The sequence below is a fragment of the Drosophila eugracilis genome, unplaced genomic scaffold (genome assembly GCF_018153835.1).
Source record: "Drosophila eugracilis isolate 14026-0451.02 unplaced genomic scaffold, ASM1815383v1 contig_2154, whole genome shotgun sequence".
Lineage (NCBI taxonomy): Eukaryota > Metazoa > Arthropoda > Insecta > Diptera > Drosophilidae > Drosophila > Drosophila eugracilis.
In genome coordinates this window covers 8,971,671-9,084,578 of record NW_024573038.1, presented here as the reverse complement: position 1 = coordinate 9,084,578, position 112,908 = coordinate 8,971,671, and the positions used below count along the sequence as shown (strand labels likewise).

Sequence of the window (112,908 nt, the reverse complement as noted above, 5' to 3'; positions counted from 1 at the left end):
ATTTATCGATAAATTCCAGTAAGCCGCAAATTCAGTGATTCTGCTCCGCGCGTTTGCGGCCACACTGTTTGTAACTTTTTTTTGCAACGCAACGGGCTGGCAAAACGCTGCTGAAATTAAGCAAAAATCGTGTAATAAAACCGCAAGCCGTGGCAAAAACAGCTAACCGATGCCGAGACGGAGCAAAATGTGATGTTTGCCGGGCACAGCAAACGCTCGGCGACCGCAAACAAAGTGCAAATCGAAAACCTCTGACCCCAAGCGCGTCACCCAAAAGAGGGAGTAAACGAGACAGCGAGAGGGAGGGATAAAAAGAGAGAAAAACTAGCGCTGCCCGAAGACGTTGGAATTTTGTGAATTATTGTTGTTGCAGCCCAGCAATAACGGTAGAGAGACACCAACAACAAGTACCAATGACAAAGTGAAACTGACTGCGCTGCTCTACAAACAACAATAATAACAAGAACAACAACAACAAAACAAAACGATTTAGGAAGAGCAAAACTGTGATCTCTGCTTTATATATTTTTTGGGGGCAATTGTTCAATTTGGCTGTGCTCGAAAGTAAATTTAGTCAACTCGTTACGCGTATTTGCGGCATTAGGTAGCGCTTTTTCCAACCGACGACTGGAAAATCAATTCTTCGGCTTGCCAAAGGGCAACAACAACTAGCAGTTGTTGAAGTTTTTCTTTGTTGTTTTTTCTGCTGCTGCGGCCCAGCCCAAAACAAAAAAGCAAAGAAGAAGAGGAGGAGAAAGAAGAAGAAGAAGAAGAAGCAGCGCAGCCGGATTTGCAAATAGGTATGAGTGTGTGTTTGTGTATGTGAGTGCGTATCTTGAAGATACAAAAACAAAATGTGTTAAAATAAGACACTTTTCCGCTCTTTCATTCTCGCTCTCTCTCATTTCGTGACATTTAGCCGCTGAATGACGTCGTCGCCGGCAACAATTTTTCAACAATTAATTAACCAAAAAAATAGATCGGTCGACCAGCTGCTGGCAAACATTTTCTTAGGTTAAATTTAACCTCGAATACCAGCACTTTGATTAACAAGTTCATATCTTATCGCCGCGAAAAACCCTGAAAAATAGTTACGAAAGCAAGTTTTGTTGATGTTTTTTTATAAATAGAAAATTGCGTACGCAAATGCTAATTTTTTTTAGTAGAGTGAGAAGCAAATTCTGGCTCTCTTTTGCTCTCTCAACAAGTCGCTGTTGTTGCTTAGTAATTTAGATATATTATCTCATTCTGCCCATTCCATTTTTGCACAGAAAGAAACACTTATATGATGATTTTTTTTATGAGTTAACATACCAGCATTTGCTTGATTAATGATAATAATTATGGACTGTGTTTAGTAATGGAGAGTAAAGAATCTTAACTATTTGTAGTCCCTCCAAAAGTATTTTTACAAGAGTTAATGCTAGATATTCGTAAGCAGTGGAACAATTAAAATTAATCTTGATATAAGATTTCTCATTTATAAAAATAAAATGAGCTTTTATTTAGCAGTGCAAAATAAATAATATTTCTTTCCGCATGCAAATTGTTGTTTGTGACGGCAGCACACAATGCCAAAAATGTTGCTATTCGAATCCGAATCTGAATCTCAATCCCCATATATAAATCCATAGACAGAGCACGTTGCTTCCTGTCCGCCACCCACTTTTCCCCTGACTTCGTCACGCTCTCGGCGCCCCTGAGATGATTCACGTTTCGTGCACGTAACAACGCCCCACCATCTGGGTGTCCGTAGCCCCCGTAAACCCCCTCCTGCATCGCTGGCAGTCAAGTATCCAAGTATCCATGCAGCCACATATCCATATAACCATGTATCCATGCCCATCCCATCGCCACCCGCACAGCCGTTCACCTACTTTTCCAGCTCTCTTTGGGTTTGGGCCCACCACTTCACTCCGCTACACTCTCGTTTTATCGCCATTCTGGCTCTGTGACTTCACCTCGCACGCAAATTGTTGTTGGCCAACTAACTAACTGCGGCTGTTGCTGCTGCTTCTTCTTGCCGCTTTTTGGAGCTCTACTGCGCACGAGCAGGCCACAATTAAATGGAGATAGATGAGAATGTACAGGATTTGGCGGGAACATTTCATCAGGGATAATAGAACATTTCATTAGTCACTGCTTATGATTTCTAGGCTTTGAATTTTCTCCGATAAATTTAACTTTAAAGAACAAATTCTAAACCAATCGTGTCGTATTATTTTCCAAGTATTCTTTCAAAGCATCCAATTCCCTAAAGCGTAGAGGGTACCAATAAATAAACAAACACTTTCTACTGAAGAATGTATTTTCATTGAAATCTGAAACAAGTTTTAAATTTACAAACAAAAAAGTGGTAAAGAAATAAGTTTGGAAATCGAAGCAATCTGTTTTATATAGTAGTTTCATTTGTAATTGTATACACTCACTTACACACTAGTTACACGTTCGTTTTCGCCGCTCCTATATCTTTGTCTCGTTTCATCAATTTTCAATTTAATAGCCCTTCAGTTTTATGGTAACTGCATCCTTGCGCCAAAATTTGCCCCAGTCTCATGCAACTTTAATTTAATTTGGAAAACACTGCAGATACACTAACACAGAATCCTTGCTTATTTCAGTTGCCGCAGCCCGGAAGACGTATAGACAGCCGGAACGATGGCATACCGCAAACCCAGCGATCTGGATGGATTTATCCAGCAGATGCCCAAAGCGGATATGCGCGTAAAGGTGCAGCTCGCCGAGGATCTGGTGACATTCCTGAGCGACGACACAAACTCAATTGTCTGCACAGATATGGGCTTCCTCATTGACGGATTGATGCCCTGGTTGACAGGCAGCCACTTCAAAATTGCACAAAAGTCCCTGGAGGCATTTTCGGAGCTAATCAAGCGATTGGGGAGCGATTTCAATGCATACACAGCCACCGTTCTGCCACATGTGATTGATCGGTTGGGGGACAGCAGGGACACAGTCCGCGAGAAGGCGCAACTCCTCCTGCGCGACCTTATGGAGCACAGAGTGCTTCCGCCCCAGGCGCTGATCGACAAATTGGCCACCAGCTGCTTCAAGCACAAGAACGCCAAGGTGCGCGAGGAGTTCCTGCAGACAATAGTGAATGCTCTCCATGAGTATGGCACCCAGCAGCTCAGCGTTCGCGTATATATTCCACCAGTTTGTGCCCTTCTCGGCGATCCCACTGTAAATGTTAGGGAGGCAGCCATCCAGACGCTGGTGGAGATTTACAAACATGTCGGTGATCGCCTGCGACCAGACCTACGACGCATGGATGACGTGCCGGCTTCCAAACTGGCGATGCTGGAGCAAAAGTTCGATCAGGTCAAACAGGAGGGTCTACTACTGCCTTCAGCCCTTAGAAACTCTAATGGCAATGGAGTGAGTGTGGACGAGGCTGACAACATTGGGATCAGGGAGCGACCCACGCGGATGATTAAGCGGCCACTGCACTCCGCCGCCTCCTCATCGCTGCGCTCCAAACCTAGTGTAAACGATGTGAGCGGTGATGCAGGCGCTGTGACCATGGAGACCTTTGAGTCTAGCTTCGAGGCCGTTCCGCAACTGAGCATCTTCCACGCCAAGGACATGGACGATATATACAAGCAAATACTGGTGATCATTAGCGACAAGAACGCGGACTGGGAGAAGCGCGTAGATGCTCTAAAGAAAATTCGAGCGTTACTCCTACTTAGTTATCATACCCAGCCGCAATTTGTGGCCGTGCAGCTAAAGGAACTATCAATAAGCTTTGTGGATATCCTCAAGGAGGAACTGCGGTCACAGGTGATCCGCGAGGCGTGTATCACCATCGCATATATGTCGAAGACGTTAAGAAATAAGCTAGATGCCTTCTGCTGGAGCATATTGGAGCATCTGATCAATTTGATACAGAACAGCGCGAAGGTCATAGCGTCCGCTTCCACATTGGCTCTGAAATACATCATTAAATACACGCACGCGCCCAAGCTGCTAAAGATCTACACGGACACCCTAAATCAGTCAAAGTCAAAAGATATACGGGCCACACTATGTGAACTGATGGTGCTGCTTTTCGAGGAGTGGCAGACCAAGGCGCTTGAGAGGAATGCCACCATTCTGAGGGATACCTTAAAGAAATCCATCGGCGATGCAGACAGCGATGCACGCCGCCATTCCAGATGCGCTTACTGGGCTTTCAGGCGGCATTTTCCGGACTTTGCGGATCAGATATATGGCACCCTGGACATAGCTGCACAGCGTGCCTTGGAAAGAGAGCGAGAGGGCGGTGGAGGGAGTGGTAACGTCGCTCAACCAGAAACAAGACGAACTGTATCACGCATTGGCCGAACTCCTGGAACCCTGCAAAAGCCCACGCCCAGTATGAGATCAATTTCAGCGGTGGACACTGCTGCTGCCCAGAGAGCCAAGGCCAGGGCACAGTATACACTGTATTCAAGACAAAGGAAACCTCTAGGGCCAAGCAATACCAACCAGGCACCGATGACTGGAGCAGCGGCAAGTGGATCGCTGCCCAGGCCACGACTCAATTCCAATAGCGGTGGCACGCCGGCCACCACGCCGGGATCGGTAACGCCACGACCTCGAGGACGAGCAGGTGTATCTCAGTCGCAGCCAGGATCCCGTTCTACCTCGCCAAGCACAAAGCTGCGGGATCAGTATGGCGGAATCAGTAATTACTATCGTGGAGCAACTGGCGCCATACCTAAAAAGGCCTCCGGAATACCACGAAGCACAGCCAGCTCCAGGGAAACCAGCCCAACCAGGTCAGGCGGTGGCCTGATGAAGCGCAGTATGTATTCCACTGGAACGGGATCACGACGAACGCCTGAGAGGAACAACCCTGTGAGACCTTCTGCGGCAGCTCGTCTGTTGGTGCAATCCCGTGAAGCAGAACAAACACTAGGCCCTGCAGATGATGGTCAACCTGACTATGTGTCCGGGGACTATATGCGCAGCGGAGGAATGCGAATGGGCAGAAAGCTTCTGGGACGCGATGAGTCTGATGATATCGACTCCGAGGCCAGCTCTGTGTGCTCAGAGCGATCCTTCGACTCCAGCTACACTAGAGGCAATAAATTGAATTACTCTCTTAGTGGAAGCCACACCCGTTTGGACTGGACCACGCAACGGGCGCCTTTTGACGATATCGAAACGATCATTCAGTTCTGCGCCTCTACGCATTGGTCAGAAAGAAAGGATGGTCTAATGAGCCTTACCCACTACCTGGCCGCCGGCAAGGAGCTCACCCAGCAGCAGCTACAATGCGTTCTGGACATGTTCCGCAAGATGTTCATGGACACACACACCAAGGTGTACTCGCTGTTCCTGGACACGGTCACTGAGCTGATTCTAGTTCATGCGCCCGAGCTGCACGATTGGCTCTTTATCTTGCTGACGCGACTGTTCAACAAACTGGGCACCGATCTCCTCAACTCGATGCACAGCAAGATCTGGAAGACGCTACAAGTGGTGCACGAGTACTTCCCCACGCAATTGCAGCTAAAGGAGCTATTTAGGATCTTATCGGACTCAACGCAAACGCCAACAACTAAGACGCGCATCGCCATTCTGCGCTTCCTCACGGATCTGGCCAACACATACTGCAAGAGCAGCGACTTCCCCAGCGACCAGAGTCAGGCTTGCGAACGAACGGTCCTAAAGCTGGCCCAGCTGGCGGCGGACCAGAAGTCGATGGAGCTGCGCTCCCAGGCCAGAAGCTGCCTGGTGGCCCTGTATAACCTGAACACCCCGCAGATGACCAGGCTATTGGCCAACCTGCCAAAAGGATACCAGGACTCAGCCCGCTCCTGCATCCAGTCGCACATGCGGCGGCAAAGCCAAAGTGGAAATTCGGGTGCCAATTCGCCTAGTAGCTCTCCATTGAGCAGTAGCAGTCCCAAACCCTTACAAAGCCCCTCTGTGGGTCCATTTGCATCGCTGCAGAGCCACCACCAACTCAGCCTGAGTTCCACTAGTCCCCGTTCGCGGCAGTCCTCTGTGGAGCAGGAGCTGCTCTTCTCCTCGGAACTGGATGCTATTCAGCACAACATTCAAAAGACGTCAGAGGAGATCCGGCACTGCTTTGGCGGTCAATATCAGACGGCGCTGGCGCCCAATGGCTTCAATGGACACCTGCAGTATCATGATCAAGGCCAGCAGGATTCTTGTGCCTCCCTGTCTTCCAACTCCAAGACACAGTCGTCAGCCAACACCACGCAGTCAAATACTCCGGAGTCTGCCACCATGCGTCTAGATAACCTTGATCGGGATAGGACAACTCAAAATGCCAAGTCGCCGCAGCCAACGGGCGATGCCAAAGTGCCCACGTTCTCGATAAATGTGGCGGAAAATGGTGAGCTGATTCTGGCCAATGACTTGATGGAAACCGAAGTGGTGCGTGTGGCCTTAACGCTTACAAAGGAACAGCCCGTGGAGCTGCTGCAGACGTCACTTACAAACCTGGGGATCTGCATCAAAAGCGGAAACTGCGAGTTGCCCAACAAGCACTTTAGATCGATTATGCGAATGCTGCTCAACATTCTGGAGGCAGAGCACACGGACGTGGTCATTGCCGGCCTGCACGTGCTCAGCAAGATTATGCGCAGCAACAAGATGCGCCACAACTGGATGCACTTCCTGGAATTGATCCTGTTGAAGATCATTCAGTGCTATCAACACAGCAAGGAGGCTTTTCGGGATATCGACTCGATGATTCCAAGGATAGCACCATGTCTGCCGCTGGACCTGTCCATCAACATTGTCAATCCGGTGATTGCGACGGGCGAGTTCCCCACGAATCTGTGCGCCATTAAAATTCTGCTGGAGGTGACCGAGCATCATGGTTCGGAAATCACGGACGCCCACCTGGACATTGTGTTCCCGAATTTGGCGCGATCGGCAGACGACACGCAGTCGATGGTGCGCAAGGCGGCGGTATTCTGCATCGTAAAGCTCTACTTTGTTCTGGGTGAGGAGAAGGTCAAGCCAAAGCTGTCCGTGCTAAATCCCAGCAAGGTGAGGCTACTCAACGTGTATATTGAGAAGCAGCGGAACTGCATTAGCGGCGGGGGAAGTTCCACGAAGAACTCGTCGGCAGCATCCTCATCATGATTGCGGGGGTCCTCGCCAGGATTCCTGCACCAGCACCACAAACAAGACACGGACGCGATTGCGTCCCACGGCCTGCGAAGAAAGTGAGGAGCGGCGGACATTTAATGATATATAATACATTAACTAATTATTTATAACTAATTATTACCAATGATCAGAAAATTGTGTAACTGTTTGATGCGTATATAAAGCAAATGCAAACGAACCTCCCAAAAAAATACGAAAACCGAGGGCCATCGCCCTCCCAATGTGAGCAGAAAAACTATTTATACATGTACGGAAACTAAAGCGATAAAACCAACAAAATGTACTAAAATTGTAGCCAACTCCGCACCCCTCACGCCCTACCCTCTTGTACCCGCGATCGCTAAGTTGTATGTGTTTTACCAGCTTCTAACTATTTACGCTGCTTCTATTTAGTTAGTAAGTCTTAATGTCGCTCTTTTTGGATAACCAGACGTATACTTTTTTACTTTAGTTCAAGGCGATTTCGTATCCTTATTTTGTTTCCGCTCAACTAAATTCTAATTACTATTATTACTACGATTCTGCTCTTCTTACAACTGAACTATTTTTGTAATTCATTTAAAAACACAAGCCCACACAAAATGATAAAAACAATAAACAACACTTCTAGGTTATGTAATAATATTTATAAATTAATTAAACGAATAAAACAGTTAAACAAAAGTCCCAAAATACATAATGTAAACAACAAGTCAGCGTTTTGTTTGCCAACATCCTTTGCTAATCGTTTTTGCGTGATTTATTTCATAAAATTCAAACTTTCAAATATTTATTTACACACGGACTTAATTATACTAAATACTTGGTTTATTTTAGTTCCGTCCTCGGTTGTTGTTCCTTCATTTCACTGAAGACTTCCATCTAGTTGGCATAAAATGTCAACGTTACTAAGTTTTCTTTTTTTTTTTTGTTTCTTGGTGAGTAGTTTCTTTACATATTAACTAGTTTTTTAATCGCTATTAAACATTTTTGAATGTCGCTCGATGTGTTTGGATATTTCCCGTTTTGGTATTTCGGTTGTTTGTATTTTTTTTTTTTTTTTATTTGTCTTCATTGATTTGTTCGATTTGCATTTGAAATTTTGTTGGGCCCCTTTGAAACCTGAACTTGGTTGTTTCTCTACAAGTAAATCATAGAAATTCGTTACGTTTATTTGTTCACGCACAGATATTGGAAATGAATTTGAATTCAAGTAAATTAAGGCACTCAATACAACAAAGAAATCGATTCGAAAATGAATATATGTTGTTAGTAAATCGATAGAAAATAAATCAATTTTGCCAAGTACAAATTAGTGCGGTGGTTCGAGTGTGTATCTGTATGGGTGTATGTGTGTGTGTGTATTTGTGTCCTAGACTAAAATGTACTGCATTGCTTTAACATTAACTATCTGGCTTTAGATAACCGTAGCTAATCTTTAATTTGTATTTGTATTGTACATAAACGTAATTCCTAAATTATGGTGTTTTTAATTAAAGATATTTTTCAATGGCACATCTTTTTGCTAAATGTAAGATTTTCGCTCTGTTTTCATTTAGTTTTCATTTTGGGGAAAATATTGGAATTTTGTGCCCCAAAAAACTGAAATGGTTTCCAATCTATCGGAAACGGTGCTGTAAACAATTTTGAGTGTTTATTAATTTTACTTAGAAGTTGAGTTAAAATGTCCCCTAACTTCTGGAGGCCTAGAAAACTTTTAGATCCCATTACCAACTGCCCAAGTAGTTTGACTAAATCTAGTTTTACATATATATGTATATGTATCGAAATGCATTATTATGTACAGTGGGACAAGATTTCAACTTACACTCTGAATCGATTTAAAACGCTTTCGATTTTAAAATACATTGAACTACTTAATTGATTATTCATTTACATCTAGATGTTTTGCTAACAATATTTTGGCTCCTTTGTTTTGTTTTGTTTGTTTTTTGGTTTTTCTTTTTTTTTTCTTGTGGTAAATTTTGAACGCACTCATTATAAACAATGCCCCCAACAACAACAACTCTTCGGGGGTAATCATTGTCCAATTTTGACCGAAAAAGGCACACACAGAGAATATCGAATGACAACGACTATATGCACGACTACAACAACACTAACCCTAAGCTATATATGATCCGTTTGACATTGGCAGACCGTATCTAGTAGCCATTGCAGCGGATTTCCCCATAGCGAGCTCTTGGTCTTCCGGCACCGTAGGCCGCATATCGCTCATACGCCATGTAGTCCGGCATCTCGTAGCCATAGCTTCGCATACGATTTCTTGGATAGCTACCTTGGTGCTCTTCCTCGTAGGGATAGTAGTTAGGTGTGGGCGTGGCCGGGGATTCTATATAGCCACCAATTGGATGGGATGGGAAATTACTAGGCGCACTGGATGCGTATTCCTCAGCTAATCGCTCTACCAGCGATTCGGGTGTCTGCAGGAAACGTTCGGAAAATCTTCCGATTTCGGTAGAGCCGAAAGCCTGCAAGAATCCCGGCAAAGGCTTGATGTCCTGTGGGTGCATTAATTTATTATTATTTCATTATAAGATTTTATCATTATTATTATTTTTTTAAATATTCCAAAAAGTGGCTTTTACTCACTCTAATTTGTTCTCTAACAATAGGCTCCACAGCCTCTGCGTTCTCGTTTTCGCCGGCTTCCTTTTTGGCCGCCTTCCGTTTTGATTTCTTGCTCGGAATGAGATCGCATTCGATGATGCGGTTGCTGCTGCTGCGATTCCTGCCAGATGTTGCACACCGCTTGAAGTTGTTAGCCTGCTGTTGCTGCTGCAACAGCAATTGCTGCTGTTGCTGTTGCTGCTGCAGAAGGGGAGCCAAGGCGGGCGGCACACTAGCATTTTGGCCAAAGCCAATGGGTGAGTTCTGGGGTGCCGGTGGAGTGCGCGGGCGTCGCGGCGTTGGACTCCAGTTGGTTGTCACAGGATGTTGCCGCTGCTGCTGTTGCTGTTGCAAGTGGTGAGCAGAAGAAAAAATCGATTTAGTTTTTTTTCCAAGCCGTTTTGCAGCGGAAAGTTGTTACGCTCAAGTGGCGGGCACTTGAACAACTTTGAGCTGCTGCTGCCAGTCTCCCCTTGGATTCTCTACATCTCCCATCCCCATTCCCCGCCAGCTGGCCGGCGCGTGCTCGCTGGTGGCAGCTCGTGTTACCAGGCAACCCCCAAAAGAGCCACCTTCTCTTCCGCCGAACCAGCTCCAATCTATCCAACCAGCCAGCCGGGTGAAGTTCAACGTAGCGCCCCAAAAATCAATAGGCGCCCCTTTTTATGTACGACTGGGACACCCTGTAAAAAGGCTTCCGGCTGAGATTCTCTCTTTTCAAGAGCTTTCCCGTGCTTTCGCTCAGTTCTCCTGAATTTCTCCCTCTGAGTTTTTGCAATGAGTAAAGCCGGTCGATGGAGCTAAACGCATTTTGCTTTTGGCCTTCTCTTTTTTTTTCAGCCAGGATGATGATGAGTGCTGCTCTTGTGGGCGGCTGTCATTATCAGGCTCTGGTTGCTCGTCTGCTTTGGCCTAATTTATCCCGGCAGAATGGTAGGATAGCAAAATAGCTACACCCCTCCTGATTGCCTCTTAATTGGACCCCTTATACATCGCTGAACTCTACGCTGCACCTGCAGCTTTAATTTACAATTTTTCCCGCCCGTCGCTAATTCGATTTCAGCCACCACTTACCGCATGTCCTGGCTTCTCGTCGGCTGCCTCGATTATTGGATCACCACTAGTATCCTGCGGCGTCGTCGGCGCATCCGAGGATACTCCCGTCTCCGTCTGCAAATTGATTTCCGTACGCTTGGCAACTTCCGGCGGAGTGGGCGGAGCGGGTTTCACCTTATCACTGGCCACTGGCGACGTGGTGCTTATGTCATCTGGAAAACAAGTTGGGAAATAAGTTGTCAGAGAAGACAAGGCGAAAAAAATCAATAGGTATGATGAAATGATTGAAGTCCCTTGGCCAGGCGTTTGCCGATTTCTGGAACTCTAATTATTTTGTCATGCGTGCAGGCGGCAATCAAGGGTTAAAAACCAGGCCCAGAACATTGACCATTCGGCGTGGAATCGTAGGGCTTTTTCGCACGCGCTTATCAAATCACTTTACCCGAGGCCAACAAAAGAGAGGGAGAGAGAGAGAGGAAATTCTGGAGAGCGCGATACACTTGTTGAACGTGGCTAGCACACACAAACACTTACTCTCACCCATACAATGTAAAAAAAAAGAAGAGAAAGAGCGCGGTGGAAAATCAACAAAAAGTGTAGCGCGCTTCTCGGCGCACGCGACTCGGCCTGCAATGTTTACGTATTTCCCATCAAGCTTGACTATATTTTCGGACTTGTTGTTGCCATTATGGCAGTTACTGCAATGCATTTAAGGCTGCAATCAGTTGCGTCAATAAATCAATTATTGCGAAAACGAACATAGGTAAACAAATCTACTATAAATATACGAAAAGTTTTTGCTTTTATTTTAATATTTCAACTTAGGGGCATTTTTTTGATTAGAGCTTTTTGATAAGAATTTATATTCTTACTTACTTATAAATGACTTAAATTTCGTAAAGCGTGACGAAAGTTACAAAAGTTCGACTCAATTAATATTCCTACCCCCTAATTGCATTCCTTTTTCAACTGCACTTCATTTCACATAACGGACATTGATTTTTGCCTCCATATGGAGGCAACAATCGGAGGTTGAGGTTGAAGTTGAATTTGAGCCCTGGCTATTGCACCAGGGACCTGTTCCTATTCCTGTTCCTCTTCTTGTTACAGAGTGTCGCTGGTTCCTCCCTTGATAAGTGCACAGGAAAAAAATATTGATCGTATATTTTCAAAGCAAAATGAAGCTAACAAATATTCAAAAAAGTTTTTCTCAAGATATTCCTTATTTTTCCTAGTCCTAATATCAGAGATGTAACTCTCTTATATTATGATCTTAACTTTTTCCTGTGCATGTGTTTGTGAGTGTTCGGGTGTGTTTGCTGTCTGTGTGGGCGGTTTGACTAACGGTAGTAAAGCGGCAAAAGCAGCGGCAACCACCGCATTACGCTGAAAAGTTCATTTACATGCTGGCTGTGATGACATTTCACGCACACACAGATGGCCAGAAAGACACCCTTAGTTATTGCTGTGTGGGTGTGTGTTTTTGTGTGTGAAAGTCAAACGCCCATTGATAACGACGTAGCTCTACACAAAAACACCCACAAACACAGCCAAGCACTCTACGACACTTTAAAAAATATCACACTAATGTTTCAAAAACCAAATGAAAGAAATACTACCTCCTGTCTAAGATGCTAGAAACAAGTTCTGGATTTTAAAGAAGTGTTCACGAAATTCCTATCATAACTTCCTAGTAAGCCTTCCATTTTTTTTTCAGTGTTAGAAGTTCGTTTGCACTGCAAAATATTTAGAAAAAAAAACTGTGGGTTCACTTCGCACCTGGTGGGTCATCCACATACACAGTTGACTTATTGATTTGCACACACGACAAAAAAATTAAAAACCCACACATCACAGGGCAAAGTCGCGAAGTCTCGGGTATTCGTACTCGCGTGCCTAAATAGACAGCTAATTTTGAAGTCCTCCGAAGCGCCATGACGTAGGCGCTTCAACGACACCCGCCTCCCTTATCAGCCCATCCATAAAGCAACCCCCTCCCTGTCAGGAAACGGAAGTATTTCAGCAGTTAACCAACGCTGATTGGTTGAGTGTTTGCAAAACGTCGGCTTGTCAGGCTTGTGAAATATGTGAGGGTGATCGGAGGGTGATGGCGGGAAATTTGGAATCGGAGGAGCTGGTAGAAAAACCTGACGGACTTCGTTGATGGTGAGCAGCTTTACGGACGACACTCCGGACATGCTGACAACGATGACGGCAACACGAACGGACAGTTCTTGCATTAATTTGCATGCGGAATCAAGCATAAGGCTTAAGGGGCACAGTGGGACTGCTATGAAGTACTAACTAAGGCATGGAAAACTTTTACTTTTTTAAATATAATAAGTCGGTGCTTAAAAATACTGTTTCTAGTTAATTACATAGTTAAATTTAGTCACTAAGTAGGTGTTTAGGAAGAACCTACATATATTAGAAACCCAAATAAACCGAACTATCGATCGATTTGACTACTCCCACTGTACCTTCAATCGTTGATTTCAGTTGAAGTAACTGCCTGCTGGCTGTCGCCCGTTGCTGACTTCAATACTTGTTACATAATCTTCCCTGACATATGTTTGCATAAATTTACGGATTCTCCCCCGCGGCCGTGCATAATTGCAAATTAAATAGAGTGTAATGAAGAAACGACAGGCGATGGGACGCGATAAAAAAAAAAGCCAACTGGCAACTGACAACTTACCGGGAATATCGAGCGGAGTGTCCGCCCTTCTGGTCTCCGCCGTGGTAACTGGTGGCTGGTGCTCCTCCTCCTCGTAGTCCCTGCCATCTGCCGGGCAGTGATAGGGCACACAGGAGGCGGACTCCACGGACATGTTGACCGGATATTCGCCACTGTAAACGGGCGTACTCTGACTACTGTCACTTCTCGCTCGCGTGCTGCAATTGCTGATGCCGCTATCGGTTCCGGTGGCACTGATCATGGGCGGCGATGTGGTTAACCGCTGGGCGGGTGATTCCGCTACTGCCTCCACTTCGATGTCCGGATCCTCTAGCTTTGGTGTTCCCGCCAAGGGAAGATGTTGCAGTTGCTGCTGACTGAGATGTTGCTGCTGGCTCAAATGTTGCTGCTCGGCGCTGTAGCTGCGAAGCGGTTCCAAGTAGTTGGGTGGCAGCACAGTGCGATTCGGAGCCGGAGTAGAGGATCTTCCAGCTGGCGCATAGTGAGGCGTTGGACCAGCAAAGCCACCAAAGCCCCGGGATTGGTAGGAAGCGGAAGAACTGTATGGCAAGGGAGCAGGAGGCTCATAACCAGGTTGAGATTGCTGTAGCTGCTGCTGTGGGTGTTGCTGCTGGTAGGGATGCGATCTGGGCGGGTAATGCAGCACACTGGAGGGGATTAGCTGCTGGCCAGCCGCCGTAAACATCCCCTGGTGGTGCTGGCTATAATGCGGCGAGGCGTACGGAGCATAGCGATAGTAGTTGGGCATGTAAGAAGCACTAGAAGATCCATAGCCATAGCCATAGGGATGGTAGCCGGTGTAACCCGATCTGTAGGGTTGCGGCGGATAGTGCGACATAGTGGCCGTATGATGGGGATGATGATGATGAGGAGGATGCTGATCGTAGAAGCTGGCTGGATATCGGTCAGACATGTTACACCCTTGAGTTCATTACTTATTCCACAGCAAGAACTGGAGGCTAGGAGTCGTCTGCCCCATGCCCATCCGAATGGCCACCATATCGCTTATGCCCGGTGTCCTCTTACATGTGGCTGTTATTGATTTTTGCCTTTTCGGCCAATCGCAAATCCTTTGGCTTCTTTTGCTTTTGTTGTCCTTGTCTGGCCACGCTTGGCTGCCCTTTATTTATGTTCGAATCAATTTTCGCCACACTTGCAGTTTTCTTATTGTCCTCCTGTGAATGGAGCTCTGAAAAAAAAAGCGAAAAGAGAGCGCAAAGTGGGTGGGTATATTATCAGACGAAAATAGTGTCCTGTGTGAGTGTTGCCTGCTCTTTAATGCCAGGACATTTGATGGCCCAACGGAAATGGGAATGCCAATGGTGAGATCGTTAAACAGTTGCCCATGGCTCGAAATAACGAGACAATTGCGTACGTTGGCCAGCAGACAATTCAATTAACATCGGGCCAATAACATTTTATGCGATGTACATGGTCTCGGGGTTTTGTAGGGCAAATTACGAGGGACATTATGTGGTCTCAAGACTACTCAGCTTAGTTAGTTGATATTCTTAACGACTAAGACAAGATCTTAAAGTTTGTTCAGCATTGTTAAGATTGTAAATACCTAATAAATAATTTAAACGGATAAACAAACATCAAAAATGAAATGAAAGTTCTTTGTTAAATTCTATGATCTGCAAAAAATAAAGTTGCATAATTCTACAGTCCTTTTCATCTTCAAATACCACCCCTTGCACCAGAATGCCAAATTCATAAATGCCTCAATTGTGGATCCTTGAGTTTAACTGAGTGCAATCCTGACATTCCACACATGCTAATGAGAGCCAGCAACTCGCCGAATATCCCAGCCATCCCATGTTATGATGCACGATATGCGGTTGCCGACTGAAGATGGCTGGGAAATGGAAAATGGATGGCTGGGTCTGGTAATTGGGGAGATGACGATGGCAAGCGGTGGAAGGACCCTGACGGGTGGGTGCATCTCTTGATGGGCCATGCGCAAAATTCCGTTTGTTTTGCACTCACGCACAGGCAGCTGAGGCAGCCACAACAACAGTAACAGCAACAGCAACAGCAACGACAACGACAACAAACAGCCACTCAACTTATCGAGCGCATCTCCCACACACCCACCCATTCATACACATTCTTACAAACACACACAAACACCACTCACACAATCTCGCATTCACATTCAATGAATAACCGCATGCATTTTGGCCGCATGCAAACCGTTAATGAGCCACAAAAGTGCACACATCTGGAGTGGGATTGATAAGGACCAGTGGGCGGGCGGTTCAAAGTCGTCGCCAGGCAACCCCAAACGTCTTCCAGCAGCTTCTCTTAACCACACAGCCACCCATCACCCGCACAGGACATTACATATCAGCACACCAAAATGTTTTACACGAAAAAAAATAACTGGCATTAGTTTAAAAACAACATTAATTAACACGAAAAATTGAGCGGGTGGGTTAGAAAGTTATTTGCTACTTTGATGAGTGTTAGAAACTGCTTCTTTGACTATACATTAACTAATTACTTCAAAGTAGCTTGTATCTGTAAACATATTTCATTTATATAGTAATAATTTTCCCTTGTGTATCGCAGTTAGTTGTGTGCGTTCATAAGCTTGTGCTTGACGTGTGCGTTTATTGATTAATAAACTTTTTTTGTGCAAAAACACCAGAAAAAGGCGAAAAATAATAATTGAAGGCAATCGCTAGTGGGTGGCGTTAGCGTTAGCGTTGGCAACCTTTATTGATTGGAGAGCCCGAGCAAGTGACGTTCCAGATGAGGTTGATGATGATGTCCTGGCAGCAAATTAGCAAGTCAGGGGTGAGAAGGCAAGTACGGGGAAGGGGCAGGACAACTCTATTAGCAAAGTCAAACACGGGGGGCGGAGTGGATAACATAATCAATGTAAACACAAGTTGGCCAAGAGAGTGAGAGAAAGCAAGCCATTAGCCGGTGAAGAGAACTCGAGAGAGCTTCCTTGTTAAAGTGGAAGAGAGGGAGAGAGCTTTTTAGGCTGGCCCAAAGGGTTAGCTGAAACAAAAACTGCCAGCCGTAAATGAAATGAGCCTCGAAATAAGTTACGTTAAGCAACTGCAATCGTTGGGGGTCCCGAAAAGGAGGTAAGTCTGGTTTCTCTCTCTCTTGTTTCCTCTCTCTTTTGGATCCTGCGACAGGAAACGGAAGTTGAGCACGACGACGGCAGCCGTGTAAATGGATGGATGGATGCTGCGTATGTGTATGTGTTGGTGGTGCCTCTTTTTGGGACAGTGCGACACAACAGCAGCAGCAGCAGCAGCAGCAACAGCAACAGAACAGCCTCCCACTCGCCGTCACCGTGTATATATAAATCAATAAAAACAGCAGCCCGAGACGGGTTTTCGCCTCAGCTCTTGCACTGTTTCTGTACTTTTTTTATTTGTTGTATTCTTCTTGTGCGTCCAGCAGCAGAAGTAACCAGCAAAGGAGCAGGATGAGGAGCGAAGTAAGAGCTGTTGGTGTACACAATCATTACACGGACTCGCGCGCGTCACACGCTGCGTATGTGCAATGTGGCCTGAGCGAAGCGCCTGAATGTATGCAGCGGAATATTGCGATTTTAATTGAGACTGCCGTAGGAGAATTTCCAATAAATGGGCAGGACTTCAAGTGCCTGGGCGTATTTGAAAAATTTGCTAAAGTGTAAGAAATTTTGCAGGGGTCACAAAATAAATAGAAATCTTAAAAAAATTAAGGTAAGGTAATAATTTAACTTAAATAAAAACCTGATTCCAAAATTTACTTAACGCAAATGATATTACAAAAGCAGTTTGTAATTGTTTATAATTTAAAATGTATAGTTATATTTATTTATATTTATAAATAAATAAGAGCTAATATTATGTTAATTTTAATATTAAATTACAATATTTTTTAAATTACCTTGTTTGCGAAGGCGTTTATAAAGATAGGTTAACTTTTACACTTTTTTTATTTAATTCACAATTTTTATAATTTTAGCTAATATTTTCTCTGTCTAAAAATGTTTATATTTTGATTTTCTTAAATTTTATCCCGTCGAGAATTGAATTTTCACCAATTTGATTCGATTAAAAACCTCGCCTTTGATTTTAAAAACTCCCACCATGCTTTTTCCCACCACGAAAAGCCGTTAAATTTGAAATTCTATTGCCCACGCAAGACAGTTCACAATGGTTCACGAACGGGAGGCACTTTTGCACTTTCGAATTTTCGGATTTTCTCTTCGAGGCTCGAGCGGAAAAATCGAAGAGCGGCCGGCCCAGAACGTCAAGTGATCGGAGCACGGCGGCGTCACGCGGACGGTGGCCTCAGTTCGATGCGGAGTCCGCCGTATCTTGGGATACGTTACGTATACGCAGCGTGTGTGGCGCGCGCTAAAGTCCAACGTAGACTGAAATGCGATACACGGGCGCGCTGCCATTTATACACCGAAGGCCCCCAAAACTGAAGAAGAAAAGCTGGCAAAAGACACAAGCACCACAGCAAGGAGCAGACGGAAAACGACGACCAAAAAAAAAAAACAAATAGGAAAAAAACACCCACAGAAGCTGCTGCACTGGGAACTTTGTGACCCGATTCGATGGGCAACCTGCCCACATGCGCGAGCGAGCTTTTCCTTTTGGCCATTCGAGGGCGGAAAATGCGCTGCATTTTGCTCTCTATCTAGCTCTTCGCTTCTCTGGGAAATGGCAGTCGAAACTATTCGCTTTGCTTACGAATTAGAGCACAAAACAGAAAGCCAACCAAAACAGAGAGGCAAGCCGAAAGGAATCTAGAACGTGTCGTTACTTCTAAATGGCCGAGAGAGACGGGAAATTCCCTGATAGAGAGAGAGTGCTAACCCAAGAAAGCAGGGTTCTCCCTGCCGTGAGTGCGCAGCGAATTTTCCGCCAGAGTCCCGCTTGGGGGTTTCCCACGTTCGCTGTGTTTGAATGAGGAATGTTATGTATAGGCTCGATTTATCGATGTCCGGGCCACGAATTTCCACCAATATGCGAAAAAGCCTAGCATGCTTTCTGGCATACTCATAGTCCCATCTGGCAAGGGATGTTTCCGCTTATTAGCTACCCGTGAACCTGTGGCATTTGACCAGCCCAACTAAAGATGACCGATAAGCCGCAAGACTGATAAACAGGCAGGTGAACTTTCAAAAGCACAAGCGCTCTTAGAGAGCTCAAAATTCTCCAATCCCGCTTTTCTATACAGCTAAGACAAGACTGGCAACCAATTCTGCGAACATTTTTTTAAATAAACTAATATTGTTAGTTAGAACAATTTTAAGACACCGTTCATAATAGGAAGTTGAATTTTAGGCTAAAATTTTCTCAATCTTCACATTCTAAGTAAAAACCAAGAAATCTGCATTTAAGAGAAAGTGCGAAAACTTTAGACCTACATTCTTAGAACAAAAGAGTTTCTTTCTTCAAAAGAAAAAGTATCACTAAAGTTAGGAATTTAAAAAACCCGCAAAGAAAATATTTTAAATGCCTTAGCCGTCCCCTAATCAATTATTGGGAGTCCCCTTGCGGCTACGCGCCTGGTTATATGAGCCCTGTGCCGCTGGCCACCCACTGCGCATTCGCCGCACTTTTTCTCTCTCTGGCTTTATCGCCAAGTGCACGTGTTTGTTGCGGTTTTCGCATACCAGTCCAAAGAGGAAAGCCCTCAAAATATTTGTGGGCGGCTTGGGAAAAACGTAAACAAAGTTTTGTGCGCACGCAACGAAAGAATAGAGTGGGGTAGGATGAGCTCTAGAGTCCTCCTCAGGGGTGTTTCTGCTATTGATTGCGTAGACGGCAAACAGGGTGTTGCTCGAGCAGTCTTTACTATGGTATACAATTTAAAAGTAGTCAACAAATAAAACGGACGATTCGGGTCGACGAGCGACTAGCCGAACCAATGGGCACCCATGCAGTCGCGTGTCCACTCAGTCTGGCAGACCCAGCACCACTCAAATCCGCAGCCAGCGCGTGTGCAGACCATGTGCATACAGCCGCCTAGAAGGAGAAGGAGTGTGTTAGGATATGTTACGAACTCCGTCTTGGGTATCTCTGGTAACCCCCTACTCACCGTCTCGCTCAGTAGGCGTTCGACATTTTGGACAGGGCTTGGTACTGACTTTGATGGTGACATTGCTGGCCTCGTCCCATCGCGCCTCAGCAGCTCGCTAGGAAAACCACATGATTACACAAGGGGGAATGATTGAGCCACATAGAAACAAACTTACATTCGGATCCACAGTGTACTCGCAGGAGTTCTGGGCACTTGCACCCGTCCCCTCGGGCAAACACTCCCCAATGTGGTAGCCTTGCAGGCAGTTCCGGCAGAATACATAGCCACAGCCATTCTGACAGGTCACCTTGCGGCAATCTGGCTCCACCAATAGGCCCATACCACAACCTGGTTGCGGGCAAAGTACTCCACCAGCCTGCAGGACATATTCCTCAGTAGCGAACCTTTGGTAACGATCGTACTCTTCACGCGTCAGCAGCTTAAAGTGGTGGATCTCCTCGATGAATGAGTGCTCACAGCCGGCCGGACAGGGTAGAGTGTAGCCAAAGTCTGGGTGCGGCATGAATTGACGTTCGCCCAAACGTGAGCGACAATAATGCCGAAAGCAGTCAATGCAAGTGACGTGCTGCGAGGCGCAGGGAAAGACCAAAACTGTATCACTGCAAGATAAAAAATTTATCATAAGTCATTACCATTCTAAAAGGCAAATTATTACTAAAACATTTATGGTTACATAATCACCTCACATCTGTGCAGGCAAGACATGGTACATCTTTAATATTGTTTTTGATAAGGTTTAAGGGAGCTGCAAAGTCCTTCTCCCCACCAGAAACATGCTCCGCACATTTAAAGAAGAACTCGGCGAAGGGCGGATCCCCAGCCTGGTTGTCTACGCAGGCCACCTCCAAACTTTCACAGTGACCTGGAATTCTACGCGACTTCAAGACATCATCCCAGCACTCCGGATCTCGATGGACAGTGAAGGCACCACCTTTGCATAGGGAGCATCGCACTCGAAGTTTGCCATTGCAAAGCTTATCACATTGACTGCAGTGGACGAAGAAGTGCGCCTTGGCACGCGCTCTTTCTAAGAAGGAGAAATTTGGAGTATTAACGAGCAAAAACAACCTGTTGCTTACCCTCATCAGTTATGTTTAACCTTTCCTCACTTTCCAGCTGCAAGTCCAGCAGGGTTTCGTTTAGGGGTTTGGAAGGTTCTTCGCTTAGAGAAGGTTCCTCCTCTTCCAAAGTGACTGACTGAATTTTCTGGCGCTGCACAGGCGGACGCAACCGAATGGCATGCAAAATGCTCTGCTGTCCTAGATCACATTGCTACTGAAAAATGGGTTATGTAAGCTTGATTTGAACATATATCCAAGATTTGTTTACCTCTATAGTTGTGGCATCGCTGAGTTCCTTGCCGGCAAAAATGATCTTTAGATCATCCGGCTGAAGTCCCAATTGTGGAGCCACCAATTCCTTTACGTTTTTGATATCCCATTGTGGCTCCAAATTCACTGTCAAAGTTTTGCCTGTATTGGTCTTCACATAAATACTCAGCGTGTGCGTCAGGGTCTTTCCTCCAAATTGCAACAGCTCGAGCATTTTGCGAACAAAAGTGGCAATAAATTTAAAAATAAAACTCATTTGTTTTCAGCTGATTGCGGTGGACACGAGGCAGTGCTGCAAAACGTGGATTACTTACGCGTTGCCAAACACCAGCTGACAGCCATTCACAGGGGAACGCAGACACAAAAAATGCGCACAATTGAAAATAAAAAGTTTATGAAAAATTCTGAAATTTACAAAGCTAAGAATCAGTGGAAATGTCAGGGTTTACTTACAGAGAAATCAGTGGCGACTTGTTCACTTGCAAGAGTGACTATTCCATGTGCCATTGTGTGGCTGCCGACTTGCGAATGGGCAAGGGAATAGCTGTAAAGTTTCGGTAGGCTAACCCATGGAGTAATTTAAAGTTCCAAGAACAAAAAATATTTATTTTATATTCCTCAGCAACAAATTTGGGCAGTTGCTTAACTTACAAAAGCAGAATGTTCAACCAGGAGGCGTGGCCATACTTCAGGATCAGGATCGTTTTATTTACTATCTGGTAACCAAGAAAACCAGCTGGGGAAAGCCCACCTACCAACTCCTCCATAGTTCCTTGATTGCCATGCGACAGCATATGGTAAATTTTGTTTGTTATAAGCTCTCCCTATAAAGTATACCCTACACTATATCATTCCCAGATTTCCCACCAGGTCCCAAAGTTGGCCATGCCGCGCATAGGATGCGGTTTGGATGGGCTAAAATGGCCCAAAGTTAAGGAAATAATCTGCCAGGTTTTTCAATCGGATGTTGTGGAACTTGTTGTTTATAATTATGTAGCTCAAAAGTAAATGGCACAAATTAAACTGAAAAATTCCATTATTTGCTTTGAGGCGGCACAAAGTTGTACACTACGATCTCCAGTGGTTCCTGGCCAAAAACGTACTCAAGAACTCCGCTGACCTTTTCCCACTCCAAGCCATCAATGCCGCATCCAATTTTCGGAATCGCCAGCTTATCCACATTGTTTTTGCGCTATGAAATGAGAAATTTGAGCGATAAGTGGATAATATACATATCCTGTAATATTTATGAATATATTGATCTATTTTAACTTGTTAAAGATTTATTTTATAATCCATATTTACCATATGCTCACGCATCTGTTCCAGCGAAGCCTGTAGTGATTCGTAAGTAGGCTTTCCCCAGCTTTGAGGTTTGGTCACCAGGTAGTAGATATACCGTTGGTCATCCTTAAGAACCGCCACATCTCCACTGCCCACATTTTGGGCTCGCAACTCGTCCACCTTGCCGTAGACTTTCTTGAACTGCACAGCAATTCCAGCACCCATTGCAAGATCGGCGCCCACACAATGAGCCAATGAGTATGCCTTGGGGGCGGAGAAGAGATCCCCATCCACCTCGCTGAGACTGTACTGAGGTTTTGATGACATTCCGACCACAAAAGCCCGTCGAAATGCGCCACGTAGTTCTAGAAGTTTGGGAGAATACATGATAAGTCAAATTATTTGTTTATAGAAACTGAGAATTAGGACACAAACTACTTGATTACGTTTACTAGGGGGTTTCACAAAAATCTCTGTATTTTTATATGAAACTACAACCTTTAGTTAAAACCCTCTCAATGGCGTGTTTCGTTTATTAATACAGTATAAATATCCAAAAAATATACATTTTGTGTGCCATGAAAGCTCTTAGGTGTATGTTCTTAACAGCTATATAAGTATTTGGTGCATTCGGTGCCACAAGTCCCAAGCAAAACCATTTCGAGTGTCATACAAAGATTGCTATATACAGTATTCTAACTGGAATTAGAAAGGAGTCTTTTCACGATGAAGAGATTGCCGTGATCCGCTAACGGATCTCGATGGTAAATGAATAGTCTTCATGTGCCGACAAGTGGGACAAACGACATTCAACGTGTCCTTGACCATTTGTGGTGGAGTGTAGAAGAATGCAATGATATCCACGTTATCCTCAGCAAATACCAGATCCAGCAAATTGCGCACGCGCAGCCAATCCAAACGATCAATGCCGCAGCCGAGTCGCGGAATGGCTAACTTTGTAACTCCATGCTCTCTCTGCAAAAGATAATTTCAGTGGGATTTAATCATGTATTATATACAGGTATTTTTGAGTTTGGTATTTTAGTTATATCATCATCATATCTTTAAGTCTATACAGACATTTTCCTCACCATATGTTCCCGCATGGCCAGCAGGGCGTAGTAAAGAGCTGTATAAGTGCACTTCTCATGGCTTCGCTCCTTGGTCACTAGGTTATAGATATATCGACCATCCTGCTCCAAAACTGCCACATTTCCAGTGTGTCTATGTTGACGCTTCAGCTCATCAACTTGGCCAAATTTGCAGCGGAACTGCAGATTAATTCCCGCACACATGGCGAAATCCGCGCTGACAGAGTGCACCAATGCGTAGTTCTCTGGGGCACTGAATAGATTCCCCCTGGCCTCTGTAATCTGACACTTGGGAGCAACCAGCTGTGGATTAGCTGGGTAATATTAATGGTTCTTTTCAACTATCTTGAATGGCTCACCTCCTTGGACATGTCTTCGTGTTCACAGATGAGAATCTCAATTGGATACTCGCTCTGGGAGAAGGTTTGCTGCACCAGACGCTTCACTTGCCTCCATTCGAGGCCATCTTTGCCGCAGCAGATTCGGGGCATGGCCACTTTTGTGATCTCGTGGTTGCGCTGGAGGAACGTAACAGTAAGTATTGCTTAATACAAATTCTAGAAACTTTGCCTTAAAAATTATCCACAAACAAAAAATAAGAAATGAGTTTCTCATGAAACTAACTTTCTCCTTTCATTTATGTTTAACCCAAAGAAATATTTGTATAAAAGAAAATTGCAGTTTAGATGGGAACACCAGTTAAGCGATAGCCACTGTACCCCAAAGTTCAAATAAATTAACTGTATGCAAATTTCTTTGATTCGCTTTATAAGTCTTTGAGATATAAGTAAAATGCTTTCAAATTTTTGATGAGAAAAAGGGTAAACTGTTTTGAGCTATTTACTGTATCTCAATGTACAAATAAATTAACTGTAAATTGATGAGGGCAGTGACAAAGAAACCAGTTTCCCAACCGGCGAAGTGCGGTTACTCTTTGGGGGAAATGTCACTTGTATTTCAGTTTTAGGGGAAACCCCCACCCGTCTTAAAGATCTCACTCGAAAATCGAAAAAAATAAAAACTCACCATATGTTCCCGCATACAGATCAAAGCTGCCTGGACATCATCATAAGTGCTGGTCTCGTAGAGATTCGACTTGGTGACCAGATAGTATATAAATCGGGCATTATGCTCCAGAACGGCACAGTTTCCTCTGGCCACCCTCCTCTGTCTAATCTCATCCACATCTCCATAGATCAGATTAAACTGCCAGGGCAAAGATCCTCGTTCAGCCACGAAGGATGACTCCACGGCATGGGCCAAAGCATGACTTTGAGGGGCCTGAAATATGTCCAGCTTGGACTCCACAATCTTCACATTCGCCATGGCACACTATACATATATGTATATATCAACTGCAATTAAGCGGAAATTATTCTGATTGCCAACCGAAACAGAGACGCTCAATGCCAAAAATGATTTTCGTACTTACGTGCACGCAGCAGCGGTGGAAACTTTCACGTCGAGGTCGAAACTCGCGATAAAAAACTTTTTCGGCTTCGGAATGGTTTTAACTTTGGTTTTTGGTTTTCAGTTTTCGGTTTGGACTGCACAGAAAAACCAGAATGAAAACAAAGCAATTAGCGGACGCGATTCGGTTATGGGATTCTGAACAGTTAGCGTCTAGTTGGTAGCTTGTTTATTTTGGCGATTCGCCGATTTCCCACTCCCAATATCTTTAGAGATTATTAATGAATTGAATCGACTGCCTCGGCCGGCGGTCTGCAGCGGAATGCGCCATTGGGGATTGAGGATTGAGTATTCGGTACTGGGTGAAGCGACGTGCCGGGCGAAAGCCCAGTGAGAATCTTCGAGCCCCAGTGACAACATTTCGCCCAGAGGCGCCGCCGCAGGGGGCAACCGAAAATTAACGATTGCACAGCAAAAAAAATAAGCCATAATTTTCCACTTAATATTAAATGACTTGAATTGTAGCCCAATTCACATATAATTCTGATATGAATATTAAACAATTGGGCTATTTGTGATGTTAAAGAAATTATCTTATCTTGCTTTTGAGGTTTTTATTGCCAATTTGGCCAACTCCAAGTCTAGACGTTTTGGATTTATATTGGCCTCAAGAGCTTAAAGAAGAAGCGGAAGTAAACAATATCTTTTTAAGCTGTTCAGCATCATTACTTATTTTTTAATAATATCATTTTTTTAATCTGGCTTTTGATGAGTATTAATTACTTTTGTTAAAATTGTTAAATTAGTTAGAGAATTAAAAACTCAGGTAGAATATCATATAAAAAAAACTGTAATATTTTTTTAAGAAAGAATTTCTTTTTCCAGTGTAAAGACCACTACCAAGCATGACGATCCACTAAGTCAGAGTCATAATGATGATGATGATGGCTGTGATGATGACATACGTGTGCTAGTAAGTGTTAGCTGATATCGGTTTGTTTGTTTGTTTTCAGCGACAAGTTGACTTGGCATCGCCCAAAATCGTCAAAACCGCTGTAACAGCCAATTAAGAACTTGTGCAGGCTTTTGATAGCGTTTTATAGATTAATGACGACGGATCGTTATTGATCGGAGCACCTGTATGTATGAATATGATTATTATGTACCTGTGCGTGGGCCGCTGTCAAAGGTAATCTGCGCCCATGTGCTAAATAGGGGCAGTTAACCGACTATCGGCATTATTCGTTTGCATGTATAAATATAAATATGACTTAAATTATTCGTTAATTGAAAGGCAGGTGAAATTAAATATACCATACACACACACTTATATATACGAACACCAAACAAATAACCATATTAAGTGACTAGTTGTATTCTAAAATAAACAAAACAGGCAGCAGCAGAGCAACAACAGCTTCGATTCAATATGAGATAAAAACTTAACATTTTTGTCGATTGTTTACTCATATTGAAACGTAAATATTTGCTTTTGAAATTATTAAAAAAACGCTTACTAACAAACAGATATGTGTCTTAAATTGCACATTTGACTCATTTCGTAACAAATATTTTTATTAAATTTCATTGTTTGTCAAGTGGTTTTTTTAAAATAATTTTTACTTTAAACTACGTAAATATTCTTTTATAAACTTTTTAGTTCTAAGTCATAAACTTTTTCTTTGAATTTTAAGTCAAATTAGAATTACTAGGCGCCAATATGCGTGGGAGTATGTCTCGGCTAAGGGCCACTACGTCATCCAAGACGAGCACCCATGATTTTGCAGCTTTTCGCAAACACAAGAAAAAGAAAAACTTAGTCAAAACAAACCAATAGTTTATGGCTTTAAGTGAGAATATATTCTAACTAAGAACACCGATTCAACAAAATTGAAATGTTTGCGTAAAAAATAACACTTTCACCGTTTTATGACTTTTTTTACTACGCATGTCACGCGGCAGCTTTGAATCAAATTGTTATATTTAAAATCCGATTTCGCTTTTCCTCCCGATGGGGGCACCTTGTGTGGAAAAGCGATAGCCGCGAACGATGCCAGTTCACGGCAGTTCAGATTGTCGCCTCGAACGATAAAGACGCCCGACCCGATCCGTTGAGCTATAATATAGCTTCATAACATAGCTCTGATTGAAATTTGGCGTGCCAATTGGTGCTAGTTGCTGCTATTGTTGTTGTTGCTGTTGTTTTGTTTGTTGTGCTAATTACGTAAATTGCGTGTTTTATTGTTAGTTAATTTAAATACTTTACGTAGTAGTGATTTGGTTAGTTGACTGCCCGCCAGTGTTTATGTGTTATTCCTTTTCTTTTATTCTGGGCAATTAATCCGTGCGCGCGAGTAAATCTCCCCGAAAAATAAGAGAAACGTTGTGAGTCACTTGAGAATTAGAGAATAACTAAAAAGTGCAGGCGAAAAAGCAAAGCTCACAGCCGTCACGTCAGCTGTTTGGGATTCTGATTCCGAGTCCACCCCTCTCTCTCTCTCTCTCGCTTACGATACGTAATAAATTACGTATCAAACTTGTCTTCTCGCTCTCTTCTCTTCTGTTTTGGTTACCTTTTTTTGTGTGTTACCTTATTTGACGACATGACTGCGTTGACATTGCTCCAACGATCAGTTACGGCGGTCAGCTGCGATGTTTACGCCCACGTTCGCGTTGCCAATTGGCGGTTTTTGCCACAGCTTCAAAGGCGCCAATTGCATTTGCACGTCTGTGGGCGACATGCTGCACTTTTGGCCAACAAAACAACAACAACAACATCAGCAGCTGCAGCTGCACAGGCGCCAAACGCTCATGCTAATACCGGCGGTAAGTTCAAAACTCTAATTATTTGCATAAAATGCGCGTGCACTCTTTGATTTATGTTGCGGCAGCAGATTCTTGATCGTGAATCACTCACTTAAAAACCTGACGGAAGAAAACGTAAGCGTATGTTTACCATATTATCCTCATAAGAGTTATTTAAAGCAATAGGGTGACAGGGCTTTGACAGAAAAAACTTTTAGTGGAAAAGGGGTACATTTTGATTTGTAAATACTTAATTACTCAGTTTATAAAGTGTTTACTAATACCAAATGATTAATTTGCATACAATTTATAAACTTTTACAAAAGATTACAATCCAGTTATGGTCAAAATGAACTGGATTCTTTCCAGTTTATTTAAACGCTACTAAAATCAACAAGGAGAAAGCAGAGGCTTTAATCGAACAGAAAAGTTAACCGTCATTTTGAGGTCTCATTTCTAAAGGAAATCAAAACGCCAAAATATGACTAACTTTTTGTTTACATTATTTTATGAAGTCCAACCATATTCATATGACTATTAAAACGCCCACTGCAATCAATGCAGCAAATGATAATAAGATACGTATTTATATTAAAAACAAACAAATTTTCGATATTTCGAGAATAACAAACAAGTGGTTTTTTTTTACATTATTTTTCATTAGTAAAGAATTCTTTTTATGAAATTTAAAATTTGTGATGAACTGCGAATAGTTTGGCAACTCTGTCCTTTTTAAATTCTGTTTGTTACTAATTCTATCCCTCTGTTTTTTATAATTTAGCCGGTTTTTGCTAAATTTTCCCATAATGACTCCCACACGACGGCTAACGAATTTCTGTAGACGTTTATAATTAAAACAAATGTTTCTCTTTTGACAACCAAACACAGCCCCTAAAAATACGGTCAAGCAAACAAGTGGCTTTTGAATAAAGAAAAGGGGGACTGGCTTTTAATTAATGATAAAAATAAAAAAGGAATCGAAATGGAACTGGGAATGGAGGCGTCACTTGGTCTGCCTTGCATTTCTTACTAATCACATTTTGATTGCCTCATTGAAAGCTCATTAAGTACTTGCTCTTCCTTTTGTTGCAAAAATAAAGAACACTTTAAGAACTGGTTTCATTTCAATTGCCTTTTTATCAATTTAACACCCGCTGCGAACTGTGTATCGATCATTTTTTATTCATTACTCAAAAAAGGTGTTAATTAGCGCAGCGAATTGGCCATAAAAGTTGTTTACCTAAACCCAACAGTTGTGGTTATTATTACCTAATGTACTCGTTTACTCCAGATTGATTAGCGGCCAAACCCCCGAAGCTCTGTAGAAGTATTTTGGATTTCAGGCTAAACCTGATAAGATAAGTCGCCAGACTAGGTAGAAGTCCCCTAAAAGCTGGGGAAATATTTCAGAATTAGCAAAATGGGCTTTGCCTATTTTTATTTTATTAGATGCAAACAAGTCGTGATTGATACATTTGAAATGAGAGCGAGTTTATTTCGGTGAAAAACAGACTTTAAAAGGTTCTAGAAGATATACTAAAGACATTCACAAGCAAAACAATCTAATAGTTCATACTCTAACAAATATAAACATTGTAAGCGCTCTTCTAGCCTTTCTAGTTGACAACTTATTAAATACAATAATTAATTTCCAATAAATTCAACAGTTTTCCCTACTCCATACTTCATTTTTGTTCCATTTCAATTCTGTCGAGTGGTCTGACTGTGTACCGATAAGATAATGCTGGTAAACCCATCAACTAAATTGGGTGTTAGCTGTGGACTAATGTGTGTGCCTTGTGCCCATCTGTCACACTCGCTTTCGTTGTGTAAGGTCAACAAAATTATATGGTTCAGATACGCCCATTCCGCCCCCAACAACCCAGAAGTAAATGAACTCAAATTGAAATGCCCTAGACCGTTAGTTTTCCTCAAGCTCGATCACTTGCCATTCATTTGAACGCATAAATTTCAAAGTACAGAAGTAATTTCCACAAGTTCAAGGTCATTACCAGGCACACACAGATACTCTACCCACACAGCCAACACAAATAACTTGAAATACTCGCACACAAATAATAAATAAGCAGCGAATGAATAAATAATGTGTGTATATAGACTTGCGAGCCCCCTATAATAGAAAATATAGAGAGGCGAAAACCGAAAAGAATAATATAAACATATATATACCAACAAAATATGAACATGTTACACGCGCTAGACAATTTTGAGAGATTGCGATTCCATGCCATTATATACTAACATCAGGTAGAGAACCTCTCCAAAAAAAAACCCAGTAGAAACCTGACCAAACATAATGCTGATAAGCATATTCGCCTCGAGAATTTCGGGTTTGCCAAAAAAAAAAACGAAATAAAGAAATAGCAGATAGAGCATATAGAGCCCCTCTTGAATTGTTTCCAACCGTCTTCAAGGGTTTTTGGTATGGGTGAGAGATTGCCAGAACAATTAGAAGTTCGTTTCGGTCGCCTCAGAGCGTTTTGAATGATGTCTCGCCTCCAGTCGCTCATACGCCGCGTATCCGAACGCACACGTTCCGCTCTTTGAAATTGGATTACTTCTAAGTTCTAAAGTAAACTCAACCCCCTTTTAGACTTTTCGATAACGAATCGCACCATGTCTTCTGCTGCTCCCAAACTTGTGGCCGTTGCCGAATCGCGTCGCTTCATGATCGACTGCTTCAAGGCCGTGAAGGTTCCCCAGGCTCATGCTGAAGCCCAGGCGGATCTTTTGGTGGCCGCCGATCATCGTGGACATTTTAGTCACGGCATGAACCGTTTGGAAATGTACATCAACGATCTTGCCATTAACTCCACGGATGGTGGAGCTGTTCCAAAGATCTTGAAGGAAACACCCGCCACTGCCTGGGTCGATGGTCTGAATGGATTGGGTGCCGTGGTGGGCAACTACTGTATGGATCTGGCTATCAAGAAGGCCAAGACTGTGGGCGTTGGCTGGGTTTGTGCCAAGGGTTCAAATCATTACGGCATGGCCGGGTGGTATGCTATCAGGGCCATGGAACAGGGCCTCGTTGGCATGTCCATGACGAACACCTCACCTCTGATGGCCCCCACACGCGCCAAGGAGGCTGCCCTGGGTACTAACCCACTCTCCTTGGGAGCCAATGCCACCAATGGCGACAAGTTCCTGCTCGACATGGCCACCACTGCCGTAGCTGTGGGAAAAATCGAGATCCAGCGCAGGAAGGGAGCTCCTTTGCCCGACGGTTGGGCCCAGGATCCCAGTGGAGCTGTGACCAACGATGCAGAACTGGGTTTCAGCACGGGATGCCTGATGCCGCTGGGAGGCTCTGAGCTAACCTCTGGCTACAAGGGCTTTGGACTTGGTGCCATGGTGGACATCCTGTCAGGTGTGATGTCTGGAGCCAACTACTCCACGCAAGTCAGGAAGTGGACGCACGCTGGCGCAGACTCTGCCGCTAATCTCGGCCAGGTCTTCATCGCCGTGGATCCCAACTGCTTTGCTCCCAACTTCGAGGAGCGAATGACTGATTTCAACTCTCGCCTGAGGGGCGCAACCCCGGTAAGGATATATACCATTAAATATTTTAATTAATTTTTTTAGGAAAGTAAATATTGGAAAACTTTTCTCTTCACTTGGAAGTTAGGCACTGGACTATCTTATCAATAAAGTATTTAGAATACTCCCATCAAAGTAACTTTAATCGTTATGAAGGCTGGCACCAGTATTATTTTTGAAAAAATTAATTTTAATTTTTATTATTTCTTTTCATAGACCGATCCCAGCAAGCCCGTTTTGTTGTCTGGAGACAAGGAGAAAAATGGAATGGCTGAAGTCGATGCTGCCGGCGGTATCCAGTATCTGGAGAACCAGCTCAAGACCTGTGCCAACCTGGCCGAGAAACTCAACATCAAGCCTTTGAGCTTTATCTAAACTCGAAAGAATTGAAGGATCTAAGATAGGGAGCCAAGCTCACTTATTGCCATATATACTGGAAAGGCTTCTGCATTTCGACGGACCAAAGCACTTTGTTACTTTACACTGCAAGAAAAAATTGATATTCGCAACAGTTTGATTTGCGCTGGTGCTGATTTATAGTTTGTTACATATCCCCGTGTTGCACTTAAATTTCTAGTTTTCTAAAAAGTGTTAAAAAAAGTTTTAACATTCTTTTAGTAAATTGGTAATATTTAGTAGAGTAAAGACTTGCAGTTTGCACATTTATGATAAGTAAAAGGACGTCTAAATTTCTTTTTAGATAAAAAACTGTTATACTACACATTGCTTTTGGCACTATCCATGCATGTGTTCAGCAAATACGTAAATATTAAAATGAAAACTATAATATATACTCCATGAAAAATATTATTTTTGGGTCTACTCTTGTCTTGATTTTAATTTAACCTTAAATTAATTTTTGTGGAGACATATTTTGGAATTACGCCAAAATTCAATATCACCTTTAAACATTTAACAGCAGACTTTAATAACTTTTGTGGATCTCCTGGAAATACTCAATTATCCACCATCACCTTGGACAAAACATATTGAGCTTCATATTTAGCCTCCTTGTGAGCCACCGGCGACTTAATAACCTTCCTGGACCTATTTTCCTGGCACTTGGTATCAAAGAGCTTGGGTGGCATTGGCTGGCTCGGAATGGAAACATGCATGGCAGTTCGCAGCTCCTCGGGATCCTCAGTGACGCTCATGGATTTTATGAAGTCGATAAGGCGCTGGTTATCCTCGTTGAGACGACGCTTCTCCTCCATCATCAGCATGTTTTGGGCCTCGGCCATTGCTTGGCGGCGCCAGAAATTCTTTAAACTTTTATTCAGCTCCACTAGCTCATCCTCGGTCATGTCCACGTGATCCTTTAAATTAAGAGTCTGCAGCTTAAAGTTCTCATTCACATCCACCTGGGTTTCGTCAAAGAGTTCGCCACCCAGGATTACTTTCTCGGCCTCCGTTTGGAGTTTCCTGCAGGTGATCGACAGGGCCAAAAGTAGTTCCCCGCTTTTCACGTGCTTCTCCATTTGCTGCGATTTGGTTGATCAAGTGATAATTGATAAGTTGTAATAACAAACAATAATGAGTAATTTGAGGTATATTCCTACCTTGGTCAACTCGTAACATTCGCCGGTGAGGATACGCAGCTTCTCGTGTGTGATTTTCCGGTCCATCTCCTGGTTAAGCTCGATCTTCTTGCGCACGTTAGTGAAGTACTGGAACTCCAGGCGGAGATCGTTGAGAGTGGAGTTGTTCTCAGCATCCATGCGAACCATTTCGCGTTGGAGCTCAGCCTGCATGTTGATGTACTTGGACTCTTCGGCATTCAACTTACGTGACTCCTCCATGAAGGCCTCCTGACGCTCCGTTAGCCAGTGGATCTTCTCGTACTTGTGGGCATCCAATTCAGTACTCCTCAGCGACTCCACAAAGTCATTGAGCTGCTGCTGCATGTTCGTCATCCGGCGGACAATCTGATCTCGGATCTTGAACCTGTTCTCAATCTCGGTGTTGACGCGATCATCACGCTGCTCTAGGTAAATTTGGTAGTCCTCCTTTAGCTGATCCCTAGTGCAAATGTTCGTGGCATGGATAATGTTCTCGGAGTTCATTTTCATGGCTTCCACTTCCTCGGTGCGCCGACGCACCTCCTCGTAATAGTCGCGAAGCATTTCGTCAGCCTGCTGGTCATACATGCTCCTTACCACGCCCAACATCGCATGAAAGCAGTCGCGGATGTGGTCGATCAGTTCCACTGTCTTGCTGTAGGAGCGCACATGCTGATCTTGCGTCTGCGACATGTCATCGAGAAGCATCTTGATGTGGTCGTTCTTGGCCTGGATGTTCCGCTCTGAGCGTTCACCCCATGCGATCATCTCTTCGTTTAGCTCCTTGATTTTGATTTCACGGCACATCTCATGCCATTCTTCATTGCCCTTGTGTTCCATGCGCTTGCCCATCTCCAGCTCCCTCATAAGAGCATCCTGGAAGGGTATATATATAAGAAAATTTACCAAAATGCAAAATGGTTTTACCCACCCGCATAATCAGGCGTTTCTCCTCAATCAACGCCTGCCTCTTGGCCTCCTTCTTGAGGGCCTTCTTCTGGGCTTTGGTCAGCTTGGGCGGTCCCTTCGGCTCCTCTTCCTCCTCTTTGAAGTACAGTTCCGTCATGCGTGCAAGACTGGCCTCAAACTCCGCCATTTTGCTAGTGTAATTAACTAACTTTTAAGTCAAATTCGGAAATATAGAGTATAATTTTCGGGGAGTCGGTTAGCAAGATGACTTTAAATTGTGTGACTTTACTATCGAATTTCCCTCAATGAAAGCTGAAACAAAGTTTTAGGTAGAGCTTTTGATGGGTAAATTCCAACACTGGATATAAGCTTTTTGAAGCGACTCTCTTTTAAGTTTCGGCGCAGCATCTGAAGCTTTAACGCCCGACAGTGATTTTCGTCAGTTAACGCTCAAAGCTTGGCTCGCGAGGTTGTTGATAGCTCGCTCCTAAACTCCGGGCCTGCGGAACTCATCCAGAAGCGCTTCCTTTCCGGGTAGTTAGGCCCACCCATTCTCGCAGTAAAGGCACGCCACATCGTGTGTGTTGTGGTCCTTTTTCCCGGCAGGCAGTGCCGCCTTGTAAACAAAAATAACTCTGCTGCCTGGCGAGGGTGGTTACAACCCCCAAATCTGAACCATCCGACAAAGGCAACTACAAAGCTCCGTTGGCTAAGTGGCAAGGGCACTCCTGGCTGCCAACTTTTTCGGGGTTGCAGACAGTCGGCAAACAAGCTGCGAATGCGACTTTAAATGTCCATAAACATTCAGCTACAAAAAATAAATAAAAAATAATAATAGTAAAACAACATTCGTTCGGAGCATTTCGTAGCTGCAAGTGCAAGTGTATCTGTTTCTGAGCTGTGAAAATGAGTGAATCCGGTGGCTATCAGAAAATGCCGCCCGGTTGGGACTGCAAATATGATCAGACAACTGGAAATTGGTAAGCTGCGAGTGCATTGTACATATATATATGTACATATAGCCCGATGTCATAAATATTTATGCATGCATTAACCGCAATGTCGTGAAATGCCGACTGTACTGAAAGATGTAATGGCCAGTAGGTGGGGGCACTTTGATAGGTTGCCCTGGGAGGCAACTGATAAATTTGCGTGCCACCGTTGCCTTGGGTGGCTCTTTCGGTGGGTGTTTTAACGACGGGTGAAGGATAGTGGGTGGTGGGTGGCGGGGGGCCTTGGTAGCTTGAGCCCGTCACTGATTACCACGGTGACTTTAAAATGCCAAATAGGTGGTGGGTGTCCGGTAAGGCGAAGGTTCACGTTGCTTGGTTTTACGGTAGGAAAATTAACTGAAGGTCTAGGGAAGTTAATTTTTAAACATCATCCTTGTACTTGAGTGCTATCCTATTAGAGGGAGAGGGTCTATTAAATGAGGTATTTTTGTAAGCTTTCATTAGATGGCTAGCATAAAAGATAATACAAGTTTTGGTTAATGAAATTTGTTATTAAAAAATTATAAAAAAAATGAGAGCAGGCATAATCTTTTTAGCACTTAAATATTATAATATTCTTACAAAATGTAATCCCATATATTTGTTTACACATGAAATATAAGTCATTCCCAAAAGTTAGGTTCTTAGATAAAAAGTTTCATGAATATTTTTCCGCTGGTGTTATCAAAAATTCGTTTTTTTCACAATATTTTCAACAGAAACCTTCAAAATACTAAATGATTTAGTCATTTTTCTATGTTGTTTTATCAAGCATAATAGAATATGTTAAAAACTCCAAAGTCCCCATGTCACAAGGACTACTTGGGGCTCCTTAACAACTCCAATTGGCCTCATTTCAGCGGCATAAATTGTGTCACTTCCGCGTCGGCGGATGCCAGCGGGGTCTTTAGCTTCTGCTTAGCCTCTCCTATAAAGCCAAACCCCCCATGTTTTTAAAGTGCTTGTGCAATTAAGCAACAAGCCCAACGACTGTCATACGTTAATTCAAGAGGCCACTCAGCCGGAGACGAGTTTTCCAACTCCGTACACCCCGTTCCTTACACGAAATCAGAGTCACGATGGCCTGCCAAACGGAGATGAAAATGACGACTATGCCTGTCCGCCTTTTGGCAGCTACTTGGCACGTGCCACGGTTTAGGTGGCTCCTTTACCCTTTACCTGTCCGACCTCCCAGGGGACCATCAACATGTGGCCAGAATCCCAATCCAATTCGTAACCAAACCACCACCAACCGGCCGGCTTAAATAATTCTACCCTTGGCCTGAATCTTGGAGCTTTCGATTGGCCCTGGGGTGGGAGGTCATTTGATGACCTTTGATTTGTGGCAAGCTCATCTTCCATTTTGGTTCCCCTCTTTACCTTTCCAGCTATTACATAAACTATCTGACGAAGGCCATGCAGCTGGAGGATCCGCGCGGCCGCAGTTACAGGCAGTTGCAGAACGAGCGCTGTTCGACGGAGTCGATAGCCTTGCAGGTAACCCCCGATTCCTATTCCGATTCCGATTTCGACCCTCCTTGGGCACTTTGCATTTTATTGATTTTACATTTGGCCTGCAACACGAAACCCTTATAATTTGCAGCAGTTGGTCGGTCAGCCGCAGACGTCGCACAACAGCTCGCCGTACCACGTCCATCCCAGCAACAACTTGACCGCGATTCGGGCCTTCCAAGAGCGCCATCAACCCACGCTGCAAAACGTCTCGACCAGTCCATTATTATCGGCCTCCTCCAGGGGACACTTGGTAAGTTGGCCAAAGATAGCTTTGAGAGGAGAAACTACATAATTGTCAATCAAAAGACAATGGAGATCCAATCTGGCGTAGGAGTGCCTCATAAATGTATAGATATTTATCTAAAGAACAGCTAGAGAAGTGTTTAAAAGTTGGCAGTGTTTTTCTACTTTATAAAAGAAATTCCGACAGATAAAATAATATATTTTCAAATCAATTAAACTTAACTTCTGTAACTTTTTAATTTTTGTCCCCTTAACAACCAGGAAATGTCTTCACCTCTACCCTTTCAACGAGCTCGCTTAGGACCAAATATGTCTCGGCGTTCCACCATCCAGGAGACCTCGTTCACCACCCAAGCGGAAACAGATGCCGTGGTAACCAAGATCCAGAACATGTTCCCCACCGCTGGCGAGAATCATATACGCCTCCTGCTCAAGCGGTAAGATCTTGGTCGTAGTTTCTAGTCACGCTTTCGTGCTAACTCTGCTAATCCTCACTAATCCGTGTACTTACATCTCTGTCTTCTCACACGCTGCCTAACGCTGCTTACTGCACCTGTCTAACCCCACGATTAAACGCTAATCCCACGCTTACTAACCCACGAACCCACAGCTACTATAATAGTGAGGCGGTAGTCATCAGTGCTTTACAGGTGGAGAAGCACCCGGTGACCATGCCCGGTCCCTTCGTGACGCCCCCTTCGCAGAGGCATCTGTTCCATAGCAGCTCCGCCTTCTACATGACGCCACCGGCACGTCGTCCGGACACGATGACTAGTCGGCGCACCTCGCGCACGGCCAGTCCCTTGCCCGGCGGACGTTTCGGTAGTCTCGTGAGCGTGCAGAGCGGTCCTGGTGGTCCTGGCCATTCTAGCCACCAGGTGGTACTACCTTCTGGTTCGGCTGTTCCGCCAGCTCTGCACGGATCGCCCATGTGGCGCAGCTCACCCAGACCGCACTCATCGCCCAAGATGAAACTGAGGTTCGATGGGAAAACTTTTAATGCTGTAGAAAATTTCCATTTTTTAAAATGTTTGTTTATAAAGGTTTTAGTTTAACAGATGTCCTATTTTTATATTTTTTTAAGAAAGTATAATTTTTAAAAGAATTTAAATTTATATTAACATTTTAGGTAGTTTTTAAGATTGAACTTAAAGAATTCTAACACAAAATGTAAAAAGGCACAATTTTAAAGATTCTAAATGTTGTAAGCTAAAAAACAAAATAATTTTAAATTTTCGTTGTATAAAATAATCTCTAAAAATGCCATTTAAGACGAGTAAATAACATCTAACTGTCCACCTCAGATACATGAAGAACATATTTCCCAAGGCGGATGAGGAGTTGCTTCTCGATGTCCTAGCTAATGCGGATAACAATGTGCAATTTGCCTCGGAGAAATTGATTTCCTTGGGATACACCAAAAGGGAGATGCAGCAGCCACACAGACCGAACAATCGTCCTCCGGAACTGAATCAAGATCAGCAGGCTGGAGGTGATCAGGGTACTGTACACATACCCCTGAGACCTAAGGAATACACAGAGGAGGAGAAAGCCAAAAGTGAGTTGCTGTATAATTCTTCATAACTCGTAATAATCTTCAACTTCTCTTTTAAAAGTGCAAACTTTGCTCAAGGAGAAGTACCCACAAATTGCCGAGCGCATTATATTGATGGCTTTGGAGTCCGTTAACTATGCCGAGGATCGAGCAACCCAGATCCTACAGATAGTTCAGGACGAGGATGAGCAGAGAGCCCAGAAGCAGGCCCCATCGAATCCCAAACACTTGGAACTGACAAAGACCACCGGAACCGAACAGGTGGATGGTGCCACCGGAGACAGGTAGCTTTTAACTTACCCTTAACCTCTTTGACAAACTCAACCGATCAAGGTCGTTGCCACCTGCTTTTCCCACCCACTCTCTCTTTGGCCCGCTGCTTTATCCGTTTGTTAATCGACTGCCTATTTTCTATGTGAACTTTTGTTGCTGCCTCCGCCTCTGACTAAATCCCCGAACCAAAAAAAAAAAACAAAAAACGAAAACCACACTGTCCGCTTGCTTTGCGCCACTTGATATCATCCAGCCTGCCCACTGTGGTGGAGCCCAACACCTCATCCAAACAGAAGCCACCGCACAAGCGCCACATATTGCCATCGATCAATGTCACCACACCATCGACGTTTACCACTCAGATAATTTTGGCCCAAGCCACGCCCACACCAACGCCAACAGTGGAGGAGAAGCTGGAGACTCATCTGTCATCCATATCGAGTGCATCATCATCGCATTCATATGTCTCACCCGCACAATCACCATGCATCCTCCAAAAAAGCTACGAACGGCTGACCACCAAGAGCATCCTGGCCAAGAGCGGCTATAACCATTATGGCCACAGCGATACCAATAACTACAGCATCGGAGGCTACCTGCATGGCTCCTCAAATGCTAGCTCCTACTCCTCCTACTCCGCATCAATGACGTCCTCATCGCTGGCCTCGTCGGCCCAGTCCAACTCCTCATCCATCGCGAGGAGGCCAGCATTCGAAAGTCGCGCTCGCACCAAAACCGATTCACTGAAGTATGCCCGTTAAACCCGATCCGTTTACCGTTTCTCTAAGTAGAATTTATATCAGTCGTTTCCGCATGCGTTCTTTAAGGATTCCGTATGATTCAGGGAACACAATTTTGAGCTATTCTTTTTAACCTTTTTACTCGTTTTCTTTCGGCATGCCAAAAGCTAATTTTATTTTTTAATTTTATTATGAATTATATATTAAAGAATAGATTTGCTATTCCCAACAGGCATCGTCAGCATTCCTTCGGGAACTCTCACAACACGGAATCTGCAGAATTTCAATCTATCATCGAACGTATGGCCACTATGGGACCCAATTCTCAGCTAAACAAGGGAGCAGATGAAAATCTTCTACTGTAAGTGAATCAGTATGATTTTAAAAAACTTTATCTAATATAATTCTTCTCAGAGCCGACTATGTCACCTGGAATGGACCCAATACAAAGCTTCTCCAAAAGCAGCCCACTTCAGGGCCAGATGCCAGTCTCTTGACAGATCGAACTTACAAACCAAGAGGTGGTAATTCGGATCTTTGCAAAGGAGCCCAATCAGGATTGGCCAAGGGCAGCATCTACGCTCAGGGTAGCAACAAAAGCCCCAACATCAAATGCAACTAGGCGGGGGCACCCCATCTCGAATCTCCGCTAGAGTGCCAAAGAAAAATAAAAGATGGAACTTAGTAACTAGCCACGCACCACCCTCCACAAGTTCAGACTTAACATTTATATGTGTCGTAAAGTGTTTTTTTGCTCTACTCCCAAATCCATTCCACACCCAAAAAGTCACATTCCATCCAAGCTCCAATTATTTTTTAGTAACTCGTAAATAAACGGACTTTAAAACTAACAAACTTACTTAGTAATAATGCGGGGATTATGGTACAGAAAAATGTAAATTAATGGATCTAGACCTCGTCCTCGTTGAGAAGCATGTTGGGTATGCCATCGGTGATTGGAAAGATCCGTCCTGTTTCCGGGCACTCTAATTGGCCTTCAAGCACATCGATCTCGAACAGTAGGTGATGAAGCCTCTGCAGGAGCAGCTCGTTCTCGCCAATATTTTCCGGCTGCACGGCGGGAATGTCATCTGTAAGTTCCGCCTGTATTAAAGTGAGATATTATTAGAGGTGGTCTTTTTTAGAAAATGTGCACTAAAAATCCCGAACCAAGTTTTGAACACTTACCACTTGTGCTGCTCCGTAAACCGCTGACCAGTCCAGTTTAGGTAACATTCGCTCCACAAATACAGGGTTGAACTCACTTTCTACTACTTCCTTTTTGCTTATCTAAATGTAAAAACAAATATTCCATGAAACAATCAATAGTAAGCAACCGAGATTCTGAAACTCACCGTCAGCTTTAGGGGAAATCCCACTTTAACGCCCTTGATGGCCATGGAGGTCAGGAAGTTGTAGGTGCTTAATTTCATTTTTGTGCTTATAATTATTTTAAAGATAAGAGGAATTTGAGTAAATACAATTAATTTTTAAATAAATATTTTGCGGTGCACGTTGTATTCGTTCTTCTTCTTTCGAAAATAACCATTCACTTTTCACTCATAATATCGAAAGCTACACGATATGCACTTTTATCGATGTTCTAAAACAGTTGGCAACGCGACCTGTTGGTTAATTATTTCAAGCGGCCACACTGTTGAAATTTTGTAATTAGAAATTCTCACAACTGTCGCTATTTAACAGTTTTTAGCCGTTTCTAGATGTAATTTAGGTTGGCAAACCTTTAAAAACAGTGACTGAGTGCGGAATAAAGGCGTAAGAGATAAAAATGGAAGACATATTCCACTGGTGCCGCGAGGGCAACTCGATTCAAGTGCGCCTCTGGTTGGATGAAACGGAGCACGACAACAATTTAGGGTAAATCTAAAACAAGTGACTAACTAAATAGTTCAGCACTTTCTCATTGAGCAAGGGAGTGGTTCTAAGAAAGTTAACTCCTTGAATACAACCTCCCTTCCGAGGAATCCCAATTTAGTCATCACCTAAATACGCCCAAGATTTCGAGGGTCTTTCAAGTCTCAGTGACGTCATGATTTATTCTTGTGTTGTGTAAACAGACGAATCAAAAATATTTATGTATGTATTTGCATGTGTGCATATCGCAAGCATAAAACCCGCTTCCCACTCAATGAATTTTTATTGAATGTATGAATGTATTTTGTGCTCCTTATAATCTGGTTTAAAATGGTATATCCCACGAAATAAACTTAAATTTTAGGATTTTGAGTGGATATGACTTGTCTTAGAAAGATTTTTAAATACAAATAATCAATAAATATTCCTGGAGAGTTTAGGAGTTCTGATATAGATATTTTCCTTCTGTTTCATATATATTTCCTTTCCTTTTAGCGACGACCATGGCTTCAGTCCTTTGCACTGGGTGGCCAAGGAGGGCCATGCCAAACTTGTGGAGACTTTGCTGCAGCGCGGAGCTCGTGTTAATGCCACCAATATGGGCGACGACATCCCACTCCATTTAGCGGCAGCTCACGGCCACCGCGATGTGGTCCAGATGGTAGATAACACATTAACCAACCCAGCTATCTTATTTAAACGCATACCTTTCATTTTAGTTGATAAAAGAGAGAAGCGATGTGAACGCGGTTAACGAACATGGCAATACACCTCTGCACTACGCCTGTTTCTGGGGCTATGACATGATCTGCGAGGATTTACTGAATGCAGGAGCCCAGGTGGGAATTGCCAACAAGGACGGGCATACGCCAATCGAAAAGGCCAAACCCAGTTTGGCCAAGAGGCTGCAGGATCTAGTCGAGAAGAGCGGCAGGGAAGTAAAGGTTATCAGCTTCAAGGAGCAAAGCTGGCAGGGAATGAAGACGAGGTCACGGGATGCCACATTGTCCCGCTTTAAGGGTATTAGTATGGGAGATTTGGATCTGCATACCAAGCTCTCAGTTACGCCGTCAGGAGAAACATGGCGGGGACGCTGGCAAAAGAACGATGTGGTGGCAAAGATCCTAGCTGTACGTCAGTGCACGCCTCGTATATCACGGGATTTTAACGAGGAGTTCCCCAAGCTGCGCATCTTTTCGCATCCCAACATTTTGCCCATTATAGGGGCTTGTAATTCGCCACCCAATCTGGTGACCATTAGTCAGGTGAGTTTGACTACGAGAAATTTCTGTTCTTATTCTGAATTAATTTGATTTATTCCTGAAGTTTATGCCACGTTCTTCATTGTTCAACTTGCTGCATGGAGCTACCGGTGTGGTGGTCGACACTAGCCAAGCGGTTAGCTTTGCCTTAGACGTTGCTCGGGGAATGGCTTTCCTGCACTCGCTGGAGCGCATCATACCCACATATCATCTAAACAGTCATCATGTGATGATCGACGAGGATTTGACGGCGAGGATCAACATGGGCGATGCCAAGTTCTCGTTCCAGGAGAAGGGACGCATCTACCAGCCGGCTTGGATGTCACCAGAGGCTTTGCAGCGCAAGCAGGCGGATCGAAACTGGGAAGCCTGCGACATGTGGAGCTTTGCCATACTTATTTGGGAGCTGACAACGCGCGAAGTACCTTTCGCCGAGTGGTCGCCCATGGAGTGCGGCATGAAGATTGCATTGGAGGGACTGCGAGTGAAAATTCCACCAGGCACTTCGTCCCACATGGCCAAGCTGATCGGTATCTGTATGAATGAGGATCCCGGCAAGCGACCCAAATTCGACATGGTGGTGCCCATTTTGGAGAAGATGCGGCGTTGAATAGAAGGAGCAAAATCAATAGATGCCAAGCCAAAATGTGCCTTGAGAAACCTTCGTTTTTGCCAACTAATTGTAATTACTACTTTGTGTTATCTTTGTCTAACTGAGCCTAACCGAAAACCGAACCGAAGTGGCAAGCAAGTGCAACTGCTGCCTAGAATTTATATTTCTGTGTCTCACTGTCTCTACTTATGATTTTCCCTCGATGTTTAGTGCGGGTGCTCGATTTTGTCGTACATTTTAAGTTCGATAACCTTTAGGATCGTATTTATACAGAAATATATTTGTTACTAATTAATTAAGTGGATTGTGTACCTTAGTAGCGGAGGTACAACTTATGGGTCTACAAATATGAGCTTTAATCTATTAAGCTTATTCGCTGAGAACCAAAACAAGAGGAGAGCTTTTCGCCGGAGTGGGTGGCAAGGCAGGAGCGCAGCGGGCCGGGCAACGTGAGCAAGGCGGCCCTGACCTGGTTTCCATTTTATGCACGCGATTTTGTGCAGCTCGTGTGGGCAGAGCAAACTCGGTGGTTCGCGAAGAGAGCGCCGGCGTAAACATTTCGCGGAGAGAGCGGAGAATAATGATTGTATTTATTTAAAATTTATTTTAATTTATTATGCGGCATGCTTATCTTTACAGATTCTAAAGAAAATGTATTGTTATTGAGTTAAAATTTGTCAATGGCCTGTAAGGAGGATTCCGGAGAATGGAATTCAGAGAAGTGTAATAATATATTCTTTAAATCAGATTTTAAATTTATTGACACCTAATTTGTGTTTAATTTATCTTCCTATCCGACTTTTATATAATTTTTAAAATGACTAAATTTTTTTTTTCATTAAACCCCTAAAATAATATTTTTTAGATATTTTTTAAAGCGTTTGCAAAGTGTTTAAGCCAAACTTTCTCTGCCTTCCTCTGCACTCTCTTTTGGCACGGCTCTCACCGGCTAGCGGCTCTCTGTTTATGTTTTTGCGGCAACGCTTTATTCGGGCCAGGACAGAGTGTTGTTGCTGCGGCAAGCTTGCACTGAGCCATGTGATTGTTTTGCTGGCTCGCTCTTTCCTCATATCCTGTGGCAAGTCCTTTTTGTTGTTTTTGCTTTCGCTGTTGCTGTTGCTGTTGCTGCAGCAGCTTTAAAAAGTTTTTTTTTGCTGCATTTTGTTGTCGCCGTCGTCCTGTCGCTGTCGTAGTCGTCGGTGCTTTTCGGGCCCAGAGGCTGGTCGCTCGGTCTCCGTACGGGCTAAAACGGAAAAACGGCAAAACTGCAGTGGCCAAAAGCCGATTTACAGTATTCCACGCCAGTTATGACGGCAGCCAGCCAAACGGCAAGAGCATTTCCGCACAGGACTCCCCCTACGAGTATAAAAAAAGAAAACATCCTATAAATTCGGTAGAGTGATGTGTGCATATGTGAAATAAATACATATTTAAGAAAAATTCGGAGCTTTCAATTTAAAACTCAGCCATACACACCACACACACACACACTTAAACGTTATGCAGTGAAAGTGAAAAATTCAGTGGCATCTTTTAGGCGCAGCGGATAAAGGCGATTCTTAGTACTTTCATTTTGAAGGCTTGCATTATCCATTCTTGTTTGGCCTGAAATCGGTGGTGCAGCTGCTTAAATGTATTTTAGTGACAGCTCGGAAAAACAGCCAGCCCCTTGGAGGGCCGGCAATCCATGGAGTATTCAAACACCACGGGTTTGAATCACATCATCAAGGAGGAGCCGCAGAATCCAGAGCCAGAGCACCAGCAGCATAACAAAACCAGGTTAGTACTTATAAATAGTGCGCACACATGCCCCATTTAATGACCACACCTGAGCCAAAGAGGTTGCCCCCTTATGGGCTTTCACTTTTCCTTTTTTTTTTTTATCTCTTATTTCAATTAACCATACAATTGCCCGGGATGAAATACAGAAAAAAAAAATGAAAAATATAAAAACAGCCGGGTAGAATGGGAACTTTTCAGCCACAGTTTGCCGCAGTTACTCCATCATTCATTTGGCTGACGAGTGAGCCACTAACCTACTTCCTTCACACACAAAAGCCGCAGTTGCAGGCACCAGCACCACCAGCAGCAGCATCTGCTGTGTTGCAGCCGTGGTTATTGTTGCTACTGGTGCTGCTATTGCCGGCATGCCACGCCCACACAATGCAAATGGGCGATTGCTATGGCAATGGTAGGAGGCCGCGGGGCAAGTCATCTCATGGAGATGACGTTGGCGTTGATGAGTAAAAATGTGAAAATTACATGGCAGGCGGATGGAAATAAACGACGACTGTGCATAGCAAATGATGAGATTTACTTCGTTCAGGCTTCGCTTTTGTTCAACGAAATAAAAAAAAAAGAGGAATCCTTAAAGCGATCGATGGGGTCTCTGAATAAATCAAAAGTTACATTTTGCAGATTTCGGCACAAAAGCGATAGAAGGCAAGGAGAGAAAATGAAAGAGGGCTCCTTGCCAAAACTAAAATGCCACATGGGCAAATATTTCACTTGTGCTTTCGAGCGGCGCATTGAAAAGCGAAAATATTGTGACAATATAAGCAGCAGGAACATCAGCAACAGCAACAACAACAGCAACAAAGCCAAGTGTCTTCCACTTGTGTGAAGTGCATAACAACGTGGAAATATTGTAAAGGCAAACTACACACATGCAGGGAAATAGCAACTAAATGCAATGACAGGCAACAGCATCACCAGCCACAAAGTGGAAGAGGCAAAAAAAAAAAAAAAAACGTATATACAAAAGGGACATGTGGAAATGCGAAAGGCAGCCGCAGGATGTGAGAAGATGGCAAGACGACGGTACATGCAAAGCATCTATTGATTTTTATCCCTTTGCCGCAAGCGCTGGCTTTGGTTTTGGCTTAAGCCACAGGGCGTATGAGTAATGCAGATTGCGTATACTTGATTTATACGGCCTGCTAGATGTGTTGCTTGCCTAAGCTAGTGCCATCAACTTCAGCCTGCAAGTGCAATAAATCTAAAGAAGCGGACCAACTTTAAGAACTGCTAAGACAAACACAAAGTCCTCTTACATTTCAAACACAACCAAACAATCGATCAACGTGGAGGAAGGGGGCGGAAAACTGGACGTTCTCAACCCTTTCCACCCACAAAACGTTGATGTTCAATAAATTCTGTGCCGGGCCTAAACTAGGGAAAATGGCCAATTACGAGGCAAAACGAGTTAAGAATTGTGCCAGGAGAGAGAGATGGCCGATACAGAAGCCCTCCGTCTTGCCCCATTCCCGCCTATATACATATATCTCTTGGAATAAATGGCCATAGCCGCCTGCACTTAACATGAATGGCCATTTTTCCAATCAATTACGTGCACTAGAGGCAGGGGGAGGGGGTTGAATGGCACCGGAAAATAGAGAAAAGAGTTGGAAACGTGCAAGAGAAATAAAGAAGGGATGGGTCTTCAGTGCGGCTTCTCCACTTGAGCTAACGATAATTATTTGAATTTTTAAGCAACATTGAAGCTTTCCTTACGCCGCAATTACCTTTGGCATTGACATTGTAGAAACCTGAGCAGGAAAAATTTCACCATTCATCGGCTATTTTGTTAGACTTTAAAATAGAAATTTTTAAGGTTAAAAAATGTTACACCTTGAGTTTCAAATTAATTTTTGTAATTTTTTGCAGACTGTCCCTTCTTGGTAACTGCTACATCAAGATTGAATTGCCGACCGGATCGCAGTCGATAGCTTTGGGCAGCCAGCGTTGTCTCAATACGCCCCCAACCACGCCCAGCAGTCCGCTGAGAGAAGCGCCCCAAAGTCCATCAGACGGACACATCTCCTCGCTGAGCTCGCACTCCGGATCGGGATGCAGTGACATCCTGTTGGGTGAGTAAACTAAAGTGAAGTTAAGTTGGGTCTCTATGCCGCCCTTTGAACCCCCGACTTTCTTTCCTACGTTTCGTTTGATTGCATTTCCCGGTGGCTGTTATTTATAGCTGCCCACGAAACAGATCATGACCTAGGGAGCCAAGAAATGCCGGCGAATGGCAACATTTTATTGAGGTTGCTGACATTCGTCGTCTCTAGTTCTCCTCCTCGATACCCCCTGTTCCTCCCACTCTGCGTCACTTTTGGCTTGGTTTACTCTACATGCCATCAGCACCCAGTGAAAAGTGTTGGCTAGAAATACTAGCCCGTCCTGCCACAATCTGTGCCACATTGCTGCTGTTCACTGGGGGAAAATACTCGTATTTGATTTTTAATCAATAATATAAAAATAATAATTATCTTTGTTGATGAAAGGGAAAAAGAGTTAATATAATAAATTGCTAATATTAATTTAAAAAATAACAAATATTTTATTTCCCTTTTGCGTATTCATTTTTCTCAGTTTAAGAGTTGCTTTTCCTGCCTGTGGCATCTCTGCATTTCACTGTCCGTATTTTCTGGCATTCTGACACTGGAACGCCGTCATGGGGATGGAAATATAATAGTTTCGAGCTTGAGTTGCGAATTTCAGCTGTTTGCCATTCCGCTTAAATTCGGCCATTGTTTGATCTTCGGCTGTTCGCAATGTTTCCTTTCCATTCGCTTGCCCATCGAGTGATAATTTCTAACGCTCACTGAGGCAAGTCTGTTTACCAGTCGAGTGCTATCAAAATCAGTCAGGCCTCAACAACAATAGCAACAAATGGTGGCGAAAGAATATGCGCAAAGTAAACAAAAGTCAGCATTCAAGCGGCTAAAATCTAGAATCTACACAGTGATTAAAAAGTGTTTATTAGTTTTTACGATTGAAAGCAAAGTTTTCGTTAATAGAAAACGAAAATATGCATGAAAATCTAATAGGAGGTAAAAAAAACGATTTATTCGAGATTTTGGGGTCTGGTAGCACAGTTAATTTCCAACCGATTGTGGTCGGAATGAATTTTTTATGCATTATTTTTCCACCTTATAAAATCTGTATTCAAGCTTTAATCATTTTCAGAAAAAAATATTTTTTCATTTTTTTGACATTTTTATGACCTACCCCCTTACAAAATTTTTGAAAATCGAAAAAAATTTTTTTTTCGAAATTAAAAAAACCTTAGATGAGGTTTCTTTAGGCTGGAAAATAGTTGTCTAAAAATGTATGCCATTTTTATTTACTAACTTTTTTGGCTAAGTTATGAGCTGTTTAGTACGAGAGTTCAGACATTTTTGGGATAAAAATGAATGGAAATAAATTTCTTTGAATATGACATCTAACTTTTACTACTTACTTTCTTACATTACTCACCTTGACTATCTTTTTGATCAGTTTTGTTCTGTGTAGAATCTAGAGGCTTTCGGCAGTGGCATAATAATAAGCAAATAAATAAAACTAAACGCATTTTGCACCACTTTGTTGCTGCCCGCGCCTAGTTCTGGCTACTGTTGTTGCTGTTGCTGCCTTAGATGTTGTTGCTGTTAGTGTTGCCTCGGATGTTGCCCATGACGTTGCCCACAAGTCATTGAACTTATAGCGGCAACAACGTAGAGCCAACAATAGCAAAATAAATAAAACGCGAAAAAAAAACGAAGAAGCCAAGGCAACCACCCGTCCCCCTTCCCCCTATCAGATGATAAGTGAAATGCAGTAATAATAAGAATAGTGCCTTCACCCCCTTTTTTCACCCGACCATCTTTAAACAACTCTCACTCACACACATACACGCGCACTCATGCACACTCAATTCGATTACACAATCTTTGCGAGCGGCATTTTCATTTTTCTCTTCCTGGTTCGTCGTCATCGCGTGCCTTTGTATGGGTGAGCGTCTCTGAAGGAGTGTGCGTTTCGTATCTGTGTGCCTTGTTGAGATCAGGTTTTATCGCCCGACGCAATCGGACATATAGTATAGTATGGTATGGAGTATGGGTGGTGAGATCGGTGGGGGCGGTGAAGTTATCGCTTCGATTGGTCGTCGTACTTCGGCTTTTCGCTTTCGCAGAGGATCGTGGATATATAGCTCCGGCGATCGCCCAGTTGCCGTTTTCTTGTTATTTACAGTTTCTGGTTGCTTTCGCTGCCCGTTGGAAAAATGGCAAGCCAGCATGCAGTTGACGTCGCCGTTGCCGCTGATCATTGACTTTCGTTGGTTCCCTTTTGCGCCAAGCATTCGTCAGGAAAATTGTTAGGGAAAATAGGGAAAAGTTCTTTAGAACTCATAGTTGCTTTATATTCTTAGGTATAGTTAACTTTATACTTTCAAAACTTAGGGTCATTATGATCTCTTATGTCTTTATAACTTTTCTCAAAAATATGTATATTTATTTATAAAATTTAACGTCTTTTCTTGTCTAAATTCAAAAAACATAAACTATACAAACAGTATTTTGAGAAATATTTTTTTGTATTTTTAGTTTATGGCTTTCTCTTAACTAAAAGACTATAAAAAAAACGTCAGCAACTTGCAAAATTTGTGACTCACAGTCTACTTCCTCAATATATTTCAAATGATCTTCAAAAATAATTCTTAAAAGAGTGTGTTCTTGTGCCAAAAAACTAAAGTTTACCACTTTCTTTTGAGAAGAAAAGAACGAAAAAGAAAAACAAACGCAGCAGCAACATGCAACATTTAAACTTCCGCATTGCAGAATTTTCTCTCCCACTCGGAGAGCCCTCTGCCGCTATGCCTTTCTCTTTCCCGCCTGATCAGCCAAAGGTTCTTTGACCCCCCTTTAAGGCGCCCCCACTTCAGCTCTCTCTTTCTTTCAAACACACACAATCTCCCATATTCTATTGCCCTCTCCCTCGAGGATAGTGCAAACTAAGTAACGGTTCGCTCTCTACCTCTTGCTCTATCTCTCTCTCTCCTTCACTGCACTAGTGTGCGTGAAATTGATCTTGAGTGGAGTGTTGTTGCACTTGGAAATGTTGGAAGTCGACGGCGGCAGCGACGTTGGCAGCGGCAATAGAAATTGAAAATAGCAACCAGGAAAAGAGTTTGCAAATGGAAAAGTGCAGCAACAACATGAAGGCAGCAACAGCGAGAGTGGCAATGCATGTTGCTGCGGTGCTGTTGCTGTTGCAAATCGAGTTGTAGCTGTTGTGGTTGTTGTAGTTTAGTTTGCTTTTGTTGTTGCTGCAGTTCTTGCAGCTGCTGTGGTTCTTGCTGTTGCAGCTGATTTGACTGTTGCTGTTGCAGCTAGTGTTGCTGCTGTTGTTGCTATTACATCTGATGTTGTAGCTGTTATTGGTGTAGCAGTTTCTAATGTTGCTGCTGTTATGCCTGTGGTTCTTATTGTTGCAGCTTGCGTTGCTGTTGCTGTGCCTTTTCCTGTTGCTGCTGTTACTTTCCTAGTTGTTGCTGGTGTTGCTGCTGTTATTGCTGCTGCTGCTGCTGTTGATGTTGCTGTTGCTGTTGGTGGAGATTAGAAAGATAGAACCTCCAGTGTCTCGCAGCACATTGACTCTCTCTCTGTCCGTCCCGCTTCATCCTCAACCCGATCTCCTCCAGAGATTCCGCCTCGTGCTGTGGCGGCGGCGGCGGCGCTTCGCAGTTTTCCCACTCCATTGGGCCACACAGCCGCATTGCATTCTATTTTCCTGCTCTTTCCACACTCACACCACCGCTCAAAATCACTCACACACGCTCACAGGGACACGTTCTTGTTCTTCTGCGTCGCTGCCGTCGTCGTCTTGGACTTTTGTCTGTTGTCGTAGGTTCTGCAGTTTGGCTTGGATTTTCCCTGGCGCATTTGGAGCGCTGCGAAGTTGGCGCTTGGATCTCGACGAGGCGAGAGTTTCGTACGCGCGATCACCATTTCTCTTTCCTCAAAAACAAAATCGAATCGCGAGTGTGCCGCCCCTATAACAAACTTATATCATATATCGGCATCGATTGGCCGATTTTGGAATACGCTTGAACTTGACAACGAAGGACATCGAATGCAACACGGAAGTGAATTGAAAATTTATGCAATATAAGCTATTATGAATGCTAAGTGCAAGTGAAAAATGAAAAAAGAAGAGGGGAGGGGACTGGGAAAGAGAAATGCGGGGTGTTAGTGATAATTAAATTAATCCAATTATGGAGAAATTGCGCAGACAAGTTAGGGAGGGTAATTTGTCATGATAGAATTGTGTGTGATAGATTGGGAAATGGCGAAGTGATAAGATCTTTTAAGCTTATATCACAATATGAAAATTGGAGTTATTAAACTAATTAACTTAGGATCTTTCTGATTAGTTCTTCTCTTTTTTTAATTTGCAAGCTAATGTAATTTTGTATTTTTGAGTTACAAGCAGTTAGTGAGGGTTCTTAACTTTTTAAAGTTAACTTTTCTACTTTGAAATCATTTTGTTTAGAGAATCCGATTAAGCCAAAAGTTAGATAAATACAAAAATGTAGGATCTCAGTTTAATATACATTAGAATATGCTAAATCCTCCGATCTTTCCTTAATTAAACCGCAGCTAACAAAAAAAGCTAATAAAAAAGGAAAACTTATCCCAAAGACTCTGATTGTTTTTGAAAAACCTCTCTCCGAATTCCCCATAAAGTGCCAAACAAGAAAAAATCGCTGAGATTTTCCACAAACATGCTGAGCAGGCGCCATCGCGGGTTGCCAACATCGATTTCCGCCAGCAGGACGATGATGAGGATGATGGATGGCCATCTAACCGATCCGATCCAAGCAACATGGATGTATACCAAATAGAGCTGGAGGCACAGGCACAAATCCGCTCCAATCTTCTGGTCGAAACCTGTGTGAAGCACTCGTCGGAGCAGCAGCAGCAGCTCCAGGTCAAGGAAGAGGACCTTATCAAGGATTTCGCTCGAGACGAGGAACAGCTAAGCGAAGAGGAGGAGGAGGACGAGGACGAGGAGGAGGAAGAAGGCGAAGAAGAGGACGAGGACGACGAGGCAGAATTGGAAGACGAGGACGAAGGCGAGGGAGCCCTGCTGCCGGCGGTCAATTTTAATGCAAATTCAGACTTTAATTTGCATTTCTTTGACACACCAGAGGACTCGTCCACCCAGGGGGCCTACAGTGAGGCCAATAGCTTGGAATCCGAGCAGGAAGAGGAGGAGGAGCAGCCAAAACCTTCGCAGCAGCAGCAACATCACCGGGAATTGCAGGATTGCCTAAGTGCCATTGAAGCCGATCCATTGCAGTTGTTGCAGTGCGATGATTTCTACAGAACAGCAGCTCCCATTGAGAGTGTTGCAGTTAGTTTAGGCCCACAGCAACAACAACAACTCACCCACCAGCAACAGCAGCAGCAGCAGCAACAACAACAACACCCTGGACAGCAGCAACATCAGCTCAACTGCACGCTGAGCAATGGTGGAGGTGCTCTGTACACCATCAGCAGTGTGCATCAGTTCGGTCCGGCCAGTAACCACAACAGCAGCAGTTCCCCCTCCTCCAGCGGTGCCCACTCATCGCCGGATAGCGGCTGTTCGTCGGCCTCCTCCTCCGGATCATCGGGATCCTGTGGATCCTCCTCCCACGCGGTCTCCTCCTCGTCGTCGTCCAGCTGCTCGGAGCATTTCGCGCGGAGTACAGTTGTCAATGTCAGCGGCCACGCTCATACATCCTCGTCAGCGGTCAGCAGTAGCAACAACAACAACAGCAGTACAAGCACCAGCAACAACAACGCCAACAGCAACAACACCAACAGCAACAACAGCAACGTCAACCCCGCAGCAACATCTTCATCTGTTGCGCATCTAAACAAAGGTACGTGCAACTTGCAACTGACACAGCGACTCTTCCGCGTTGTCGTCTCCTCAGCGGACCATTGTTGTCGCTGTTGGAAATTATGTTCAATAAATTTGCATTCATTGCATAACAGCAGCAGCAGCAGCAGCGGCAGCAGCAGCAGCAGCAACAACAGCAACAGCAATTGAAAGTCGTTGGGGCTTCGGTTTCTTCTCCTTTTGAGGAAACTATTAAAGCGCAGCATGAAAAATGTGAAAATGAATATAATTCCCTGTTATTGGCCAATGGCTGTTGCTGTTGCTATTGCTGTTGCCGTTGGTGTGTTCCTCCTTTCCTTGAGCTCGACGAGGAAATTGCTTTTCATGTTGCAGGTCTGTCAATGCGGTTGCATTTGCCGTTGCCGTTGCGATTGGGTGCAATTGAAAGCCATGGAAGAAATGTTTTCATTTTCATAAATCGCCTTGAATTGGTCTCGGCTCTTGGATTGCCTTGGATATGGCATTTGAATGGACTTAGCCATCGGTCGGCCGGTCGGGAGTTGTTGGTTACTCCAACGTAATGGGTACTAAGAACTGAGCCGGAAAATGCAACAAAAATTTAGTTTCATAACTACAACGGTCAGCTGGTGATTACACAGGGAAGAAAAAGGTTCAGAAACGGAAAAAGTTTTTACGTTTCAATCTACTCTAATCGCAATTTCAATCCTTAAAAGAACTTTTTCTAAGAACTATATAAAACCCTTCCCAATTTTTCACAATGTAAGTCCTACATTTTCACTGTACACTTCTTCAACCATAAAAACCATAAGCACTTGGGCAAATTTGTCTTGGCCGGACTTGCTAATTGCCTGGATTTGCTGGCAAGGATTTCATTTTGCGGCCCGCAACGGCAACATTTAATTGCAGCAATTAGTGCGGGCAGTTGCAGGCGAATGCAAATGGCAAGCAAATTAAATCACTGAAAAGGAGGGTTACTTCATGGCTAGAGGGGGTGGTGGTGGTAGAAAAATCAAATAGGAATTCATCAAGGAAAAGTCAAAAACTCGACTGATTTTCCTTGGCACTTCAATTGATATAATGTCTGTGCCATTCGCTAGTTGCCTTCTCCACTCAATCAGTTGTCTTCGACCAGATAAATGCAAGAAATAGAAATGGAAAGGAGGGGGGGCAAAAAATCGAGGAAAATATGAAGCCTTTGTCGTCTATCGACCATGCCTCTGACTTGTCTGACAACGCGGAAATGCCAAGCAGTTTTCCGCCAGCCCTCGGCCCGCACCCCTTTTTTCTCTCTTCGGCTGGGTAAACAATGGCGTTTCAAATTGTCAACTTACAAAAGCCACCAAATGATTTGCATTTGAACGCGGCGCGAAAATGAAAAGCAGGCACTTGAGTTTCCTTTGGGTTTTTCTTTTTCATTCCTGCCCGGGGGCCGACGACATTTTCCAGACAGCGTTGTTGTTGCTGTTGCTATTGCCGGCAGTCCAATGGTGAAAATTCAATTTGCAATTGCACAAGCGCGTAACGCGCCTTGCACTGGGAAATAATGTAGATTATTAAGAATTCATTTATATTAGTAAACAGAAGATGTTAATGCTTTCTTCATGATATTTACGAAACAAGTTGACGAAAAACTTAAATAGTTATTTTAGGAAAAGAATTTGAACCTGAACATAACTTAAAGTTTCTTTACCTTCCATTTTAATATTAAACATTTTTACCATCTGTAAATTTATAAAATCTGATTTAATCATTATCTTAATCTTTATCACAAAGTAAACTAACACCTTTCATTCATCATCACTTCTTTCTGTGTGCCCCAATCTTTTCCATTTCTTTCCTCCTGCCTGTTTGCCGGCGCGTGCAAGTTGCACATTAATTTCATTTTGTTTCGCATTTTTGAGGTGTGGCAACGCCAATTGGCACAGCGGCAACTAGCAACTAGCAACTGGCAACAAGCAACACCAACAACAACAACGGCAGTTCAAACTCCGCGCTTAGTTCATTTGCCTCTTCCTCTTGCATTAGAAAAGCGAAAAATAAAAGCAACAAAATGCAGTCAAATTGAATTCGAAATGAAATGCCAAGAAGCAAACATTGCCGTCTGGCTCCAGTTTTTCTTTGCTGCTTTTCTGTTTTTCCTTTTCTTTCTTTTTTTTTTTTTTTTGTAATTTGCAATGCAAATTTTTTTCGGCTCTCGCATAGTGAAAATTGTGCGGCTGCAGTTTTTCCTCGTGACTGCCGTTTTTACAGGCAATTTATTGTAGGCTGTGGCGTATACGTGATTTTTTGGCATTTTCTTCTTATCGCACATCGCCACCAAGTTGAATGCACTCTGTGGGCATTGCATTTGACTTTGATTGCTAGCCGGCTTAAGGATGATTAAGATTAGGACTTTGAGAGTCTTACAATTTGCCGGAAAAATTGATTTTTGTGGGTAAACTCAATGACTTGTGACAGTTTTGTCGATTGATTATGACTGCAAGTGTGACACTTTTCGGGGGCAGATAGCGAGTGGGTGATATGGCGACAGTGACAGCAAACTCATTTGCCAAATTGCACAGCGACTGTTGCACATGTGGCGTATGAGCAATGTGCCATTGCATAAGCGACCAGCTGGACAACTTTCCAGCTGAGGAAATGTGTTAACCAATGCATTTTTCCTTTGCAGAGCAACAGCAGCAGCAGCAGCAGCAACAGCAGCCACAGACGACGACACAGCTGCAACAGCAGCAGCAGCAGCAGCAACAACACCAACAGCAATTGCAACACCCGCAGCAGCAATCTTTTGGCCTAGCGGACAGCAGCAGCAACAACAACAACAACAACAGCAACGGCAGCAGCAGCAACAACAACAACAGCAACGGCGTCTCCTCGAAATCATTTGTGCCCTGCAAAGTCTGTGGCGACAAGGCATCGGGCTACCATTATGGTGTAACCTCCTGCGAGGGTTGCAAGGTGATATATTATATAGTTGATATATCTTTAAAATATATATTTTATTATAAACTATATATCCTGGCAGGGTTTCTTTCGTCGCAGCATCCAAAAACAAATCGAATACCGCTGCTTGCGGGACGGCAAGTGTTTGGTCATCCGGCTGAATCGAAATCGCTGCCAGTATTGCCGCTTCAAGAAATGCCTTTCCGCTGGCATGAGCCGCGATTGTAAGTACCAAACCTTTACTATACCTTCTGGGGGCCAAGAAATATGATTAAGCCAAAATGCCAGCCAACGTTTTTGGGGCCAAAGTGAAGGGGAGGCTGCACCTTCTAGCTTTTTGTGCCTCTTGATAACTTTATTAGCTGCGAAACCACTGGCAGATTTCTGCCAAAAGATTGCAGATTGTGTCAGTTGGCTGTCGGTGGAAATTGGCAACTGTAAGATAAAGTTTTAGAAGAGCAATTTAGGATGCACTGGAAGAAAATGAGCGGAGATTGAATATAGGAATCTAACTTAGCTCTCCTATCCAGTAAGTAATACATATCATAGCCTGGCAAACAACATGTTTTCTCTTAACTCCTTAAGCCTTTCCTTAGCATTTCCCCATTTCAGCTTTATTACTTTACTTACCAGTAATTGAATCAGCGAACATCGGTTAACTAGTTAACTAATGCCCCTCTAAAACGTTGTTAAACCTTTACTTAAGATAATTCGCCCATTTAAAAACTCAATTCGCGGGCAGAGGCCGTTCATCCAGGCTTAAAACGAGTTTCAAATCCGCCCAACCTTTTAGCTGAGCACCCATAAACAACTCCCCACTGGCCGCAGAAATGTGAAGCGGGCGGAAACCACAGCTTAAATGCAGTTGAAGCTGGGTTTGCCACAAAATTTTCCCCTTTTTGCCTTGGCTTGGGAAATACTTCCTGGCCAAGCCAAAAATCCACCCACGGACCAAGCTAAAATGAAATTAGTTTTTATGACTGTTGTCAGCGGCGGCAACACGAGCAACAGCAGTACACCAGCAGCAACATCAGTAAGAGCTGCAAGGGTTCCCTTGGCTTTCAAATGCAATTTATTTGATGTTGCGCAATTAATTGCCCAAAAAAAGATCGGAAACAAGAGAGAGGCAACATAAAATCAGGCAACTAGTCTGTTGTTGTTGCTGCTGTCACTGTTACTGTCGCCGTTGCTGTCGCTGTTGGTGTTGCTGTTGCTGCACGCGAGCAACATTTATTAGCCGAGTCTATTGGCTGCAACATTTGTTGCAATTTTTTATGGCATTTGTCTCGCGCAGAGTCGGGGCCTATACAGTGTTGAGCAAACATTTCCTTAATTTTCCTCGACGCCCACGCAAAATGGAGCCACAAGGAAATCCTCCTCGACCCACTCGGGCAAGTCGTGGAGTTGGCTTTTTACCACATTTAATAGGTTTGAGTTGAAGAGATTTTTCCTTAAAGCCGACTTTAAATGCCTTGAAATTTTCCTTTCAAAATCATTAAAGAGTTTACCTAATTACCAGATTTTATTATTCTTTTATTAATCTGTTAACTGCTTATTGGCCATTCTAGACACTTAGATTTTTAAAGACTGAATACCCAATAAGCTTTTAGAGCTCAACACCCAACAGATTGAAGATGTAATAAAACATTTTTATGGGTAAGAGGGTCTTAAAAGTTACTTCATCATTTATGGCCCATCGTTACTGCCATATTTTATTTGCCCAGGATTAATGATGTTCCTTTTGCAGGGCATTGAAGTTTCGTCTAGAGGTGTAGAAACTTTTCCATTTTCCATATTTTTCGCTGGCATCACTTTAGAGTTTCTTCTTCCCTGATGGGACGACTTTTCCTTTGCCCCAATGCATATGGAAAGTTCAATAATTTACTTAAATTGCTTTTAAGGCAAGTTTTGAATGGGATGTTGCTGCTGCTGCTGTTGGTGGGCGGTTGCAACTTTCGAGGCGCCTTTTGATTTTTGCTTGCTCGCTTTAATTAGACTTTGCCACAGACTTTGTCGAATCGTTTGGGGTTATTATGGCTTATGGTTGCAATGGCAATGTTGCAGCTAGCTGGCAATTGCTGATTGCCGATTGCTGTTGCCGTTGCTGTTTCAGTTGCCGTGAGAGATTTTCCAATTAAGTTGGCTCAGAGAGCTGCTAAGCCTAAAACCCTGTGCAAATGTTGGAGTTTTTGGATTTTAATGGGTCAAACCATTATTACCCCGCACTTCTTCTGCACTGCAAAAAAAGGGAAAAAAACAAATGCAATTATTTTGCCTGCGTGTTTGTGTATGAGTGGGCGTGGCATGACTTTTATTTAATTTGCAAAGCTTTTGTTGGCAGTGGCAGAAAGTACAATGCAAAAAAGAGGAAAATAACGCGATGCTTGCCAAGCTGAAATTGCATTTCGGATGTTGCAGCAGCAGCAGCAGCGGCAGCAACAACAGCAACACCGTCGACGTCAACAGCAACACTTTGCATGGCTCTACAGGAATTTGGGTCAAACATAAAGCACATAACACTCACACACACAGCCACCCAAAGTTTTCATGCCGGCATGCGGCATTTTGTGGCAATATCAACATCGCTGCCAGCAACAGAAACAGCAGCAACTATGCCATGCCGGCAGCAACATCTGCCTTCCTTTCCCTAAGCCAATTATTTCCCAAACAATTTGATAAACTTTTAGTTTATATTTATTCGCATTTAGGCTAAAATGAAGAACATGAACACAGAAATGCTGAAAGTATAAGGCAACATTGCTCAGCGAATAAGTTTATCGTAATTACTGTCTGCCATTCTCTCGACCTCTTAGCTTGGTCCATAAAAGGGAAATATAAGGGTGGCCAGCTTTTAATATGTTAAACTTTAAGTTCAATTACAACTTTCTTCTTAATATATTATTATAACCTAAATATTATTAACACTTTTGATCTTATAAAGGCAGCTCCAAATAATATTCCTAAGCTTTCTTAGGTCACCCTCTTCTTGCTCCACTGAACTCTGATCCAAACTTGCTGGCTGTAATCAAATTTATGTGAGAAGATTCTTCGAAGTTGGCTAATTGAAAAGTTTCCGGCGTGCTCTCTTTCTCGGCTTTTCTACTCGTATTTGTAATGCCGCCGTCAATCAAATTGGCCGCAAATCAAAATGCAATTAAAGAGCCAAGCGGGCCAAAGAACTTTTTGGACAAAGTTCTGGTTGTCTGTTCTTGCCTTGTCTGCTTGGGAATGGGCACATTGCTGTCGCTGCCAGCGGCGACATCAGCAGCAACATCAACCGCCAAGGCGACACAGTAACACAGAATCAAACTGCTCTCGACTCAATTGTAGTCAATTTGAAAGCCAACTATCAAATGTCAGCTACAAAGATCCAAGAATCGTTGCCACGACTCTTCTAGACGCCCAAAATCGGAGTGCAAAACGAAACTGTTGCTGCCAAAAACTTCATGTTGCCGCTGTTGCTGCTGCTGCTGCGCCTGCGCAGTGACAATAAAAGCAACAACAATAGTAAAAGCCAGAGAGCAAGACAGACTTATAATTGTGGCGTAAACTGGGTCAGTTGCCAGCTCAGAGTTGGCCAGGCCAATCCAAATCCAAAAGCCAGACCCCGTTGACTGTATGTACCGAAGTGCGAATGCTCATTGTTGCTGCTTGCTGTTTGCTGGTTGCTGGTTGTTTGTTGCCTGTTGCCTGTGTTGGTTGTTGGTTCTTTGACTGGCAGCCCATTGTGGCTGCTCGCTCTGTTTCTGCGCTTCTGACAATTGTCTTTTGTTTGGCCGTCGGTTACATTAAAGTTTAGCCACAGCCACAGCTTTATTGCCATTGTCTGGTTGGCGAAATTTTATTATTATTTGGCAATAGGCAAAATGCAGAGAAAACATTCTGGAATATTGCACGCTCTTTGATTGGCGGCTGTCTAAAAGTCATATATCTGTTTATTGTTAGAAGTTGAATGGTTAGTATCAGTATTATGATAATGTGAGTTGAGGTATTTCCTCTATTTTCTGGTTTTTACCAAAATAACAAGTTGTTTGTGTTTGTTAAAATATCTAAAAATAATAACGTCACCTTAAAGCTCACAGTTCACCATATATATATCTCTTTAGATTCCATTCAACCTTTTATCGATTTCCTCGTGAAGTTCACCAAACCTCCGAACTGAACTCCCTCAGCGCCAGCCTTCCGCTTCCTTTGAAATTCCCTCAGCGCCTTTCACTTTCAGTTGCCGTTCATTGCCGCTGCCGCTGAGCTGCTTCCGCTGCCATTGCCCAGTACCACCCCGCCCTCTCCTCCTTTTCACACACACAAAAAAAAAAACCAAAGTCCAATGCTCGCAATGTTTATGACTTTTCGCGAAACAAATCAGCCGCAACAGCAAACACAAAATGCAATAAAAACAAAAACACAAACAACGGGCGGGCTAAAAAATAAAGTAAGTAAAATATTGCCGAAAAAATTTGTAGCAACTGAAAGATCATTTAATTTTTTAATTACGTATTTAAAGTGTTGTTATTGCCGCGCGACTCGTTTGTAAACAATTCGCCAGCCTGGCTGCATAAGCTGAAAAGTTGAGTAAACAATTAAGCCAAGGAAAGACAGAAAAAATCGATCGTTAAACAATTTAATATAATAATAACAAAAGCGGATTGCACTCACACCTGTTGCAGGTGAATGAGTCAATCTTCTGGACAGCGAGTTGATGTTGCTGCTTCTGCTGCTGGTGCTGTCGTTGCCCTCGGGGTGTTGCAACATATATTCTCTTTGACTAATTGCTAATGTTAATTTATGCCATCGCCTTTGTTGCGGCTCATTGTTCTCGTATGTGTGTGTCACATGTTGCTGCCGTGTTACGCATGCGTGCCCCGCGGCAACATCGCTGGCAACGCGAGCAATCTGTCCACCAATTACAACGAAACTCGTTTGTAGCCGCCCGGTAGATGTTGCCGCCGATTGTTGCTGCATTTGTCCCTCCATTTAAAGTTCAATTAACACCTTGTCGCCTTGCTAAACTTCAAAGTAAAACTAAATTATAGACAAAATCTAAACGTCTAATTATGTTTATTTTGGCTTTAAGGGAGATGGAGATAAAATCTAGATTTATATCTTTAAATACTTCCTTAAATCCTTAAGTTTAAGTACTTATTAGTATCTTCATAAAGTATTCACCTCATCACTCTTTATTTCCCGAGTTTATCGACCCCTATGACCCTTAATAACAAACGCTTATTCACAGCTTTCTGTGCAATTGGCACATTTCTGCATCACTTGCAACTAAGGAAATTCACATGTCTTGTGAGTCAGTAACTTTCCAGTGAGTTTATGCGTAATTTGCTTCTATTTGCCCGAAATGAGAAGATCACAGGTGAACAAATTGGCAAATAAAGCACAGAAATTGTCATTGTTCGTGGGTGTTTCCCCCTGGGAATGAATACTTTTTGTGGCTTGCAAATGACATTAACCATTATTTGAATAAGTTGATAATAGAACTCATTAGCAATTATAGTTGCAATCGATTAGTCGTCTCCCTGATTCCCATCGCAGTGCAATTATGGAAACCCTCGCCCAGAAAACACACACAATTAATGTCATAAACCATCGACAAATTGCCAAGAAAAGTCGGGTGGATCAAGAGTTGAGACTTTGGGTGAGCGAGTGGGTGGTTGGTTGACAAAGACAATGACAGCAAAGCCACCACAGCAGCAGCAGCAACAGCAACAAAGCCACCCGAACGTTGACTTCTAAATGTCAATCACTGCGGACTCCCCTCTTGGGTTGTTTTCCCTCTTAACCAACGTGCCCGGCATAAGAATGTCTTAGTAAATATCATAAAAATAAAAAAAAAAGAAACGATTGTATATGCAAAGCGAAAAACAAATCACTGGCGCAGCAGAAGAAAAGAAGTTTATAAAATTAGCCATTGCACTTTGTGTTGTTGTCTAGTGCGAAAATAAATGATTATGATGCGCCGCCATTCCCCAGAATTGCCTCTCCCCTTGCAGTCCCCACAAATAGTTGACAACGCATCGCCCGAGGCGGCGGCGGCGGCAATTGCACCCGCCTTTGGGTTCAACGCCCAGCAGCAGCAGCAGTAGCAGCAGCAGCAGCAACAACACGCATTTTTCTTGGCGCTTCCGCGATTCTGGCCATCGACGTCAACAATATGAGTACGAGTGCCAGGGCATTATCAGCCAAGTGGGGTGTGGAATTGGGGACTCAAGTGCCTTGATTAAGCTGCCAATAACATAAGCAGCTGTTTGGCTTGCTGCTAGCTAGGAGGATGCTGCTGATGTTGCTGCTGCATCTGCAAGTTCACGCGTCGTTAATGGCCAACTGCCACCCGGAAGACTCTAAAACTTGACCAATTTGATGCAGCTTTATGGGTGGATTGCATCTGCTTAGGCTACTGGTGCTGGTTATATGCAAAGCCAAGAAAAACCTTTTTTACTATAATTGCAATGGCCAAGAGCGGGAAATTAGAAGGAGATCAAAGACTGCACAAGGGAAAACTATTATTAGAAGAAGATCAAATTAAAAGGCTTCCTTAACTAGATGGAAAGTCATGTTATATACTGACAAATCTTGCTATATCTTATATTTTTTATTATTATCCATGTTTATTATTAAATTTTAATATCTTCATAAACTCTTTATTAATCCATAAACAGCTGCTATATTTAAAAAGCCAACGATTATTGTACATAAAACGGTATCAATTATGCCATGTTTAAAGCTACTTCCTTATTATGAATAGTTATGAGTTTATTGGCAACATTTTCTTGTAGTGTATTGTTATGAGTTTGTGCATGCCACAGAAATGAGGAAGCAACTTCAAATGCGCTGCGGTGGCAGCAGCAACCATTGCATTACAGCGAGTTGCCGCTGCCAACGCAGAAATCAGTGAAGCGTTTTGGATTTCGAACAGGCTGGCCACTGCTGCAAAGCCCCCTTGGCCCACCCCCCTTCACTTCAGTTAAGCCCCTCTCTATACCGGGGTGCCTGTCTTCAATTAACACGCCGCTTCCATGTTGCTGCTGTTACTTTTGCTGTTGTTGTTGTTGTTGTTATTGTGTGGCATTTCCCTTTACGATTTGTGCAGAATGCGTTGACCTTTTAGCCGAGGGAAAAAGGGGCCAAGGAAAAAGGCGGAGTAGAGTGATGTGTGCTCTCGAGTGTGGCCACAGATGACGATGATGATGATCATGGTGGCGGCCACTTTGACGGCTTGTTGGGAACACCTTCACCGCTCCTCCGTTTCAGACTTAACTGCTTAATCAAGCCGAAGACGAGGATGGTTGGAGGTTGAGGTTGCATGGTAAATTGCTTGAGCTGCTGATCTCTGGCTGATCTCAATGCACAACCTTATGAAAACGATAAAGATGATGTTCCAGCCGCTGCTGCTGTTGCTGCTGTTGCTGCTGCTGGAGAAGCGTGATCGATGGTGGCTCCCTGTTCCAAGTACTCAACTTTGTCCGACTCTTCGCCTCATCTTGAAGTTGCTACTAAATTAAATCAAAACTGGCAGCGTGTTAAGACGTGCCTGACATGCCAAAAAGGGCAGGGAGTTGGACAACCAGGGGGTAGTTTGCAATGCCTTCTGGAGGAAGTCGGCACTTGAGACGCGTGCAATTTCCAGTAGGGGGAAGTGCGGAGCACTGATTGCCGGAGAATCCATTGGACGGGGAGGTCATAATACGATTTTTTAAAACACACTTAGCCGCTGCGTGTTGCGTGCCGTAAATTAGCCAGAACTACTCTAACGGCTTTTCAACTGCAATAAGGCTCACCCTAATTAAAGGGAGTGCATTTGCGCCCATGTTTAACACTGACCAAAGCCTCAATTAGTCGGCCTAAACAGGGAAAAACTAAACACTACGACTTACTAAAGTAAAACTAAGCCAGTTAGTGTAGAAATGGGGAACTTTTTTTAGGGAAACTTTAGCAATAAAGAATTATTTTCCTATTTTCTTTTCCATTTAAACATACAAAATTATTCATTTTCCCAAGTGCTTCCTTTGCATAAGTACTTAGGACTTTCCCAGACTCGTTTAGCCAATCAAAGGCGAAACTTTCATTGCAATTGGACTCGATTTTCAAATATCCAGCGGATGTCATTTGGTTTTTGTGTGGGAAAACTATCGAAAACTGCCTGAGAAGCAGGAAATTGTGAAGCGATGCGTCCTGTTGTCCCCGGGCAATCAGATCCAAGAAAAAGTCAGGCAATTGCAACAGCAAAAGCAACAACAACAACAACAACAGCAACTATAGTGACATGAAAAGTCACTTCCTTATTGCAAAGCTCACGCATACATGCACATTTAAGCCATCATCTAAATCAAGGCTTATGTAACTACGGCTTAAGCTGAGGCTGCCTTTTCCTTGGCTCGTTTCTCATTTTGGTTTTTTGTGCCAACGGCTACATTGCCAAACTGCTGAAGAAAAACGTGAAAAAAAAGATGCAAATGCATCTAACACCGGTTAGGCAGCTTTTTTTTCTTAAGCCCCAGCAGCAGCAGCAGCGTCAGCCGCAGTTGCATGCAACATACACAGCAGCAACAGCAACATCAACACGACGCAGCAGCAACATCAACAAATCTTGTTACTCAATTTCAATTGGTGCTCTGCTGACGCCGCTGCAACTGCAATGCTTCCTGCTGCATTTGAAAGTTCTGTTGCTCCGCTAAAAGCTCTCTCTATGCTCTCTCTCTCTCCATGCAGCCATCTCTTTCCTATGTCTATAGCCTTCTTGTTCTGTTTTTTATGTCTCTCTCTTTCTGATTTCCAAGCCGCCAGCTCTTTTCGCTTCTTTGTTTTGCTTGGTGTATTCTTCAGCTGGTGTTGCTGCCGTGTTTTTGTTGCTGCTTCGGCTGCTCCTGCTGCTGCTGCTGGCGTGCTGTAAAAGCTTTGCTGCCTCTGCTAGCGTCGACGTCACCAGTGACAGCGACGCCAGCAGCGTTGGCCACTTTTCGTTTCGCTGTCGTTTTCAGTTGTCTCTCGTTGCTCAAAGCGCGCGGCACTCGAACGCTCCGAAATATACAAAAAAAAAAATCGCCAAGTCACAGCAGCAACATCAAGCAGCAACGGCAGCAACAGCAGCAGCAGCAGCAACACCCCACCCAACAGCAGCAACAACACACTGGCTGGCAAGCAAACAAACAAACCAACAAACAAACAAACATCGTTTTGTGTATCAATTCCCGGCCCAAAACTTTACATAAAAGTGCGTTCAATACGAAAATATATAAAATATATATAGAAACCGAAGCAATCGCACCCGCCTGCGGTTGCATAAATTGATTTCGGGGCATTGTGTGATTTGAATTTCAAAATCCCAGAGCAGAAGAACTCCTCTTCTTTAGTCTCCCCCCAAAAAAAAAAAAAAAAAGAAAAATAAAATTTAACCAAAAAGCAGAGCAGTGAAATTAAAGCAAGAAAAATATAAGAAAAAGAAAAGAAAACCAGCTTAAGTGAAGTTTCCGAAATTTAAAAAGCAGAAGGAGAGCCTATTTTTGGATAACCTCCGCGGCAGGAGCTGAATGGTAAATGCTTGTTTCTTTTTTTCTTCTTATTTCGGTTCATTTCCGGGGGGAAAATCCGGGGTTACAGAGGCTGCGTATGTGTATTTAGCATACACGGCGTATACGCAATATATATCGAGTTATCACTCGACAATCGCTGACTAATCATCCGAATCCGCGGGGTCAGCGCACTTCCTGTCTTTGTGGTGGGCCAATTTTACTTCCTATTTGCTTGCCAATTGCCATTTTCCTTCGTATATATATATAAATCTATATCTATATATATATATTTAGCATTACAAACTGGGCAACCCAAAAAACTGGTTTGCAATTGCGAAACTGGTTGAGGCGATTTTTTGTGTGGGTTTTGATTTGACTCCTTTTGGCCCGTAAGGCAATTGATTTGCATTCCTTGGGATTCGAGATTCCCTCCGCCGCTGCTTCTAATCAGAACCGGAAACATAAAGACCACGGCCAGGAACGAACAGGTGCATAGAGCAACCGATTCCTATTAGGGCTAATGGCAGCTGCTTCTGCTGCTTTGACTTGAGCTCGGGTTTCGTTCTCGTTGGATCTCGTTGAATCTCGGCAGCCTATGTATGTATCGTTGGCATATTATGTTTGTAAAACAACAACACTGTGGGCTATCTATATCTATCTACATACATATGGCCGCCGGGGCCTCGCATAAAATAGTTGACAAATTCGCAAAACTATACAAACAATGCCCCGAGATATACATAGGCACATAGATACGTGGATACGATACACAGATACAGATGGAGATACACTCGAACTCATACTCGTGCACTTGTTTGCCGAGTTCATTAACATTAAGTGTTGTCCTTGTGCGTTTTCAGCTTTTTGCTAAGCGAATCAAATGCATAGGTCAGATGGGAAACGACTGGGGAATACCCTAGAATGTAGGAGGAATAGTTAATGGTAGTGGAATGAGATTCATCCATCTTTCTTTCATTCATAAAAAGGTTTAACTTAGTTTGTTTTTAAAGCAATTTAGTTACATTTTTGTTAGTTACTCCAAGCTTGGGCACATCTCAAGAGATTAGTTGGCCATTTTTAAGTGCCTATACTAAAAGGTAACGGAAAGCACTAGTAAATAAATGATGTGCTACAACAACTGGGTTAAGAAGGCACCAACTTTTTGGCCAGGTTTCACCTTTATCAAAGGAGCACTAGCAGCAGCAGCAGGAGGAGAAGGAGGAGAAGGATAAGAAGGAGGAGAAGGAGGAGTAGGATATATAGATACATACATCCTTAAGCCTGAGCAAATATATACCTACCCATCGAATAACCAACAGCAAAAAAACAGCCATGCTGATGATGATCTTTATCGTCATAATCAACATTCGGCGGCGTCATCATCGAAAAGTCAGTCGAAGCCAAGCGAAGCGAACGAACGGTATTTGTAGTAAAAAAGCGGCCAATAAACTGAACTCGTGCGGTTCAAGGTTTGGCCAAAGCCAAAAATGAAACTAAAACGTAAGGCAGAAAAACAAAAACAATAAAAACAAAAAAAAAAAATCACAAACACACAGACGACAGTCGACCGAAATGAATAACAATTAAATCTCAAAAGCATGAAATCATCTGCCGAGCGGGGCTAAACTAGCACAGCCACTAAAATATGTATCCATGAGATAGTAAGATACTCTGAGAACCAAGAACTCTCTGTATCTGTGTATCTGTATCTGTATCTGTATCTGAATCCGAAGCTCATTGACCAAAAAGTCGCCGAGCGGTGGCTTCTGTTACCGTTAAGCCAAAAAACCAAGTCAAGCGCCCATTAACAGTTAAGCTGAGAGCGGCGCTGGGGCCAATTACCCAACTCAGGGTAATTGACTTGGCCAAGAGACCAAAAAAAAGCCAAAAAAAAAAAAGAGAAAGAAGGGGTTCATAACTCTGGGTGCCGCCTGAAATCAGCTGAAAATCATTTGCAGCTCTAATTCCGACGGATTCTGGCCGGGAATCTGGGAATCTCTCGCAAAGTTCTGGCTTTTGCCGTCTAGTTTATTACAAAATTGACCTACATAATTTCTATTGCCAGTTCAGCATTTCAGGCAGATAGATACATTTGTATCTGTGCGTTTCTTGTTATTTATTCATTATAATTATTATTTCGTCTGCTTTGTGTGTCATTAGCCAGCGAATGGGTTGGGTTCGCATTGTCCGTTGACATTAATGAACCAATATGGATTGGTTCAGATGGCCAAATAACCAAATATATCCAAAAGATACGAGTATGTACAGAAAACAGAATGATATTCGAATATAGTTTTGCCACTCGAACTGGAGGAGAACTTTCAAAATTCCATTTTAGTGGGCCATTGTGTTTGGTTAGCCCTCGTCATAATTGACAGTTTTGTGCCAAGAATATACCGCAAACTGTTTTAGTTTTGATTTGGACTGGCAGCCGCCGCAAAATGATTCGCTTGGCTGCATTGGCAGGTCGAGATACAGTAAGAAAAAAGATACATCCACTGATACCCAGTCACTGAGTTGCACTGGCTTGCTGGTTGTAAAAACAAGAAATGGCCTCTAAATTCTAAGAACTCAAATGCCAGACGCCCTCACTACCACCTACCTCTTATATCTCTATGGTATTCCAGCTCATTGTTTTGTTGTAGTAGACTCGAGAGGCTCTAGATCAGACCACAAATGTGGCAAGGTGGCGAGCATAACCACAAATGATAATAATGATGTTGATGAAGAAACAGAAGCACGCTAAATATCCGTTTAATAAGTGCATTTAATGTTGTGTTTACACGAAGCACTGAGAGAAATAACTTTGGAAAAATAATTGCCATAAAAATAAAGAACTTTGTTTATTAGAAACACAAAGTTAGGTAAACGGAAAGATGCCAAATACAGGCATGAAGGGTTTATCTCTTAGTTTTTCCCCCGGTGCACTAACAACATGTGATTGACAGACAGAGGCTATAGCCATACAGCCACGACTGGGGCCTGCCACAAATGGAGACGGGTCGGCTGCTCCATTCAGAGCGCTAAACAGAACAGAACCGAGCCAAGAACCGAGTGGATTCAAACCCCACAGAACTAAACCAAACCAAAACGAAGTGAACTGAACTGAGTGGAATGGCATGGAATGGACAGGGGCGTCGCCAGTAACTGTTTCCACTGTAGCAGCAGAGTGGGGGTGTAAGTTAGGAGGTGCCAGAGAGTCAGAGTCAGAGTCGGAGAAGCATATCTCGCCAGTTACTTTGCGAGTCGCCATTTAATGACGTCTGTTTTTATTACAAAATGTATTAAAATGTTGTACAGGTGGTTTTTGTCGGTTGCCTAGGTGATGGGAGAGAAGGGGTTTCTCGGGGGGCTTAAGGGGTTTTGCTTGGGTGGAGCTGCAACGACGACGACGACGACGACTCCGTGTGTTGATGAGCCTATTAAATGCTGTTGATGGCTCTCAGCGGAGCCAAAGGCAGAAAAACAGAAAAACAGAGGCTGTTTCCGAGGCTCCAACCGATGAGACATGCGATGGATCTGCAGATAAAGATGGAGTTTTTGTCGGCTGGCTAATGACTGTGACTGTGTGCCCCGAAAACAGACAAGTTTAAAGTGGGTTAAACGCGTGGATCGGGGTCGCTGGGAAATGTCTAACACGCCTAACATGATTTCGACGAAGTGGATTTGGGTTAAAGTAGGCGCAGCTATTAACTTGGCAAATTGTCTTAATTAAGCTCTATTGAATGGGTGCTGTTGGTTGTTGTTCGGGGTAATAATAACAATGAAAACAAGTTAAGAGTTTTATGGGTATACTAATAATAATAATTAGTATATATACTTATCTCCAGAGGCCTGCATTTGCAGCTTTTAAAGTACACCCATAATTTATGTAAAATCTTTAGTTCCAGCCGCACTTTGCATAGTAAATCTCTTTTAAAGCACTTACCAGCAAGGTCTGCAATCCACTGCACTCTCAGATCCTGCTCTTTAGTACCTCCGTCTAAGTTATACCCTCCCCTTTACCCTTTGGAAACTCCCAAACCCTTGAGCTAATGTGTGCCCATTTCATATTTATGCGTAGCCAGCTCAGCTCATTAGCAAACGACAGACAGAGTTGGATGGGTTATGCTGGGGGTAGGAGGCATCTCCTCCATGTTAGGTGCCACAAAAAGCAATCACCAAGGAGGAGGTGGGAAAGTGCAAAAGAGCTTCAAGACAAACACACACGCACACACACAGAAAGAAAGAGAGAGGAATAGCACTTGGCAACTCCATCTTTAGCAATTTTCACTTGCACTTCCATGCTCTGGCAATCGTTGGAGTTAATTTTATTTGCAAAATAAAGCGAAACAAACTTTAAATGGAGTCAAATGCCAATGCACACACACAGACACACACACACACGCACTGGCACTCGCACACAGATACTCACCAATACCGATGCGAGCCAGACGTCTGCCGAACAAAGATTGCACGCCAAACAACGCAGCACAAAAAGTTCAAACGCCAGACAAGGATGCACCAAAGTGCAAAGGCAGCCAGCGAACAAACGAAGCAACGACCCAGCTGCTGGGGCGATTCACGGTGGTGTAAGGGGTGTGGTAAAGACTGAGGATAGAGCGGGGCACGTGCAGGCGGGGGCTGCCAGGCTGGGCAGGCACTCGAGGCAGACGACGACCAGGCGACGTTGCAAGGAAAGGGATTGAGTACACCGAGAGAAATTCGGTATGCTCTTTAGGTTAGGTTCGGGATAAACCAAATTTTCGATTTCTAGTCAGGGTCAATATTTTTTTTAGATTTAATTTCCATTTTAATAGAGATAAAAATACAAGCTCAACGAGGTATAACTTTCCATATTTGGACCATTTTTGGCTTTGTTACGGGCTAAATAAGATTTTTTTGGAAGGAAAATAGGGAAAACCGATTCCAACTTAGTTATAACTTAGATAATAAATAAAGTTACCCAAAACTTTCCGAGTGCAAAGGTTGCTGTAGGAACAGTGCTTGAAAAACGGAAAGCCAAAAGGATTGAGCAACCTGGGTGCCCCGGGGTAGATGGCAAGGTGGAGGAGTGCGGGGCTTGGCCAGGGGCTTATGCTGAGGAGAAGCAGTCAGGGTAAGCGGGAGGGGGGTCAGCCCAAACAGCAGGAGACGACGCACGTGAAGACGACGCAGTCAAGCACACACGCACTGCGCCGGCAAACACAATCACACAATCTCGCAGTCGCACAAACAGAGAAACACAAAGGCACACACGCTGCTGGTTGAAACAAGAACAAGTGCATTGACACTTTACAGGGCGACGGGGGAAGTGGTTGGGAAAGGGAATGGGAGGGGGAAGGGAAAGCGGACAGACGGCGGCAAGGCGACTGCAAAGGGTGAAGCACCGACAGCGCTGCATTTTGATAGCAATCCGCAAGCAGAGCAGAAGAGCCCACAAAGGGATCGACCTCAAGGCGGCAACGGCAGCCACACTAGCAACATCAGCAACATCGATGAACCCAGCAGCAACGCCAACCAACAGCTGATCGATTGACACTTGAAGAAAATTTAGATCTTTCTTAACTTTAAATTTAGGTTTTTAAACACTTTTTATCAGTTCTTTTTTATTTTTGAAAATTTTCTAAGAAGTCAGACATTTTCAAATATTTTGATTAATTCCCCGTTATTATTAGTAAGCAAAATATTTTTATCAGTTTTTTACTTACTAAATACAGTAACATAACATTTTTTTTAAACAAAGTTAGTAATCATAAATAAGAAATATTTTTTCTTCGCTAAAATACAATTTTCAAGATTAATCTTTCTTATCGAAAAATCCTTGAACTGCTTTTAAGAAAACCCAAAAATTTGTTTACTGTGCAGAAGTAAGAAACTCGAAGGGAATATATATATATATATATATATATACCGATATGGAGTCAGAACAACTTACCGAAATTTACCCCAAAAAAAAAAAGCTGAATTTCGCGTTCGTTGCACCGCCGAATCCGAATTGCTAAATGAGCTTGGTGGCTACGATGGTCAGGGGGAGAGAGAGAGCTGAGGAGGGCCACTGATTATGATATTGCAAAACAAGCAGGCGAACTCCAGGCCAGACTCTCATAATGATGACGATCGTAATCGCCTGCCCCGCTGATGACGATGACGTTGCCAAACGACGCACAGCGCAAAAAGTCAAGAATGAAATGCCCCAGCAAGAACAACGACGAAGAACGACGTTTATAGTTCAACGCACTGGTCCCCATTCCCGATTTCCCCCTTATAACCACCGATCGGTAGCCACTGGCCAGTGCCCTGAAAGGATCTGGAGGAATAGTGGTGAAAGGGGGGGAGGCGGATGGAGAACGGTGGAACCAACTGACGGGGGAAATCACTCACGCGCTTGCAACTCTCCGTCCCGGTCAATGATCGTCTGCTTCTTCATATATATATATATATATATATAGTATGTATGGAGTATCTGGGCGAGAGTGCTCCTCATAATGAAGACAACGACTCTTGTTGACTTTCATTGACAATATGGTGACGGATCTGATGTTGATCTTATTATGCTGAGACAGTAGGGGCCGTCGGACAGGAAGCTGCTGATATCGATGCCAAGCGGCGGCATCTGATTATGCCGAGATTCGAAAGGGAAGGCAATGAGTCTTACATGGGATCAGCAAATCGAGGGGCAGACTTAAGTCGCTGATCAGTAATGTGATTATATTTTCTCAGAGAAACAGTTTTGAAGATCAATTAGAAATCCCAATAAGACATTAACTTCTTTGATTTAACTTGTAATTTAATTTATATTTATCTTAATTTGAAAGCCAAAAACTAACTTTGAAATATATTTATTAGCTTCGGACTGTTAATGATTAATAATTGACAGCATTTATAATTTAATTAGCAAGCAAGGCTTGTGAAATTTTTGAAAAGTTTTAATCAATCATTGAAAATTGCATTTTAAACTTTCAAAAAATAATCATCAAACATTAAAATTATCAAAAAAAGCTTACAAAAATTCTTAAAAATATATAAATTAAAAATGTTGTTCATGCTGATTTATGTAGTTTCTTCTCCTTAAACACTTTCTAGAAATCAGACATCCATTCTCAGAATTTCATCATACTAGATAAACTATGTTAAGCTCTTAAGCATACCTTTCTTTGTTATTTTTTTTAATAGTTCTGAAAGTTGAAAGTTTAAAAGCAGAAATAAATCAATAGTAAACCTCTTGTTAGTATAACTTCAAGTTAATAGTTTTTCTCACTCAACTAGTTAGCTTCCGAGTTAAGTGATCAATCCACCTAGAGATGATTACCGACTATTTTGATCCATATCTCTGGTGTTTTGATAGCTTCAGACACTCCCGGCAGCTTCTGCAGATGAAAGCGCCCACGAAACGCCTGCCGTTCCACTTGGCTCGCGATCATTGATCTTACCTACTTGGCGCTGTTAATTCGTATTATTAATTCAATCAATCACGGGGTTCGAATTCGATTGGATTGCCTGATTCTTGCCTGGCTGCCAGCAGCTGCTGCCCTAACGATCGATCACCCGGCACCAGTCGACGATCAACGGATCTGTTTGGGAGCGTTGATCTCATCTTCTGAATGTATCTGTATCTGTGGCTCTTTCAGTACTTAAGTATCCGTTTCATAGATAGATGCGTGTGTCTTTGGCATTTCACAAATGTGGCGGCGTTCTAGTTTTGCCCTGTCGATTCGCATTTTTGTCTTGTCGGCCTGACGTTTTGCCTTTTGGCTAATTTAATTGTTTGTTTTTTTCATTAGGTTTTAGGTTTTTCATTCCCTCAAACAGATAGATGGGATCCGAAGGCTTTTGATTTGGTTTTAGTTTTTGTTTTCTTTAGTTCATTGAAACATTTATAGCACAAACGCGCGCTCGCTGGGCTGGCATTTAATTCGCTAATTGCTAATGCGCCCGCCGCTTATCAAATTGGAGCATCAGAACCTATTTTTCCTCTTCTCTTCTTTTTTTTTCGGCTGTCTGACTTTTTTGTTGTTTGTTTGTTTGTTTGGTTTTTTGCCTTTGTTTTAATTTAGCCGCACATTTTAGTACAAATATTTGATAAGGCCCCTACAAAATCGCACGTCTTGGGGCGATAATTCATTGGCATTACTCATACGCCGAGTTGCTCTCTCAACTTGTTTGGCCGCTTTGGGGTTTTACAGTTAGACTGGCTTCCGGCAGTTAAACGCTCTTTTGATTCAGGCCGCTTTAATTTTGAATTTTGCATGCCTAATTCGAGGCTGGAATTCATTTTCGATTCTGACGCAGCAGCCCATATAAATGCGGTTTAAGAAAATGCTTTTTCGGGCAAGTTCAAAATACGTTTAATGATGTGGTAATTCCACGGAATCTACACTGCGCAGAATTCATTTAATGCGGCTGCAGTTTAGCGCTTTTCATTCCGCGCGCTTTCAATTTTTTTGCACATTTTTCCTGACCGTAATCTCGATTCTATAATGCGGTTTCTTTTTTAATGCCAAATGATTTTTCGAGCAGGTTCAAAATACTCTTAATGATATTGTAAATCGACTGGAAAAGCACTGAAAGAAATGCTGTTAAATTGGGTTTCTGCTAAAAACTTTAAGTTTTAAGCAGTGACTTTCAAACTGTAACATTAAAAGAACTTTCAAACATGAAAAATTCTTTCAATTTCTGTTAAACTTTAAACTTTTCCTGCTCTTTTTCTTTCTTTTAAAAAACCAATTTCTTTTATATATTCATAAAAATTTCTTTCAGTGCCTTTATATTTTTGGTTTTTGGCAGTTTGCTAACGATAATCTGCGCTAAGCTGCTGGCTAATTGAAATGTTTATGGCCGGACGTGAAGCGCGCCAGTTATTACAGATTTCTGATGAAGCCTTGTCGCTGGTAATTTATCTAAATTTCTACCCATTAAATGGTTATTTTCTGGCTTCGATCTAGCCACTCTATCAGCGAGAGTCCAACCACCCAAGATTCTCTCAGCTCTTTTATCTAATTAGGTAGTCAAAACAAAAAAAAAAAAAAAAGAAAAAAAAGAGAACGCTATATAAACTGTGTCACTAAACAAAAATCCGGGTTGGTAAAGGGGGGTAAGGGGGACTCCGAAGAGAACTCAACTTTGCCCAGAGAATTGTGTCAAATAGATAAAAACAGAAAAAAGAAAAACGATGCCAGCGGCAACGACTGCGACAGCGAAGATAATAATGATGATGATGACGATGATGGTTATATCGTTATAACGATGGCTGCTGCCACAGATGTATGGCAAAGACGAAGGCGTCGGGGCAGCCACTCCTTTTCAGCACTATAATTATAACCCCGATTCTCGGCTTTATGGGAGAAAACTGGCCCCGAAAATTGTGGAGCATTTGAATAATTTTACAAGAATGCAATCAACATGAAAACAGAATGTTAAAGGCAGTAAGAGATTGTCAAAAAAAAAGTAGGCGGTGGCTTTTGTTGATTTAAATGGCACCCGAAAAAGTCCAAGAGAACGATGGGATGGAAGAATTCAGGGGGAATCGCGCTGGCTATATGGACAACTATTCAAATTGAGGTCATTCATCTCGCTTCGTTGAGCGCGCTTAAGTGAATTATGTATACCTACATAGATATATAGATATAGATATATACATATATAGATAGATATATGTGAGTGGTCGCTGTGGGGAACTCTGGGTTTGGGGATTTTGAAGGCGGGTCAGCAACTTAGATGAGCATGTGAATGGAAGGCAGAGCCAAAAGACACAACAACCTTTTGTCGCTTTTATAGACGGCCAGGGGTGGATTCCATTTACACTTCAGGGAAAGCCTTTCTCCAAAAAATCTCCGCTAATTGCCCGCAATTTGCCATTGGAATCTGTCAAACACCCGCTGTCAATCTGATTGATTGACTTGAGATCGACGCCCTCCGTTCAGGATTTGCATAAATATTTAGCCATCGCTTTTTTTTTCTTTTTTGGTATTTTTGATATTATTCCCCCGTTCTCCATCGGAGACGGAGTCGGAGTCGGAGTCGATTTAGTTTCGTTTCGTATCGTTTCGCTTGGCTTTATTTGATTTTCTTATGGGAGTAGGTCAGTTCAAAATTTGCATATATGGCCGCTCTGCTGGCTGCCTTTGATTTCTCGCTCGATTTTTTATTCATATTCTGACTGTTTGCCCTGCCCCAAAAACGTAAAATGTGCGAACACGTGCTATATGTGCATATGATGATCATGATCATGATGATGATGATGATAATGGTTATCCATCGACTTAACTTCAGTTTTATTCAGCCTAATACCATTAGCAGTGATTGGTTATAAAATAAACATTAGCTTGGACACTATCTGAAGTGGTTGGTTGGGGAGTTCCCGTGGGAGTTCCCTTGGGAGTTGGGTCAATTGCAGAGTCAATAAATGCCGTAGTTTGTCTAGCATTTATGTAACTCCAATCAAAGCCTATAAAATGCCTTGCAATTACTGCAAATAATTAGTTACAAGCCAAAGATATTGCTGAAAGCATGAAGTTGGGTAAGCACTAGAAGGATTTACTTTACATATCCTCTACCTAAGAATACCCTCGCACTTTGCAGTTCTGCTATTCCTAGGAGGACTTCTGATCCTCGAATGTTATCCTACCTATGGAGAGCTATATCCTTGCAGTGCTGATGCCATTTGCGTGTGCTCTGGTCACCAGGCTGGCGATTTGTTACCCGATTGCGATGACTGTTCTGGCTATATCCTTTGCGGCATTGGTTCTTATGAGAAAGAGAAGTGCCCAGCGGGTCAGATCTTCAGCTTAAGCTTGAATGCCTGTGCGCCTGGTCAGTGTCCGAGATCGGATGGCCAATGCTCATCCTCAAACACGCCTGGAGGAGGCGGTTCTTCTGCAATAGGAACTTGCTACGATGCAAATGTAAAATGTAGCTACCACGGAGAGAATATTCCACATCCTCAGCATTGTCAACTATTTTGCACCTGCGTGGAAAGTACTCCAGTTTTACGCCACTGCGAACGTGGCATGTGGTTTGATCGCGAAAATTTCGTTTGTGATTTCCCACAAAATGTGAAAAATTGCCCAGCCAATCGGGACTAATTCTTATTCTATATAACTTATAACTCTTTGAAAGTATTTTTAATAACCATCACATTCATAGCTGCCTCTTCAAGACACATTGCTATTGGAATCGGGGCAAAATCAAATCAAATAAATATATGTCATGGCAAATCGAAGTGAGGCAAAGTTAATTTGAACGGTCATTAAACTGCAATTGTCCTCATGAATAGGCAGCGGCGAATAGGCAAAAATCCAACGAGCAGCGCCCAACAGCATGGCGATAATTTACGCAAATTGCTTGACACAATTTTCCAGTTTTTTTTTGAGCTTGTTATTGTTGCTACCGCTTATGTTGTTGTAGTTGTTGCTGTTGCCTGGGGCGTGTGGGCGGTTGCTGCGTGCGAAATACCCTTGTTGTTGTTGTTGCTTTAGCCAACTAGCAGAAGAGAAAAAGCAACAAATTTAGCACGCAACTAACAATTTTAGCTGTTCCAGATAGAGCGACACTCGCTCACTCGCCGACTGGCTGACTGGCTGACTGGCACACCCAGGTGCATATGAAAACAAACAAAAGAAGCTTCAAAAGTAATGTTTAGTTTTGTGCACGCCACGAAAAAAAAAAAGAAATGCATACACTTTTACCCAGTCATTCCGGGAAAATTGGAGTTGAATTGGGTTAACTTTTATGGGGTCTATCAGCTTGGATAAGGAAAAGGGTTTCAAAGAACTCTCTGGCTAACTTGGCTTAGTCTATAAAATGTCTAAATAAATATTTAAGATTATAACTTGTCATATTAGAAAATACAATCATAATCCTTTAGTACTTGTTATTTAAATAGAAGAAACTATTATTTAAACCTTAAATTTAAGGTAAAACTACTCACGGGGAATCACACTAAAGAAATTCAATCTTTAAAGACATTTCTTCATCATTTTTCGGAAGAGTAAGTTTCTTAAGCAAATTAAAGTTATACTTAACTACTTTTTAATCCAGAAAATATATTCCCAACACCCAGTTAGGGTATTTTAAGTAGCTATCTTTAGGGGTCTGCTCTGTGGCCCAGCAAACAAACAACAAACTTTCACCCGGCAGTAAGCCGCAGCATTTTGGACAATTTCGTAACTGGGTAAACACACATAGCCCCGCACACACACACAGCCCCAAACACACACACACATATACATACACTCAGGCAGTCATGCAAATGTAGAGTGCATAAAGTGCAGCCAGCAGCGACAGGTGAACGAACGACCTCAAACGAGGTCACCAAATGGGTGGCAGGGGGTTATGGCTAGGAAGTTGAGGAGCGGGACGGGGCCATTCATGCGCACGATAAAGCCGAAAAAATATCAAACTATATATATATATATATATATAATGTATATATCCGTGTCTGTGCATGTGTTACTGGAGCACGGAGCTCGGTGCTTTGGCAGTTGGATGTTGCCTGTTGGCAGTTGGCATTTTGGCCCTCTTCGCATGCTAATGGCCCGCTTTTGGTCCGAAAAGCGACGAAAGACTACGACCAAAAGTTGAGCAGGAAAAAAAAAAAGAAAATCAAGCTAAATGCGGGCAACATTTGGCCACTTTACGAGGCGATGCTGCCGCTGCCGCTGCTCGCACTTCTTTCTGCTGCCTCAGATTTCGGTGACCTAAATCCTTTTTTGCCCCGGCCAGAAGTGGGAGCTCAGCTTAGCGAGAAACCCCACCCCCTCAGCTTTGTGCACTAGAAAAAAAAGTGGACCTTATTTAGAAAAGATTTTAGATTTTAGTTAAGATTTTTTCAACAGGAAACCTCATTTTGAGCCATAAGATTGAAAAACTTAACTCTAAGATTTCAGACATCAAATTCATTTTCCCAAGTGTGCTTCTGCCTGAGAATCTGGCCTAAACGAGTTTTTCCGACCCCTTCTCGCTTGCCACTTCTCACTCTTCAACTCCCCAGTCCCCTTCCCTTTACCCTGGTCGTCATTTGGCTGCACTAAATCACTTAAGATGCTTTTAGCTGGGAAAAAAAAAAGTTCGAGCTTAGGCCAGCAACGCTCTGCTTATTTATGTGGGCTCCCCAACTTGGCCCGAAGCGTGTGTAATGGATGGTGTTGACCTGGTCTCAATGGGAACTGCTCCGTGGGTGGTGACAGGTGACAGGCGAGATGTGCGATGTGCGATGGGAGCTACGAGAGGGACCATGTGCATGTCCAGGTTTCCAGATTCAGGTCCAGGTCGATTGAATAAATAATGATGGGGATTATGTGCTGGGGGGGGCCATTCAGTGGGCTGACTTGTGCTCCCAATTCCGCAACGATAGATACTTCAATTCCCATTCCATTATGGCTGAAGCATCCAATGATCTGCTCCACTTCACGACGTCTTGAAGCCTGGTGAAATCTGCAAAATCAATAAGGCCCTCGGTTGCTAATTGAAAACACCTTAGAACAAACAGAGCAAGAACGAAAAAAGTGCCCGCCATGAGCAATTAGCGTTTATATCGAAGGTGGGAGCAGCAGCCTCAAAAGCCCAATGTCCAAGTGTATTATGCATGACTATATGGGGGTGCTACTGTTGTTGTTGTTGTTGTTGTTATTATTGTTATGTGTGTGGCGAATTATGGCATAATTAATTTACGAGCTGTGACAATTAACGCCAACGAGACGATTTATGATCAACGCTCTTCGGTGGGCGGTGAAAAGCGTGACTCGAGCACAATGAGAACTTAGAAAACCTAGAGTTAAGAGCATGACAAGGCTGGAACTGAAACCTCGTCTGGCCCGCGGTCGTAATGGGATCATATTGCCGCCAAACAAAGGTCAGGGCAGCTCTCTAGCTCAGGGTCTTCCAAAGCTGCTAAAACTATCACTGATATGGGTCATCATTTCGGAGCTTACCTTATCAAATTAGAACGTTTGGCTTGCCAAATCAGCATGACTTTTAGGAATATTATTCAAATTATTTTAACAATAGATCTAACTACAATGATAACCAAAACCAAAACTGATTAGGAATAATGATAAAGCTTATCCCAAATGGAAGTATTAAGTACGCAAGTCTGACTTCTTTCCATTCATTTCTCTCTGTGTGGTACTAATGACCTTTTCGACCCTCGACAACAGCACAGCTGCCATGTTTTGGTGTGTCAGATATGGGTCAGTGTGTTGGCCATCTTTCACTTGGCCAGATTGCGTTCATAGACTTTTTGTTGACCATGCTTTGCGTGCAAAAGACTTTTCCGGCATCGCCTGTCTACGCTGCGTATGCGCAATGCATGCGAAATTTCTTTTTTACTTTTGGATTTGGTTTTTTGGTTTTTCTGTATTTTATGTTTGTTATTTGATTTGATGGGATGTTTTACGATGTTGACAGGCCGAAATGCTGACGCATAGTAAGAGCGAAAAGGGGGGCTTTCGTCATTAGTGTTGTTATTGTGGCCGCTTGTTTGGAAACCGCCGGCGGCGACTACCGCCAGACCACAATAACAACGAAGTCGAAGAAATACCCGTACATAAGGCACATATATGGCAAGAGGAAAAACAAAAACACAGCGGCAACGAAATCACTTGCCTCCGTTTTCATATTGAGCACAGTGGGTCAATGTCCCACTGATAAAGTGAACACTAAAAGCCGGCAACTGGAGCAGCTGCGTCTGTTTCTTGTGTTTCTTTTTTTGTTGGTTTTGTTTTTGTTTGTTTGTCTGCTGGTTTTTTGGGCAGCCAAATGCGATTTTAATTAATAAAATATGTGTTTTGTCTCTGGTTGCACAAAGCAAAATTTCACATTGTGCAATTTTCACAGACGGGCAGATAGAAACGAAACCGAGAAATGCCAAAAAGCAAACCTCTGGCTAATGAACACTTCAAACGATGAGCGAAAATTGAAATTAATTATTTTTCCCCTCGACAGAATGTATCGCATTTCGACAAGCCAAAAAATAAAATCTTGTAGGACACGCAAATTTTCTAGTTGATAGCACAAAAATGTTGGCAATTTTCTTTCACAGATACTCGACAAGTGTAGCCACAAGTGTGTGACGCATTTATAAGATTTATGCGTGTGCCAGTTTTTCCTATTTCCCAACTAAATACAATGTATATATCATCACTCTTGGTTTCAGCTATTTAATTGTGTATTTTGTAGGGAACTTGTTTACGAGTTGAAATAGTCAGGTGACTAATAAGATACATGCTAGAAAAAGAAAACACGCACTATTTTATAGGTTTAGTTTTCTGTTCGAAAATTAAATGGAATTGTAAAATTCATATGCGGTTTTTGGTGCATACTTTTGGGGCGGAGCATTAAATATTTCTGGAAATAAATTGCTTTTATTTTCCATCATGTTTTTGCTTAAATATGTTTAATTAATTAAGGGAAATTGAAAATGGAGAAGTTGAAATGCATAATTGAAAACAGGAATATTAAGTGAGTTCGTCATGGGGATGATAAATATTACAAAATTTAAATTAACTACGAAACTAAATACTGCAACTTGTCTATTTAAAAAGGCAACTTACTGCTGACGTATTTAACTTGTTAGAGAGCAATTAACTAACTAACTAATTACCCTATGTATCTCTTTTCTTTCACCCTTACAGCTGTACGTTATGGTCGCGTTCCCAAGCGTTCCCGTGAGCTGAACGGAGCAGCAGCCGCCGCCTCCGCCGCCGCAGGCGCTTCTTCCTCCCTCAATGTGGATGAGACAACCAGCAACACTCTTCACCCGAATCAACTACAGCAGCAGCAACATCTCTTGCAACAACAGCAGCAACATCAACAACAGCAGCAACATCAGCAACTGCAACAGCAACCGCATGTTAGCGGCGTCAGAGTGAAGACACCGAGTACTCCACAAACGCCACAAATGTGTTCGATCGCCTCCTCGCCATCGGAGCTGGGCGGTTGCAATAGTGCCAATAACAATAATAATAACAATAACAATAGCACCGGTAATGCCAGCGGTGGCAGCGGCGTAAGCGTCGGTGTTGTTGTTGTGGGCGGACACCAGCAACTAGTGGGCGGTAACATGGTGGGCGTGGGCATGGGCACAGATCTGGGCGGTGCCCATCATCAGGTGGGAATGTGCCACGATGGACTGGCTGGTTCGGCCAACGAGCTGACCGTCTACGATGTTATTATGTGCGTTTCGCAGGCACATCGCCTGAACTGCTCCTACACGGAGGAACTGACCAGGGAGCTTATGCGTCGCCCCGTGACGGTGCCACAAAATGGGGTAAGTAAGGAAAATATATACATATGAATACATTTCCTAATCCACTTTCTTGCCACAGATTGCCAGCACAGTGGCAGAGAGTCTGGAGTTCCAGAAGATCTGGCTGTGGCAACAGTTCTCGGCCAGGGTGACGCCCGGCGTGCAGCGGATTGTGGAGTTTGCGAAACGCGTACCTGGCTTCTGTGATTTCACCCAAGACGACCAGCTCATACTCATTAAGCTGGGCTTCTTCGAGGTCTGGTTGACACACGTGGCCCGGCTGATAAATGAGGCAACGCTGACACTGGACGATGGAGCCTATCTGACGCGCCAGCAACTCGAGATTCTCTACGATGTGAGTAATTTTTTGAAAATTAAGTATACGTAATAAAGGAAATAAATCGGAAAATGGGTACAGATCAGAGAACGTCAAGGGTGTCTTTTTTCGGCACCCGAATCACACTCATAAATTTCGAGTGTGTGCCGCACTCATGAACAGAAACAAAAGAGCACACACCCGAGTGCACAGATCGGTTTGTGCGTTTTGGGTGTTTGCGTTTTTGACACCCGCTCAATTTTAGGCACATGAGTCTAATGCACAGACACCCTAAACACTCATAGCAAATGAAGCGAGTGTCTGAGACACCCATGATTTTTGGGAAAGTGAGTCGGGTGTCTTGAAAGTGAGTCGAGTGTCTCGAGATGAGTCGAGTGTCTCGAGATGAGTCGTGTGTCTTGAAATGAGTCGGGTGTTTCGGGTGTCTTCGACTGATCTGTGTGTTTCGGGTGTCTTCAGCTGTATTGCATGAGCAGGTCATTGAGGGTTGACCGAATAATTTTACATAAAAGGAAGGAAGGAAATCCCAATAATTAAACATAAATATAGCCCCTTAAAAATCAGAAAATAATTTGTTTTCCGTTTGGATTCATTTTAATCTTAGAAAAGTGTATTTGTAATAATAAAAATTATTGCCGTCTTCAGTAACTAATATTAGACAATAAGAGTTTGTAATCATTACAAGTAATTAATCTTCAATGACAAAGTCTTAAAAAACGCAAAAAAAAAAAAAAACTGGCATTGCATCAAGAATACATATAAGAATACAGCTCATAAGTCAATTTCACTGCGAATAGCAGGTAGATAACCTGGCACGGAAAATCCCAAAATATTTGGCCTGTTTTAAGGGACCATTATTGGAATTTCCTTCCTTCCTTTCATGTAAAATTATTCGGTTAACCCTCAATGACCTGCTCATGCAATACAACTGAAGACACCCGGAACACTCAGATCAGTCGAAGACACCCGAAACACCCGACTCATTTCAAGACACACGACTCATCTCGAGACACTCGACTCATCTCGAGACACTCGACTCACTTTCAAGACACCCGACTCACTTTCCCAAAAATCATGGGTGCCTCAGACACTCGCTTCATTTGCTATGAGTGTTTAGGGTGTCTGTGCATTAGACTCATGTGCCTAAAATTGAGCGGGTGTCAAAAACGCAAACACTCATAACGCACAATCCGATTTGTGCACATTCAAAATGTGCTGTGCAAGACACTCACCCTTATTTTAGGGTGCCGATCACACTCTGAGTCCCGAAAAGGCACATATGATTCGAGTGCACTCATTGTATGGGTGTACCCTTGCCGTTCTCTGGTACAGATGTTTTTCAAAACTAATTTAAATTAATTTTTTTTCCTTTTTTAACTTTACAGTCTGACTTTGTTAACGCCTTGCTGAACTTTGCCAACACACTGAACGCCTATGGACTGAGTGACACCGAGATCGGGCTCTTCTCGGCCATGGTGCTGCTGGCCTCCGATCGAGCTGGACTGAGTGAGCCCAAAGTGATCGGCAGGGCCAGGGAACTGGTGGCCGAGGCATTGCGCGTCCAGATCCTGCGTTCGCGGGCAGGATCACCGCAGGCACTGCAACTAATGCCAGCGCTGGAGGCCAAGATACCCGAGCTTAGGTCCCTGGGGGCCAAGCACTTCTCACACCTAGACTGGCTGCGGATGAACTGGACCAAGCTGCGCCTACCGCCCCTCTTCGCCGAGATCTTCGACATCCCGAAGGCCGATGACGAGCTGTAGGATGGGGGATCCAAGCGATTCCAGGGCCGTGCAAAGCAAACCGCAACAAACAAAAAAAAGAAAAGTTATTCTATCACTTGTAGGCTTAAGCAACGTAGCTATAGAAAGAAAGATGGGGGGGCCGGAGATCAGATACACGTCTACTCAGCATTACTGGAGATAGTTCACTAAGCCTATATGCATATTACACTATAAACTAGCAGTGTTAGAGCGACTAGGACTCCCCGCTGAACATATCCATGCGCAAACATAAATTATTTATTTCATTGTTGACTCATCAAGCTCCCACTCCGAGACACCACATCACATCACCACCAGCACTCCTAACCAAAATTGAAAACAAAAAAAAAATGAAAAAGGAAAATTCACCATTGGCCAGATATCCAAGGCATCTATTTAGAACTCGACTGAAGAGCGAGCGTTAAAGTTCGATAAATACTGGTTTTTTAAATAATATTAACTACTATAAACGATATCGGATATATGTGTACGTTACATCTAGAGATACGGACCTAGCGTAGTCGAAAAGCAAAAAGACCCACTTCGTTTGCTTGCAAAAGTTGGAGAGATCCCATACGATATAATATATATACATATTCAAAATGATAAATGATAAATGATAAATGATAAATCATTAATGATAAATCTAAATCCTAGTTTAAACCATTTCGAATTGAAGATCGATGCGTTTATTGTATCTGCGTGTAAATAAATTTAAATTAATTTTTTAACATTAAATCGCTGCGACTTGATTATTTTTAAATCAAAACAAAAAACCTCCCCCCACACACTACACCCACTGAGTTGTCCGTTGATCCTTACGAGACTTTGCGGCAACAACCACCTCCATTGAAAGTGTTCAGTTTCTCACTTAAGATCAGACATTTGACATCTTACGATTAAGATCCTTGGGTTAGAGACCATCTAAGTTAAGTGCTTTAAGGCTTCATTTGTATAACTCGGAACAATCAAATTGTTTGATCAATTTTTGAATAGATTGGTGCTAAATTTGTGTGTTAAGTTTACATGGAAAAAAACGAAAGCGAAGAAAACCAACAGACAGACGAACAAAATGAAAAGATTATATATATATATTTAAACCTATCTATATATCAAATACATGTATGTAAAAATCAAAAAGGATTCTTCTCTAAAAGCTCTTCATTGATTGTTGAATTTATATAGAAAATTTTGTAAATTTTATTAGTGTGACAAAGGAAAATATTAAATGTAGAGGCAGCTGCTATCGACCTTGCGGCTGCCGTTTTATGCTCCATGTGTACCTTTCGCTTATTGAACTAGAATATCGAAATCAATATAGATCTATATACATCAATTTATAGACTACGATTCGCAATATCTTAGAAGACACGCAACTTACAATGCTAGCAATTCTTTATCCCTATATCTTTTAACAACCTCTCCTCCGCCACAACCTACACATATATATTTTCGATCCACACACAAATCCCAATAAATAAAAAAAAAACTGTGTTAATTTTTGTAAACCAGTGCGCATAATGGAACCTTGTGAATGTAGCATTAAAAAAGAACAAAAACAAGAACAGATTTTTAATTACATTATTAACTTATACCTAACTACTATATACAGATATATAATAAATATATAGATACAATTTTTTACCTACTGTAGCTTTGATTACATTTTTCAATGATGTGTCAAATTTTAAATGGTATTACCGATAGTCCAAGAAATACTCAACAACTACAGCAGAACAAGAACAACAAGAAGGCCGACTTCCTACGATCATGGCTTATTACGTGTCCACTAATCGCTCTACTCGAATACAGTGCAAAGATCCAACCCAGATATATACACTATATATCATATATCAATATGCAAGACATTGCTTAGCTGTTCCATAATCCATAACACCCCTTAACAACCCGAAGATGAGTCGGTAGTTCGACCTTGCAATGCCCCTGTACTGTCTCTGTACTATCTAAAAGTCCATTTTCCGTAGATCCCACGATAGATGTGGTCTGTGGTGAAGCCAACCCCATTCATTCCCTTTCACAGTACAGGGCATTCAGAGTTATCAGATATGTGGCCAGCTCGCTTTACTAACTTACTAAGAAATAGAACAAAAAACCATATACATAACACTAAGCCGGAAAACAAAATATATAAAAAATAAACAAAAGACGATAAGAACACTGCGAAAACTAATTAGAAAGCGAAATACATACGCAGATTGTAATAAAATTACAGAAAAACAAACAAACAAACGTCTTTCAATGATTTGATAAAGTTGTGGAAAAGAGTGGAGATTTATCAGGGGGTAGGAAACTATTTTGCCAGCAGAGAGATAAGTTTAAAATTGCAATCAAATTTTAAGATAATCAAACTAGATGTTTACAAAAACAAAATCAAGCATGAAACTGCTATTTTAGTTTACACAAAACAATTTATTTGGAATATCCATGACTAGGCGTATTCACTTATTTGGTTAGGTACATGGTCGGTATTTTTAAAATGCTTTTAGTTTTTTTAGGTCGGAATGGAGTTATATAGATCCATTGTTTAAGTCGCTATAGGTACATCAAATGCCAGTTTTTAAGAATTTTTTATAAGCCTAATCATCTCTAGGTAACGGATAGAACTGCGTCAGCACTTTGGTGATTTCCTGCGCCAATTGAGGAGTGGCTGCTGCCAGAACCCTTCGTGACATAATGTCAAAATCTCCGCCAGCAGGATCTATGACCACTCCGCCAGCCTCACGAACAATCAAGTCTCCGGCACAAACATCCCAAGCATGGATGCCAAACTCATAGTTGGCATCGGCGGCTCCCAGAGCAACCATAGACATGTTAAGGGCAGCAGAACCCAGAACTCGTAATCTGAAAGATATAATTGTAGTTAGTTTTTCAGTAAACAAAAGTTTAGGTGATATTATTGAACACCTTTCAAGGTTATAGCCAATGTTATTGCCAAGCTTATAGCCCATTTTTAAAAACATATTGTAAAAGTTAATTACTTACCCATGCGCTTTTTTGGCCATCTTCTCAAAGTTCTCGTTGACGACTTTCATCTTAGCCTCGTCCCGTGTAGTTCCAAATTCACTGGTGATCAGTGCCTTGCCCAGTTCCTTCTGACCACTCACGTGGATCCTCTTCCCATTGTAGAAGGCTCCATGTCCTCGTCTTGCGGTGAAGCGCTGCTCCAAGATGGGATTGTAGACCAGACCCAACTCAGTGACCTTGTTCACCTTCAGACCCACCGAAATGCACGAGTGGGGAAAGGCGTGTACAAAGTTCATGGTCCCGTCTACAGGATCTATGATCCACGTGGGATCATCAGTCAGTTTTTTAACTCCCTCCGCACCGCTGCTTTCCTCTTCCCCAATAAATCTGTAATACAACAAATTTTTAAAAAATTCTGGTAAAATCTCAATCAAACTTACTTGTGATCCGGAAAATGCCGGCGAATACCATCCATCAGCAGTTGTTCTACGTCCTTGTCGGTCTGAGTCACCAGATCAATGTCATTGCTTTTGCACACAAAATCCTGACGGGTTTCATTGTTGCGAGCGATCAGCTGGGAATATTATCAGGAAAAAAGGGAAAATTCCATAAGGCTTCATAACACTCGATTGCTTTTCCGTTGATTAATTACCCTTCCAGCTTCCGAGACCAGATTGCTGACCACCTCGAAGCACTTTTCCAAATCCACACTGTCTCCCATTTTGCAGAGGTGTTGCCTCTGCGATTTCTGGATTTGCAATGAACCGCTAACAAATCCAAAAGTATCAAGTTTTAATTCAATTATACTATTATCAACAAAGTGACCGAGACGCGCAACTGTTCTAAAGTTCTAATCAGCTTGGGGAAATACTAATAAAATACTAGATAACTATTCTGATTGGAGAACATTACAATTATTCTACAGGTAGTCCAGGAATCATATTATACTAAAATTTTTATATTAAAGTCTTGCTTTTCGTTTCTTTAAGATTATTTTACGTTTTAATAAAAGTATAATCCACGAATTCATTCTATATTCATTCTTGGTTAAGGACCGTACTGACAATATAGCGAAGACTCAAACCGCATATATTTACGGTAAATTCAAAATTATCTTTAAATACAAACAAATCTTTGTTTTTCGTTAACTTACATATTCGGAGAATGCATTTTATGACTTCCATATATTGAAGAATTACTAGAAACAATTTTTGAAAGAACCGAACAAAAAAGTGATCCCATATCGATAGTAAATATTTTTAGTTTTTAACGGTAAATGAATGGGTAATATGATAATTTTTTTTAAACACCAATTAAACAAATTTTAATAAACGCAAGTTCTCTTGCATTGTCACTTTATTAAATAACTAAAATTTTATTTCAGCTGGCCTTTCCGGTGGTCAGTTAGCAATCGCCGCTGGTTTCTCGTTTGGCATTTCGGTATCCGTGGTATCCTGGGTCTCTGAATCAGGAAAGTCCGTCTGGCCAGTAAAGTCCCTGGTCTCAGGTGCAGGCCCGTATTCATTAGGATTTACGGACCTCGGTTCGTCGTCCCGTGGCGATGGATAGTTCTGCTCCAGATGGGAACCCAATTCAAGAGCAAGGTGCTCTGTGGATGCAGCCAAGCATCGTCGAGACATTATGTCTAGTTCGATTCCGGCCGGATCAATTGCCACACCGCCGGCCTCTGTGACTATTAAAACTCCTGCTGCCATATCCCAGACATGCAATCCAAAGTTGTAATAAGCATCTGCTACTCCAGAGGCCACCATTGCCAAACCCATTGCGGAAGATCCAATTGAACGCAACCTGCAATGGAGCATAATTTATACCCAAAAATTACCATATACAAAACTACTCACGCATGGGTACTCTTTAGCAGTCGTTGTGCATTACCCATGGCCACTTGGTCGCGGGCCTCATTCCCGGCTGAGCTGTACTCCTGCACAACCAAAGCCTCGGAGAGGTCGGTCTGTCCAGTCGTCCTTATCATCTCACCGTTCATCTGCGCCCCCTTGCCCAGCTGAGCCGTGTACATGTTCTTCATGGGCGGATTATATATAATACCGAACTGAGTCTGCTGATTTACCAAATAGGCCACGGATATGCAATAGTACGGAAAATTGTGGACGTAGTTCATGGTTCCGTCGATAGGATCGATTATCCAAGTGGGTTCATCAGTTAAGGTCACCATTCCGGTTTCCGACTTTGAAACTCGCTCTTCGGCAATGAAACTGCTCAAGAAATGTTAGTATTTAAAAGGGTATTCCTAATCCCTAATAAAACCAACTTACTTGTGTTCTGGAAACCGATTACTAATGGCCTTTATGAAGGCCTCCTCAACAATGTTGTCTGTGGAAGTAACGAGATCCTTATTGTGCTGTTTGGTCGTGTACTCCTGCTTCTTTTCGTTACTTGCCAAAGTGATGGCACCAACCTTCTTTACCTCCCGACAGGCCAACAGGAATAGGTTGTCCAGATCGGTGTCGGGGAACTGATCCGGTAGCCTGGGCAGTTCCTCTGGCTCCTCTTCTTCTTCATCCGAATAGATCATTCCGGATGTGTTGGTTGCCTTGGTGGCGTATCTTTTAGTAGGATGGATCGTAATGTCCGTGTTGGTCATCTTGCTATTCGCACTCTGCAATTCATCTGCGCTGGTATCCGTCGGTAAGGCCGCCATCATTGGCGGTGGCAATGGCGCATCTTCTGGCCGTTCGGGTGGCGGCGGAATTGGTGCCGCTTCCTGTGGCGCAAAATCGATGGATTTCCTCTGAGGTTGTGGTGGAGGTGGATCAGGCTCAGCTGCAGGTTTCTCTTCCACCTTCTCGGGTTCCTTCTGAACTTCAGGTTCCTTCTGGACCACGGGTTCTTTCTTATCTTCGCTCTCGGATGACGTCGGTGTCAGTGACCCGGCCACTACCTTCTGTGATTTTCTTGCCTCCCTTTTTGTATCCGGTTCAGAGGATTCAACATCACCGTCATCTTCTCGTGGCGCGTCGGAGAGGCGCGTCGGCTTAGGAGGCGCCATTGGCGTACCTGGTACCAACGAGCTTCGTGATGACATCTTATCCATAGGCTTGCGTTCGGGCGTTGGTGCTTGAACGGGAGGCCGAACAGGTGGAGTTTGTGCTAATTGCTCATTTGCAGTATTCAACCGCATTTGCGAGGCCTTCCGCTTATCTGGAGGCGCCATAGAGCCGCGACGCACCTCGGCATGTCGCAGTGTGGTTACCCGAGCATCCTGCTGGGTAGCCTCGTGGTCCTCAAGACCGAAATGTGTTGCTGCATTCCGTTCACGCGAGGTATTCTGTGGGATATCCGCGGTCGACTGACTGCCTGCCGGAGGCTTTTCGTCGGGCATTCTAATGGTGATCGACTTAATCCACGACCAAGTCCAAGTTCTTCCACTGCCACCAAGGTGTTGAAAGGCCAAGCTGAAAATCTACCTAGGGAGATTGTCAAAGGTCGGGAGTCGACTGCTTCACCCAGAAGTCAACAGCCAGGCCAGCCCGATTGGATTATATTTTAGATGTTTTGGATTTACTCTATAAATATTCTATTTGGAATTTGCAGGTTTAAACACATTAAAACAATAAACTTTATTATACACATACGTTCATATACAGAAATATATATATAATTATATATATTGATATGTAAATTGCATTCTTCCGTTCGCCAACGCTGTAAATCTAACAATCTTTTTACAATCAGACTGGGGACCGCTGCCCCTTATCAGCCAATCCATGATATCGTATATTTCTAGACCGATCTCCCAAAAATAACGAGCTCTAACAAGAAAATCCTCTATAATATTCATAGGCTTGCAGCAGTAACTTCAATGATATGTTTCGTTGCAGTAAGTCTTCAGACCGTATAACATATAATATATATATATATATAGTGTATATAGTATATCCGAGCGATTCTCATTAACATGTAGATCGTATGTAGGAATGTGTCAAGCATTATGCCACACTGATATGTATCGTTCTCAATCTTACGGGCTAAATGGGGATGGGGAAGAAACCGATTCCCCCGATCGGTTCCGGGACTTACGTGCGTGTCTTCTCAGTACTGAAAAGGTTCGAGAAGAGAGTCTACAAAACATACAAACTGAATAACAACTGAAAAGTGTGAGCTGTGTAATTTGTGGCTACAACTGGAATTGTGTATATATTTTGTCTCATATCAATTCTACTAAAAATACATACATAAGTAAGATATATAATTAAATTTGTATCACAACGAATTAGCGAGAACTTAAACTACGACTACAACGAAGAAACAAAAGAACTGGAAAATGTGTGCGTTGTGAGCATGTTAACTACTGTGAACAGGCAGATACACAAGAATTTATATAGACGATAGATAGTAACTGAAATTGGAAACCATCCAACCGACTTACTTACGCACACGTTTAGGGCTTAGGGCTTACAAACTAGGTAGAATTTAGAAGGTGCTAACCACGCCGTAGCCCGGAACGGGACCAACATTAAGCAATAGGTAATTCATATAAGTAGGGGGAGATTTACAGGATACGTAATCGGGATACGTAAGTGGTAGAAATGCGATGGCAGAGTGGAGTGGTCAGTGCAAGCCGGAGAAAGCCTTTTGGGGAAGGGATCCTAGCCGTTGCCAGTTGGCCCATCTGCTACCATCTACTTGGCCTCCACTGGCCGGTTGGCAAAAAGTTGCTCCACAATTTGCTCATCGGCAAGGGTTGAGGTGTCGCCCACGTTGCGATCGTTAACCGCAATCTTACGCAGAACACGTCGCATGATTTTGCCGGACCGCGTTTTTGGCAATCCAGGAGCGTTCTGGATAACATCCGGCATGGCAAAAGGTCCGATTCGTTCACGAACCATCTTTTTCAAGTCAGAAATCAGTTTCTGGTCAAACACCTCGTTCTCGTTAGGTGTAATAAAGCAGTACAGGCACTCGCCCTTGACGGGATGCGGACGGGAAACCACGGCAGACTCAGCCACCCGAGGATGCTCTGTGAGAACCGACTCTACCTCGGCGGTGGACATCAGATGTCCAGACACGTTCAACATGTCATCCACACGGCCAGTGATCCAGAGATAACCATCAGCATCGCGACGGGCTCCTGTTAGGGAATATTAAAAGGAAGAGTTAGCAACCTTTTTTTCAATTATAGAAAATATGATTTTCAAGCTCACCATCGCCAGTGCAGTAGAAACCGGGGAACTTTGAGAAGTAGGTGTCCTCAAACCGCTCATGGTTATTATACAAGGTGCGCATCATTCCAGGCCAAGGCTGAGAGAAGACCAAGTAGCCTTCGCCCTCGCCCTTAATTTCAATGCCGCACTCATCCAGCAGAGTGGGCTTCACGCCAAAGAAGGGGAATGACTAAAGAAATATAAAAACTAATTATGATTTTGCCCTTGATTTAGCTAAAACATTCTACTTACAGCAGAACCCGGTTTCATGGGCGTAGCTCCTGGCAAGGGTGTGATGACATGACCTCCAGTTTCTGTCTGCCAGAAGGTATCCACAATAGAGCACTGCTCCTTGCCAATGTGGCGGTAGTACCAGAGCCAGGCCTCCGGATTGATTGGCTCACCAACGCTGCCCAAAACTCTGAAGGAGAATATAAAGAATATGGGTGTAAGTCTGGATTTATACAAAGAGTTTCAGGAAAACCTACTTGAGCCCGCTCAGGTTATGCTTAAGCACGGGTCCCTCGCCGTACTTCATCAAAGCCCGAATAGCAGTGGGTGCCGTGTAGAACTGGGTGACCTTATACTTGTCAATGACACTCCAGTACCGGTCGTTTCCAGGGAAGAATGGGGTGCCCTCAAACTGCAAAAGACAGGTATTAAAGGCAGTTAGTCAGAAATCCCATTATTTGTTAGATCTAATCAGACACTCACAATCACTGAAGTGGCACCATTAGCCAGTGGTCCGTAGACCACGTATGTGTGTCCCGTGATCCAGCCAACATCGGCGGTGCACCAGTAGATATCACCAGGCTTGTAATCAAAGACAATCTTAAAGGTTGTGGCCGCATACAGCAGATATCCGGCGGTGGTGTGGAGCACTCCCTTGGGCTTGCCAGTGGAACCACTGGTGTAGAGCATGAACAACGGATCTTCGGCGTCCATCCATTCGGGATAGCAGGCTGGCTCCTTGTCCTCCATCTCCTCGTGCCACCAGTAATCCCGGTCGTCGGTCCATGGGATCTCTTCCTCAACATGATCCGGCTGACAAGCAGTGACGCGCTTCAAATGCGACACCACGATGCACTTCTCCACGGAGTGTCCCATCTCTTCGACCTTCTCCAGAGCCGTGTCGCACAGAGCCTTCAGGTACAGAGGTTTCTCTCCACGCCAGGCTCCGTCAGCCGTAATCAACAGCTTGGCCTTGCAGTCGAACATTCGCTCCGCCAATGAATCTGGTGAGAATCCGGCGAAAACGATCGAGTGCACGGCTCCAATACGGGCGCAGGCCAACATCGCGATGGGCAGCTCCAGGATCATTGGCATATAGATGGAGACACGGTCACCCTTTCGGATTCCATGATCTTTCAGCACATTGGCAAAGCGGCACACCTCCTCCAGTAACTTGCGATAGGTGAGACCCCGGGAATAGTCGTCGGGGTGGTTGCCCTCCCTGAAACAATGACAACAAAAACAACAGAAAATGACCATGAGGAAACACATTGCATTATTTACTTAGTATTATTTCTATAGTATTTACACCGAGCACGCGCCGGTGGCGTTCTTAAATGTGTGGCCAAGTACCGGGTGTCCCACAATTGGGCTAATTACCCCGATCGCAATTGGATCACTTACTGTAATGCGAGGCTTCCTAATTGCCCGAGGAGACTTAATTCGATTCTCCGCATTCAAATGGTCACCTAATTTCAAAGTTATCTCGTATAATTGAGGTAAAAGTAATAGCAATTCTTTTAATTAGTAAATAGCTTTTATTTTTAAAATTGTAATTTAAGATCAGCATATCAAGATATAAACTAATTTATGTATATAATTTGCAAATCGTTGCTATTATTTTAACCATTGTTGTTCTTACTATATACTATATCTTAGCATTGTTCACCTATATGTACTTAATATGCCTTTCCCTTTTTGTTCTGAACTTGGCAACAGAAGCCAATGCCAATAACCGCCACAATTTTATATACAACAGCTGAAGTCTTTGGTGGACAACAGTGGGCAAGAATAATATGTGAATCAAGAACTAATAAATTGTAATATGAAAAATATTGGACAACGGAATTGAAATAGATAAAGTTAAAAGGTATACCTATAATTTCATATTCCAAATTAATTGAAAAATTCTTTAAAAATCCATATTTTTGCCTTATTTATTTACAATCATGAGGCACTGTCCCTAATTGTTGCTATTAAATGAATGAATTTAGAATTTAGCACGAAATGATATGTAAAACTTGTTAGAGCTTTGAAAGCTTTGAGTGAATAAACAAAAATCGTGACAGAGCTAAATCGTGAATGATTTCAGCATCCAAAACGGATATAAACACGAAACTTAGAAAAGTAATAGGGAAAGCAATTTTCCATGGCAATTTTTCAGAGGTCAAGGCAGATTAGCAACGCAGAAAAAACCGTAATAAACTAAAATGACTACAAACAACAGTAAAAAAAAAACCAACGACAGGTGGGCTAGAAGGGTAGACAATGCAATCAGTATAGCACAATGGGTGGAGTGTAAATCATCGTCAGTTGACCGTCAACTGCGATAAGAATTAGAATTAGCCGGCAATAAAGTGGCTTTTATTTCAGTACCCGCAAAAATAATATTGCCAAAGAGAAAAGCAGGAAGAAGGCCGAACAAAGCACTCATCGTGACGTTTTTTGGGGGTTATTTTTGTATCGCTGAGTAGACCGCAATGTCCAAAGTTCGCCGTAAAAAGGGGTGACGACTACCGTATGGGGTTGTTTTGGGCTGATTCCGGGTGATTCGACTGGGCTAAAAAGCTATATCCGTTGAAATGTTATTCCACTTTAACGAAATACCTGTTTGTACTTGTACTTGTCAATTAGTAAGATGGTAAAAATAAATAAAATACGCATTGAACTGTACTTAAGTGTGATTCGCAGTGTATTTTGTAACATTCACACTAAACGGGTTACTCATCTTTATCTTTGAAGTTCGATTTGATGGATAAGACTTTCTATAAACTGCCAGGCGTATTGTCAGAAATAGTGTTTAATGTTTAATATTCAAACATTTTTAGCTGTTACTAAGCTGTGTAAGTTATTTTCTCTTTTATCATAAGAAAACCCTAGTGAGTTTTGGTTATTAGTAACCATTAGAGCCTCTCAAACTATTTTTAAGTATAATGAATGCTAGACTGTGCCGAAATCCTAATCAGCCGGCGACAACTCACAGTCAAGGCCAATTATTTGTATTTTTGCGGACGTCCTCTCCACTTATCAAAGCTTTGAGCACTTAGAGGTTTCTCCTCCTCCGCATGACTAATCGGAATTGGTGGGAAAAATGTGGCGCGACGCGTCCCGTCGAGTGTATTAATTTCCAATTTAGAGACGTAATCGGGCCATTCGCCGCCTCCTAATCTCGTCGCCGGATCGCCAGACAAGAAATTTTCCATGCCGCCTTGGAAACACCTCATGCACCACCATCCCAACGTATACCATTCAACATTCACGATTCACCTCTTGACCACGGAAAGACGCGTGGCCGTCTCCGGCTTATCAGAAATCAGAAAATAAGCTAAAAACAGCATACTCTCTCCACACGCGTGAACAAACAAAAAAAAATAATAAATAAAATTATGAGGGATGGTATAAAAACTAAGGCAAAAACAATAAGCACTGGCGACTTATCTTAATAACAATAACATCAGCTGTTGACTCGCGTGTCGAATAAATCGCATCGAATGTTTTTGGTTTCCACCCTGCACTGGCAAAAAACGATTGTTGGAAAAATACACATTTTTTTATAAAAGGTGAAGGATTATCTTTTACAAAAAGGAAAAAGTTGGTAAGGTCAACTGACCTTTAATATGGAATATTTATTTTAAAAAAATAGGGAGAAATTTTTCTAACATAAAATTTCCAAAACAATTCTGAGAGGAATTTTGTAGACAACACATTGAATGCAATTTTTTTATCGTAAATTATATAACAAATTTCATACAATCCAAAAATGTATACATTATTTAACATATACAGTTTTTTACAGTGCTCTCTCACTTCTTTCGCGTCTCTGAGTCTACCCCGAGCCCTACAGTTTGAGAGTCATTATCGTACGATACACAGATCTACATACTACATACATACATACATGTTTATCTAATGATCATTCGTTTATTTTTAACGGTTTTATGAATTTTTGATTTGAGTGAACTCAGCTTTTAACGTAATTTTCAGGGAAGGGCCGGGCAACCTGTTTATGTGCTAGAACTGATAAGAGGAGCAAGAAAAGTAAAAAATGCCTGGGCAGCATTATTATATGTTGGTTTTTTTTTGCCGCTCTATCTTCTGTCGCATGTAAGACAGACAGTCCATTCTTTTATGTTATTTCTCTTTCTCTCTCCGTCACCGTTCTTGTTTCTCTGCGGGTGCGTGAGCGGAGCTCTCTAATTGGTTGTGAGTGAATCAGACGATGTGATCGCGTGATTTTCTAGATGCCCAATGCATTCCAAACTGCTAACAGTTACTGCTGGAAAAAAAATTTCAATTGCAATATGATTTCCAGGTACTTTTACTTGATTTCCCTTTTTTCACCTATTCTACTTTTTCTTCCACCTTTTGCCCAGACGCCGCCACGCTAACACAGAAACCAACAGAAAAAAAAAGAGACAAAAAAACAAACTGTTTAACGCAAAGACGCGCTTCCATCAATTTGAATAAACAATTTGCGCGCATTGTCAAATCGCTTACATAATATTGTTCGGCTTTCGCTCGGACTTTCGTGTGTTTAATTCGATTTAATTTAGTTGCTAACGAGTCTCGAAATTGAAAACGGTTTGCGTAAATCGGTTGGGTTCGAAACGGTTATTTTGGAACCAAGGTGCAAAATATTGTAAAATTCCATAAACGATTTTTGGTACTCAAATCGACGTACTCGCAGATCGAAAATCAAATTCTACACCTTTGCCGTTTCACAACCCCTATCTATGCTATAAAACTGGGACATATAACTTTTTAAGATTTTGTTTTGCTTTGGTTTGGGCAATAAAATTATCTGAAACGGGCGTTCGAAAGCGTTAATTATTACTCATTACGTGCACGGTTTTTTTTTCTATCTTTTTTGGTCTGTGTCCCACATTTTATCTTATCTAAGGAAAGTGAGGACAGATTGTGCGCTGGGATTAAATAATTCCCACAAAAAAATGGGAAAATAGCCGAGAATAGTTGTGATGGGCCCCTCGTAACATTCAGAGTGAATGGGAACCAACTTCGGATGACCTTGTTATTGCCTTTCAATTACCTGACTTTCATTTGCATTTCCTCCGGCACACGTGCCCCGCCCCCTTCAAAACGTCTTTCTAAGTGATAACCCCGAGATAATCTTATTAGCATTAACATTTGTTTAACATTGTGCTTTATTTTTCGCCCTGACGCATTGCTTGGTGAACTTTGTGTCTCAAAATAATAATACAAATCTTCTCTCGCGCAATAACCAAAACAAAATACTTATTTCATCCAGGCCATTCAATTTAATTGCGTTCTGAGTGGCCACTTCAGATACACTCATAAGGTAATATATAGTACTGGGTTCTAGCTACTAGCTTACAATCAGCGAAAGGGAGTGTCTGTTATTTAATCATAATCAACAGACTTTGTAGATTTATAATGGGAAGAACCTATTATTTAATATTTGCTTTGATTGTTAACTTTTAGGTACGAACAAGGGCCTCGTCAGTGGGGAATTTCTTTTTGAAAAACAGGCAAATATGGTAGAGATGATTTAGGAACACACTTTAGATAAGAGGATATTGAACTTTAGAAACAAATATCTCAAGTTTACTTTACAAAACACGAAACAAACAAAAAAGCTGTAAAAAAATGCACATGCAACTTAATTTAAGTTGAATTACTTGGCATTTTTAATATTCAAATAATCACTTTTATATAGTGCGGTTAAAACAAGGGATAATAACCTTCAGCTGAACTAATTTCTTACATATTAAAGAACAAAGAAAATTTTGAAGAAAGGTAAACAAACAAACTTTGCCATAATGTAGCTTAGAATTAAACAAATTATCACTTTTAAAATTGATAAGAATTTATGACACATGCTTTTAGAATTTAGTTACTCAAAACAAACTATAAAAAATGATTGAATGGATTAAAAAAAAAACTAAATAAAAACCAAAATATTTATGTTTTAACCAAACTAAACTTACCCTAACCGGTTTAATTGTTAATCGATATAAACTGAATAAATAAACAGAGAAATACCAAACGTAAACTTGGCCGGGTCACCATATTATGAGGGTCGTCTCGAGGAACTGGCCCTGACATTGACCCAGAGTCTTTAGCGAAAGCAGTGGTTTGAAATCCAAAAAAGCACCCAAAATTGAATTCATTTGGTGTTATTAAACCGACCCACTGTCACATTTAGCATGCAGACGATTAAAGCAATTGTGCCCAATCAAAACAAAGAAAATCGCTTCAATTAACTAGACGGAAAAAAACAAACTAAGTGATAAAGAACTGACCAAAATCGATTGGCGAAAGGTAAGATGTGCCCTTGAGTGGCATCCTTGTACATATATATTAAAAATATATAAAAGGAGTGCTATCATCTGTTTCGAATGCGGTGCCTGCGCAGTAAATCCTGTCAAAGAGGAGCCCACCTTCCGACGTCACGAGGCGAGAGTTTCGTAACCACACGAAAAATCAATAATCCTGCACTGCCACCCCAAAAACTTTTGTTTTCATACGACCTACGCCACCCAGTGGGCAAGTGGGCGAGGATTAGCAGTTAGACTCACCAGTAATAGGCTATTTGGTCGCCCAGACCATTCCTAACATTGCGATCCAGGAGATTGTAGCACAGATTGGTGGAGGCACCCTCCATCCATTTAATCGAAATGGGTCCCTTGGAGATGTTGAAGTTGTACTTGAGGAACTTCTCCGGATCGGCGGGTGTTTCCCAATGGAACTGCTTGGCCACACGGGACCAAAATTCGGCTGGATTGTCCAGTGACTCCTGGTAGAACTTCTGGTACTCCTCCATGCTGGATATGTAGGCATTTTGGCTGATGGCCGGATTTGGATCGTATATTGATTTTTCCGCTGGCATTTTGTTTTTGATTTGTGGTTTTTTTCGTGTAACTATATATTTCCTTGAATTATGTTCCTGTTTTGCAATTATCCTTAGTTTGTGTTGTGTGCGATTGTATTGTATTTATTTTCGGGCTTGTTTTTCGAGCAGCACGCGCTTCTCGCACCGCACGGAATGAGTTCTCTTTGAGCATTAAACATTCGGTGAGCTACCGCCAAGCTTTTCGCCTCTGTTGACGTAGCTTTTTTGGATGGAAAAGCTTTAACGAACACGCTCGTCAAGTTCAATGGTACATGGGCGGCGCTTCTTAGAGGGCTTATCGTCTTGATCGGGAATAATTTCAAGGCGCGACTTGATACATCCTTATCGGCCAAGCACGGCGTAACTTTCCAGAGAGGTAGGTGTGTCATCGGTCGGTCCATCATCAATCAGGTGATGGCTGGATGCGGTGGCGTGCGCCATTGCCTGTCCCGGCAACAGTGTTAAATGTTGTTTTTAAATCCGCCCAAGCACGCCGTTCCAAGCTGATCCGTATTATTACGAAATTGAGTGGTTTCTCGATTCGGTGACTCTCTTAATAAATTCTACATTGAGTTCTTATCGTTGACTGGCTAGCTCTCAGCACGTTTTCTCTTTAGTGTTTTTGTCTTATCGGTAAGAAGGTTTCCATGGGGGAGCAGACAACGTCTGCCACCCGCAGGTCAAGATGCCCAATTTAAATATAATATTTGGCTTTACTGTTGATTCTTATTCGTAACAAATTTCAAGTGCTACAACAACGTGTGTATGGCGATGAGTTTGGTTGGTGATTTTTGGGTATGGGTAAAGTGTTTTCAAGCTGATAACAAATGCTAGATCGTTTTGTATTTAAGGCTACATTGAAGTTGTTTGATTCTAGTGATCGCCACTGCTGCTCACAAAGGTTTTGTACTGCTCCTCGGTCATAAGGCCATCAAGTTCCTGGGGGTTCTTAAGGTCCACTTTGAAGAGCCAGCCTGAAAGGGGGAAATATGTAATTATTATGATGTGGAAAGTATTTTATGACGCAGAAATTACCCTTTTCATAACAACTTGTGTTAACCAAGGCTGGTGTGTCTTCCACCTGGCCATTCTTTTCCGTCACCTTGCCACTAACTGGCGAATACACCTCACTGGCTGCCTTTACACTTTCCAGGGCGCCACATTCATCATCCTGCTTCAGTTCCGTACCCGGTTCCGGCAGTTGGGCAAAGACCACATCCCCGAGAGCCTCCTGGGCGTAACTGGAGATGCCTACGATAGCGTTGTTTCCAGATACCAGCTCTACCCACTCGTGTTTGTTTGTGTAACGACGTTCTGGAGGAGATTACAGTTTTAGATTCATTGGGTATTGCATAAACAATGGATTACCTTTGGCGAGGAGGCTTGTCAGGTGGAAGGCGCGCCCCTGGACAGTAGCTAAGGGAGTGGCACTCATCTGACGGGCGGCCTGCAGCCCAATCCTAGCGAATTTCGTTATGAAAACCATATTTTCCCAGTCAAAAACAAAGGCAGCTGCCGGCGAAGTGAAGTTTCCAACTGTTCCCGGGGGTGTTTCGGTGACAAATGACCGGATTCAAAACACACACGCTACGTTTAATGCCCGGCTCTCGAGATGAAAATCGTATATTGGCCTAGCTTATCAAAAATATTCAATATTATCAATATGTTGTGAACTTCTGTTGACCCGAGCGGCGAAAAAGAGGGCCTTAAAATGTCTTAACGCCTGGTTGTCGATAACGATAAGTTCTTATCGGTATCGCTTTACCCTACATTTGGCGGGTTGTTTAAATAATTAAAATCTTCATCACTATTGAAAAGATTTACACCTTGTAAGCAATTTATCTCTTTATATCTTTTTTTTAAAGATATTTTTATCTTTCCCTTATAAATAGGGTAGAGTAAAAAGAGCTCAGTTTAAAAATAATTTTCGATGCTCATCTTGAGTTTCTTATCTCTTTCGATGAAATCGTTGCTGGGGGCTGTTTTCCCTCTTAATCAGTGACCATTTCTTATCAATTCAATGAAATAATCAAATTACCATATAAACAAATACCACTGGCGGTGCAAATAACTTTACTGGTTTTATATATTTATAACAGTAGACTTATTTTGTTGTTAACATGCAAATAAATAAGAATAACCATGCAGAAACAATTTCTACCGTTGATTAAAATTTGAACTAAACTTTAGCTGTCACTTGGGGGATTATTTGAGAATTATAATATGAAAGAGGGCTTTTCGGAGGGGCGCCAATAGGCTTAGTACTTAGTATCTAGTACTGGTGCGGACGAAGAATGCCATTGGGACTAAGCTGCGGGGAATAGTCTGGCTGTGGGAATCCCGCTGTGGCCACCACAATGGTCTCCTGTAGAGGCACCTGCGATGATTGGCGCACAGGTCGACTGGGCTGCGGGTTGGGAGCCGGATACTGTTGGAAGGCATTGATGTCACGGAATCGACGATCCATCAGATTGGCATCCATCGACATGTGAGCCGCCCGGACAATGGCGCCCTCGTTCACCTCAATGGTCTCCGCCAAAGAGCGGTTATCCGGAACGTAGGCCGCATTGTTATATGCCTGGATCTCGACCCTGATGGATATGCGGAAATATTTTTATCTGATTTTTTAAGCTTAAATCGTTTTTACTCACTTTTCCTCCTCGTAGGCGCGAATGGGCGGCCTGGTGGTCAGAATATCATTGGAATCCTTGCGAGGATTGAACAAAGTATCCTGTGGAAAACGAAAATTTTTTATATTATTACTGATATATGAGTACCTTGCAGTTCAACTGAACTCTAATTAGAAAGAACTCAAGTACCCAAAGCCCACTTAGTAATCATTTTCCACGGTGTTCAGCGAATGAAAACCAAAAACGCAAGAACCCGCTATCAGACAAACCTGAGGCCAATTACCAACCACCAGTTATCAGTAGGTACCACCACCACATTGAGTTTATGGCCACAAAGTGCTAAGTTTAGCCATGTCGTAGTCGGAATTTTTGCCCACCGATTTGTTTTTTTCATTCGTTCTTCGATTCTTCCATTTTCATAGACAGTGGCGGCAATTTATGAAATCGCAGAAGACAAAGCCTGCTAGCATAAGTGGGTGATGAGCTCACCCGCTGACCCCGACCATTACTTACCGCACTATCCTTATCGTTGGCAATGCGAGTGGCTCTCATCAGAAGGTATACGAGCAGTCCAAAGTTGATGAACCACAGAACGAAGCCTTTGAAGGATATGATCATCATGGCAATGGCGGCAACTCCACCGGCAACTAAAGTGGCAGCCATAGGATCAACTTCACCGGCATTAATGCTATTGGCGTTGTACTTCAGAGCAGCATCATTGAAACGTCCATAGTCGACACCAAAGATCACTCCGGAAGCCACATCCATGCAGCAGATGGCGGCCACAAAGAATGCCCAAGTATATATGGCGACCAGAGTCTGCTTTGGGTTGTCCTTGCGCACCGCTAAAAGTTAGAAAATGAAATTCTGTCTTAATCAAAGTATAATCCATCACTGGTGGGTTAAATGGCTGTCACGAAAATAAAATGACACTAAACATGTGATACTTAAGTGTGGTTTCTTATTGGCAATGCATCAATCAATCTTATAATTAAGTCACTAAATAATATAATTTAAGAAACTCTACTAATTTTAGACATATTTTTAAGATTGATAAATTATGTTTCTTTAATGATTTAATGTTATCAGTGTGAGTATCAGCAACATTAAAATATAATAAATTATCTACATTTTACATTGTGAAAATATTTATTCTAAGTTATCAAGCATTAGATAAGGCAATGTGGTTTTAAGTTATAGTATAGAATAGAACGAAGACTGAGTCATGGACCTACTGGCTAATTTACCATCTATTGCTCTGTCTGTACTTTTTCTTAAGTTTTCAAAAAAATGTTAGAGTTAATAATGAAAAAAAAAATTTGCAAATCAAAAAAACTTTAGAATTTCTTTCCGTTAATTCCATGTCATGTGAATTTGTAGAAAGTAATAGTAAGGGGAACAACCATCAATGAATACCTTATACAACCCATCATATAAGTATCAAGCAAACTTATCATTAACTTTTGTTTATTTGGTCTTTATGGCTGGCAAGGGTCTTTCAAATTTATCAACAAGCTTACCTGCTTGATAAAAAATTCAAGATTTCTCCAAATGAATCATAAAATTGGCGATATCTAAACGATTTACTCATATTTGCAATATGATACGTTTCCGGTTCTTTGGATACTCACACAGTAGCAGCACAATGGAGACGATGAGCCAGCAGACGGAAACTCCCAAATACACAGAATCCCAGATCAGTATCTGACTGGGATCGAACACAGTGTTCACCGTATTCAAAATAGTTTGGTCGTAGTTCTGGTAATCGTTGGGACTCATCCTACAGCCACCCTTGAAGTACAGGTCGAAGAATACTGTCTTGACCAAGGTGCCAAAAGTAAGATAATTTGTGATGTACAGCACACAGTTGAAGGCACAAATGGCTGTAATGGTCAGTCCCATCCAGATAATAGATTGAGCCTGAAAGGGAATACAACTTGGATTAATCTTAAAATTTTATTTAACACATACATTTCTATACCATTTACACAAATCAATAAAACATAAAAAGTCATTAAAGATATTTGGAAATCCTTTAAAGTCAAGATAAGTACAAATTCTTGTACTGAATTTCGAAATTATTTACCTTTGTTAATTATCTTCTAGAGGCCTTAAATTATTCATACACAAAGAAATTTTTAATGCAAACATTTTTTGATTATTCTCTGCCAATAATAAAAATCCCTATCTAGATCTTTTGTTCCTTCTCTTGTTTACACACGTCAATCGGATTGGTTATCTGTTCCCCCATTCAGTTTGGGAATCGTCCCAAATGAGTCAGTCAATGGTGGTTATGTCACGATTAGCAGACGATCAGGTGGACCAGATACTGGACGTTCCATTGGAGCAGAGAGGACAGCCAATTGGAGTAAGTGCCTACGATGTCAGCTACAATATCTCCCAATATCTCTTATCAATGAGGTCGCGGTCGATTGGCAGTGACTGTGACAGTGACTTCCAACTGTTGACTTACCACTCCGAGTATTCCGGCCCAAACTACGGCCGTTCTGAGAGAGCCAAAGTGCTTGATTTTCGTTGCCGCCGGTGGATACATATTGCAGTGACTTTTAGTGGAACAGCACTATAACTATTAATTCTCACGCCCCCGGATGCGCGATTTAAATCGATCTTATGTTCTGGTTGAGTGCGCTTTTGCAGTACGCGACGTCCGTTGGCCAACTGAACGATCACGCCGGACAATAAGTTTCGCTTCGCGTTTTGCAAGTCGTTTATTTTACAGATAACCCAACGATAATGGCTCTTTAAAAATAAAAAAGTCGATTGGACAGGTGCTTTTATTTTTGTATTTATAATTTCCCCTTCGATTCCGAGCCGATATCCACTCGCTTTTCGTTTCGTTCGCTAACTGAACTGTGCGTTTTGGTCCGAAACATTTATCGCTTTTGCGATGGTAAATATTATATTATCGCTGCCTGATAAGGCATTTCCCCCTTTTTCACCCCTTTATTTTGCTGAAATTGTGAGAGAGAAACCAATCGAATGGCTAAATTTGGAGGGCCAGAATCTTATCGGCCTTCTGTATTAACACATTAGTGATGTCGGCCTTTATCGTTGCGTAAATGCTACTATTTAATGATTACCTCATGCCCTAAGCATTTAAATTATTTACTGATAAGGGTTTTCAAAAATTCAAAATGCGCGGGCAACTACGCCATCTTGTGCCTGGCAGAAGAACTAAAAATGCTTGAAGTTGCATGACGAAAAAGACACGTCATTGTTTATTTTGGCTATAACAAGGTAAATGTTAAATTTTTAATACTAATGTGAAGGAAAAAATGTATATTTGTTATTAAAGCATTTAAATGATTTTATATTTAAATTAATCAATTTATTTTCTGATATAATTATTTTTACCATCATGCTAAACGGCAACGCTGCCGTACTTTTCTTCGTTTGATCGTGCTAGACCTCCTTGGTTGCCGCCATTTCCGTGGCGTGCGAACGAGACGACTAGTCTGCATTTTCCCGCCGTTCCAGGGCAGCGAGCATGCTAAAGAGCGAGACAACCATATAGAACGAACAAGAACTGCTGTAGCAACATACGCATTTTTAACCCTAAAAAATACAGCACCGAGTGTTTAGTACAGTCAAAGTGACGCCGCGACAACCCAGAACAAAATCGAAAATTAAAAGCGGAGAAAGATTGTTGTTCCTGGCGTTTAAATAATAAAGAGATTGTTCTCTGTGCGGCCGATCCCAATACAATATTAGCAATTAAAAGTGCTCTAACCGGAGTGCAAAAGTGCAATTTGCCGTAATCAAGCCGATTAATATTGAAACGAAGCGGCTTGCAGTTGCGCGTGTTGCGCCCGCAAAAACCGAAGAACACCATCACTACGGCGTGCTTATCCGAATCCGAAACGCTTCGAAATGAACAACCAACTAAACCCGGCCACCTACCGCAAGTTTAACAATCTGCTCAGCAGCGGAGCGGTCACTGTGACCGGTCCAAGCCAGCCGCGAATCCTCAAGACGACGCGGTTAGTGGTACCCGGTGGAGGTTCCTCCGCTGGAGTTACCGGGGCCTCATCCGGCGGCATTGTCCAACAGCAGGCGGTCAGCGATGCGGATGCGGGTAGCCTAGGTGTTGGCGGTTTGGCCACGAGATGCTACATCTGCGATGACCGCTGCGAGCCGCAGACTTCCTTAACCGACATGAGCACAACCCACACGTCCACTAAGTTTCCCAACAAACTGGCCCAACTTGTGGGCGAGGGTTTCCTTGTTATCGTCTGCGGTGATGATTACGTGTGTTCACGGTGTACCAACCTGGTGAATTACTATGACCGCCTGGAGAACGATGTGGAGCGCGTCAAGACGAACCTCATCAGTCTGCTGAATAAGAAGTATGCAATTAATGAGGACGCTGGCCTTGACGGCAGTCCTCCGCTTAAGATGCAAAAAATGGTTACTGGTGCAAATCGTTCGCTTGAGGAGAGTTCTAGTGGCGATTTACTGCGTCCACGGAAGGTTTTACAGGGAAACCCAGGTGAGTACTTTGTTGCAGTCATTTCCGAACGTATTTTATTCATACTTTTCCTATTTGCCAGTGGGTCAGCAAAAACTCGCCCAAGGAACCACTCAGAGCACCGTTCAAGGCACTCAGACAGTCCAACGCAAGGCCACCAAGATCTATAAGTGCACATCGTGCGACTACAAGACCTCGGACATGCGGCTGTTCAATACGCATTTCGAGACCTGCAAGCAGCAGACCTTCCAGTGCAAGACCTGTCGAAAGATCTTCCCGCACTTCGGGGCCATGAAGCAGCACATGGTGCGCGACCATAACACAGCCATGGACAATACTTGTGCCATGTGTCACATTAACTTTGTCAATGAGACCAGTCTGCGGAAGCACATGGAGACGAATCACGCCACTAATGTACTGGTGACCAGTACCACCACTATACCGGCAGCTGCTGCTCCGGTGGCTGCCGCTGCGGCCGCTGCTGCTGCCGCCGCCAATGAGAATCTTACCGTTGGAGCCTCGCTTTACACATGCAACCATTGTCAGTTTAAGTCCACGGATAAGGGCGTCTTCGATGAGCATATGCGCAAGCATTCCGCTGGCAAACCTAAGCCTTTCAAGTGCCGTCTGTGCTCGCAGCGTTTCGAGACTCGTGAAGCTGCCACCGTGCATGCCAAACAGCATCAGACTAACTTCTTCAAATGCGGGACGTGCTCGATGACCTTCTCTAAGCGAGAGTTGCTTGTCAAGCACTTCGAAGTGCATCAAAATCCGACCACAGCGGCGGTATCACCCAAGCAGCCGGTCAATCAGAATCTAAATACCCAGAAGCTTCTCCAGGAGACAATTGATGAGGCGCTTAGCGACAGCGTGCCTGCTCAAGCTGCTGCAGCTACTGTGGTGGCCACTACTGAAGCGGAAAACAACATTCGCTTCTTTTCGTGTAGCATTTGCTCATTGACCTTCATCCAGGAGACGTACTACAACCACCACATGGAGACCCACAGGCGTGACAAAAAGGGAGCTTCGGCCGGAGCCACAGCCTTAAATTCGGCAGCCACTGCTTTATTGAGTGACGAACCTGGAGATGCATCTGGAAAACCTGGAGACGAGGGCAGTGAGCAAAATGCGGAGGCCGATATTGAGAGCCTGTTTGAGAAACTCCACTCCGAAAAGAACGAGAGTGGCGAGGCGCCTAAGCCGGGCAGCAAAGGCGGTATGGTCATAACCTCGCAGGAGGGCAGCGGTGGAATAACCTTTAACATTACGATTCCGCAACCGGACGGTGACCAATCGCAAAAGGATTCACCCAATGCCACAGCACCAGTTTCCGTTAGCATGGACATGCCAAATCTGGATCAAGCCGAAGACGAATCCCAGTCTCAGGGTAGTATCGACCCCAAGGGAGAAAGCGGCGAGGCCTCCTCCGCTGATAGCAAATCCAATGCCGCCCCTGTGTCCATGCCCAGTTTAGATGATGACAATGAGGCTGCAGCTGCCGAAGCTGAGGCCGCAGAGGAAACCAAGGGAACCAGCAAAGCAGGCCAAGATAAATCCAAGGCCAAGACCGGGGAGAGTACCAAGGCGAAGGAGGTTGTTGCTGTAGAGGAACCACAGCCATCAGACGAAGCAGAGGCCGCTTCAAAGCGTGATGCTACTGATACTCCAACAACCGAATCGGAAGCCGTTGCAGCAGCCGCCGAAGGCGTAGAATCTGGTGAAGGAGAGGTGACTGCCGGTACTGGAGCCGAGGCTGAGGCTGGAGAGGGTGCCGGTGGTGAGCATGTGGCCATGGAATTGGACGAAGCCATGCAGGCACAGGTTGATGGTGGCCAGATCAAGTTTATTGTAAACGAAAACGGTCATCTCCTCCAGCTGGACAATCACATCCTAACCGACGCCGAAGGCAATCAGATAATTGTACAAGATCCCGAGCAGATCCAGCAGCTGCTGCAAAGCGTTGGAGTCTTGCAGTCGGGCGAAGGTCTCGAGGGCGAAACCCTTCAGATGATGACCGATGGCAGTGGTCAGATGGTGCTTGTCCATGGTGACAACAATGAGCAGCAGCTGATCGATGCCTCCCTTCTGAACTCCGAGGGGCAATTGATTATCCAGCAAGGACAGGATGGCGAAGAGGGAGCTCATGTCATAAGCGAGGATGGCACACGTATCCCAGTGTCCGTCTCGTACACAGAAGATGGCCAGCCCATCGTCCAGGTTCAACAGCAAGTCTTGGAGGCTGCTCAGCAGGCGGCTGCCAGTGCCTCCGGCAGTGCCGATGAAAAGGAGGTATCTGCCGCTTCGGCCGGTGAAGAAGTGCAAGTATCAGAGGCATCCAGTGCCACGGCATCTACCACCGTTGTGGCCACCAGCACGGCAAGTAGCAGTGGTGGTGCCTCCGGTGGCAGTTTCTTTGCCCTGGAGGAGTTTACGGAGACGAAGGCCGACTAGGATTGGCCCTAGGGGCGGGGAAGTGACCATTATACCATACTGGCATGCGAAGAGGACTGGTAAGTTAGGATGACACCAAGCTAATGAGCGCTATTAAAACTTAAATATCTTCTACAGGTTTTAGTTGTGGGCGTGCTCAAGATCTCTGGAGGACTTTTGCACACCCCGAATTGCAACCAATACACGGGACACACCCAAAACCGAAACCTAACTTGACAAACAACTGAACACGAAGACAGACAGAGATAAACAAACACACACACATGAACCTATTCAATATATAATTACATTTAGTATATGTATTTTACACTCCAGTAAACTAAACAATGGATTTCTTATTCACGAACCAAAAGTCAAAAGTAATTTAATCAATCAAATTGTTCATTCGGTCCGTTTCGCACTCGGCTGCAAGGGATCTCAATCCAGATCGCTCTGGCTGCCAATTAAAATCATGTCTAGGTTTAGTAATAGTATAGCAAGATGAAAGCGACAACAAAAATTGTATAAACATAGAGTTTATGTGAAATACTTGGATTATGTTTAAAAATATGTATTTACACGCAAACACAACATTAACACTAAATAAAATCGATTTAAAGACAAAATGGATAATACTGGAGGATCAGTAATCGATAAAATTGTAATATTACCCACTCTGTTTAACCCCCCCAGTTCCAAGCCACACAGAAACAACAGATACACGCCACAAAACACGCCCAGAAATCTACATATACGAGTATATATGTCAAGCAACTTGAAATATATTATTGTAAAGTAACGAACATCGTATTCGTATGTTTCTTCTTACCTTGTGTGCGAGATCTTTGGAATTTGGTATGCATGTAAATCAATTCAGATAAGATAATTAAACACGCTGATGGCAACTTTGTTTCAATGAATATAGATGGCTCATAAGTCAGGCAGTAACCCCAGCGTTTACACATTGTCCACATCGATTCATACATTCATTTCTCAAGTCAATAGGTTCGTTGACCTTTAAAAATAGATTAGTCTGTTATGAATGATAAAAACTTTTAAGAAAAAAATTCATATTTTAATACCTAAACTTTCAACGCGTTCTTAATTGCCCAACACCCGAGATGACTATTTGATGTATATTTAAATTTTCAGTTAGTTGATTAATAAGATTTAATACTAAGTTCGATGCTAAACTCCCAGCGGTGGCATTAAAGCAGTTTAGACTGTCATTAAAGCCTTATGAATGCCCCGTTCCGATCCATAAATCAGCGACTGTTGTGATTCTGAAAGCAAAAACAGCAACCGAAATATTGCAACCGGATTGGCACGTGGTTAAGGTATGAGATCGATCGGTCGGCGAACATGAACAGATAGTACGAACTAATGTTTGTTTGATAGTTTTGGATCTAAAAATAGGACGTGTACAAATTGCCCGTCTTCGCCTGGGGCATGTTTGTCATTTGTCTACTGCATATTTTGCGTCTTAATGGATCTGTTGAGAGGAAGATCTGATAAACGAACCCGCTATGAATAATTCATAATTATGTTTTTTGTATGCCAAATTCTACTTAAATAAAATAACTGCTGGTCTAGATGCAGTGGAGGCATTCATTCAGCATTTACAAGTTGAACTCTTGGAGATGCGTTGCCCACGGTAATCTCTTAACGATATTTCGGTGCCCCCAAGGCCGGAACCGAATTGGGGATTAGTAAGAGGCTAGAGAGAAGCATCAATCAGTAACTTGTTTCGGCTGGACATTAAACGGTGTCAACTCAGTTTGGTTTATTAGTCTGGTTACATTAAGTCGGTCTTATAGACTCGGTCAATATTATGCAACGGCCTTAATTAGGCGCCCACATGCAAATGAGCAGCGACAGGCGCAATCTTCTCGCTGATTGCCGCAAAAGCGAAAGTCGTTCTTAAAGACAAGGTCGTAGATCGGATGGGTATGGTATGACATTTTCCATAGCCAAAAACCCAGAGCAATAGTGAACTGATGAAAGCTGACATTTTAGTGCGGTTAATTCTGGAGTCATTAGCATAGAGAACTAGACGTCCATAAATCTATGAGTTTTAAAAAGAGCATTCTTAACATATTTTATAATAATAGTTGCCGGTTTATGCATCTGGAGAAAAAGCATAAAATTAAAAAATCTTTTATATTAAAGAAGCTAGACCAAAAATGAACTGATTAAAACTAATTTTTTGCCGCGAATCATTAGCATAGCTTAAACATGATTTCAACTAGTTCTGCAGATCATAAATCTGTGAAATTTTTAAAGAGCATTCTTAACATATTTCACAAGAATTGTTACCGGTTTTTGCACAGAAAATTTCAGGATGGAAAAATTAACAGTTTTTCTATTATTTTATTTTGCTTACCATTTCCATTCACTGTATTTAGTCAGCAAGAAGTTAAATGGAATATCACCATAATTACCTTTGCTAAACGTTAACGCATATAATTTTTTTTCCAGTTTCGCAATTGCAAAAGGTTTTACGAATTTTAATTATTATTTATTGAAAAAAAAACTTCCTGCCTTGGTATGGATAAACTTTCCGGACTTCCAGAATGCAGATCAATTAAGTCTAGTACTTTATATATATATTTCTAGAATATTTATTGGCTTGCTATATATTTTGGCATGATTTTGTTGCTGGCGTTGTTGTTCTTTCGTATATTCCATTTGCATGAAAAAACAATAAACATAAATACGAAATTAAAATATTCCCCAACTGTAACGATGCTCGTCGGCCAGTCAATCGACAGCTATTTAAGCGTTAATATATTATTATTTTTGATATCGGTGAGATTTTACCAACGTCTCGACCGACGTTCATCCACAGGAGGATGCGTCCGAATGTATTCCAACTGGCGGATAACGTGCAGCGGAACAGCAGGAATCATATCTCCAGTAGGCTGATAACCATTAGCATCTGCTACGTACGAAAAGGTCACTGGGATACCTTCAAGGGATACAAACTGAACCACTCCGACGGCACCATTTTCATTCCCAGCTCCTTTGGTGGTAATGCCATTGGTGGTCTGGAACTCGAAGTTGTAGTGGCCAAACGGATCGGGAGGGTTATTCCGGTAGTAGATGGTCCTAGCCAAAGATGAGCTAGTATCTCCCATGCAATAGTTTAGGTGGATAATTGCCAGTAACACCACAATCTGATCGGGTGGGGTTTGGGGGGGTAGTTTTAATGGAGCAAATGCCAATCACAAAACATCGCACAAACCTTGCCAAACGACATTGTCGCCTAATTAAAATGAATCCAAGTCTTTGTTTTTTACGGTGTGGCTCTTAAACCAGACTTGATACTGTGATGCTGATACTGAACCTGAATCAAAGTCAGTATCCGAGTTTTAACCGTTATAAAGCAGCAGCAGCAGTTTGATGCGACGCGATCTGCTGCGATCGAAAGTTCAATTTAAACTGGCCAAAAAACATTTGACGAGGCCGAAAAGGAAGCTTTCGATTTCTATAGAGGGAAGCTTCAGCTAATCAGCGAGCTCTCTGGGAACTGTTCTCAGAATCGGCAGACAAGGAAGCTAAACAGCATAGCCCGGGAAACAGTGCAGTCCAAAAAGCAGACGCATTATCATCATCCAACAAAAACAAAAATACAAGTTCGAAGATCTGGAATTGATTTATATTGATTTTGTGCTAATGCCCGAGCCATTATCGCCTGACAATGAAGTTGTTTTGGATTTTTCGGGGTCTATTTTTGTAGGTGTGCCTGCATAGCAAACCAATATGAAATCGAAAGTTATGCACAGTGGTTCGACTGTGATTCACATGTCCACCTTACGGACATCCCGTCTCTGACAAATTGTACCATTTAGTTATTAATTTATTATAATTAAATTCTATTTTCGGTTGTAAAAGGTCATGGTTGAATTTCAGACTCAACTAAAAAGCCAATTCCAAATATATTAATTTGATTTAATGAGGCGTGCTAAATATGCATACAATACGTCAACTTTGATTATTCGATTAACTGTTTTGCGATTTAAGGCTAAATTGGAAATGCTAAAGGTTTTTACTGCACAAACCATTGATCATGCTTGAATCGGGTTTTGTTTTTTACTTTGAATGAGTTATTTAACCAAGCTAAATAACTTCTGTTTAGCGAGTGATCGAAACAGGTTGTTTGGTTCTCTCAAAGTAGGGATCTTTAATGAGATTTAGTATTCTTACTCGTCTCGAAAAAGTTTAAATCTATTAAAAGTTTTTCTGATAACTTTGCCCCACTGTGTGGAATATGGAGCTATGCAGACCTAGACCTTGCACGACTTGTCTCATTTGGCCCCGCACCCCGTTGATTTGCATAGCCTAAGCCTTACAACTTACCGCTCGTCAAGGTGTTGGTATCGAAGAATCAATCAGGCCATCAATCAGAATTCATGTGTCTTTTGCCTAATGATATTTGCATTATGTTTGTTTACCTTAAACACTATTTGCTAATTAAGAAACAACGAGGATTTACATAGCAAAAGGGGCAGCTGACGAAGATGAAAGCTTGAAGCGAAAATAATCTTCGGCTAATTTTCAGACATAAATCTTCAAGTCAAACGAGTTGAAAAAAAAAATATTTTTTCGGCGGACAACATTAATTAAGTAACACAAATCGACGCCAAATAGTTTAACCTTAGAATCGATTGCGAAACAAGCAAACACGAAAAACTAGAAAACTCGAATCAAAAACTACAAATTAACTGCCTTTTCCAGTTCTCCTTCTGCGAGAAATCGTCATCTCTTCGTGTGTGAACTATTAGATAGTTGCCACTATGACTCTGCAGGTCATCCCAACGGCTTCTGACACTTTTCAGAACCTTAATTTAGGGAAATGTAAATATAAGCATAAACAACGGCTGTTTATGCTGAATGTTCTTCATGAATTAACATAATTTATGCTACACTCTCGGATATTGAGTAAAAAACAAAAGACTGAGGCAACGAACTTGCCGCGACTCAAATGAAAATCAAGAATCAGTCTGCTATTGAACCTGTAAAGCT

General features: G+C 42.7%; 21 protein-coding genes across 27 annotated transcripts; 9 read left to right on the top strand and 12 right to left on the bottom strand.

Annotated features, from left to right (window-relative positions):
* Nucleotides 1-251: 251 nt before the first annotated feature.
* LOC108114177 (CLIP-associating protein) lies at nucleotides 252-7,879 on the top strand. The gene is made up of 2 exons (XM_017224982.2): nucleotides 252-800; nucleotides 2,622-7,879. The coding sequence occupies exon 2, from the start codon at nucleotides 2,659-2,661 to the stop codon at nucleotides 7,126-7,128; it is 4,470 nt and encodes a 1,489-aa protein (XP_017080471.1). The 5' UTR covers nucleotides 252-800; nucleotides 2,622-2,658; the 3' UTR covers nucleotides 7,129-7,879.
* Nucleotides 7,880-8,202: 323 nt separating this feature from the next.
* LOC108114178 (extensin) lies at nucleotides 8,203-14,704 on the bottom strand. The gene is made up of 5 exons (XM_041818158.1): nucleotides 13,520-14,704; nucleotides 10,840-11,033; nucleotides 9,748-10,104; nucleotides 9,259-9,656; nucleotides 8,203-8,274 (listed from the first exon to the last, which is right to left on the bottom strand). The coding sequence occupies exons 1-4, from the start codon at nucleotides 14,430-14,432 to the stop codon at nucleotides 9,300-9,302; spliced, it is 1,821 nt and encodes a 606-aa protein (XP_041674092.1). The 5' UTR covers nucleotides 14,433-14,704; the 3' UTR covers nucleotides 8,203-8,274; nucleotides 9,259-9,299.
* Nucleotides 14,705-19,319: 4,615 nt separating this feature from the next.
* Nucleotides 19,320-21,291, bottom strand: LOC108114180 (E3 ubiquitin-protein ligase parkin). The gene is made up of 6 exons (XM_017224987.2): nucleotides 20,921-21,291; nucleotides 20,671-20,863; nucleotides 20,273-20,618; nucleotides 19,746-20,190; nucleotides 19,589-19,685; nucleotides 19,320-19,515 (listed from the first exon to the last, which is right to left on the bottom strand). The coding sequence occupies exons 1-6, from the start codon at nucleotides 21,176-21,178 to the stop codon at nucleotides 19,406-19,408; spliced, it is 1,449 nt and encodes a 482-aa protein (XP_017080476.1). The 5' UTR covers nucleotides 21,179-21,291; the 3' UTR covers nucleotides 19,320-19,405.
* On the top strand, nucleotides 21,267-22,202 carry LOC108114185 (ADP-ribose glycohydrolase OARD1). The gene is made up of 3 exons (XM_017224994.2): nucleotides 21,267-21,479; nucleotides 21,545-21,719; nucleotides 21,781-22,202. Exons 1-3 carry the CDS (start codon nucleotides 21,358-21,360, stop codon nucleotides 21,928-21,930), a joined length of 447 nt encoding a protein of 148 aa, XP_017080483.2. The 5' UTR covers nucleotides 21,267-21,357; the 3' UTR covers nucleotides 21,931-22,202.
* Nucleotides 21,888-27,083, bottom strand: LOC108114184 (ADP-ribose glycohydrolase OARD1). 2 transcript variants are annotated; one of them, XM_017224993.2, is made up of 3 exons: nucleotides 26,974-27,083; nucleotides 22,228-22,571; nucleotides 21,888-22,114 (listed from the first exon to the last, which is right to left on the bottom strand). In XM_017224993.2, the coding sequence occupies exons 2-3, from the start codon at nucleotides 22,531-22,533 to the stop codon at nucleotides 21,959-21,961; spliced, it is 462 nt and encodes a 153-aa protein (XP_017080482.2). In that variant the 5' UTR covers nucleotides 22,534-22,571; nucleotides 26,974-27,083; the 3' UTR covers nucleotides 21,888-21,958. The 2 variants fall into 2 exon arrangements, with proteins under 2 accessions (XP_017080482.2, XP_017080479.2); XM_017224990.2 differs by lacking the exon at nucleotides 26,974-27,083 and having other exon boundaries at nucleotides 22,228-22,593.
* Nucleotides 22,710-27,077, bottom strand: LOC108114183 (ADP-ribose glycohydrolase OARD1). Of its 2 annotated transcripts, XM_017224989.2 has the most exons (6): nucleotides 26,974-27,077; nucleotides 24,730-24,844; nucleotides 24,324-24,652; nucleotides 23,657-23,815; nucleotides 23,298-23,600; nucleotides 22,710-23,181 (listed from the first exon to the last, which is right to left on the bottom strand). In XM_017224989.2, the coding sequence occupies exons 3-6, from the start codon at nucleotides 24,621-24,623 to the stop codon at nucleotides 22,912-22,914; spliced, it is 1,032 nt and encodes a 343-aa protein (XP_017080478.1). In that variant the 5' UTR covers nucleotides 24,624-24,652; nucleotides 24,730-24,844; nucleotides 26,974-27,077; the 3' UTR covers nucleotides 22,710-22,911. The 2 variants fall into 2 exon arrangements, with proteins under 2 accessions (XP_017080478.1, XP_041674101.1); XM_041818167.1 differs by lacking the exons at nucleotides 23,298-23,600; nucleotides 23,657-23,815; nucleotides 26,974-27,077 and adding an exon at nucleotides 26,229-26,306.
* Nucleotides 27,084-27,285: 202 nt separating the features above from the next.
* On the top strand, nucleotides 27,286-31,638 carry LOC108114182 (uncharacterized oxidoreductase YjmC). Its single transcript, XM_017224988.2, has 3 exons — nucleotides 27,286-27,533; nucleotides 30,127-31,076; nucleotides 31,290-31,638. The coding sequence occupies exons 1-3, from the start codon at nucleotides 27,311-27,313 to the stop codon at nucleotides 31,446-31,448; spliced, it is 1,332 nt and encodes a 443-aa protein (XP_017080477.1). The 5' UTR covers nucleotides 27,286-27,310; the 3' UTR covers nucleotides 31,449-31,638.
* A 10-nt stretch (nucleotides 31,639-31,648) lies between these two features.
* On the bottom strand, nucleotides 31,649-33,796 carry LOC108114179 (dynein regulatory complex subunit 2). The gene is made up of 3 exons (XM_017224986.2): nucleotides 33,564-33,796; nucleotides 32,633-33,508; nucleotides 31,649-32,554 (listed from the first exon to the last, which is right to left on the bottom strand). Exons 1-3 carry the CDS (start codon nucleotides 33,726-33,728, stop codon nucleotides 32,030-32,032), a joined length of 1,566 nt encoding a protein of 521 aa, XP_017080475.2. The 5' UTR covers nucleotides 33,729-33,796; the 3' UTR covers nucleotides 31,649-32,029.
* A 207-nt stretch (nucleotides 33,797-34,003) lies between these two features.
* Nucleotides 34,004-39,710, top strand: LOC108114520. Of its 4 annotated transcripts, XM_017225544.2 has the most exons (10): nucleotides 34,004-34,521; nucleotides 35,922-36,030; nucleotides 36,137-36,298; nucleotides 36,553-36,728; nucleotides 36,902-37,270; nucleotides 37,596-37,849; nucleotides 37,908-38,130; nucleotides 38,373-38,867; nucleotides 39,092-39,220; nucleotides 39,274-39,710. In XM_017225544.2, exons 1-10 carry the CDS (start codon nucleotides 34,448-34,450, stop codon nucleotides 39,479-39,481), a joined length of 2,199 nt encoding a protein of 732 aa, XP_017081033.2. In that variant the 5' UTR covers nucleotides 34,004-34,447; the 3' UTR covers nucleotides 39,482-39,710. The 4 variants fall into 4 exon arrangements, with proteins under 4 accessions (XP_017081033.2, XP_017081035.2, XP_017081036.2 ...); XM_017225546.2 differs by lacking the exon at nucleotides 36,902-37,270; XM_017225547.2 differs by lacking the exon at nucleotides 38,373-38,867.
* Nucleotides 37,716-40,397, bottom strand: LOC108114522 (multifunctional methyltransferase subunit TRM112-like protein). 2 transcript variants are annotated; one of them, XM_017225552.2, is made up of 4 exons: nucleotides 40,215-40,397; nucleotides 40,048-40,149; nucleotides 39,720-39,963; nucleotides 37,716-37,816 (listed from the first exon to the last, which is right to left on the bottom strand). In XM_017225552.2, exons 1-3 carry the CDS (start codon nucleotides 40,290-40,292, stop codon nucleotides 39,769-39,771), a joined length of 375 nt encoding a protein of 124 aa, XP_017081041.1. In that variant the 5' UTR covers nucleotides 40,293-40,397; the 3' UTR covers nucleotides 37,716-37,816; nucleotides 39,720-39,768. The 2 variants fall into 2 exon arrangements, with proteins under 2 accessions (XP_017081041.1, XP_017081040.1); XM_017225551.2 differs by lacking the exon at nucleotides 37,716-37,816 and having other exon boundaries at nucleotides 39,659-39,963.
* Nucleotides 40,398-40,483: 86 nt separating this feature from the next.
* Nucleotides 40,484-42,719, top strand: LOC108114521 (integrin-linked protein kinase). Its single transcript, XM_017225550.2, has 4 exons — nucleotides 40,484-40,737; nucleotides 41,230-41,395; nucleotides 41,454-41,999; nucleotides 42,061-42,719. The coding sequence occupies exons 1-4, from the start codon at nucleotides 40,649-40,651 to the stop codon at nucleotides 42,604-42,606; spliced, it is 1,347 nt and encodes a 448-aa protein (XP_017081039.1). The 5' UTR covers nucleotides 40,484-40,648; the 3' UTR covers nucleotides 42,607-42,719.
* A 1,095-nt stretch (nucleotides 42,720-43,814) lies between these two features.
* LOC121530007 lies at nucleotides 43,815-46,486 on the top strand. Its single transcript, XM_041818304.1, has 2 exons — nucleotides 43,815-44,388; nucleotides 46,276-46,486. Exons 1-2 carry the CDS (start codon nucleotides 44,297-44,299, stop codon nucleotides 46,484-46,486), a joined length of 303 nt encoding a protein of 100 aa, XP_041674238.1. The 5' UTR covers nucleotides 43,815-44,296.
* A 4,772-nt stretch (nucleotides 46,487-51,258) lies between these two features.
* LOC108114169 (ecdysone-induced protein 78C) lies at nucleotides 51,259-83,802 on the top strand. Its single transcript, XM_017224963.2, has 7 exons — nucleotides 51,259-52,091; nucleotides 52,212-52,303; nucleotides 54,953-55,239; nucleotides 55,307-55,448; nucleotides 80,351-80,985; nucleotides 81,044-81,319; nucleotides 82,687-83,802. The coding sequence occupies exons 1-7, from the start codon at nucleotides 51,259-51,261 to the stop codon at nucleotides 83,062-83,064; spliced, it is 2,643 nt and encodes an 880-aa protein (XP_017080452.2). The 3' UTR covers nucleotides 83,065-83,802.
* Nucleotides 75,228-75,802, top strand: LOC121530018 (chitin-binding domain protein cbd-1). Its single transcript, XM_041818342.1, has 2 exons — nucleotides 75,228-75,237; nucleotides 75,300-75,802. Exons 1-2 carry the CDS (start codon nucleotides 75,228-75,230, stop codon nucleotides 75,800-75,802), a joined length of 513 nt encoding a protein of 170 aa, XP_041674276.1.
* Nucleotides 83,803-85,473: 1,671 nt separating the features above from the next.
* Nucleotides 85,474-86,888, bottom strand: LOC108114172 (inositol monophosphatase 1). Its single transcript, XM_017224967.2, has 4 exons — nucleotides 86,702-86,888; nucleotides 86,490-86,623; nucleotides 86,068-86,436; nucleotides 85,474-85,926 (listed from the first exon to the last, which is right to left on the bottom strand). Exons 1-4 carry the CDS (start codon nucleotides 86,768-86,770, stop codon nucleotides 85,662-85,664), a joined length of 837 nt encoding a protein of 278 aa, XP_017080456.2. The 5' UTR covers nucleotides 86,771-86,888; the 3' UTR covers nucleotides 85,474-85,661.
* Nucleotides 86,889-87,367: 479 nt separating this feature from the next.
* Nucleotides 87,368-89,562, bottom strand: LOC108114171 (proteoglycan 4). Its single transcript, XM_041818169.1, has 4 exons — nucleotides 88,913-89,562; nucleotides 88,344-88,861; nucleotides 87,912-88,283; nucleotides 87,368-87,858 (listed from the first exon to the last, which is right to left on the bottom strand). The coding sequence occupies exons 1-4, from the start codon at nucleotides 89,408-89,410 to the stop codon at nucleotides 87,450-87,452; spliced, it is 1,797 nt and encodes a 598-aa protein (XP_041674103.1). The 5' UTR covers nucleotides 89,411-89,562; the 3' UTR covers nucleotides 87,368-87,449.
* A 633-nt stretch (nucleotides 89,563-90,195) lies between these two features.
* LOC108114170 (acetyl-coenzyme A synthetase) lies at nucleotides 90,196-98,957 on the bottom strand. The gene is made up of 6 exons (XM_017224965.2): nucleotides 98,021-98,957; nucleotides 91,947-92,685; nucleotides 91,721-91,875; nucleotides 91,485-91,653; nucleotides 91,233-91,422; nucleotides 90,196-91,159 (listed from the first exon to the last, which is right to left on the bottom strand). The coding sequence occupies exons 1-6, from the start codon at nucleotides 98,329-98,331 to the stop codon at nucleotides 90,711-90,713; spliced, it is 2,013 nt and encodes a 670-aa protein (XP_017080454.1). The 5' UTR covers nucleotides 98,332-98,957; the 3' UTR covers nucleotides 90,196-90,710.
* An 83-nt stretch (nucleotides 98,958-99,040) lies between these two features.
* On the bottom strand, nucleotides 99,041-100,033 carry LOC108114173 (glycine cleavage system H protein, mitochondrial). Its single transcript, XM_017224968.2, has 3 exons — nucleotides 99,703-100,033; nucleotides 99,370-99,648; nucleotides 99,041-99,308 (listed from the first exon to the last, which is right to left on the bottom strand). The coding sequence occupies exons 1-3, from the start codon at nucleotides 99,818-99,820 to the stop codon at nucleotides 99,208-99,210; spliced, it is 498 nt and encodes a 165-aa protein (XP_017080457.1). The 5' UTR covers nucleotides 99,821-100,033; the 3' UTR covers nucleotides 99,041-99,207.
* A 369-nt stretch (nucleotides 100,034-100,402) lies between these two features.
* LOC108113942 lies at nucleotides 100,403-103,813 on the bottom strand. Its single transcript, XM_017224652.2, has 5 exons — nucleotides 103,438-103,813; nucleotides 102,596-102,884; nucleotides 101,478-101,809; nucleotides 100,986-101,065; nucleotides 100,403-100,925 (listed from the first exon to the last, which is right to left on the bottom strand). The coding sequence occupies exons 1-5, from the start codon at nucleotides 103,516-103,518 to the stop codon at nucleotides 100,607-100,609; spliced, it is 1,101 nt and encodes a 366-aa protein (XP_017080141.2). The 5' UTR covers nucleotides 103,519-103,813; the 3' UTR covers nucleotides 100,403-100,606.
* Nucleotides 103,814-104,675: 862 nt separating this feature from the next.
* LOC108114576 lies at nucleotides 104,676-108,686 on the top strand. The gene is made up of 3 exons (XM_017225628.2): nucleotides 104,676-105,474; nucleotides 105,536-107,963; nucleotides 108,022-108,686. The coding sequence occupies exons 1-2, from the start codon at nucleotides 104,856-104,858 to the stop codon at nucleotides 107,902-107,904; spliced, it is 2,988 nt and encodes a 995-aa protein (XP_017081117.2). The 5' UTR covers nucleotides 104,676-104,855; the 3' UTR covers nucleotides 107,905-107,963; nucleotides 108,022-108,686.
* A 1,749-nt stretch (nucleotides 108,687-110,435) lies between these two features.
* On the bottom strand, nucleotides 110,436-111,291 carry LOC108114084 (pupal cuticle protein Edg-78E). The gene is made up of 2 exons (XM_017224839.2): nucleotides 111,128-111,291; nucleotides 110,436-111,059 (listed from the first exon to the last, which is right to left on the bottom strand). Exons 1-2 carry the CDS (start codon nucleotides 111,140-111,142, stop codon nucleotides 110,700-110,702), a joined length of 375 nt encoding a protein of 124 aa, XP_017080328.1. The 5' UTR covers nucleotides 111,143-111,291; the 3' UTR covers nucleotides 110,436-110,699.
* Nucleotides 111,292-112,908: the final 1,617 nt, after the last annotated feature.

Bases quoted from the DNA above. Each gene is read 5' to 3' on its own strand.
- LOC108114169 (XM_017224963.2), top strand. From the start codon at position 51,259: ATGGATGTATACCAAATAGAGCTGGAGGCACAGGCACAAATCCGCTCC. The intron at 55,240-55,306 runs GTGATATATTAT...ATATCCTGGCAG, and splicing joins CCTCCTGCGAGGGTTGCAAG to GGTTTCTTTCGTCGCAGCAT. The intron at 81,320-82,686 runs GTGAGTAATTTT...TTAACTTTACAG, and splicing joins AACTCGAGATTCTCTACGAT to TCTGACTTTGTTAACGCCTT.
- LOC108114576 (XM_017225628.2), top strand. From the start codon at position 104,856: ATGAACAACCAACTAAACCCGGCCACCTACCGCAAGTTTAACAATCTG. The intron at 105,475-105,535 runs GTGAGTACTTTG...CCTATTTGCCAG, and splicing joins GGTTTTACAGGGAAACCCAG to TGGGTCAGCAAAAACTCGCC.
- LOC108114170 (XM_017224965.2), bottom strand. From the start codon at position 98,331: ATGCCAGCGGAAAAATCAATATACGATCCAAATCCGGCCATCAGCCAA. The intron at 91,876-91,946 runs GTGAGTGTCTGA...TGTCTTTTGCAG, and splicing joins ATGGTGCCACTTCAGTGATT to TTTGAGGGCACCCCATTCTT. The intron at 91,160-91,232 runs GTGAGCTTGAAA...ATTCCCTAACAG, and splicing joins TTTCTACTGCACTGGCGATG to GAGCCCGTCGCGATGCTGAT.
- LOC108114172 (XM_017224967.2), bottom strand. From the start codon at position 86,770: ATGGGAGACAGTGTGGATTTGGAAAAGTGCTTCGAGGTGGTCAGCAAT. The intron at 86,624-86,701 runs GTAATTAATCAA...TAATATTCCCAG, and splicing joins TGGTCTCGGAAGCTGGAAGG to CTGATCGCTCGCAACAATGA. The intron at 86,437-86,489 runs GTAAGTTTGATT...GTTGTATTACAG, and splicing joins CGGCATTTTCCGGATCACAA to ATTTATTGGGGAAGAGGAAA.
- LOC108114183 (XM_017224989.2), bottom strand. From the start codon at position 24,623: ATGGCGAATGTGAAGATTGTGGAGTCCAAGCTGGACATATTTCAGGCC. The intron at 23,816-24,323 runs GTGAGTTTTTAT...ACGTTCCTCCAG, and splicing joins TCTGTATGCGGGAACATATG to CGCAACCACGAGATCACAAA. The intron at 23,601-23,656 runs GTGAGCCATTCA...GCTAATCCACAG, and splicing joins ACGAAGACATGTCCAAGGAG to CTGGTTGCTCCCAAGTGTCA.
- LOC108114173 (XM_017224968.2), bottom strand. From the start codon at position 99,820: ATGGTTTTCATAACGAAATTCGCTAGGATTGGGCTGCAGGCCGCCCGT. The intron at 99,649-99,702 runs GTAATCCATTGT...AATCTCCTCCAG, and splicing joins GACAAGCCTCCTCGCCAAAG to AACGTCGTTACACAAACAAA. The intron at 99,309-99,369 runs GTAATTTCTGCG...TCCCCCTTTCAG, and splicing joins CACAAGTTGTTATGAAAAGG to GCTGGCTCTTCAAAGTGGAC.
- LOC108114179 (XM_017224986.2), bottom strand. From the start codon at position 33,728: ATGGCGGAGTTTGAGGCCAGTCTTGCACGCATGACGGAACTGTACTTC. The intron at 33,509-33,563 runs GTGGGTAAAACC...ATACCCTTCCAG, and splicing joins AGAAACGCCTGATTATGCGG to GATGCTCTTATGAGGGAGCT. The intron at 32,555-32,632 runs GTAGGAATATAC...ACCAAATCGCAG, and splicing joins AATGTTACGAGTTGACCAAG to CAAATGGAGAAGCACGTGAA.
- LOC108114180 (XM_017224987.2), bottom strand. From the start codon at position 21,178: ATGAGTTTTATTTTTAAATTTATTGCCACTTTTGTTCGCAAAATGCTC. The intron at 20,191-20,272 runs GTGATTATGTAA...TTTATCTTGCAG, and splicing joins CTTGCCTGCACAGATGTGAG to TGATACAGTTTTGGTCTTTC. The intron at 19,516-19,588 runs GTGAGTAGGGGG...TTCTCCTTCTAG, and splicing joins AACGCCTACTGAGCGAGACG to GCGGCTGTATGCACATGGTC.
- LOC121530007 (XM_041818304.1), top strand. From the start codon at position 44,297: ATGGAGTATTCAAACACCACGGGTTTGAATCACATCATCAAGGAGGAG. The intron at 44,389-46,275 runs GTTAGTACTTAT...AATTTTTTGCAG, and splicing joins CAGCAGCATAACAAAACCAG to ACTGTCCCTTCTTGGTAACT.
- LOC108114521 (XM_017225550.2), top strand. From the start codon at position 40,649: ATGGAAGACATATTCCACTGGTGCCGCGAGGGCAACTCGATTCAAGTG. The intron at 40,738-41,229 runs GTAAATCTAAAA...CTTTCCTTTTAG, and splicing joins GAGCACGACAACAATTTAGG to CGACGACCATGGCTTCAGTC. The intron at 41,396-41,453 runs GTAGATAACACA...CTTTCATTTTAG, and splicing joins ACCGCGATGTGGTCCAGATG to TTGATAAAAGAGAGAAGCGA.
- LOC108114178 (XM_041818158.1), bottom strand. From the start codon at position 14,432: ATGTCTGACCGATATCCAGCCAGCTTCTACGATCAGCATCCTCCTCAT. The intron at 11,034-13,519 runs GTAAGTTGTCAG...CTTGTTTTCCAG, and splicing joins CACTCCGCTCGATATTCCCG to ATGACATAAGCACCACGTCG. The intron at 9,657-9,747 runs GTGAGTAAAAGC...ATGCACCCACAG, and splicing joins TTGTTAGAGAACAAATTAGA to GACATCAAGCCTTTGCCGGG.
- LOC108114522 (XM_017225552.2), bottom strand. From the start codon at position 40,292: ATGAAATTAAGCACCTACAACTTCCTGACCTCCATGGCCATCAAGGGC. The intron at 40,150-40,214 runs GTGAGTTTCAGA...TTTTACATTTAG, and splicing joins GATTTCCCCTAAAGCTGACG to ATAAGCAAAAAGGAAGTAGT. The intron at 39,964-40,047 runs GTAAGTGTTCAA...ACTTTAATACAG, and splicing joins TTTACGGAGCAGCACAAGTG to GCGGAACTTACAGATGACAT.
- LOC108114171 (XM_041818169.1), bottom strand. From the start codon at position 89,410: ATGCCCGACGAAAAGCCTCCGGCAGGCAGTCAGTCGACCGCGGATATC. The intron at 88,862-88,912 runs GTGGTCCAGAAG...AAGGTGGAAGAG, and splicing joins GCGAAGATAAGAAAGAACCC to AAACCTGCAGCTGAGCCTGA. The intron at 88,284-88,343 runs GTAAGTTGGTTT...TTTCTTGAGCAG, and splicing joins AATCGGTTTCCAGAACACAA to TTTCATTGCCGAAGAGCGAG.
- LOC108114177 (XM_017224982.2), top strand. From the start codon at position 2,659: ATGGCATACCGCAAACCCAGCGATCTGGATGGATTTATCCAGCAGATG.
- LOC108114520 (XM_017225544.2), top strand. From the start codon at position 34,448: ATGAGTGAATCCGGTGGCTATCAGAAAATGCCGCCCGGTTGGGACTGC. The intron at 38,131-38,372 runs GTAGCTTTTAAC...GATATCATCCAG, and splicing joins GATGGTGCCACCGGAGACAG to CCTGCCCACTGTGGTGGAGC. The intron at 39,221-39,273 runs GTAAGTGAATCA...AATTCTTCTCAG, and splicing joins GCAGATGAAAATCTTCTACT to AGCCGACTATGTCACCTGGA.
- LOC108113942 (XM_017224652.2), bottom strand. From the start codon at position 103,518: ATGTATCCACCGGCGGCAACGAAAATCAAGCACTTTGGCTCTCTCAGA. The intron at 101,810-102,595 runs GTGAGTATCCAA...TCTAACTTTTAG, and splicing joins CTCCATTGTGCTGCTACTGT to CGGTGCGCAAGGACAACCCA. The intron at 101,066-101,477 runs GTAAGTAATGGT...CGTTTTCCACAG, and splicing joins CCAACGATAAGGATAGTGCG to GATACTTTGTTCAATCCTCG.
- LOC108114184 (XM_017224990.2), bottom strand. From the start codon at position 22,593: ATGTATTCTCCCAAACTTCTAGAACTACGTGGCGCATTTCGACGGGCT. The intron at 22,115-22,227 runs GTAAATATGGAT...CTCATTTCATAG, and splicing joins AACAGATGCGTGAGCATATG to CGCAAAAACAATGTGGATAA.
- LOC108114182 (XM_017224988.2), top strand. From the start codon at position 27,311: ATGACTGCGTTGACATTGCTCCAACGATCAGTTACGGCGGTCAGCTGC. The intron at 27,534-30,126 runs GTAAGTTCAAAA...ACCCCCTTTTAG, and splicing joins CGCTCATGCTAATACCGGCG to ACTTTTCGATAACGAATCGC. The intron at 31,077-31,289 runs GTAAGGATATAT...TTCTTTTCATAG, and splicing joins GCCTGAGGGGCGCAACCCCG to ACCGATCCCAGCAAGCCCGT.
- LOC108114185 (XM_017224994.2), top strand. From the start codon at position 21,358: ATGTCAGGGTTTACTTACAGAGAAATCAGTGGCGACTTGTTCACTTGC. The intron at 21,480-21,544 runs GTAGGCTAACCC...TATATTCCTCAG, and splicing joins GGAATAGCTGTAAAGTTTCG to CAACAAATTTGGGCAGTTGC. The intron at 21,720-21,780 runs GTAAATTTTGTT...TATCATTCCCAG, and splicing joins TTGCCATGCGACAGCATATG to ATTTCCCACCAGGTCCCAAA.